Below are 144,179 nucleotides of genomic sequence, written 5' to 3'. Positions count from 1 at the left end.
TCAAACTGGTTTTGCAGTGTAAATGATTGCCCCTTTAAAAAAACTGGAGATTTCTTCCCAAATCTCTCACTTTCTGAATCTCTCATCCTATTACATTTCACCCCTGATCTTCAAACCATCAGCACGTTATTGCTACAGTATATAATCCACCTTGTGACACCCGAGCGTCACACTATCGGCACATTTATGCTATATAACCGTCTTATGACACCTGAGTGTCACACCATCGGCACATTTATGCTATATAACCCATCTTGTGACACCGGAGCGTCACACCATCAGCACATTTATGCTATATAACCCATCCTGTGACACCTGAGTGTCACACCATCAGCACATTTATGCTATATAACCCATCCTGTGACACCTGAGTGTCACTCATCAGCACATTTATGCTATATAACCATCTTGTGACACCTGAGCGTCACACCAACAGCACATTTATGCTACTGTATATAATCCATCTTGTGACACCTGAGCATCACACCATCGGCACATTTATGCTATATAACCATCTTGTGACACCTGAGCGTCACACCATCAATTTGCATGTGCACTGCACTCGTACTGCGAATGAATAGTATGGGTCTGTGACATCGGTCATACTTTGACATCATAATGTCAGTGATGGAGAATGGGCAATAGTGTTGTTGGCACCCATTAAGTATTGCCTATTTCAAGAACAAATTCCTTGAGTTTAGCCATGTAAACCTGATAAATGTATGAATACTGCTGGGCTTTGAGTACATTACTTCTGACCACCTGAGACCCCCTGGCCACATCCTGTATTTATTATGGACAATGTTTTGATTGGCAATATGCATACTGTGATTACAGAAAATGTGAGTGGATCAATATAATGCAAACAATGCGTCCGGAAATGAAACGTTAAAGTTGGGTTCCTGCAACTTCCCTATGTATACTGGACAATATTATATGGCCAACAATGGTGGTTATTAGCATTGCACATGTAAATACACTTGCACATATGAAACAGACCTTTGACACTTATCTTCGATCAATATAATCAACTTTGCCGTCCACGTCCCTGGCCTGCTCCCAGCCCTCTGGCAGGGGTAACTCTCCGGAGCGGGTTATATCCCCCATAAAGTCCCCCAGAGGCAGCGCTGAGGAGTCCGTGTGGCCTGCGGAGAGGGGGCAGATGAGCCGGGACCCCCCTACACGCTGCACTCGGGCGCATCAACAAGAGCGCAGCGGCGGGGGAGCGGGAGGGCTGCATATCCCAGGGTGCCCAGCTGTCCATCACCGGCCCCGGGGGCCAAGCACTGACTCCAGCCAGCAGGTGTCACCACCAGCAGGCTTCTGGGCCGATGCCTTCAAGGGGACGCACTGTCACGCACAGAGCAGCCTCTGCCCCGTGATCTCCTGGTGCTCACTGTCCCCCCGCTGCTGCAGAATGTCAGGGCTGAGGGGGGAGTGTCCACACGCTGCCACGCTAGCAGCTTACACTGTCAGCGGGAGGAGACTTCTAGCGCGGCAGCGGCTATTAACTATGCAGGGCGGGCAGAAACAGGCAGGGCGGAAATCGGCAGCTATAAAAGGGGCAGGGCGCAGCGCCCCGTGAAATAAGCCTAGCGGGAACACTACTACCCTGTATAGCACTGACTTGCTGACACATTACATGTTTCTATAGCAGCCTACCCTGTATAGCACGTCTTACTGACACATAATGTGTATCTATAGCAGCCTACCCTGTATAGAACTGGCTTACTGACACATCGTGTGTATCTATGGCAGCCTATCTGTATGACACTGGCTTACTGACTCTTTGTGAGTAACTATGCAGTAGCGCACGCAGGGGGGGGGGGGGGGGTTCTGAGTACCCAGAAACCCCTTCCCCCTAGGAGTCTAAGGGCCCTAGACTAAAAGCTGAGGGTCCCCTCTTTCCATGGGTTCAAGAATTTTAAAAATCGGCCCTTGGGAACTGGAGATATCTGACTTCAAAGCAGTGGTCCCCATCCAAGCCTGTTAATTGCTATTCCCAGTCAGATATTTCAGGTTCTGTCTGATTAATAGTTTTTCTGAGGGTATATTCCAAAAGCTGGGATTCTCCCCCTTTGATGGTCACTAGTAGCTTGCTTTTACTGTTTCCAAAACCAGAGATATCAGCCTTCCAGCAGCTGGTTACTGCTCCAGCTCCACACACCTGGTATGTAGTTTTATATACTCGTTGGCAGATTGCTCTGCCTACTGAACTCTGATCCCCTAGTCACCAATATCATTTGTTAGGTGGGATTCTCTAGTCTTTAATTCCTGGAAACTGGAGATATCTGCAGTCAAGCAAGCTGTCCTCCCACCAGAAAATTATGAATAATAAGCCCACTCCACTATACACCCCTCCTCTGCATATTAAACATCCTCTACCACCCTGGAAGTTATGTATCAGGGCCCCTTCATTCAGCCCAATGCCCCCTTCTCCCACCCAATCTCCCACCATCTGTGCAGTAAAGGTGTAATTAGTGGAAATTACTGATCCAGGCCCTACATGCTGAGCGGTTGATATAATACCCCCTACCACCTGGGGGACATCAAAGGTTTCCCCACCCCTACCGCTGGAGGATCGGTAGGTGCCCCAATACATTGCTATGCCCAGGGGTCTACACTGCTGTTGACGCCCCTGTATATATATATATATATATATATATATATATATATATATATATATGTATGTATATATATATATATATATATATATGTGTGTGTGTTTGTGTGTGTGTGTGTGTGTGTATATATATATATATATATATATATATATATATATAATTGTTATTATTTATATACATTTGGTCTATCTATAATACTTTAACTGACCCGGCATATACTGGGTCACCTAAGTGTCCATCTCCGTGCTTTGCTCCGCCCCTCTGGAAACCCCCTTCTGAAAATCCTGCGTTTGCCACTGGATGAGAAGAATCAGACAGCTATGCTGAGCTAAAATAAAAACAGTGGGAAACTGAATAAATATATAAAGGCACACAGCCAATTTGTGTGTCATTATTTGGTAACATATATACACAGTGCTTATAAATAGAATCACAAATCACAAACATCGTACCCTTTAAGGAACAACAATAGTTTTGAAATGTTATCTTATTTCAAGTTGGAATATATACAAGGGATAGACATCTCTCATGGAGTCACGGGGTCCTGCGGCTGTGTATCCATGAAGAATCCCCAAGAAATAACTGACAGATACAAACTACCTCAGACCTGGATGTAGAAACCCCTGCTTATCTGTAGTCTGCCATTGGGACTTAAGTCTCATATAGAGCTGAGTGAGATACAATGTTGCAATGTGATAAGCCACAGTAGCAATACCAGACCTCACTGGGAAAATGACACTTCTCTCACAAATTATACCCCTTTTACACCGCTGCAAAAACTTAGGTCATCGGCAGGTCAGACCCAGGTCAGCGGCGGCGTAAATGGGTCATGCTGTGTCCCTTCACACGGGACTTCTACCCAGGTCCTGACCTGGGTAGAACACGGCTAGGACCTGGGTAGAGGGCAGTGCAAACGGGTACGCCGGGTCATCTAACCTGGCTCCCATTTACATCAGTAGGGGACATACAACCTGCAGACCAAAAACCCGGGTGCAACCTTGCGTTTTGGTGTAAAAGGGGTATAAGCGATTTAAAACTGCTGCTCTCCCTAGATGATCTCTAATAATTCTAAATGAATGATAAAATGAAAAACACTAACAAATTAAAGTGAGAATAAGTATATTCTTAGCATTACCAGCTCCCATACAAATATTATGAATTATTAGCAACACCACAACCTAAAACAGCATGAACTGTTTTTTAATCACTATTCTATTACTTTTTGCACCTCTCTGCTTTTTTTTCTTCCAAAATAATTACATCAATATTATATTGAGGGAGATACCCCTCCCTAGAATATTTTTAGGGGAATCGAAATAAAAGTTATTTTTTTTAATAAACTACTTTCATTAGAGCCAGGGGCGGATCCAGGAGAAAATTACAGGGGGGGGCACCATGACAGGTGAGTGGATAAGGGGGGGTGTTGGTGCCGAAGACACACTGCGGGAAAGGTGGTGTGGCCACTCAAAAGGGGTCATTTCCTTGAGTGTAGTGTACCACACCATATACAACTTCTACACATAGTTAGTTACATAGTAGGTAAGGCTGAAAAAAGACTTGCGTCCATCTAGTTCAACCTGGTATAGATATCCATTGCTGATTTGGTAGGTTCTGGTATTTTACAGACAAATTATATTTCTTATTTGTACCCATGGATGTTTTTCTCCAGTAAATGTTTGTCCAACTTTGCCTTGAACGCATTTAATGAGCCAGCCGTTACCACCTCTCTGGGAAGAGAATTCCAGAGTTTGACTGTTCTGACCGTAAAGAAATTCTTTCTACTAGCTGAATGAAATTTTTTTTCTTCTAATCTATACTCATGCCCTCGCGTCCTAGATTCCTTTCTAGTAGAAAATAGGGTGTGTGACAGTTCCTTATATTGGCCCTTGATATACTTGTACATGTTGAGCATGTCCCCCCTTAAACGTCTCTTTTCTAATGTAAATAGTCCCAAATTGCTTAATCTCTCCCCGTAGCTTAAATTCTCCATTCCCCTAATAAGCTTTGTTGCTCGCCTTTGGACTTTTTCTAATTCTATGATGTCCTTTTTATAGTGTGGGGCCCAGAACTGTACTCCGTACTCTAGGTGAGGTCTCACCAATGCTTTATATAGTGGCATAATTACCCTTGAGTCCCTAGTTTCCATTCCCCTCTTAATACATGCCAGAATTTTGTTGGCCTTTTTTGTAGCTACATTACAATGGGCACTACATCCTAGATTGCTGTCTATTTGGACTCCTAGATCCTTTTCAAGTATGGAATTACCCAGTTCCTCTCCGCTAAGGTTGTAACTTGCACACTGGTTGTGTCTCCCAAGGTGCATAACCTTACATTTATCTACATTGAACCTCATCTTCCATTTTTTTGCCCACTCATCTAGAATTGCAAGATCATTTTGAAGCATGGTGACATCTTCTGGTGATTTGATGACTTTGCTAAGTTTTGTATCGTCCGCAAAGATGGATACATTGCTGAGTAACCCTATCCCAATATCGTTAATAAAAATGTTAAACAAAATGGGCCCCAAAACCGAACCCTGGGGCACTCCACTTAGTACCGGTATCATATCTGATACGGCACCATTCACAACCACTCTTTGTTCTCTATTACATAGCCAATTCCCTACCCATCTGCAGATATTATCACCCAATCCTAGGTTCTCCATTTTATTAATCAATCTCTTGTGTGGGACAGTATCAAATGCTTTAGCGAAATCTAGGAAAATCACATCTACAGCATTTCCATTATCGAGGTTTTTGCTAACCTCTTCATAGAACCCTAGTAGATTAGTTTGGCATGAACGATTTTTCACGAACCCATGTTGGTTAGTACTGAGTAGACGGTGATGATCTAAATATTCCTGGATACCATCCCTTAAAAATCCTTCAAATAGTTTACCCACAATTGATGTTAAACTAACGGGTCTGTAATTAGCTGGATCTTCCTTTTTTCCTTTTTTGAATATTGGCACTACCTCTGCTATTCTCCAATCTTTTGGTACTATACCTGACGATAGTGACTTGCTAAAGATATAATGTAGGGGGGTAGCTAGTTCATCCCTTAATTCCATTAATACCCTCGGATGAATCCCATCTGGCCCTGGTGACTTATTTGTTTTGAGTTTGCTTAGCCTCAGTATTATTTCCTTCGGCGTGAAATCCACAATGAGATCTGGCTTATTTGTCCCGTTTGTGGTAAATGTTCGTTCCACAGTCTGCTCTCCCTTAGTAAATACTGATGAGAAGAACTCATTTAACAGTTTTGCTTTTCCCTTGTCCTCAGTAACACTTTTTCCACTAGTATCAGTTAGTGGGCCTATGTTTTCCTTAATTAAACGTTTACTATTTATGTATTTAAAAAACTTCTTTGGGTTGGTTTTGCTTTCAGTGGCTATGCACTCTTCATATAATATTTTAGCTGCTTTGATTACCCCTTTACAAGTTTTGTTTGATTCTTTGTATTTTGCGAACGCCTCCTCATTCAAGTTATTTTTATAGAGTTTAAAGGCTCTGGTTTTATTGTTGATAGCTGACCTTACTTCTTTGTCCAACCATGGTGGCTTTTTTTTGTTGAATTTACCTTTAGTTACTTTAGGAATGTATTCAATAGTTAGTGAATCAAGCACCTTTTTTAGAGTATCCCACATTTCCTCTGCATTTTTTCCCTCCATAACCGTTTTCCACCCAATTCCTGTTAGGGCTTCCCTGAATAATTCAAAGTTTGCTTTTCTGAAGTTTAGTATTTTTGCAGATCCTTTTTGATGTAATTTACTGAAGTTGATTTCCAGTGAAACCATATTGTGATCACTATTCCCTAATTGTTCAATTACTTTTGTGTTTGAAACTAAGTCTGTGTTATTTGTTAATACTAAGTCCAAGAGCGCCTCATCACGAGTTGGAGTTTCTACCGTTTGTGTAATAAACTGGTCTTTAAGTAAACTTAAGAACCCATTGCTTCTTGCTGATTTACCTGTTTCGTTTTCCCAATCAATGTCGGGTAAATTAAAATCCCCCATAATTAATACCTGACCCTGATTTGATGCTTGTTTGATTTGGTTTAAAAGAAGAGACTCTTCCCTTTCATTTATATTTGGTGGTCTATAGCATACCCCTATTATAAATTTGTTTTTTGGTTTCTTATTATTGTCGGATATCTCTGCCCACACTGTCTCCGAGTTGTCGTCTTCCAGGTCTGTGCTCATATTTTTCTCACATGATGTTAAGTTATTATTTACATATAGGCACACACCCCCGCCCCTTCTATTTTCCCTGTCTTTCCTGTAGAGTGTATATCCCTCCATGTTTAATGCCCAGTCATGCGACTCATTACACCATGTTTCTGTAATACCAATGATGTCGTAGTCATCCCTACTGATCACCGTTTCAAGCTCCCCGATTTTACTCACTAAGCTTCTTGCATTAGCCAGTAAGCATTTTAATTTATGTTTATTTTTAGATATGGCTCTAATATTGTGATTAGTTTCACCCCAGGACCCATTTGAATTCTTTACTAGCTTCCTCTTTCCCCTCTCCCCTTCAATAGACTCTCTACAGGCCTCCCCACCATGCACACTGCCTGCCCTCTCCATAGTTCCGGGAATTCTTCCTCTGTCATTCCCTCCTTCCCGTATACTAAGATCATCTGTACCTAAGAACTGTAATGGGGTAACGTGACTGTTACAACATAACATTTTATTACATGACATTCCTGATGCACCCTGAGAGTTACCCCCGATTATACCCTTGTTATGTCCCAGGACTTTGTCTATGTCTCCGTCCCCCCCCCCATCTCCTTCCCCCATATGATTCCTGATCCCAGTCCGGCTTCTCTCCCTGATGGTCCCATAATGTCTTGCTGCCCCCACCCCCCCGTCGCCTAGTTTAAAATCTCCTCCAACCCTCTAACCATCCTTCCCCCCAACACCGCAGCCCCCTCCTCGTTCAGGTGCAATCCATCACGGCAAAAAAGATGGCGCCTGACCGAGAAGTCCGCCCAGTGTTCCATGAACACGAATCCCTCTTTCCTACACCAATCCTTAAGCCACACATTTACCTCCCTGATCTCCCTCTGCCTCCCTGAGCTAGCGCGTGGCAACATTATGCAACAAAATACTAGACCCCTTTATACTTGTCCCTTACACATGATGCCAAATGGAATGAGCCAAAATTCCCATAATGCTACACAGATTGAGTCAAAATTCACAATATGCTTCATAAACAGGGACATTGCACTACAAAGGCATGCATTAAAAATTTACACCATAATGCCCATTACACATTAAGCCACACACCATAATGTCCATTACGTATTATGCAGCTGCCAAACACTGTAATACCTATTACAAGTTATTATACATAAGTGCTGCTTACCTACATGCTCATTGCCAGGGGTTCCATGCTCATTGCCATGTGGGATTACATGCTCATTGCCAAGGGGGAATACATACTTGCGGTAACTGGGGGACAGCCAACGCCGGGCAGAAGTGACATCCATTGACAGCTGGGCAGAGAGCGGGGGGCTGCCTGGCTGTATTCAGAGCACTACAGGTCCTGACTATTTGAAATAATACCCCTTTCACACCAGAAAATGCAGGGACTTACCTGGGAATATGGTCCCAGGATCATACAGGGACATTCCTGGGTTGGCCCCTTTCACACTAGCCGAGTCCCTGTATTTTCTGGTGTGAGGGGGGAGAGAAACCCCCCTTTAATCGGCTATATCATTTTAACCAGCTATATCTTCGGAACCAACTAACCCATTTACATGAGACCAGTATCATATTGTACAACTTTTGAGTGGACTTCAAATTATTTTGTTCCCATGAAACTGGGCCAATTTGGTTCAAGAGTAATCTGCCCTCAAAGAAAACAAACAGCCATGAAATTACATTTCAGAAATAAATTGGTTTACCCGCAATATCTCCGGAACCAAATCACCTATATGGACCAGCCTGGTATCAGATTGAAGGCCCAGCGATTTGGGTTCAAATGGCTTCTCTGATGCTGGGGGGGAGGAACTGGCAGCCGTCAGAACCGGGTGGGGGTCGGAATTAGCGGGTCCCATGTTATCCTATGGGGAAACCGTTCCAGCTTTAACTGGCGGTATCTCCGGTTCCCGGGTGGCTAGCGATGCGGGGCTGGGCTCATTGGAAAGCCCCAGTCCTCAGCTACTAAATGAGCTATGTCAGAAATGAAAGGGGAAGCAGTGCTTGCCCTTCACTGGCTACATTGTGGGCAGAAGCGCCTTCCACTCCTCATGACTCACTGTACCATGCCTGCCTGCATATAGTGAATCTCCCAACCATCTTTCATCATAATTTGAAGGCTTTTGTTGCTCTTAGTATATAACCAATTCAAAAGCTTTTCATTTAAACCACATGCTTAATGTATTACTTATATTTGATGTCTCAACAAAACAGTTTGAAAAGAAAAACCTACTAATTTGTATTACTTTTGTTGTTTTAAGCCAACTAGCATATTCAGTACATCATATTTTATGCTATCCCCAGCAGCGCCAGAGCAAGGACCCGCTCAATAATATTCCCTGTCAGATGGGTCCCCGCTTATTAGCTGTCTGGGCCCCCAGAACCCCCCGCAGTGGAGGAAAATATTCTCTTTCCACTAAAACGGACCTAACGACCAACACTGAATAACCCCCTTATATAGTTGAAATAATATTGAAATTGAATCGAATGCCAGATTGAATCGAGTGGCATATCGAATCGAATTCCACATCTAACCGTGTGTATGCATTGTTAAGCTGTGGAGGGAGTATTTAGGGTTAAGCACTGTGGAGGATTAGAGTTAGGCTGGTATGTGGTGGTGGTGGTGGTGTGGGGGGGGGGTTAGGCTTAGACATCATGGTAGGAAGAGTTAAGGTAAGGCACTAGAAGGGGGTGGGGGGGGGCAGGGTAAGTATACTAACCTGACCCCTGTTGGGTTTGCCTCCTTCGGGATGCTGGCACCAGTATTCTGACCACCAACAGGCTGACTGACGGTTATCCATATGTAACCCCCTATAACAAGCAACTAATGCTTGTAAAGTGAAGGTAAACCTGAGCTTCTATACCTAATGTATGATATTTACAGTTAATGTGTATTTTGCATATGCATATTTATGATATTAATGCTGATTCTGAGTTGGGTGCAACAGGCAATGGAGTGTACTGTATGTTGTTAATTTTAGTGCTCATTTATGTCAGCGCTCAGAGGCTTACCACAGTTAGGGGTCGCGCTGTCTGTCCTTTGGGCCGATTGGTATGGTCAGGAATGCCGGGGAGAAGGGGTGCACAGGGGGCAGGTCCCGGGCAGCGTTGTGCGGCAACAGAGGCCGCCATTGTAGCACAGTGTTGTGGAGGGAGGTGTGCCTGGTTCTTCGTGGTGTCTCCGGTGTGGAGGCGGCCATGTTGGAGACCAAGGTTTCTCCAATCCCCTGCCAGGGGTTTCTCCAGCCAATCCGGTATGTCTTTCCCTGATAAAAGAGGTCTGGCCCATGTCTCCCTGCCAGTGCTTCAGTCTACCTCCTGGAGAGTGGTTCAGTGGCTTGTGCTCCACAGTGTTCCTGCCTAACCTGCTGTTGCTCCTGTCCGGTGTTCCTTAAAGGTACCAGTACCACAGTGACCTACCAGCGCGTTGCAGTGGACCCACCTTTTTCCTGTTGGGATTGCCGTTCTGTGCCTCTCAGTTATCTCCAAAGTTCCCCAGAGATTGTCAGCTTCAAGGTATCACAGCTTTACAATCTTGATCCAGAGAGTGCTAAAGTATCTTCATTGTGTTCAAGTATACCAAAGTGCTAAAGTATCTTTATTGCGTTCAAGTATACCAAAGTGCTAAAGTATCTTCATTGTGTTCAAGTATACCAAAGTGCTAAAATATCTTCATTGTGTTCAAATATACCAAAGTGCTTAAGTATCTTCATTGTGTTCAAGTATACCAAAGTGCTAAAGTATCTACAGTGTGTCAAAGTGCTAAAGTATCTTTATTGCGTTCAAGTATACCAAAGTGCTAAAGTATCTTCATTGTGTGCTAGTATACCAAAGTGCTAAAGTATCTACAGTGTGTCAAAGTGCTAAAGTATCTACAGTGTGTTCAAAGTGCTAAAGGATCTTCAGTGTCTTCAAAGTGCTAAAGTATCTACAGTGTGTTCAAAGTGCTAAAGTATCTTCAGTGTCTTCAAAGTGCTAAAGTATCTACAATGTGTTCAAAGGGCTAAAGTATCTTCAGTGTGTTCAAGTGCTAAAGTCATCCGCAGTTGTGTCCTATGCCTCAGTACCTGCAATCCTACTAAAGTCCTATGGTTCTTCATGATTGTTCACAGTACCAAGGCTTCACAATACCAAGTCTTCACAGTACCAAGTCTTCACAATACCAAGTCTTCACAGTACCAAGTTCTTCTAGTTACTATAGTTATCTGCAAGGTCTTTATCGTTTACTCCGAACTCTTACAGTGCTCTCCAAACTCCTTCATCATCTTCAACTTCTTTACCGTTGTGTGTGCAAGTTCCACATCATACTTTCCATTATCATACAAACTGTTACTGTTGTTGTTATCATTCATTCACTTTGTTACCTGCTATGTGCTATCATTCCTATTGGTTGTATTCTAAGACCTGATTATTAAACTCTTCAATCTTATCAAAGTTCTCCTTCGTTCAACCTCTGCCCTGGTTTATGAGAAAGCATTACATCCAACCACCAAACTTCCGCCATCCACATCCCGTATCCTCTAAGGTTATTCCCCATTTGCCAGTCCCTACAAAACCCCAGAGTGTGACAATTTATTACTTTAGAAAAAGCATTGCAATTTTTTGGGTACTTATGTATTATCTGGGCTCCCATGTTAAATGCACCCCATTTTTTCATACCCCTACTATCCAACTACGCATGGAGTTGAATTTATATAGTGTGGCGAGCGCAGCGAGCCACCGTGCCCGAAGCGTGGCGAGTGCAGCGAGCCCCGCGGTCTCATAAGAAAAATGGGAGCCCAGATATTACATAAGTACCATTTTTTTTTTTTGTTTTATGTAATGTGGGGTGAAAATCCACTATATGCAACTATACAAACAAAAATATGCTTTTAGCCTAAGATTCATGGGAAAGGATTAATATACTGTATGTTCTGTCTAATAATGTTTGCAGTATGGATGTCATTGAATGAAAGCATTAATAATAATAATAACATAATATTTTTTACTTACTCAATGGGGCATATTCTCAGCATGGATTATATACTTGGACATCTCCACTGTCCATGCATATGTCGCACCCCACTCCAGGGATACCCCTTTATGTCCCCCGTACCCCAAGAAACTTGCCTAACCCTTTGCCCTGCGGACTGGGGGCTGAAGGGTTAAGGAGACCATTAGGACCCAGTGGCTGCCTGATCCCTGTGAACAAAGCCTGCCCCGTGGGGATTGGCTGGGGAGCTCGCACCAGAAAAAGGTCAGGGGTCAGGAGAAAAGCAGCGTGGTGTGTGCTGCACAAGAGGGAAAGACACGGTGCCATAGAGGAGAGTGTAGGAGCTGGGGGTGTGAAGTCAGCCGGGGTGAGATCAGAGTGTAGGAGCTGGGTGTGTGAAGTCAGCCGGGGTGAGGCCGCCGCTCACCTACAGCGCTGAACCCCGGGAGCCAAGGACCAGACAACGGCACAGCAGCACAGACAGAGGCCTGCCCAAGAGACTGCCAACCCAGGAGAGTACCCAGCACGGAACCAACAGCAGGGATCGTGACCGGCAGGAGCTGGCAACTTCTTCTTTGCAAATGTCTTTTCTCTTTCATATTATTATTATTATTATTATAATGTCATTCTATTTGCAAATGTTGTTTCTTTTATACCCCTTTCACATCTCACTTTTAAAACGGTATATTGCCGTTTTTTTTTCCATTTTAAAACGTTTAAGGCTGCAATGTGAAAGTGCCAGAGTTGATTTACCGGTTAAAGTTAACCGGTATTTCAACACGGTTAAAAAGCAGAGTCCTACACGTTTTAAAGCCGTTTTTTTGGCAGTTTGAACAGCTCTATTTCAATGGCTTGAAATGTGTCCCTTGGGGGTTAAACGGGTTGAATGTTTGAATGGTATTAAATGATCTTTAAAACGGTTTTCACCTGCAGTGTGAAAGGCTCAGACCCGTTTTAAAGTCCCATTTAAGAATACCGTGTCATTACCCATTTCTGCAATGTGAAAGCAGTATTAGTGTCTTTTAGTGAAGGCTGCTATGACCGCTGCAGCTTGACCGTTGACACATACTGAAGTGGTCATTAATTATTGAATGTTTGACTGTAATCATTTAGATGTGGAGTTTTCTTGTCTTCTTTCACATGCGTATTAAGGTATTGCAGTGACATGTCGGAGTGTTTTCTTAAGTAAATATTTGTTGCTGCTAAAGGTTGTTACTCCTTTGTTGGCCTTTCCCGGGGTGTCTTATTCCCTGCCATAGGCTCTCACCAACTGAAAGGGCTCAGAAGCTGTTGCCGTTATCCGGTCCAGACTCAGGTACCCTCTCGCATCGGTCCGTTACAGGGGCATTGTCACACATACATTTATCTGGGCAAGAGTTCTGAAACCTTTCCTTTTTAATATTTTATTTCATAGTTTAAAAAATGTTTAAATTTAAATATAGCATTACACATTTCTGCACACTAGATGGCGTCATATGGTAAATTTTCCCTAAAACACCACATGATAAAGTATGTAAAAGAGAAAAGAGGAACCACTGGTGTTTGCTATAGCTGCTGTATCTGGAGGTCCTCTTTCTGCATGATAAAGTATAACTATTTATTGGCTTGAAATGCTCACCTAATCAGTAGCACCCATCAGCATTTTCCAATACAGTATGACATGTGCAAATTTATGTTTAAAAAAATACCTCCATCTATGGAGTAACGCCCCTTAGTTTGTAACAGTGTGTAACAGATACTTCTACAGTATGCAGTGTTGGGACTGTCTGCAGGGGCAAACAGAGGATTTTCAAGGGGGGGAAGGGTTCAGAGGGGGGTGGAGAGACGCATGGGGTTGAGACTGAGGTGAATCGGTATATCCCAGGTTCATTAAACAAGTGTAAATAGATACAAAAATTCTATACATAATATCTGGGTACGCCGGTACTCCACAGAGGGGCAAACGCAAAAAATCCCCTTGCGGGCTCCGTAGCTCACTGTGCTTGCCACAGGTTCTATTCTGCCTCTATGGGGGGCTTGGATCCCGCGAGGGAGAATAGCCCCTGTTGGTTGGGATCCTGACTGTCAGTCAGGATTTTGACATCAGGATTTCCACATTGGTATACTGACCGTCAGGATCCCAACCAATGGTCTGAGCAACGAATATAATTTTTAAATGCAATTAATCGCATGATTTTTCTGTGATTAATCGCATTGTTAGTGCCACTTACCTTCATGCTCGTTGCCAGTGGTTTCTGGCTTGTTCCCAGGGGATTACATTCTTGTTGCCAAGGGGGATTACATGCTTGTTGCCATAGGGGGTCCCATACTTGTTGCCCGGGGGATTACATGCTTGTTGCCAATGGGATAGAATAGAATAGAATCAACTTTATTGGCCAGGTGTGCTTGCGCACACTCAGAATTTGTTGTGGATATACAGTGCAGCATCAAGTAGGGATGAAGGGGGGGGGGGAGGCATTACATAGGTTACATTGACACATTTCATGCTGGCAACACATGCTCGCCGAGTAGCACAGCTGTATAAGCAGGGACAGTACAGTATCACACAGAGAACATATACCCACCAAGCTGCACAGCGCCTAGGCAGCCATCAGCGGCGCCACTGGTCGCTGCAGCAGCCGGGTGGTAACAGTATGAGCAAAGATACCGCAGTTATAGCAGAGACAGTACAGTTATCTCACAGGGGAAACACAGGGGACACAGGGGGTTACATATGGCTGAGTGCACAGATCCTAGGCAGCCATTTGCGGCGCCAGCTTCCTGTAGGAGAACCAGCGTGGAGAGCCAACATGGGGGGGGGAGGGGGAGAAAGAGTCACTGAGGCCTGAGGGAGTCAGTGGGGCCTACGGCTGGAGTTGTGCCCTCCCTGGCCTGAGTCTCAATGGTCCGGTCATACCTCCTCCCTGGTGGGGTGGGGGGGCGACGCCAGAGACATAAAAAGCTCCTGCAACTTCTGGTGCTGGGGATCAGCAGCTGGGGCCTGCGGCCTGGTCACTTCTCATTGGTGGGTCAGCCGGGCGCCGATGAGGGGGGTCGCAGCCGTCTCAGAGTTCATGCCGCCAGGTCCTCCCTCCTGAGCCTCCGGTGTCATCCCGGGGGCCGAGCTCCGTGCCGCGGGTGTCTTCGTCGGTGGCCGGGTCCAGTGCCGCATTCCCTTCCGGCTCCTCCAGGCACCCCCCTGCACGGAGGTGGTCCTCATGCCGGGCCATGGCGGTGCGCTCGTCCCGGCCGGGTGGGTGGTCACCGTGCCGTCAGAAGCCGGTAGCTGCCGCCAGGTCCTCCCTTCCATCTCCCCCTCCGTCCTCCCCCGTCTGCATCTCCACGGGGTGCCGTTTCTCTGGGGGCCGGGGATGTAAGCTCCGGTGGATAGGAGCTCGCATGTGTGCGACCATCCCCAGCCCCGACCGGAAGGATAACATGCTCATTGCCATAGGGGGCTATATGCTCATTGCCAGGGGTTCCATGCTTATTGTCATAGGGAGTTTACATGCTCGTTGTCCAGGAGGAGGTACATGCTCATTGCCTAGGGGGAGGTAAATGCTTATTGCTCGAGGTAAATCTTTTTATTGTGGGGAGGATCTGCCACAAAGTACCTCTACTGTGTCTTCTCTGTGGCGGCAGCCAATTTGGGAGGGGTGCAGGGTCTCTGTAATGCTGTCAGAGACACTGCACCTTTGCGGCGCCGCTCCCCCCAGATCATTAACGCTCAATATTTTTTATTGGCGTTATAGTGCTGCGGCGTTGATGTGATAATAGTGCGTTATTCTGCCCAGCACTTTAAAATTAAATACATACCATCAACCATACATATACACTGTATTTACATACATTAATTAAATAAAGCTTCTTACATGTGCCTGTAGGCAATGGGCAGCAGCAGCACTTGGAGTGAGGAATCACAGCATCAGCTGTGTGTTCTTTTGGAAGGTTATCTGTTTTCTTTACAACCCACTATTCGTGGGTGTTTGAAAAGGGGCGGGGCTAATTCCCAGGGTGGGTCTTAATCGCAGACACAAAATTTTTTGGTACTTGTGTATTATCACGGCGCCCCCGATATTTAGTCGCGCGATTTTTCATCGCATCGCATGCCATACACCCGATGCACTGCAATGCGATTTAAGCCCCCTATGCGATGTTAAATTGTATAAGCACCCTAATGGGTGGTTACCAGGGCTATTTTTGTGCAGGCTCCAGCAGGAACTGAGGCCCTTATTCTAGTTCACTCTTTCAGACAAAATATTTCTTAGATGGACAAAACCATGTGCACTGCAGGTGAGGCAGGTGTAAAATCCCACCCAAATCTAATTATCTCTGCACAAGTAACACCTGCCTCACCTGCAGTGCACATGTGTCTATCTAAGAAATATTTTGTCTGAAAGAGTGAACTAGAATAAGGGCCTCAGTTCCTGCTGGAGCCTGCACAAAAATAGCCCTGGTGGTTACAATGTTAAATGCACCCCAACGCCACCCCCCAGTATAAACGTGAACCCGAAGCGTGGCGAGCGGCGGCAGAACGCATCCTCCGACCTTTTCAAACCTCCCCTGATCACGTCGGTGTGGAGTTGCTTTTATAAAGTGTGGCGAGTGCAGCGAGCCATCGAGCCCGAAGCGTGGCGAGCGGATGCGTATACCTGTGAAGGTGTGCACTTTATAAAATCAACTCCACGCCGATGTGGATAGTGGGGGTATGAAAAGGTCGGAGGACGCGTACCGCCACCCCTCGCGGGCTCGCTGCGCTCGCCACGCTTCGGGTTCACGTTCATAGTGGGGGTGGCGTGGGGGTGGCGTGGGGGTGCATTTAACATTGTAAGCACCCATTAGGGTGCTTATACAAGTTATAATCGCATCCCATCGCATTGTATGGCATTGTATGCCATATACAATGCCATACAATTTTAAAATTGTATGACATTGGGGAACATCGCGAGATATCGCATTGCATCGCATACCATCGCATGCCTTATGGTCTGCGATGCGATGGGCGCCGTGATACTGCACAAGGTACTTGTGTAGTATCACGGCGCCCATTGCATCGCAGACCATAAGGCATGCGATGGTATGCGATTTTTTGTCTGTTCTGGGTACGGATTCGGCATGAAAAGCCGGCGGTCGGGATCCCGGCGTTCAAAATCCTGATGCCGGAATCCCGAACGCCGAAATCCCGACAAGGGGGTGACGTGGATCACCCCCCCTTGCTGCGCTCGCCACACAGCGGGCCCGGTGCCTCACTACGCTCGGCACACTAATTTATTCTCCTTCCGAGGGTGTCGTGGACACCCACAGGGGGAGAAAGTGTTGGGATTTCGGCGTTTGGGATTCCGGCGTCGGGATTTTGAACGCCGGGATCCCGACCGCCGGGATTTAAACTGCATCCCCTGGGTACAATAAATAATACCCAAAGGTGACACATTGACCCAGATAGTCAGTGTGAAATGAGAGCTAACGCATTGTATACTACCAAAGCCAACTACTCTGAATTACACCAATCCAGATGTGCCCTAATCACCCCAGATGTTGAAGCAAGGCTTAATTAGAGGGTTGGGGGGCATTGTGGTCACATAGATGCAGATGCCTGAATACTGGCGAAAATTTACATTGGAACTTCTGAATACAAGTAGCAGTGAGAATTGCAAACATGCCGAATGCAAAGCCAAATATTCCTGTGTTTATAGCCAAATTGTATGCTAAATAAGTATTTTCATGGTGTGTTTACCGAGTTATATTGTACTCCTGTACGTATCACACAAAGTCCCATGTAGTGCTACATGTGACAGAACACCCATGCAATTATTAACTACCAAGTTTTTTTGGGACTTGTGGTGCATCATATTCTGTTTATTTTTGTAACATTAGACAGGATGCATCTTCAGCAATAAGCGGGGGTGGGCACTAATTACTGGGCATGCTGTGCGAGGGCCAGCTGCGAAGAAGTCAACTGCATAAAAAAAAATGTCATTACAGGCTTGCCCATGCCTCCTGGATTTGACTATTCTCAGTCATACCACTCACCTGGGACCTACAGAGGGACCTGTCACCTGGGGTTCCCCCATGACTTCCTATATATGTCTTGGCAGCTCTGACAGGATCCCATGCTATGAATTCTCTTTATATTGTGCATTGAGCAGTCTGTATAGCTCTTGCTGCAGGTGGGGGAATCTAGGTCAATTGTCCCTCTGTAGTAACTGTATCGGGGTGGGATGTACTAAAGAAAAAATGCGGTCAAAACCTTGATTTCTGGGTTTTGACAGCATTTTGAAATGCACTAACACCCCTTCCGGCGGGGCTTCGCTGCGGGGGTTACGCCAGTTCTTCTCTTTGCAGCACTGCTGTGTGAGGGAGCTTACACTGATCCCTCCCAGCATGCCCCACGGCCCCAGGTCCAGGCGCAGGAATCACAAAAGGCAGCTCTTATCGGGAAAGCTGCCCTTTGTGTTGCTCCCTGCATATGTTAGTACATACTACATATGCGGTGAGCATCGGCATGATGGGCGGCAGGATGTATCGCTGCTGCTTGGTTCATACTGCCCTTAGTCTCAGATACTAGTGTTGTTTCTACTTTGGGATGCGGTCGGCAGGTCCACCCTAACAGGGGCAAACGCAGGATTTTCAGAAGGGGGTTTCCGGAGATGGACACTTAGGTGATTAGTATAAGTATTATTGATAGACTAAATGTATATTAATTATATATATATATATATATACACACATACAGAGGCAGCAACAGCAGTGTAGACCCCTGGGCATAGCAATGTATTGGGGCCCCTACCGATCCTCCAGCGGTAGGGGTGGGGGAAGCTTTGATGTCCCACGGGTGGTAGGTCGGTATTATATCAATCGCTCAGCGTGTAGGACCTGGATCAGTAATTTCCACTATTTACCCCTTTACTGCACAGATGGTGGGAGATGGGGTGGGATAATGGGTCATTGGGCTGAATGAAGGGGCCCTGATACAAGGGCGTAACTACCATAGGTGCAAGGGGTGCAGCTGCTATGGGGCCCAGAGCTGAAGGGGGCCCATCTTTGCTGTCTAAGTAATATGTTTTACGTACATTTATCACCATCATTTGCTAAATAGGGGGCCCTTACAAACTTTTGCTATGGGGCCCACAAATATCTAGGTACGCCTCTGCCCTGATACATAACTTCCAGGGTGGTAGAGGATGTTTAATACGCAGAGGAGGGGTGTATAGTGGAGTGGGCTTATTATTCATAATTTTCTGGTGGGAGGACAGCTTGCTTGACTGCAGATATCTCCAGTTCCCGGAAAAAGATTTCTTAGATTTTAATTGGAATTAAAAACTAGTTAATCCCACCTACCAAATAGTATTATGGACTAGGGGATCAGAGTTCAGGAGGCAGAGCAATCTGCCAACGAGAATATAATACTACATACCAGGTGTGTGGAGCTGGAGCAGTAACCAGCTGCTGGAAGGCTGATATCTCTGGTTCTGGGAACAGTAGAGATAAGCTGCTAGTGTCCATCAAAGAGGGAGTGTCCCAGCTTTTGGAATATACCCTCAGAAAAGCTCTGTCAGACAGAACCTGAAATATCTGACTGGGAAGAGCAATTAACAGGCTTGGATGGGGACCACTGCTTTGAAGTCAGATATCTCCGGTTCCCAAGGGCCGATTTTTTAAAATTCTTGTACCGATGGAAAGAGGTGGCCCTCAGCTTTCAGCCCAGGTTCCTTAGACTCCTGGGGGGTTTCTGGGTACTCAGAAACCCCCCCTGCGTGCGCTACTGCCTAATAAGGTTGACAGTCAGTAGGACAGCCACTATTGGTCGACAGGCCTGGGTCGACTTATCTTACGTCGACAGGTCTAGGTCAAAAAAAGGTGTTTTTTCATAATTTAGCATCCAAGTAGACACAGAGTTAGATTATAATAGTGCGCCAAGCGGCACTGTGCCAGTGTCGACCATTTTCATATCTACCTTTTCCATGATGACCTATTGCTTGGGTTGACCTTTTGAACATGTTGATTTAAGGTATGTCAACCATTTTAATGGCCGACCTATTGACTGTCGACCTTAATAGTGTCAACACTATAACCCACACTCCTTACTTTTGTGATAGGTTTTTTCTGTCTTTTGATTTATTCAGTTAGTTTATAAACATTTTATATATCTGTCATGATCATCAGGTTGATGGGTGGCGTATCTACTGTCCATGCCCAGCATTATATGCCTAAAGGTCCTTATGATGTTATTATGTTGATGTAGACACATTCTTAAGGTCACGGTATAGTGGGTCGTCAATGTCTAGGTCGACAGTCACTCGGTTGACAGTCACTCAATTCTATTTCAGATGGTATGTTGCCATGGGCAACCAATCATATTCTAGCCATTAATTTCTAGACGGTGCTAAATAAATAGGTATATTCGGTACTTGTTTCCTAGCACGGCCACAACGATTTAGATCGTTGTGGTCGTAAGATAAAAAATCGGATCGATCGCATCGCATGCGATTTGGTCGCATGCGATGCGACCGATCCGACCGACCGATTTTTCACCCGATTTTTTTTTTTTTTTCACCTGATTATTTTCAATTGCCCCCCCCAAATGTTACTAAGTGGGCTAGACCCCACGATAGACGTCAACCCGAAGCGTGGCGAGCGCAGCGAGCCCGCGAGGGGCGGCGGTGCGCGTCCTCCGACCTTTTCATTCCCCTACTATCCACTAGGGCGTGGAGTGAGAATAGAATAGTGTGGCGAGCGCAGCGAGCCACCGAGCCCGAAGCGTGGCGAGCGCAGCGAGCCCCGCGAGGGGACGCGTATAACTTCACGATTGTGGCCGTTCTAGGAAACAAGTACCGTATAACTTCACGATTGTGGCCGTTCTAGGAAACAAGTACCGTATATTCTGATTAATTGCCAGTAGATAAGGCACACTTTTTCTTCAAACTAATTGGTTTTGACAGGTCCACGCCCCTTTTATACAGGTTGTCCACGCCCCCTTTTATTTAGTTTGATATCAAACGTGATAGCGTGTGATATCACGTTTGATATCAAAGTGGTATAAATAATATTAACCCCCGTATTAAAATATAATTGGTTTGAGGCTGTAACTTCATACACTGATATTGACTATGTGAAATAACACATATATAAAGTACGCGATATCTTAACCAGTTGGAAGAATTTCTAAACATAATGCTAAAAAAGTTGTTAGAAAAATATGGTATACAACAGATATATAATTCGTAGAAATGTAGATCTTGTTTTATATCAAATTTGATTTGTGTAGGATGTCGCGCAACGCCGATCATCAAAACAGCCGGCTGAAAGCCAGGTATTATAACGTATTAAAGCCGGGGAGTTTTTACGGCTTTGATAAATATTATAAAGCTTTGAAAAATAAATTTAAAAGATCCGATGTGAGAAAATGGTTACAAGAGCAAGACGCGTACACATTGCACAAACCGGCTAGAAAAAACTATAAAAGGAATATGATATGCGTATCGGATATAAATCAACAGTGGCAATGTGATTTGGTATCACTCATAGATCTGGCAAAGCACAACGACGGCGTAAAATATATACTAACCGTCATCGATATATTCAGTAAGAGGGCCTGGGCTGAAAGTCTGACTGCTAAGAGCGCGACGACTGTCGCTAAGGCTTTTGAAAAATTATTCCAACAGGGGGACGTTCCGCGGAAACTACAAACCGATAATGGTAAAGAGTTTCTAAACAAAGTCCTAAAAAAGTTGTTAGAAAAATACGGTATACAACATTTCACAACCAATAATGATGTGAAAGCAGCCGTTATAGAACGCTTCAATAGGACTTTAAAAACACGAATGTGGCGATATTTCACGGCGAATAATACATACCGATATATAGACGTTTTACAAGCGTTCATTACCAGTTATAATAACACATACCATAGAACGATTAAGCGGGCGCCGAATGAGGTGGATGGCTCTAATGCGCTGGATGTCTTCAAGACGATATATGGCGATTACTTTAGAAGTAAGAAAACAAAGGCTTGTTTAGCGGTCGGGGACCACGTTCGTATCTCAAAATATAAGGATATATTTCAGAAAGGTTACGAACAGAGTTTTTCTGAGGAAATATTTGTAATACGCGGCGTGAACACTAAAGGACTTAAGCCGCTTTACACGTTGGAGGATCTCTACGGGGAGGCTATAACGGGTAGTTTTTACCCCGAAGAACTTCAAAGTATACCGAAAAACTATAATAGGATTTACAAAGTGGAGAAGATTTTAAAAAATAAGACGGTTAGAGGGAGGAAACACGTATTAGTCAAGTGGCGTGGATACCCCACAAAATTTAACAGTTGGGTCGCTGCATCGGAGATAAAAGATATATAAACAAAGAGGAAGATGGATGACAAACCCTTCTACATAACATTGCCGAGTAACGCCTCAGCCGATACATTTCCACAAAATAAGATTTCTGACTATACCACAAAGTTAGCAAGGCCTATAGACTTAAGTGGAGATTGGGAAGTAGCTCTTACAGAAATACAATACCCACACACCTGGAATACAATCGATGTGCGTGATTGTGTGTTGAAAATAACAAAGTGGGATGGGACGAGCGGTACAGCAACGAGGGTTTGCGTTAAACCGGGGTTTTATGAAACCATCGGGGCGTTACTGTTTTCTTTCAATGCTGAAATTGACCGACATAAACTGGATGGTTTAAAACTATTGTACGATCCGCTTGAACGAGAGATAATCATCGACAACAAGGCGATGTACAACATCACAGCCGGTCCTAAATTGTCGAGAATACTGGGGTTATACCCGAAAACTAAGTTTTTAAAACCGTGCGCCGACATCAACGGCGGGCAATATACGCTCTTCGTGTACACAGATATTATCGAACATCAGAGGGTCGGTGATAGTTATGTTCCGTTGTTGCGCACCGTTGAAATAAAGGGCCGTAACAACGAGATGGTCACTATACGGTATGAGAAGCCCGATTATGTTCCGTTGTGCAAGACGCATTTTGACACTATAGCCATAGAGATAAAGAATGATCAGAACGAAAACATGTCATTCAAGTTTGGGAAAGCGAACGTGAAACTACATTTCAGACGACGCAAATCCGAATTTTATTAAAGACAATGGTGGCCGTTAAAAATTATGGTGACCCGGGGCTCTACGCGCAATATTATAAAACACAGGCCGGTAATGGATTACCCGGTTTTCACGGCAGCGCGTATATGTACGGGTGCGGTTTAGGTGGAATTTTTCGAAGCCTGTTCAGAAAAGCGGTACCGCTTTTCCGAAGAGGGCTGGCGATAGCAAAGCCCCACGTGAAGAATGCAGCACGCAACATCGCGAAAGACGTCATCGGACAAGCCACAGCGGCTGTCGTGAGCAAAATACACGACGCAAATCAAGCGAAGCAAGATGGATCAGGTTTAATCTACGCCAGGAAAGGGGCGGCTAAAAATAAACGGAAGCGGGCAATACGACTTCCGACATGGTGCAGACCCCTTTTAAACAAAAAACGGAGCAGACGCGGCTTAATTAAAAAAAGGAAACCGAAGCGAAGGGTCGGTGATATTTTTTAAGCATGTCTTTCATACACAATGAATCCATGGAATGCGCAAAATCTGAACTTGACCTTTTTGACGTACCACCGACGCAGACCAGCGTAGAGAAAAGCCTCTACGTCGAAGTTCAACCTTTGGCGGCATTATCCGAGACCGCGCCGCTTGAATTCTACATAGCGGCCAGCGGTGAACACTACTACGATCTGAACAACACGTTGCTGTACGTGACCTGCAAGATCGTACGGCCTGATAACACGGCTATACCTCAAGACGCCAAGGTCGCTCTTATTAATTACCCCATAGCAACTTTATTTAGTCAGGTTGATGTCACTTTGGGCGATAGGCTAATATCGCAGTCCAATAATCTTTACGCTTATAGGGCCTACATAGAGACCATACTGAATTATAGCTCAGATGCGCTATCCACAAAACACACAACTGGATTATTCTACAAAGATGTGGCTGGAGAACACAACACAAGAACCCTGGATGGTGTAAACACAGGGTTTATAAAAAGGGCAAGAACAACGGCACAAAGTCGAACGGTTGAATTATTGGGGCCGCTACACTGTGACCTTTTTCATCAACATAAACTAATATTGAACGCCGTGGACTTGAAGATAAAACTCATCAGAAACAAAGATGCTTTCTGCTTAATGTCTGCTAATCCGGTGACGCGCCTGTTTTTTAAAGGGACCTACCCGTGTGATATACTTCCGAGCGGTAAACTATCGCAATACCCCTGCGCGTTTGTAATCAACACACACACCAGCGCCCAACCGGGGGAGCATTGGTTGGCCGTTTATTTTAACAACCAGCGCGAGTGTTACTTTTTGGACTCTTACGGTTTAGAACCTGACAATCCCCTATTCCCAAAGGCCATAATAAATTTTTTAAACTCAAATTCAAAAAGAATTTACCACCAAAATAAGCAGTTGCAAGGTTTTAACAGTACCGTTTGTGGGCAATATTGTATATACTTTATATTTTTCATGTGTAAAAATTACAAATATACAGATGTGTTGGTCCGTTTTAGTTTTGATACAAAACGTAATGATCGCTATGTATCAAACTTTGTAAGACGTCTCCCTAGAAGTCATTGTTTGAGTCGATATACGGGTAACTGTATACAGTCCTGTGTCACCAGTAACCAACATGTGTTTGATAAAAATAATGTGTAATACAAAATTGTTTGTGTAACTTGTAACTAATGTTGTGATTGAAATGCTGTATGTACATTGCTTATGGTTACTTTCTATTAAAAAATATTGCTTATTGAACTTTATATCGTGTGATTGCATATTTTTGCAGACAAACTGGTTAGAATCAAAGAACAAAACAGCATTTTATAAATCATAACCATATTTTATTGGTACAGACAAAATGTATTTACAGCAAAATAATCACGAATAACACGATAAACTTTACAGTTAAAACAATACACTAAATACATGATACATTACAAATTAAACGTCATCGTACAAATTAAACGCACAAAAATACATCGTATAAAAACATTATAAATTAGTTATATGTTAAAGGTTCAACCACTGCGAATCCTGAAACAGATTTACGGATCTTTTCCTCGGTAGTAAGTATCCGTGGGGCGTTGTTAACCCGGGGGAATTTAAAGCATTTATACGACTTTTTTTAATGTTGTGTATTGGGGAGGCTATATTTACATTGCCAATTTCATCATCGTAGATTTCAGCTTTTAAGCGATCTAACTGTAATCTGTTTGATGCATTACCAACTACAGTGGACGGGATATTCAACTCAGCCATAGCGCGCATAAATTCAATCCATCCGTTAGGCATTTTATGACTCGTCACGCTGTGATTTTGCGTGATACCCCTTATCAAGTCTAACACATTGGATCCTGGCACTGTGACGCCTTTATACATAAACACACCCTTGCGGTCCCAATTCGCAATGTCTTTAGAGCGAACCATTTTACTCATTAGTATTTCACAGTTCTTTTTATACCGCGCATTAACACTGTTCAAGACATCGTGGTAAACAGCGTCGGTAGCGTCGTCTTGTGTAGGGTTAGTTGTATCCTCAACAGCATTTGCACCGGGTGATAAAAGCGTTAAAGTTGACATTTCTCTATCAGTTTGTTTACTCAACACCAGGTATCTCTGTAACACAGCTGTGTAGCGTTTTGCCTTTTCATACTCTGATAAAGCATTATTATGTAGTATACTTATGATCTCAGCATCTAGGCCTTGCGTGGCTGTTTTGCGTATATCATCGCTGTTTGGTTTGTTGTTTAAACGGTCTATCTGTTGCTGGGGGACCAGATACATTTTCTCAGCGTATTCCATCACCGATTAGACAGTAGTCCGGTAATTAATGGAATGGCAAATCCTAGCAACGATCCGATAAACCCACCCGACTGTTTCACCAACCTCTTCTTTTTCCCAATGGCGCATTTCTTATTACAAAGCGATTTTATAAGGGACCTCTTCTTTTTAAGGTAGTTCAACTGGCGCTGTGACAGGGGTATTTTACCTTTAAGCGTATTGAGAGCAATCTCACATATGGCTGTCACCAAATCGTTTGAAGCGTTGGATAATATAGCGTTTCTTTGGGCCGGTTTGGCTTTAATGAGGGTTTTTAAAAGGGCCCAATTACGCCTTATCCTGGTCGACATGTTCACAGCTGTTAGAAGCGGTAATGAATGACTATAGGATGCGCGGTTATAGCTATTTAGAACCCCGCTTCTTAACAACATAAGCTACTGGTGTGTCGGGGGGAAATAAACCGCTTCGTAAACGATAATCATCAAGGGCATTGTTTCTTAAATCAACCAGTAAATAACCGTATGGAGGCTCCGTAGCGGACTCATAGGCTTCAAGAAAAAAACGATATTTTGATGGGTACATTTGTCTAGCCAGAATGCTAACCTGCATTTTATCCCTGGGGTTTTTAAACAGGACCATATATTTTGTGTTTAAATGTATAGTCCTGCTCTTTCTACCTTGACAAAATATGTTTTGCACAAGGTACATGACACTGAGATTACGATGGTGCACATACTTTGTGAACGCTTTCTCAACCTCAGAATTATTACTCGCTGCATCCATCAAGTCATCTATCACCGTTAAATTAATCTTATCAGGGGGAAAAAGCTGGTCGTCGCTAAATGACTCGGGCAAACCCTCTATAAAACGCATACCAGGGTGAGCACTCAGAAGTTGGTCATATATCGGTTGCCAACAGGTGTAAAACCAAACAATATTATCAGGTACATGCGTCATATGTGTGGATGCGTGTTGTATTAGTGTTTTCACAAAATAACTTTTCCCCGAATTGGAGGGTCCGGCTAAAATACAGGAGAAGGGGTGTTGAAAACGGATATCCATCTTAATAACCAAATGGTAGGGTTGTAAAATTATCCGTGAGGTTACGTTTAGTGTAAACACACTTTTGCGTTTTCTGCAGCATACGGGTTTCAATCTGCCAGTACTTTTTCACACGTACTATACCGGGCTGCCTGGTCACAATTTTTTTCTGATCCTCGCCTTTGGGGTTTAAAGGATAATCTAAGACCAGTTCTTTCAGACTGTCAAAGTTAACGTGCTGCTCATTACAAACATTCAACGTTATACCTTTGACCTTGAGGCTCGTCTTGCCGTTGCTTAGTCTATAGCCGTATGACTTGGGGCCGGCTGAAACAAACTCTGTTATATGCGTACCAGATGGTAGTTCGCTGGTCAACTCCCCTTCTCCTGTATTTTAGCCGGACCCTCCAATTCGGGGAAAAGTTATTTTGTGAAAACACTAATACAACACGCATCCACACATATGACGCATGTACCTGATAATATTGTTTGGTTTTACACCTGTTGGCAACCGATATATGACCAACTTCTGAGTGCTCACCCTGGTATGCGTTTTATAGAGGGTTTGCCCGAGTCATTTAGCGACGACCAGCTTTTTCCCCCTGATAAGATTAATTTAACGGTGATAGATGACTTGATGGATGCAGCGAGTAATAATTCTGAGGTTGAGAAAGCGTTCACAAAGTATGTGCACCATCGTAATCTCAGTGTCATGTACCTTGTGCAAAACATATTTTGTCAAGGTAGAAAGAGCAGGACTATACATTTAAACACAAAATATATGGTCCTGTTTAAAAACCCCAGGGATAAAATGCAGGTTAGCATTCTGGCTAGACAAATGTACCCATCAAAATATCGTTTTTTTCTTGAAGCCTATGAGTCCGCTACGGAGCCTCCATACGGTTATTTACTGGTTGATTTAAGAAACAATGCCCTTGATGATTATCGTTTACGAAGCGGTTTATTTCCCCCCGACACACCAGTAGCTTATGTTGTTAAGAAGCGGGGTTCTAAATAGCTATAACCGCGCATCCTATAGTCATTCATTACCGCTTCTAACAGCTGTGAACATGTCGACCAGGATAAGGCGTAATTGGGCCCTTTTAAAAACCCTCATTAAAGCCAAACCGGCCCAAAGAAACGCTATATTATCCAACGCTTCAAACGATTTGGTGACAGCCATATGTGAGATTGCTCTCAATACGCTTAAAGGTAAAATACCCCTGTCACAGCGCCAGTTGAACTACCTTAAAAAGAAGAGGTCCCTTATAAAATCGCTTTGTAATAAGAAATGCGCCATTGGGAAAAAGAAGAGGTTGGTGAAACAGTCGGGTGGGTTTATCGGATCGTTGCTAGGATTTGCCATTCCATTAATTACCGGACTACTGTCTAATCGGTGATGGAATACGCTGAGAAAATGTATCTGGTCCCCCAGCAACAGATAGACCGTTTAAACAACAAACCAAACAGCGATGATATACGCAAAACAGCCACGCAAGGCCTAGATGCTGAGATCATAAGTATACTACATAATAATGCTTTATCAGAGTATGAAAAGGCAAAACGCTACACAGCTGTGTTACAGAGATACCTGGTGTTGAGTAAACAAACTGATAGAGAAATGTCAACTTTAACGCTTTTATCACCCGGTGCAAATGCTGTTGAGGATACAACTAACCCTACACAAGACGACGCTACCGACGCTGTTTACCACGATGTCTTGAACAGTGTTAATGCGCGGTATAAAAAGAACTGTGAAATACTAATGAGTAAAATGGTTCGCTCTAAAGACATTGCGAATTGGGACCGCAAGGGTGTGTTTATGTATAAAGGCGTCACAGTGCCAGGATCCAATGTGTTAGACTTGATAAGGGGTATCACGCAAAATCACAGCGTGACGAGTCATAAAATGCCTAACGGATGGATTGAATTTATGCGCGCTATGGCTGAGTTGAATATCCCGTCCACTGTAGTTGGTAATGCATCAAACAGATTACAGTTAGATCGCTTAAAAGCTGAAATCTACGATGATGAAATTGGCAATGTAAATATAGCCTCCCCAATACACAACATTAAAAAAAGTCGTATAAATGCTTTAAATTCCCCCGGGTTAACAACGCCCCACGGATACTTACTACCGAGGAAAAGATCCGTAAATCTGTTTCAGGATTCGCAGTGGTTGAACCTTTAACATATAACTAATTTATAATGTTTTTATACGATGTATTTTTGTGCGTTTAATTTGTACGATGACGTTTAATTTGTAATGTATCATGTATTTAGTGTATTGTTTTAACTGTAAAGTTTATCGTGTTATTCGTGATTATTTTGCTGTAAATACATTTTGTCTGTACCAATAAAATATGGTTATGATTTATAAAATGCTGTTTTGTTCTTTGATTCTAACCAGTTTGTCTGCAAAAATATGCAATCACACGATATAAAGTTCAATAAGCAATATTTTTTAATAGAAAGTAACCATAAGCAATGTACATACAGCATTTCAATCACAACATTAGTTACAAGTTACACAAACAATTTTGTATTACACATTATTTTTATCAAACACATGTTGGTTACTGGTGACACAGGACTGTATACAGTTACCCGTATATCGACTCAAACAATGACTTCTAGGGAGACGTCTTACAAAGTTTGATACATAGCGATCATTACGTTTTGTATCAAAACTAAAACGGACCAACACATCTGTATATTTGTAATTTTTACACATGAAAAATATAAAGTATATACAATATTGCCCACAAACGGTACTGTTAAAACCTTGCAACTGCTTATTTTGGTGGTAAATTCTTTTTGAATTTGAGTTTAAAAAATTTATTATGGCCTTTGGGAATAGGGGATTGTCAGGTTCTAAACCGTAAGAGTCCAAAAAGTAACACTCGCGCTGGTTGTTAAAATAAACGGCCAACCAATGCTCCCCCGGTTGGGCGCTGGTGTGTGTGTTGATTACAAACGCGCAGGGGTATTGCGATAGTTTACCGCTCGGAAGCATATCACACGGGTAGGTCCCTTTAAAAAACAGGCGCGTCACCGGATTAGCGTACAGTATACAATTTATCTGTAATGTGTTCATATCGCTGATGGGGTGATGAATATTGGTAAATATACGATAAATATAAAAATTATTTATTTCATTTATAGATAATCATACAGCACATCGCGCCGCTGGTTGATCTCGATGATATTATCAAATAATGCGTATATTATTATGTTGACTGTCCGGTCTAGTGCTCCTGCAAACCGGAATTCAGCTCGTAGATTTCCGGTTCTGATTAGAGACAGATGCTCCGCGCATTCCTGTTCAGGCGACAGATCAAAAGCAAATAGTGTGTAGCCGTTGAGGTACTCTTCACGGTCAATTAGTATACCCGAATCTGATTTCTGCTTATTTGTGATCTGAATGAGCGACATATACTCGCGAACCGCGTTACCGTGTTCAAAGTCTGGTTGAAATGGTTTGGCCGGATGCGGTGTTCCATCCAGGTATAGGGATGCGAAGTTTACATTTTTATGTTCAAACCGTAGAGGGTTTTTGTCATAGGCTCCTGAAAACGCTTCATTATCTACAAAAGCGGCTATAACGGTTTTTGGCACCTGTCCTAAAAACAGATTTTCTAAATTAAATACGCGACTCCCCGTCGGTATGCTATAGATCTTCATGCCCACTCTATCGATCGCGTATTTGGCGTTGGTGGTCAGTAAGGCCTGGGCGTGTCCAATCCGGACGGCGGGTGAGACCTGAACCCTTTTCACAAACAGGGACGCTGCAACAATCTGAATTTTAAAGGCCTCCGCTTCAGCAGACATTAAGCAGAAAGCATCTTTGTTTCTGATGAGTTTTATCTTCAAGTCCACGGCGTTCAATATTAGTTTATGTTGATGAAAAAGGTCACAGTGTAGCGGCCCCAATAATTCAACCGTTCGACTTTGTGCCGTTGTTCTTGCCCTTTTTATAAACCCTGTGTTTACACCATCCAGGGTTCTTGTGTTGTGTTCTCCAGCCACATCTTTGTAGAATAATCCAGTTGTGTGTTTTGTGGATAGCGCATCTGAGCTATAATTCAGTATGGTCTCTATGTAGGCCCTATAAGCGTAAAGATTATTGGACTGCGATATTAGCCTATCGCCCAAAGTGACATCAACCTGACTAAATAAAGTTGCTATGGGGTAATTAATAAGAGCGACCTTGGCGTCTTGAGGTATAGCCGTGTTATCAGGCCGTACGATCTTGCAGGTCACGTACAGCAACGTGTTGTTCAGATCGTAGTAGTGTTCACCGCTGGCCGCTATGTAGAATTCAAGCGGCGCGGTCTCGGATAATGCCGCCAAAGGTTGAACTTCGACGTAGAGGCTTTTCTCTACGCTGGTCTGCGTCGGTGGTACGTCAAAAAGGTCAAGTTCAGATTTTGCGCATTCCATGGATTCATTGTGTATGAAAGACATGCTTAAAAAATATCACCGACCCTTCGCTTCGGTTTCCTTTTTTTAATTAAGCCGCGTCTGCTCCGTTTTTTGTTTAAAAGGGGTCTGCACCATGTCGGAAGTCGTATTGCCCGCTTCCGTTTATTTTTAGCCGCCCCTTTCCTGGCGTAGATTAAACCTGATCCATCTTGCTTCGCTTGATTTGCGTCGTGTATTTTGCTCACGACAGCCGCTGTGGCTTGTCCGATGACGTCTTTCGCGATGTTGCGTGCTGCATTCTTCACGTGGGGCTTTGCTATCGCCAGCCCTCTTCGGAAAAGCGGTACCGCTTTTCTGAACAGGCTTCGAAAAATTCCACCTAAACCGCACCCGTACATATACGCGCTGCCGTGAAAACCGGGTAATCCATTACCGGCCTGTGTTTTATAATATTGCGCGTAGAGCCCCGGGTCACCATAATTTTTAACGGCCACCATTGTCTTTAATAAAATTCGGATTTGCGTCGTCTGAAATGTAGTTTCACGTTCGCTTTCCCAAACTTGAATGACATGTTTTCGTTCTGATCATTCTTTATCTCTATGGCTATAGTGTCAAAATGCGTCTTGCACAACGGAACATAATCGGGCTTCTCATACCGTATAGTGACCATCTCGTTGTTACGGCCCTTTATTTCAACGGTGCGCAACAACGGAACATAACTATCACCGACCCTCTGATGTTCGATAATATCTGTGTACACGAAGAGCGTATATTGCCCGCCGTTGATGTCGGCGCACGGTTTTAAAAACTTAGTTTTCGGGTATAACCCCAGTATTCTCGACAATTTAGGACCGGCTGTGATGTTGTACATCGCCTTGTTGTCGATGATTATCTCTCGTTCAAGCGGATCGTACAATAGTTTTAAACCATCCAGTTTATGTCGGTCAATTTCAGCATTGAAAGAAAACAGTAACGCCCCGATGGTTTCATAAAACCCCGGTTTAACGCAAACCCTCGTTGCTGTACCGCTCGTCCCATCCCACTTTGTTATTTTCAACACACAATCACGCACATCGATTGTATTCCAGGTGTGTGGGTATTGTATTTCTGTAAGAGCTACTTCCCAATCTCCACTTAAGTCTATAGGCCTTGCTAACTTTGTGGTATAGTCAGAAATCTTATTTTGTGGAAATGTATCGGCTGAGGCGTTACTCGGCAATGTTATGTAGAAGGGTTTGTCATCCATCTTCCTCTTTGTTTATATATCTTTTATCTCCGATGCAGCGACCCAACTGTTAAATTTTGTGGGGTATCCACGCCACTTGACTAATACGTGTTTCCTCCCTCTAACCGTCTTATTTTTTAAAATCTTCTCCACTTTGTAAATCCTATTATAGTTTTTCGGTATACTTTGAAGTTCTTCGGGGTAAAAACTACCCGTTATAGCCTCCCCGTAGAGATCCTCCAACGTGTAAAGCGGCTTAAGTCCTTTAGTGTTCACGCCGCGTATTACAAATATTTCCTCAGAAAAACTCTGTTCGTAACCTTTCTGAAATATATCCTTATATTTTGAGATACGAACGTGGTCCCCGACCGCTAAACAAGCCTTTGTTTTCTTACTTCTAAAGTAATCGCCATATATCGTCTTGAAGACATCCAGCGCATTAGAGCCATCCACCTCATTCGGCGCCCGCTTAATCGTTCTATGGTATGTGTTATTATAACTGGTAATGAACGCTTGTAAAACGTCTATATATCGGTATGTATTATTCGCCGTGAAATATCGCCACATTCGTGTTTTTAAAGTCCTATTGAAGCGTTCTATAACGGCTGCTTTCACATCATTATTGGTTGTGAAATGTTGTATACCGTATTTTTCTAACAACTTTTTTAGGACTTTGTTTAGAAACTCTTTACCATTATCGGTTTGTAGTTTCCGCGGTACGTCCCCCTGTTGGAATAATTTTTCAAAAGCCTTAGCGACAGTCGTCGCGCTCTTAGCAGTCAGACTTTCAGCCCAGGCCCTCTTACTGAATATATCGATGACGGTTAGTATATATTTTACGCCGTCGTTGTGCTTTGCCAGATCTATGAGTGATACCAAATCACATTGCCACTGTTGATTTATATCCGATACGCATATCATATTCCTTTTATAGTTTTTTCTAGCCGGTTTGTGCAATGTGTACGCGTCTTGCTCTTGTAACCATTTTCTCACATCGGATCTTTTAAATTTATTTTTCAAAGCTTTATAATATTTATCAAAGCCGTAAAAACTCCCCGGCTTTAATACGTTATAATACCTGGCTTTCAGCCGGCTGTTTTGATGATCGGCGTTGCGCGACATCCTACACAAATCAAATTTGATATAAAACAAGATCTACATTTCTACGAATTATATATCTGTTGTATACCATATTTTTCTAACAACTTTTTTAGCATTATGTTTAGAAATTCTTCCAACTGGTTAAGATATCGCGTACTTTATATATGTGTTATTTCACATAGTCAATATCAGTGTATGAAGTTACAGCCTCAAACCAATTATATTTTAATACGGGGGTTAATATTATTTATACCACTTTGATATCAAACGTGATATCACACGCTATCACGTTTGATATCAAACTAAATAAAAGGGGGCGTGGACAACCTGTATAAAAGGGGCGTGGACCTGTCAAAACCAATTAGTTTGAAGAAAAAGTGTGCCTTATCTACTATTGCCCATAGCAACATCCCATCTGAAATAGATCTTCCATCTTATGCTGCGTTCTCATTGCCGCCCCTGCAAAATCCTGGGTTTTTGTTCCCGTGTTTTTGGCGGGGCATAGAGCATCTCAGCTCTACAGACCCCATTCATACTGCACCTTAGAACCAGGAAATTCCCGTATCTGCCCTGTTCACACTGCTTCCCCTGGTCAGCCTGCCATCAAGTGTGTGGCATCTAAGGGGCCGTACACACCAGGACGATTTGGCATAAAAATCTCCGATTTCCTTGGGTCGTACGAGCGTTTGCTATAGATTGGTGCAAAATCTTTTGTTTTAAGCCCACAATTCCGATCCGATGCGCGTACCCGCCGGTCGTAGGTCGGATTGAAGATCCTACCTACTGCAGTAAAGATCTGTCAATCCGACCTCAGATTGGGGGCTGATTGTATGCAGATTGCGAGATGATCGTGTGCACTTGCCTCGTCAGACCGTCGTCAGATCCTGCTTGTTTATACTCATTTCCTGGTCACTCCCTCCGCAGCCATTTTGTGAGACTCGTGGATGGTACAGGATAGCAGTGACGGAGGATCCTGGAGCACAGCCAAATTGAAGACAGGTATTTGGACCTTCCCTACCCACCAATGCATTAGCTACCCACCAATGCATTAGCTGCCCACCGCTGCCCACCAATGCATTAGCTGCCCACCGCTGGCCACCAATGCATTAGCTGCCCACCAATGCCCACCAATGCATTAGCTGCCCACCAATGCCCACCAATGCATTAGCTGCCCACCACTGCCCACCAATGCATTAGCTGCCCACCAATGCCCACCAATGCATTAGCTGCCCACCAATGCCCACCAATTCATTAGCTGCCCACCAATGCATTAGCTGCGCACCAATTACCCCCCAGTGCATTTGATGCCCACCAATGCAGTGCAGTGATATATCTGTGTGTGTCACCCCCTCCGCAGCCATTTTGTGAGACTCGTGGATGGTACAGGATAGCAGTGACGGAGGATCCTGGAGCACAGCCAAATTGAAGACAGGTATTTGGACCTTCCCTACCCACCAATGCATTAGCTGCCCACCAATGCATTAGCTGCCCACCACTGCCCACCAATGCATTAGCTGCCCACCAATGCATTAGCTGGCCACCAATGCATTAGCTGCCCACCGCTGCCCACCAATGCATTAGCTGCCCACCAATGCATTAGCTGCGCACCAATTACCCCCCAGTGCATTTGATGCCCACCAATGCAGTGCAGTGATATATCTCTGTGTGTAAATGGTAAATAGCAAAACCACAGCAGGTCATGCTGGAATGTGTAGTTCAACTAAAGCAGGAGTGTCAAGGTTGGCCAACACTGGAATAGATGAAGCTGTGTACACTATCACCTTGTTTACAATAAAAAGGAAACTGGTTGGTGAAACTTAAAACTTTATTGTGATATTAACAAAAGTGAACCTGAAATAAAAGAAGTGTCTTAACAATATATAAACTATAATCATTTAATAATTTTTTTTATCTATTTTCTTATAGACATGTCTCAGGCTCTGGCAAAGGAGCGTGACTTCGTCGAAGCATTTATCGACAAATACAGGGAGTACGAATGTCTTTGGAAGACGAAGTCCAAAGACTACAGTAACAAAATTAAAAGAGCAAATGCCCTGGATGAGTTGGCCAATTTCAGCCGTTCATATCACCCTGAAGCCAATGCGGAGTGGGTGCGGAAAAAAATCCAAAATCTCCGCACTGTGTTCCTAAAAGAGCATAAGAAAATGCAGACCACCAAGAGATCTGGTGCCGGAGCCGGCGACGTGTATGAGACCTCCTTGTGGTACTACAATCTCTTAACCTTCACCCTGAGTCAGGAGGCACAGAGGACCGGACTGTACCTCATGGTGGAGAGTGAGGGGGATGAGGTGTTGCAGACTGTGGAAGAAAGTTCCCAACCATTGTCGGTAAGTACAGACCCGGTATTGACACATGTCCTTCCTCATTATTTTTTTGGGCCCGGAGAATAGGTTCAGTCCACACATGTCTTTAAATGTGGTTCTCCTGCCAATGGACAGCACCCACTCCATTAAAATAGTCCTTGTACTGGTCTCTAACCTGCATGGCGCGTGTAGTCCCCCTATACTGTTGCGCCGGCGTTTCCACAGAGGATATCTGCACTACCTCCTTTGGCTCCTCTGGGACCTCTGGTGGTGCTGGGCCTGTAGGCCTTTGTGGTCTTTCCTTGCGGCGCAGTAAATTGTGCAGGACACAGCACGCCATGACGACCCAGTCTATTTTGTCCACCCTCAGGTTGATGGCAGTATGGAAAATGCGGAAACGGCTTGCCAGGATACCAAACGCACTCTCCACAAGCCGCCGTGCCCTGGAAAGCCTGTAGTTGAAAATTCTTTTGTCGTGGTCCAGGCCCCTTTTGGCATATGGCTTCATGATGTGCTCATGAAGGGCAAATGCCTCGTCTGCCACGAAAACAAAATTGAGCCCATGTTTGGTTTCCTGGACCGACGGCAAGTGAAGAGTGTTGGAGGTGAGCCTCTGGTAGAACTTGGTATCCTTCAAAGTTCCACCATCCGAAGCACGCCCATTCCTGCCAACATCCAGGAAGATGAACTCGTAGTTCGCATTAACCACAGCCATTAGAACGATACTAAAGTATCCCTTGTAATTGAAGTAGTAGGAACCACTCTGTGCAGGCTGGTTGATGCGGACGTGTTTGCCATCAATGGCTCCTCCACAATTTGGGAAATTCCATGTCTCTTCAAACTCTGCAGCGATGTTTTGCCAATCCTTCACGCTGGTAGGGAACTGTAGAAATAATAAATAAACTTGATTAATAAATTGAACTTTGTATTTGTTTCCACAGCAACACAGTGCAGAGACAGAACATTCACCGACCCTGGACCTGTTTGGATTGTCGGAGTCTCCAGGAACATCGCAAGGAATATCCACTACACCCACACCGCCACAACAGGCCTGTAAAAAATCGCGCCGCAAGGAAAAGAAAATAGACAACCCAGAGGAGGAATTACTGATACGGGCCGAACAGGTTCTACGTAGGCCTCCCGACCAATTTGATGCTTTCGGGAAATATTTGTCTGACTGCTTACGCCAGCTGAGTCCAACCCAGCAAATGGCCTTTGAACGCATAAGCAGCGAGCTATTGTTTTTTGGCCGTTTAGACCGCCTTACATTTGAATGCAACATAGCTGGCCTTCTTCCTTGCCAACAACCACCAGGGCCTACTCCCCCAGCACCCTTACCAGTCCCTTCCACTTTGCCAAATCAATCTCCACCTGTCCAAGCTTCCTCCGCACAACCTTCAACTCCAGCCCACTATACCCACCTGTACACCTCATTATTGCCTGATTTCACAGGAGAGCAGGACCCTCCGGTTTTACGTGAATTGTAAAACCAATTCTTGCCCTGTTGGTATGGAGCAGTATGACACATGATGCATGAGGCGCAGATAAAGCCCATGCACACGTGGCGCATGGTGTGGAGCAATGGGGCCGGGACCACTGCTTCTGCACTATGCACCGCGTGTGCATGAAGGTACTTTGATTATCTGCGCCACAAGCACTGTGTGTTCTACTGCTCCGTACCTCTAGTGAGTGCGGCAGTAGGTTTTAAAGCTCAGTTTGTTACAAAATTTTTGACTTGTTATAGCACTTTGGTCTATTTTTATATTATGCGTACCTAATGTTTCTAAAATGACACCTTTGCCATTTGCACATGCATGGAGCAGTATGACACATGATGCTTGTGGCGCAGATAAAGCCCATGCTCACGTGGCGCATGGTGCGGAGCAATGGGGCCGGGACCACTGCTTCTGCACTATGCACCGCGTGTGCATGAAGGTACTTTGATTATCTGCGCCACAAGCACTGTGTGTTCTACTGCTCCGTACCTCTAGTGAGTGCGGCAGTAGGTTTTAAAGCTCAGTTTGTTACAAAATTTTTGACTTGTTATAGCACTTTGGTCTATTTTTATATTATGCGTACCTAATGTTTCTAAAATGATACTTTTGCCATTTGCACATGCATGGAGCAGTATGACACATGATGCTTGTGGCGCAGATAAAGCCCATGCTCACGTGGCGCATGGTGCGGAGCAATGGGGCCGGGACCACTGCTTCTGCACTATGCACCGCGTGTGCATGAAGGTACTTTGATTATCTGCGCCACAAGCACTGTGTGTTCTACTGCTCCGTACCTCTAGTGAGTGCGGCAGTAGGTTTTAAAGCTCAGTTTGTTACCAAATTTTTGACTTGTTATAGCACTTTGGTCTATTTTTATATTATGCGTACCTAATGTTTCTAAAATGACACTTTTGCCATTTGCACATGCATGGAGCAGTATGACACATGATGCTTGTGGCGCAGATAAAGCCCATGCTCACGTGGCGCATGGTGCGGAGCAATGGGGCCGGGACCACTGCTTCTGCACTATGCACCGCGTGTGCATGAAGGTACTTTGATTATCTGCGCCACAAGCACTGTGTGTTCTACTGCTCCGTACCTCAAGGCAGAAAAGTGAAATGTTTTATATATTTTTGGACATGTTATTGCACTTTGGAACAGTTTGCAGTTATGCGTATCAATGGGTTCTATTTTTGTACCATTTGTATTTAATCCAAAAAAAAGGAAAACTAAAAATGTGTGGATGTCAAAGTTTGATTTATTTTAATAAAACATTATATGTTTTCACTACAAGTGTGTGGTGTATTTTTCCTTACCTTGCAATACTCGTGCTGCAGTACCTTCACGATTGCTTTGCAGGTCTCGGGGATGATGAGGCCCAAAGCTTGCGGGGAGATGAGGGATCCAAACTTCAGGTCAGCCAGAGACCGTCCTGTAGCCAGAAACCTCAGGGTCACCACCAGCCGCTCCTCAGCAGGTATAGCCATGCGATACTTGGTATCTTGCTTCTGGATGTGGGGGGTGACGAGACGCAGCAACTCATGGAAGGTGGCATCATCCAAACGTAAGAAATTCCTATAATCATTGGGATTATTCTCACGAATTTCCAGGAGCAGTGGCATGTGAGAACGAGCCTGACGGCTCAGCAGCCACTGCTTGGTCCAGCATGACCTAGCTCTTCTACGCTGGGCAGTGGCGTAACTAGAAATTTTGCTCCCCCCAGCCAAAAAAGTTTCTGGCGCCCCCCCCCCCCCCCATGCCCCTTAAACATTACGTCACACATCATAATGCCCCTTGCACTATATGCCACATGCCGTCATTAAACTTATACTCCACAAATCTAAATGCACCTTACACTATGGCCTGAATTTCATGCCGCCCGAGTTCAGTGCAGTGCGAGATATCTGCTGAATTCTGATGTTTTTTAAAGGGGAATTAACTTACAAGGCGTGGTTTGGCATGGTTTTGCCTTGTAAGTTAATTCCCCTTTAAAAAAATGTCAGAATTCAGCAGACATCTCGCACTACACTGAACTCGGGCGAGATGTCCGCGGTCGACGAAGTCGCACTGCCGCCAGAAAAAGGGTGTGACCTCACTGAGAGGGGGAAAGGCTTATTGGGAATAATGCTCCCACAAGCCATGCCTCCCATTTTCATCACTATGGAGGCATGCTAAGCGCTCTGTGAGCTTCTGGCATGCCCCCACCCCCTCAGACAGATGCTAACGCATGGACACGCAGACGGCGACAAACAGACAGATACTGACAAATGGACAGATCCTAAAACACCGGCGCTGACAAGTTGATACATGGACGCCGACACAGACACATATGTTGACACATGGACACTGAAAGACGCCTATACACAGGGATACGCTGACACACGGACTGCACATAGAGACACTGATGCTGACAGACGCTGATATCTAGAGACATAATACAGACACCCAGACACTGACACAAATATGCTGACATGTGATGACACAGACACTGAATGCTTTGCATACCACTGTAGAAAACCAGGTTTTGAAAGAGTTAACCTTATTGTTGTGTTCAGCTCCTGTGCTGAAGCCTGTAGAAAGGGAGGGCTCTGTAACCGGAGTGCAGAGTGCAGGGGAATAGAAGGCAGCCGCTGGAGCAGGACAGTCAAGAACAGAAAGCAGAGAGAGGAACGATTCCTTAGCTGCCCAGCCTGCGCGGACGGAGGTTGTGTGTACTGTGTACACAGACGAACTTCCTGCCTGTAATGCTGCTGCTGCTGGGAGGAAGGGAGGGAGAGAGACGGAGTGAGACAGGACGGACCTTACCTCAGCTCTGCAGGTTAGAGTGAGAGGCTTCCGGCGCCCACGCAGCCCCCGCTCCTCCAAGCAGTGGCGGGGGCTGCCTTACACAAGTTACGCCACTGACGCTGGGCCCTCAGCTGCCTCACCCTGAGCACAGCATAGGAAAGCAGAAAATCTTGCTGGTAAGAATCCATCACTGCAGACTGCATAATGGACACAGGAAAAGCACACTTTGTAATGCCAGGCAAAAACAAAGCAGAGCAAACAGCTATGTACAGCGTTCAGCAGGTATACACCAAGCCTCACTAGTCACAAAGCACAAATGCACAGATCTAAAATGGCTGCTGTTATTTGTACCCCACAACTAGTCCTGCCCATTATTTAAATTTCAAAAACGACAGTCACTGTGCACACACGATGCACCAAAACGACAGTCGGACGACCATCGCAAACGACTCGCGATCGTTTGACGATCGTAAGTAAAAAATACACCATCTTATGCAAATCGTGAGTCTGGGCCCGGGGGAGCGCTCCCGAGAAGTTCACAGCAAATCGGTTCACGATCGCCGCACGATCGTGATCGTTCTGTACGAGGCCTTAGAGAAGCTTTGATTGGATGTTTAAAAAGTTTTTTTGATTGGCTGTTTAAAAAGCAGCTTTGAGCAATGCAATGAACTTGCTTTTTTGCATTTTGTGAGAAAAACCCGGGTCTAGCCTGTTCACACTGCCATACACCCGTGTATTACCCAGGAAAAACCCTGCAAAAAAAAACCATGTGTAATTCCCAGGGCATAACACCCAGGAATTTCACAAAGACCCTTTTCACACTAAGACAGGGCACAGGAAATTACTGCTTGCCCTGGCAAAAACCCGGGTTTTTGCGGCAGTGAGAACGGGGTATTAGTAAATAAGCCCTTTATACCACTTTCAGACAGAATCCCAAAAAGGACACGGCTCAAAGCTCTTACCCCCTTTCACACAGCACATTTAACCCGGGAATTTCCTGGGTCGACCCTTTCACACAGAAGCCTGGTTATCCCAGCATTATACTGTGTGTCATAGGAAAAGTTTTAATTTTTTTTGAGCACACAGAGAGCCTTGGTTGCTCAGTGCACCTTCCAGTGCGCTGTTATCTCTTATCTGCTGCTCCCTAATTACCTCAGGCACCAGCTCCAGTGCCACACCCACTCAGCCAATCACAGAGGCCCAACCACCCAGCCAGCGCCCCGCCAGGTCACCCTGGTCGTCCCCCTTCAAACAGACAGTCACTCGAGTTTTTAATTAAGACACAGGAAAAACCCTGGTAAATTCCAGGGTCGAAGCCCCGGCATTTTAGACTCGGGTTGACCCTTCCAGACAGAGAAAAAAAACCCGGGTCTACCTGCCTGGAGCTGGAAAAATCCAAGGTCTTTTTCTCTGTCTGAAAGGGGTATAAGTATCTCAATCAGGTATAGACCAGGGTTGCCTACCCTCCCGGAATGGCCGGGAGTCTCCTGGAGAGGAGAATATTAAAGTCGGCAACCCTGGTATAGACACTGAACAAGCATTTCCTGTTTAACTGGCAAGAGCAATAACAGACCTCTCAAAGCATATGGGGATGGCTTTAAAGATACCAAGGCCGCCAACACCTCTCACCGCTAAGCACCCAGCCTTAGGTTGCATATTCTGTTTGAGACCCCATGCTGCTACCAAGTCTGATAATCACAATAAATTGTTTGAAAGGGAAATGTGACCTCTGCTTGTGACAAATTCTACTTGATAGACTCCATCTCTGGGCCCATTTGTGTCTGGCCCCGGGACTGGAGTCCCAGCAGTGTCCCACTGATGGCAGCCCTGGGTTAAGTACTGCTATGTATGAATAATAGTGTCAGTGCTTTGCAGATATTAATTGTTTTCATCATTTCAAAACAACTTTTGGTACTTATGTACTAACTGGGCTGCCAATTTTGAAATCGGGTCCATCGCATCGCATCGCATCCGACCAAATCGCATGCGATGCGATGCGATGGACCCGATTTTTCCATAGGATTCAATGTTAAAATGGACTGAGTCCATTTTAACATGGAATTCAATGGGAAAAGGGGTCCTTTTCATACCCCTACTATCCAAGTGGGCATGGAGTTGGATATAAACCTGTGGCGAGCCCGAAGCGTGGCGAGCGTAGCGAGTCCCGCGAGGGGACACAGAATACCGTCCCCTCGCGGGGCTCGCTACGCTCGCCACAGGTTTATATCCAACTCCATGCCCACTTGGATAGTAGCGGTATGAAAAGGACCCCATTTTCCCATTGAATTCCATGTTAAAATGGACTCAGTCCATTTTAACATTGAATCCTATGGAAAAATCGGGTCATCGCATCACATCGCATGCGATATGGTCGTATGCGATGCGATGCGAAATCGCAACGCATCGCATCTGATTGTATGCCTTAAGTTAAGGCATACAATCAAAAAATCGGCAGCCCAGATAATACATAAGTACCCAACTTTTCTAATTGTGTGCACAGTGACAGCGAAGTGCGCTGCTGCATATAGATTGCCAATATGCATAGACGCCCATGTTATTTTCAGCTCCATAGTCTGCCATTTAGTTTTGGAAACATGCAGGAAGTAATTACAAATGTGTTGTTTTACAGTGTTTTTACAACTGCATAGAAGCAATGATTGTAATTACTGAGATATTTATAAGCGAAGAAAATGTTATAAACCAAGATAACAGTCCTTCATCATCCTGACCTTATTTTCACAATAAGGAAGCCAGGTTAATATTAGGTTAATACAGGTTAATACAGTAATACTGAACAGTGTGTGGGTGCATAAATCTACCATCGGATAAAGTCATCTTGTTTGCTATATTACACAACAGGTATTGTTCGTTTCTCAAGAAGGTGTTCACTTACCATGTTATCATGTAAGATGAAATCTATTACAGAGGAAACTTTAGCTGAAAATAAATAAAGTGCTTTAATGGTGTCTTGAGACATAGACAGAAATAGTAAGCACAAGTGACCTCAAATCTTATTATCTGTTGTTATTCTAGATGATATTGTACAAGGGGTCAGATTGGCACTACTTAAATAATGGGGCATACCACCAACCTGAGGCACCCCAGGGTGCGACGGCACACAGTTTGGGAACCACTGGCTTATTGTATTAACCACCCTGCAGCCGATAAGGAGAGCCATTATGTTGTGCCTCCATGGCTCTCCTTATCGGCGTCCACTCTGTACTGCACATTCCCATTTTTAAAAAAAATCTCTCTCCCACCAGCCGGCTGTAATGGGCTTGCACTATTATCGAGCACAGACCGGAGCCAGCAGCAGGGCTAGTGCATACTTGCCGACTTTGGCATACTCCTTTCCGGGAGAAGCCCGGAGAGGAGTGAAAGGGGGCGGGTAGAGGCTTCGTTTTGGGGGCGGGACACAGGTGATGTCATCAAGCCCCGCCCCCATGACGGGCTGAAGCCTCAATTTGCGGGTCCGTGGGTGGGGGGGAGGGTCTAAAAATGCCGCAAAATGCCGTGAATTGCATCATTTAGCCCCGCCCCCTCCCCGCGGACCCGCGAAAGTCATAGTTTTTAGACCGCGGGGAGAGGGGGGGGGCTGTAGGGAAATGTGGGAGACTTGCCCCCCTTCCCGGGGGACCGGGAGGGGGACCCGATTTGCGGGACCCTCCCGGCCATTCCGGGAGGGTAGGCAAGTATGGGCTAGTGTTGTCCCTGCAGTGGGAATAGGACAACGCTAGCCCTGGGCTGGCGAAGTGGTCGGGGCGGCTTAACGGGCAAAGTATGCCTGACAGCCAGTCTTACATTGCCCAAGCCATAAACGGTTGGGAGGATTGAAGGGGACAGCAGCCGCGCTGAGTGTTAATCAGTGGGCTGTCCCTAGTGCACGTTAAGTGCACTCTTCATACATTTGAAAAACATTTACCCCAGATAATCAGTGTTAAATGCAGCATATGCACTTAATGCTGATGGAATAAATCTACCCCAATGTATCTGGTATCTATGATTTGTGAAAATATTTTTCTATGGAAATGACTTCTTCCTCGTTCCTTCCAAATAATGTCAATCTATAAATATATGTGTTAATTAAACTAGAGTGATCTGGTTACACAAATGATTAGTTATATGATAGTTTACACAATAAGGTCACTATTCATAAACACTAGTGTTTGTTTATTGCACAATACATACTTACCCCTATAATTACAATACAAAAACTATTATGAAATCATTAATGGTCTGGCCAAATGATTTACAGTATTACCTTTGTGTTAATACAGCTACAGTACTACAGATGTCACAGTAAGGTTTTATTAAATGAAATGCTAGTTTCCAGTAAGGGCCTGATTTTCAGTGGCCCACTTCACACATACAAATCAGGGTTGCCTACCCTCCAAGAATTGCCGGGAGGTGTCACGGGTGATGGATTAGATGGAGTTGTGTGGGTCACAGGAACAGCAGTTGAGTCGGAGGAGCTACGATTAAAACAAGCAGGTTTAATGAATGATTTTTTCATAAATGGAAACAAACAGAATGGCTCACAAATACTTCTTTGAAGGTGAATGAAGGGACAAATTAAATATGAAGCAATACGTTCTTTCGGGGATGATGGACGAAGAAGATGACGGAATACTGTAAAAGATTGTGGCTGGCAGAGGAGACAATTGGATCTAATAGTTGAAGCACGGTGAAGACTGAAGTTGAATTGAAGCTGAAGACACTGAAAATGGGACTGAGAGGGATCGGTTGGACTGGACCAACAGGAGCGGACTGGGTTGGATAGAGTCGGCAGTAAGGAAGGCTGGATGGCTGCAGAGCACAGATAGCTAGGCTAAGGATAGCAGCAGGGGTACTCCCAGAGGCACAGCATGCACTGAATACTTTTTTGCACTGACAGGGATCAGCCGAGGCACCTCCCCTATATATCTAGGGGAAGGCTGCCATTGGCTGGAAAGTCAGGGAACAGGAAGAACTCCTAACCTGGCCTAAACACCTAAGACCCTTAAGGCCCCCATACATTAGGCCGACTTGTCCTTAGGACAAGTCGGACCCAATTCTCCTGTGAGCCGCCTGTGAGCTACCCGGGAGGCTCACACACAATTTGGCACTTGATGAGCCAGATTTGACGTGATAAATCGCTTGCGATTTATCACATGTCGGGGCGCAGGGGGCATGCGGTGAGGGTCAGGGGGCGGCGGTGCTCTCATCAGGGGGAGCAGTGGGGCGGGCAGCGGGTCCCTGAGAGCTTAGCTTGAGGCGCCGGCGAGTGCTGACCTGGTCGGGCGGTGATGATCATAGATATCAGCAGCGCTGCGGGAGTCGGGACGGGACGCGCAGTGGCGGGTATTAGATTTTAAAATACCAGTCAAATGACTGGCCGTTCTCTGATTGGCTGGCTGAGAGCTCAGCCAATCAGAGAACGGCTAGTCATTTGACAGGTATTTTAAAATCTAATACCCGCCACTGCGCGTCCCGTCCCGACTCCCGCAGCACTGCTGATATCTATGATCATCACCATACCTGTCAAATGACTGGCCGTTCTCTGATTGGCTGGCTGAGAGCTCAGCCAATCAGAGAACGGCTAGTCATTTGACAGGTATTTTAAAATCGAATACCCGCCGCTGCGCGTCCCGTTCCGACTCCCGCAGCGCTGCTGATATCTATGATCATCACCGCCCGGCGAGGTCAACACTCGCCGGCAGCTCTCAGGGACCCGCTGCCCGCCCCACTGCTCCCCCGGTGTCTGCATGCATATGCCTGTCAGGTGGGCAGGCATATGCTTACAGGGAGGTCGGACGTGATCGTACATGCTGACCGTCCGACCTCCCTGATCCGGTCCGATGCGCACGGGACCGCGCATCGGATCAGATATCACACACCTCCGATTTTGGGCCGATTTCACCCGATTATCGGCACAAAGTGCCGAAATCGTCCCAAAATCGCATAGTGTATGGGGGCCTTTAGACTTCTGGGGGGGTTTCTGGGTTCTCAGAAACCCCCCCTGCATGCACCACTGAATATCACCCAAAAATAAGCTGCTTTGCGAAACTACATTTCAGTTAATTGTGCCACATGCAGCTTTGCAGGTTATTCAGCCCTAATTTATTGATTATATCAGTTAGAAGTCTATTTATCACTGTGCTGTGACAGAATGCATTTATATTGCTGTTATCACTGTGTCACAAACCTCAGCAAACATCCCTGTTTGAGACCGCGGTCTCTACCTTCCCGATGGTCCGCGCTGCGGTTGAGGCCTCTGGTCGGTGCTGCTGCTTGGCGCGATGTCCTCTGTGTGCCCGCGGGTGACCGGCGTTGTCTCTTGTCGCCGACACGCTGACATGCTGGCTCCGGGCGGCATGGGCGCCGCCATGACACTTCTGCTCACCTGACCAGTCTGTCCAATCCCGCTGACCATTAGGGTGAACTCTGACCCGCACACCTGCTCTACAAGCAAGGTGTGTTCAGCTTTCCTCCAGTGATTGATTGGTGCAGCGGCTGGCAGCCAATCAGGATCCAGCAAGGGGGATATAGTTCAGGCCTCTGGCCCAAGATCCTTGCCTTGAACACTTGCTTTACCTTATTCCAGAGTTCTCCTGTGTTCAGAGGAAGTTCCCAAGGCTCCGGGATATCCAGGTTCACCTGTGTCTCTGTCTCCAACGTTTCTCCCTGCTGCTGTTACTTACCTGGTTCATTCCATCTCCAGAAGACTCCTGCGATACCATCCCTGCAGTTGAGTATCAGGTGTCTCGCTGAGCACCTCTCTGGCTCTTAAGCCAGTTACCACTATCAGTGACTTTCAACACCTTGTCCTGATCCTGTCGACAGTCCCCGTCAACATCTGGTTTGACTCACAGTTATTGTGCTACATAGAGACTATTACATCTCCGTCCTATCCAGCCAGTATACCTGAGTATATATCACGTTAACATCTCCGCCGACATCCCAAGTCGTCAGTCCCGCAGTTACCAGACTGCCCACCAGTCACCCTGGTCTCTCAAGGCCGTTCCAGGGTTCAGTATCCCCAGTCCCAGCCTGCGTCCAGAGGACCAGGGCAGGGGGCCGCGACCTGCTTGTCAGTCGCAGCTAAGTCCAAAGTCCCTTGCGGGACTCCCTGGTGAACACCGCTGGCAAGTTAGACTCCGCGCCCCTGTTCCTGGTCTCCGCCAACACTCTGGTTCGCTGTGCTCCTGTCCCCTCGTGTATGTCATACATCAAACCCCCAGCATTCTGCTACACAGCGCCCTCCACTGGTCCACCACGGTCACAGCCGGGAGCACAAAAAACCCCAGAGCTGACACACTGTTATCTGACAAGAAAAGCTTGCTGGGGCAGATTGACTCTTCTCCATAGAGATATTGGCTGGCAGTGATAAGAGCACTTTAATGGCAATTCCAGGACCTCTGTGTTAGTGGCTCATCATTGGAGGCTCACACATGTACACTGCACTGGAAGCCTGGACTTGGGCTTCCAGTAGCAGATCCCACATTAAAATAATTTTTTTAAAATATATTTATTTTTTAAATTGTTGAACGTCAAACACAATTGCCAACATAGACATATCTATAATGGGTGCAATGTGTGCAGGTCACATCACCCCTGGTTCCAGGGGGACCCATGTCACACACTGCTCCCATGTGTTATATGACCTGAAAACACACAGGATCAGCATACCTTCCAACTGTTCCGCTTTCCGCAGGAACGTCCCATTTTTTGTGGATGTTCCTGCATCCTGCCTGGGACTTGGCAGGGTCCTGCGGCAGGGGGGGGGGGGCAGTTGAGAGTCCGCCTGTCACCGCTGAGCAGCGGGATAGACAGACAACTATTCCCGCAGCCAGAGGGGCTGGGGGCATGGCTAGAAGCTCACAGAGCCTCTTGGCCATGCCCCCACAGCATCGGAACGGGGCGTGGCCTCGTGGAATGATGCGCTTTGTAGGCCACACCCTGTGCTTCCAGACCCCGCCCCCAGATTTTGTTCACATGCCTACAGTGGGCACAAATGTCCTGCTACAGCAATTCTTAAAGTTGGGCGTTATGGGTTCCGTGACATCTGTATGTTTTTGCTAGAAACAGTCCTTTTTCAGTCCTTTTTCACGTCCTAACCTTACTTGACTCCTAAAGAAACCTGACCAGTTCATATTAAAGTAATATTATGTGGATATTTTATTACCGATAGTGTCATCCAGTTTGCTAGGTTACACAAACATTACATAGTGTCCTGCGAAAATACATAAACAGTTACTGTACAAGAGACTTTAGCAAATAATAAAGTTCAAGATGAAATGGGATCCTGAAATGCAGGTGAATACACAATAAGGAATAACACCTAATCTCATTGTCTGTTGCTAATTGCTCATACAGTAGTTGTGTTTTCCTGGGTTGTGCAACTGTAATGTCTAGCCATTGTTGTTGCTCTTGTTCCAAAAATTATTTCAATGCCTGACAGGATTTATTATAGTGGTGTTCCAGAGATCTTTCTGATCAGAATAAAATGCCCTATTCATGCCGGACATAACAGTATATTCAGAAATCTACTTGGGTAGCAAAATTGTACATTAATCCATATGTGGGTGGCCGTTTGGCATGGGCGTGGTGGCTTTTAGGTGCGAATGACTTGCATGATAGTGGGCTTAGCAAGCCAGCCTGAATAGGCCAATTGTGTAGTATGTACTGGGCTTAATTCCTGTGTTCTTTGCAGAGGTGGCTGCAGCACCTATCAATTTAGTACATGGGGAAATCACACAGCATATTATCATGCAAGTAATATATGTGCTGGATCGATCCCCCGGGGATCGCCAGGATCAGTGGTGACTGCAGCACTGACCATAAAGTGGTGGTGGTAGTCACTAAGCACATATATAAATACATGTTATCATTTATGTAATATATGAACCGGATTGAACCTCAGTGGGTGATCTGGAATTAGCATAGGCCATTACACACTCTTAAGCCCGCCCTCAAACTCCTGTGAACCTAGCCAATTGGAATCCAGAGCCAGGCTTAACAGTGTGTAATGGCTTTTTCTGATTCCCAAATGCCACAAGGCGCCTGTAGCACTCAGCGCTAGCAATCTCTGGGGGGATAGATCCAGCACACATATTTTACAGGTGTGGTATAGCGGCCTGACAGTCGGGATTCCGATGGTCAGTATACCGACATAAGAATCCCGACTGTCGATACTCTGACAGGAAGGCTCGCAACAATAAAATGTATCCAGTACCTAAGTACCATAGACGAGGAACCTGATTTTCGGGAGCCTCCTATATGTCCTGCTTCTGTGGCCCTAATAGTTTACTTTTGAAAAATTATATTATATAAGGTGTGTGTTGTGCTATCCCTCAGGATATTTCAAAATCATAGAGGTCGATAAAGTGCAGACAATGCTACATTTACACTATCCCTTAAGGCCCCCATACACTTGTCCAACTTGTCTGAGGCACAAGTCCGACCGGATTTCTCTTTGACTTCCCTGGCACGTCCCCGGGATGCCTCACTTCTGTTTTGGCCATTTAAATTTTTTGGTGACATTTTTTACATTATAAATCGCATGCTAAGCCAGAAAAAAGGTTACTTGCAATAGAAGATACTGTAGCTAATGCTCATTCTGAACAAATGTTGTGATTTGAACTCACTTGTTAAGCGATATAACCAGATTTTGACTGCACACACACAAGATCTAAGCATAGGCGTGCGCACATAGAGTGTTATGGGTGCACAGGCACCCCCTAATGCTGTGCCCACCCTTTTGAACATCTCCCTGCCACTCGCAACCAGCAATACCTTTTACCAAAGTATTTTGCCTTATAGAACTGTATTCCGTTAAAAGAAGCACCCATCAATCAATTACAGTATGTGTGTTTTGCATTGTTACTGGTACTAGACCATTGTGATATCACTGCATACCTGTGTCATCCATTTATGTTTTTGACTTTATTTGCATGTACTGTTACACAGAGTAATTATAAAATTAAAACTGAAATAGGCCAGAGATTATGGTGTGGCTGAGAGATGCTTTATTTTGTAGCGAGAGCCAATAGATGATGGTAGACAGGGCTGATTGGCTGTGTAAGACACACCCAGTAGGTGGTGCTAGGCACACCCCTTTGACGGTGCACCCCCTAATAAAATGTGCTGCGCACGCCTATGGATCTAAGAGGTGATAGCAAAGCACGGCACTGAATATCGTTAACGCTATGGGGTGTACACATGTAGTGATTTGTGCTTCATTTCTAAGCGATCTAGATAGATCACTTAGAAAAAAAAATCCTAAAATCGCCACATGTATTTGTCCTTTTAGATTGCCCATGGTGCAACAATAATATGCATGGAAATATTGGAAGGAAGCTGTGGATTTGTTGTGCTGATGTTGATTCAAAATAGGGTTGTGTAAGTCCGGATTGGAGGAATCCGGACACCCCTTGATACCCCCAATCCGAACTCGTGCATCAAGCCTGTTTGGGAATTCCTGCCCAGGCTCAAACCTTCAGAAGCTGCCTTCACTGACACTTGAAACTGCTCACCGCTGCAGCACCTCTTTGCTGCTGGTCCTGGTTGATTCCTTATGTGGGACAGCATTGATGGGCAGCTGGCAGTTCTCAGAGGATGGATTAGTATCATAGGACCACAGAAGTACAGGAACAGGGTTGTTGTGGGAGAAAAAGAAGAACCGCAGAAGAACTGAACTGCAACCAACTAAATATGCATTTCCCACATCAGGTCACACTATGTAAATATGTATAGTCTCACAATTAGTTTACTTTTTATGCCGGTGTCTTTAAAATGCAAACAACCATCTCTATAGTTTAACGGATGCATCGAAGCAGAAAAAAAACTATTGCAAATTAATTTTGTTTTTTACAAGAACATAAACAAAAGTAAAGATTACTCTGTTGACAGCTAGATATAACACACGTAGCAAAATGCCAGCTAATATGTATGGAATGATACTTAAGCTGTGTACACACGGAGCAATATGATCGCTGGCAATATATTGCTCAGTGTCCCGTTTTCATCAGCGACCAGAGATGGTCCTCCGACCAGCGACCATTAGGGGGCTGAAAACGGGAGTGCGCACCCGGCGATTTATCGCCGCTACACACTCCAATCAGCGACCATATTGCCAGCGATCAATTACCGTGTGTACACAGCTTAAGGGGTATTAAGTTTTTATCACACAAAGGAGTCATTTGGTCTGTCGAGTGACCTCTAGTGGTCACTGGCTGAACTTCAACTCATAGAAGTGAGACGTAGTTAGCCTTTTTTATATAAAGATAATGTGAACAAGGGTGTTTTTTCTTACCCTTTTCGCAATGTTGGCAGCAGTGGGAATAAACATGTTATGGTTGGGGTATTTTCTTGAAAAATACCCTGATATGGCTGTGAAGTGACATTGCAGGGATAGAGCTTACTCACATGCGATGATTGATACATCTGTGAGATTAATCAATTATCACATTGCGATTTGGAGCGATATTATTACAGCACAGCTCCATCTGACGATGTGGATAATGATATATATCGGCCCCGGTGCGAGAACAGCTACTCTGAAATAAAGTAGCTGTCCCTGCAATCATTTAGCGATACTGACCAATCCCGTTGCCTGCTTCTGTGCATGTGTGACCTAAGGTCATGCATGCGAAGATCCACTGGTGGCAAAGTGAGGAGGCGGCGGTGGGGTCCCCTTGGATCCTCGGAACCTCTTCTTATAGAAAGGAGTGGAGCTCCGACAATAAGCAGCATCTGAAGATGGCATTTGCTCTTACATGCAAACTTCGAAATCTTTTTCAGATTTTTCTGAATATCTGGTGACCCTACCAAACCCCTAATGATGAATGAGTCAGTACATAAAATATTTGGAAAGTAATGCTTCCACATACATAGCGGGTCATTTAGTGATGCTAATGATGGGCCTAATTCAGATCTGTTAGCAAGGCTGTAATTTATGCAGATGGGCAAAACCATGTTGCACTGCAGGTGGGGCAGATGTAACATGCTATCAGGTCTGAATCAGGCCCAGTAACCCTTTGTCTTGACTACCTGCTGAATTTTTGCAGTGATCTACATGAAACTATCCAGATATTGGGGGTCATTCCGATTGACTCAGTAAGCTGGGAAGCACGCAGCTTACCGAGTCCCTGTAACTCTGCCTCTGTGAATACCTGCCATCATCTATGTGCTGCTGATGCATTTTCAATGCACTGATATATGTGCTGAGGTCACCAGATTCCCACTAGGACCCTGGGCCAGATGCACTAAACTTCAAAAGTTGATGAAATGGAGAGTGATTAAGAACCAGCCAATCAACTCCTACCTATCATTTTTAAACCCAGGCTGTAACATGACAGGTAGGAGCTGATTGGATGGCTGTTTATCAATCGCCATTTTATCAGTTTTTGAAGCTTGATACATTTGGCCCACATGTGTGGAATGTGTTAGCTCTTCTTGTGGTGATTGACTTTCCTTCAGGTAATCTGGTTTCCTGCTGCAATCCAAAAACATGCATGTATGTTACCCGGGGGCCGGACACGGTCCCAACAGTCGGGATCCTGACAGTCATTTACCCGACGTCGGGATCCCGACTGTCAAAACTCCGACAGACAGGTTCCCGATGGCCACCGGCTATTCTCCCTTGTGGGGGTCCACGACCCCAATAGAGGGAGAATAGAATAGGTGGGAGCGTAGCGAGCCACCGTGCCCGCAAGGGGCTTTGTTGCGCTCACCATGCTGTCTGAGTCCAGGATCCCAATGTTGGGCTAATGACTGTCGGGATCCCGACTGTCGGTACCCTATACCACACCCATGTTAACCTGTGAAGGACAACCAAGGCTTGCCATCCGCATATTCATTAAGACTGCTCACCAGTTCTACACAGTACCTGGAGTGGCAGAAAAAAAATAGGTATATAAAAGGTTGGGGTGACGCAGTTGAAGTCTTTATATCATCCCTCCCCCCCCCCTTGGCATTTACATAAATGGGGTTCCCATTCCCCATATACAGTTATCACTAAATAGAGAAACATAATGGATTCCAGGGATAGAGAACATCTCCCCTACCCTGGCATCCATAAATTCAGGGGCATTGACGTTTGGTAGAATGGGCCCCTTCTCTATAATAATTTGGCCCTCTAGTTGCTGTTTTCTGGTATCACCTACAGCAGTGGTTCCCAACCTTTTTTCTCTCACGTTACCCTTGATTAGGCTTTTCATTTATGAGTACCCCCATCTCTCAATTTGATATATCCACAGTACTTTCGAGTGGAGTGGAAGTGAGCGGTATGCATATCCTTGTGCATGTCCTTATAGAGTAGCGGTGGAGTAGTGTGCGGTCAGGAATCTGGTCCCTCTGTGTCTTGCCACTGGCTGTGTACTGTCTTCAGGGTTCCTGCTAATGCCTGTAGGATTAATGCCGCTGCTTCCTCGTGTCAGTGCGGGGCAGATGATTGATGATGTCTCAAAGCTGTGTGTGTACCTTCAAGTGGATTGCTGGTTGGGCAAAAGCACGAGGAGACATTAATGACACTGCAGATGGAACTGGAAGTAGCAATGGGAGACTTTATCTGACATCGAGAGGCTAATTCCTCTTTTTACGCCATTACCAATATTATTTTCAAGTACCCTCAACTGGTCTGCAATGTACCCCCAAGCAGGGCCGGATTAAGGGGGGCACAGAGGGTCAGTACACCTGGGCCCCCCTCTATCTGTGGTTGACATGTATTTTTTATTTTAGCTAAAGGTTTTGTGCATGGGAGTGGGGTAGTGCTGCAGCTTTGCCTATCTTCCAATGTGTCAATCATTAATGGTGCTGAGCATCAGGAACCAAGGCACACTGACTTGTGCAGTGCATTACTGGGAATTGACTAAGTCCCATGAGGCTTTGCACAAGAGGTCAGAGGCTGAGAGGCTTGTCTTGAGCTCTGCTTGGTTAAGCTCATCATTCTCAAGCCCATGGAGGACAGCAGCAGCGGCCTCGTCATGGGAGGGTTTTAAAGGCAGTGCTGAGCTTGTAACAGAGTAAGGTACAGAGGGTCAAACACATGCTTTTCATGTGGTATTTTATATAAATATATATATATATATATTTATGTTTATATTAACCCCCCCCCCCCCCCTGCAGTTACCCATTGACCAAGTTTATAGTGCCTGTGTTTTGACAGTGTAATATTCTCCCGTGCAGTTTGCGGCAAGTAATAACAAGTGGGAGGAGGCCCCCTTTTCTAAAGTGACCCCGGGGCCCCCGGAGGCTTAATCCTGCCCCTGCCCCCAAGGGGTACACCTTCCCCAGGTTGTGAACCGCTGACCTACAGTATGATAACAATATCACACTGCACTATGGATAACCTACACTGTCAGGACATGGGCGGGAGTGCATTGTATTCCCGCTTAATTCCATAGCTGCATCAGTATGTGGAGGCACCAAAATTTGAAGGAGGAAGTGCCCTCATTCCAATGATGTAACTCCTTAGCAGCCATTGCTGTAGCTGGTGACATCACCTGAGCTTCAAAATGACATTTTCTATAGATGGTTGAATACCTTAGTTCGATGTGCCCATTTATTGTGTGTTGTTTCTCGATAACTTGTTCTTCCAGCAGCATAAATGGAATGATGAAGGGCTGTACCCATTCAGCGACTTGCAGTACAATGTGTCAGACATTACAGAGCTGTTTGCACATGTTATAGGATAATATTTGCCTTTGCCTGCTGTATAAAGCTACTCCTCAGATAAACAAATTCCTCCCATGACTTTCTTTAACCGAGCAGTTTGCTCTTTGCTCATTCCTATCCAAGGCTAATCTGGGTAGGACAAAGATTTGTTATCCGTGCCATATACTCACATGTATATTTACATTGTGCACTGCCCATGATAAACTTATGGAATGACTATGAACTATTTGATGGGAGCTTGCATGTACTATAGTGAACATGATACTCACTACAGGGTATGCGATTTATCTGTGTGGTTAGAGGAGTAATCCGCGTACCCCACTCTCTCAGTATGCACCCACACACTCATGTACTGTATGGGGAAATGATCTAACCCAAGACATCGACATCCACGCAGGTACTAATTAGGGACGTGCAGTCAGGGGAGTCAGGGGAGGTACAAAAGATTGGGTAACTGACAAAAGGAAGGGGGTGGAGATGGTGGGGCTATGCAGGCGCACCCCTGCTAGCATAGGTGGGGAGCTCCCATGGAACATGCTGTATATTCTGCACTAGGGAAGCCAATCCCGGAGCATTTTTTCAATCCCGGGATTCGGGATTGAAAAATGCCCGATCCCGGGATCCCGGGATTGGCTTCATTAATAAAAAGATGCCCTGGCTGCCCCGCATTTACTTACATTTGAGGTGGGTGCAGCAGGGTTGCCAGGCAGTTTCATACTGCCGGGAGCCAGGAGCCCGGTTGCTGGGTGGGGGGACGGGTCATCCATGCTGCTGGCTGGGTGGGCTGGCGGGCTGGTACACTGGCTTCGCGCTGGCTGGGTGGGCGCGCTGGCATAGCGCTTGCTGGGTGGGCGGGCACGCTGGCTTTCGCGCTGGCTGGGTTTGCGGCATCACACTGCTGGGCGCGACCTCTGCCTGCACAGCGTGACCTCTGATCTCGTCACGCTGAGAGGTCACGCTGCGCAGTGCTGCCGGGAAAAGTTGAGCAGCGTCTGAGCAGTCTGCGCAGTCTAATCCCGACATTTAAATCCCGGCATTTTGGGGCCAAATCCCGGGATCTCGCCGATCCTGGGCTTGGCCACCCTATCCTGCACCAATCAATATATACAAAAGGATAAATCAGCCTCACCTTTTTGAGATGATGTACCGCCAGTTACCAATAGAGGCCACTGGACGGAAGAAATCGCTCCTTAACAGAAAGTGAAACCAAAATGATATGTTTCAAACTTGCTGGATATGGAGAGAGGGAGCTGTGAAGTCATTGCAGTTAGGAGCAGACAGAAATTTGCTGAGCATGCTGAGCCATACGAGATCGCCCAGAACGCTCAGCAAGATTGCTCAGCAGCACACAGCTATGTGTCAGCGCTGTGTGTGCTGAGTGATCTGTCAGGGCCAGTGTTCTCCAGTGAGAACACTGGCCCTGACCGATTAATATCCAGCGTGCTGGATAGTAATTGTCGGGCTATAGTGAGATCGCTTCGAAAAATGCCCCAACATCGCTTTGTGTGTAGGCCCCATAAGCCATCATTTTAATTGGCTTTTAACTAGTTCTAAATACTACACCAGTGCCAGTACGGATAGTGTAATGGTTAGCATTACTGCCTCACAGCAATGAGGTAATGAGTTTGATTTCCAGGTACTTGTGAGTTATCCGGGCTGCCGATTTTTTCATCGCGCCCGAAATCGTGGGCATCGCGTCGGTCATGGCCGTTATAAGGAGCCGCGACGCGATGCCCGCGATTTCCCATAGACAGTAATGTTAAAAGACGCGATGGACCCGATTTCCCATAGACAACAATGTTAAAATAAAATGACAATGTGAAATTGGCCAATATGGGCATTTCACATTGGATATGTTTTAAAAAAAAATGTTTCATGGCCCCCCACCACCGTTAACGCCACCCCGCTATTGACGCCAACCCGAAGCGTGGCGAGCGCAGCGAGCCCGCGAGGGGCGGCGGTACGCGTCCTCCGACCTTTTCATACCCCTACTATCCACTAGGGCGTGGAGTGAGAATAGAATAGTGTGGCGAGCGCAGCGAGCCACCGAGCCCGAAGCGTGGCGAGCGCAGCGAGCCCCGCGAGGGGACGCGGACACCTGTGAAGCCCGCAAGGGCACGCGGATACCTGTGAAGGTATCCGCGGCCCCACGCGGGGCTCGCTGCGCTCGCCACGCTTCGGGCTCGGTGGCTCGCTGCGCTCGCCACACTATTCTATTCTCACTCCACGCCCTAGTGGATAGTAGGGGTATGAAAAGGTCGGAGGACGCGTACCGCCGCCCCTCGCGGGCTCGCTGCGCTCGCCACGCTTCGGGTTGGCGTCAATAGCGGGGTGGCGTTAACGGTGGTGGGGGGCCATGAAACATTTTTTTTTAAAACATATCCAATGTGAAATGGCCATATTGGCCAATTTCACATTGTCATTTTATTTTAACATTGCTGTCTATGGGAAATCGGGTCCATCGCGTCTTTTAACATTACTGTCTATGGGAAATCGGGTCCATCGCGTCTTTTAACATAACTGTCTATGGGAAATCGCAGGCATCGCGTCGCGGTCCCTTATAACGGCCACGACCGACGCGATGCCCCCGATTTGGGGCTAAATCGCGGGCATTGCGTCGGTCGGGTGTCCTTAAGTTAACTAAACTTAAGGACAAAATCGGCAGCCCGGATAACTCACAAGTACCGATTTCCACCATAGCCCTAACTGTGCAGAGTTTGTATATTCTCCCCGTGCTTGCGTGGGTTTCCTCCGGGTACTCCAGTTTCCTCCTACTATCGAAAAATATACTGGTAGGCTAATTGACTCCCAACAAATTAACCCTAGAATGTCTGTGTGTGCGTGTACATGTGGTAGGGAATATAGATTGTAAGCTCCACTGGGGCAGGGACTGATGTGAATGTTCAAATATTCTCTGTAAAGCGCTGCAGAATATGTGTGTGCTCAGGGCCGGATTAACAATGGGCCTGATGGAGATGAAGATGTAGCTCCAGGGTCAGGACTTTCCAACGAGCCCAGCTTCATTTCGCTAGCCCCCTGGGAACCGAAGATACCGCCAGGCAAACCTTGAACGGTTTCCCCATAGGATAACATAGGACCCGCTAATTCCGACCCCCACCTAGTTCAAACGGCTGCCAGTTCTCCCTCCACCAGCATCACAGAAGCTTGAAGTTGATCTTAACCCAAATCGCTGGGCCTTCAATTTGATACCAGGCTGGTCCATATGGGTTAATTGGTTCCAGAGATATTAAATGTAAATGGGTCAGTTGGTTCTGAAGATATAGCCAATTGGCTAAAGGGGGGGGGGGGGGGGTGTTTTCTCTCCCCCTCACACCAGAAAATGCAGGAACTAGGCTGGTGCAAAAGGGGCATGATCCTAAAACCATATTCCCGTGTAAGTCCCTGCATTTTCTGGTGTTTAAGGGGTATTATTTCAAAAAGCCGGGACCTGCAGTGCCCCCTGCTCTCTGCCCGGCTGTCAATGGCTGTCACTTCTGCCCGGCAGCAGCTGTCCCCCAGTTACCATGAGCATGTATTCCCCCATGGCAACAAGCATGTAATCCCACATGGCAATGAGCATGGAACCCCTGGCAAAGAGCATGTAGGTGAGCAGCACTTATGTAGCATAATTTTTAATAGGCATTATGGAGTTTGGCATAATACATAATGGACATTATGGTGTGTGGCTTAACATGTAATGGGCATTATGATGTCGATTTTTAATGCTCACCTCCGGCACGCAGTGCCCCTGTTTATGTAACATGTTGTGAGTGTCCATCCATGTGGCATAATGTGTAAGAGGCAATTACAGTATAAGGGGTTACTATTGTGTTGCATGGTTTGTATAAGGGGTATATGGTGTGGTAAACTTAGCTGACCACATAAAAGCTGCTGAAATGTTGTCTAACAAGTTTTGACTTTCAGTATTTTTTAATGACTGGAATGCCGTCTCACCCCGCAAGTATCTTAGGACATCGGCGTCCTGCGTGTGCACCTTTGGAGGGAACCTGGCAATATATCTCCCTGCATCCTATCAGTGTCGGAATTTGTAATATATATATATATATATAGTAGACAGGTGGGGTGTGCTGCAGCACAATAACGGAGACTAGTCAGCGTAGATGATAGTAAAAAGTTTTACTGCATAACATCAAGCATCTCTGTGCCGACGTTTCGGGGACTGTGTGCTAGAACGATTGTTCTATATATGTTCTTTAACTGTATGTTATTCTTTTTCTATCACGTAGGTGTATCCGGCAGGCATATGATGACGCCCAGGGGACGCCGCGTCTATCCCCATGGAGATGCGGCGAGTCAGAGCAGGGCGACGGGAGGAGGGCGGAAGCTGTGCTGACGCAGCCTCCCCGAGCCCGCCCTTCCCGGAAGGCGATCGGAGCCGCCGAGGGGTGGAGGGTTTCTCTCCGTATTCACTATTTAAGGTAAGCACCTCAGGGTGTTCTTTTGTATCTCTTTCCTCCTTGAAAACGGGGCACACGGGACCCCGAAACGTCGGCACAGAGATGCTTGATGTTATGCAGTAAAACTTTTTACTATCATCTACGCTGACTAGTCTCCGTTATTGTGCTGCAGCACACCCCACCTGTCTACTATCTGCTACTACGCTGCAAGCACCGGAGCACACCAATCCTGAAGCAGGAGTGCCGGACCACTGCTACAACCTATATATATATATATATATATATATATATATATATATATATATATATATATATATATATATAGATAGATAGATAGATAGATAGATAGATAGATAGATAGATAGATAGATAGATGCATTAAACTGCACAAGCCCTTTTCTTAATAAGTTTGGAGCCTTTTGTGGGCCGCCTACTTTCCTGCGACCGTATAGAATGGAATCACCCCTAAGGAGGTAACCCAGATTTGGGACACCGGAGTGCCAGGGAAGATATTGTGTGTGTGTGTGTGTGTTTGTGTGTATGTATGTATGTATGTATGTGTATGTGTGTACTGTATGTATATATATAAGTGACTTGAAAACAGTTAGTAAACTGATCGTCATCAGATGGAGTAGTCATCTCCTTTATTTGTCCTGTTTTATTAGTCCGAGTGCCGTACCTCTAACTTGGCTATATATATATATGCCATTGCACTCTTTGGCTGGAGGGAGTGTGCATATATATCGTCCAATGCTCTCAGTGCTGGCGATACATGGTCAGCACTGCAGCCCAAAGTCTGCAGCCGCCGCTGGAAGGTAAGTATATCTGCAGCTTCTATTTTCCCTCTTTTCTGTGCCAGGCCCTTGCATATGCCAACTTCTTTGCCATTTTCCACCCTATACTAAACCCGTTGCGTTTTTCCTATGCCAGCCCCCTGCCTTTTCTAGGCATATATAATTAGTTGAAAGTATTTACACAAATAGAGACACACCCAGAGCAGACCACCCAACCAGAACACTGGTCACGCCCCCCACATTATTAGTTACTGGCCACAACCCCTATTATTGCGCATAACAAGCCCTTGATAATTTTCAGCTCCAGGCCCATTTAGACCTTAATCTGGCACTGTGTGCGCTATATAAGAAACTGTTAATAAATAAATAGTGTATTGCAATCCAGCAGTTAAAATAGAATGACGCTAAATTCAATTTATTTTATTATTTTGTTAGGGGTTAACCATTTAATGTAATGGTTGTGGTGATGTGATATAAATGTATTATATTGTTGGGGGTTAACCATTAATGTAATGGGAGTGGATGACTAGGGGTTACTTCATTGACATGGTCAGTTATAGGGGGCCCATTTATCATTGATTTGCATATGCAATGCGATCCTTTTCTGTTGAATGTATCTAAAAGAAGCCCGTCCCAGCGCTCTGCATCAGGGGTCTATGCATGCGTGGTTAGCACTGACCCCTGGCTGACCTCGCCGGTAGTGCGGTCTGTGGCCCATGGGCTGCACTGGGCTACCACCATCTCAGAATGACGGTAGCCCTGGGACCCACTGCGATGCTGCCCGGCCAGCTTTGCATCCCACATAGTGACCTATGGGGGATGCGGCCGTGAGCGGGGCAGATGGGATCGGAGATTCCTGATGCCGACCCTCCTACATACAGTACATTCTCCTTATATTTAATATTTGCAGCTAAAGTAAATTGTGAAAAAATGCTGGAGGGAGTCTTGCGAGAATAATGCAATGTTTAGATGTCATTATGCAGGCTTACCCCAATCTATCCTTATCCTGATATGCCCTTCCTGCTTTCTGACAGGGAGAGTGGAGCCTGGGACTGGCTTCTGAAAATAAATAGGATTCCACTTACCTCCATTCAGGGATCCACGGTGATTAAACTCCTCTTTGATCCAATCATTTGATCTGTGCAGTCAGCTCTAGTGAAAGTTCCGCAAGCACTTTTACGGCATCCCATTTGACAGCACAGATCAGCTGACTTAGCCACAGAGAAGGATCCTGATGCAGGTTTTATTTGATCTATTTTTTATTTTAGTAGAGAGAGAGGCAATAGAGGAGGCAAGAATCTGATAGAAGCACAGGGGGAGATCTGGGGTTCCAGGGCAAACCGGCAGAACTCAGGAGCACAGTGGGAGCAGGATGGGAAGGGGAAAGGTACACAGCATGAGTTTTCACATTCTTGGATGCTGTGCACATTCTTGGCATGTGCACAGTGTCTGTTCAGCAATACAGAGGGTTAAAAGGGGGCGTGGACTGGTGGCGGCATAACTCGCGTATAACACTGCTCTCATTTGCATAGACCACACCCACTTTTCAGGGCAGCGCACAGCTACATCACACAAGGGTCCCACTTCCTATGCTTAAGAAGTTGGAAGGTATGGGCATGCGTGTGGCGAAATTGATGTGCTGGGGGGGGGGGGAGTTCGTGCGGGCAGCGTTAAAATGACATGCAAAGTTGCAAATTTCGCAGCTTTGCGTGGCAACCAGAATTACCTCCTTTGTTTTTGACAAATTATACTTGATGGACTCCAGTTCTGGGTCCCCTTTCTGTCTGGGCCCGGGACTGGATTCCAAGCAGATGCCACCCTGATGGCTGCTCTGCCTGAGAGATGCTGGAGTTGTCACAAACTGGTGATGTCATAACAAACTCATGCGGAGGCTCACTCGCGGCTGCAGAACACCTGTGTATACTACAGAATAAAGATGTAGAAAGTGTAGTAGGTCTTTGCCAGACCCTCTATGCACTTTTTATTACTACTTCGGTTGAACATCATTATTTTCTGCCGAAATCACATAAAAACCGGAGGTAGATGCAGCTGTATTTCCTGGAGAAACTATGTATAGAAGCGCAATGTATATTTTTCATATATGACAGGAGATTGCTGCAGGGTGAATCACTTAGTTGGTTTTTTGTGGTACAAAACCTGAAAGGTAACACAAAATACCTCAAGTTTCTGCAGGTATGCAAAGTCTCATTAATCACTGTCCACGTAAATCTAGAACAAGAGTTATGCTCAGTTCACAAAACCAGCAAATAATTAACATTTGAAAACTAGCTTTGATGTTTTATCACATGGGGGGTTATTCAGACCTGATCGCTGAGGTGTGAATTAGCAGTGCCCTGTGATCACCCTGCGATTAGATTGCGGCTGCTCTGTCTGATCCATTCGCCAGCCACTCACCATGCAATGATTTATGATCGACATGCATTACTTACAAAAGGCCAACCGGTCAAGGGTTTGATATGACAGTGATCAACACATTCAAATGGTCAACACAAGTTTTTGGGGGCAAATCTTTTGTGTTTGGTAATATAATGTAACCATGGTCAGTATTACTGTATTCCCTCACAGGCTGACTTTGCTCTCCACGCTTTGGGCTTAGCGCATTTACTTTTCTCTGTTTTTAAAAAAAAAATCTTTCATTGTTGTTTGTTCCCACTTGTGAAGTTCTGAAGAATATACTTGTGCTATAATAATAAATGTTAATAATGGTCAACCTGTAAAACCAGTCTGTTCCCCTCTTTGTAATTTGATTCTACAATGTCTGAATAATCTTGAAAGGACTAACATTGTGTAGAATCATTGTAATATGTAATAATATACTATATGGGGATGCGGCCAGGTTCACGGCAGTCAGGATTCCGACAGTGGAATCCCAATGGTCAGAATCGCAATTCTGCCGTTACCCCATGGGGTTAGGGTTATGCACTAAGAGAAGGGTTTGGCTACAGGTGGTGGTAGAGTGTGGGGTGAGGGGTAGGGGAAGTTACTGTATGGTAAGGCTGCGGGATGGAATGGTTAGGGTTAGGCTGCAGGAGAGGGAGGCTAGGTCTAGGGTTAGGAGCAGAGGCGGAACTACTATTGGTGCAGCTGGTGCAGTGCCCGGGGACCCCTGAGGATTAACAGGCCCACTGCTGCCCCTATAACCCTCTTCCTGTCACCCACTGTTTTCTCTGTCACACTCTGCCTCCCCATGCCTCTCCCTGACACACTCTGCCTCCCGCTGCCTCTCCCTGTCACCTTCTGCCTCTCCCTGTCACACTCTGCCTGTCTCTGCCTGTTACATTCTGCCTCCCCCTGCCTCTTCCTGTTTCTCTCTGCCTCTCCCTGTCACACTCTGCCTCCCTCTGCCTCTCCCTGTCACACTCTCCCTCCCCATGCCTCTCCCTGACACACTCTGCCTCCCGCTGCCTCTCCCTGTCACACTCTGCTTCCCTCTGCCTCTCCCTGTCACACTCTGCCTCTCCCTGTCACACTCTGCCTGCCTCTTCCTGTTACATTTTGCCTCCCCCTGCCTCTTCCTGTTTCTCTCTACCTCTCCCTGTCACACTCTGCCTCCCTCTGCCTCTCCCTGTCACACTCTGCCTCTCCCTGTCACACCCTGCCTCCCTCTGCCTCTCCCTGTCACACTCTGCCTCCCTCTGCCTCTCCCTGTCACACTCTGCCTCCCCTGCCTCTCCCTTTCACACTCTGCCTCCCCTGCTTCTCCCTATCACATTTTGCCTCCCCTGCCTCTCCCTGTCACACTCTGCCCCCCCTGCCTCTCCCTGTCACACTCTACCTCCCCCTGTCCCCCTTTGCCTCTTCCTGTCACCCACTGCCATGTTACATATTGTGAACTTGGGTTGTGGTCGAGGAGGGGGGCCAAATTATATTTTTGCACTTGCTCATGGTTTACAACCCACAAGTTCCACCACTGGGTAAGAGTAGAGATAAAATAATATCCGTTACCATTCTTGTGACTACCAGGGATCCCGAAAGCCAGGATTTCATACCCAACCCCAGTATATGATTGCCTAAAATTTTGAATTCTTCTGAAAACTATTTCCCTATAGCCAAATTGTCTGTAGCTCAGCCCCAAAGGTTTTCATTGTCCTATAGAAGAAATGTATTACATCTTACCACATAGAGCTTCTGGGAATAAGTGTAGCTAACAATTGGAACACGTAGAGCGCTATATAACATGTAGGTGCTATATGTAAATATAAATAAAAGTGAATTCATGCATAAATGAGCGATTAGCGTAAATGGAATAACATTTTGCTCATGCATGACTGACTCTAATGCTGTCCGTCGGTTTCTAATGGTTTAACATCTTTATCTTGAAAATAAGTCAACTGATCTGTTTGAGGTGACTGAGCTTCCTGGTTGCTAAAGATACGCTGCGAGAACTGCTGGTGTGTCTTATGTGTCTGGCATCATGACAGGAGGAACAAAGGCAGGGATAGAACAGGTGGAGAGTGACAAGCCGGAGAAAGCCTGTTATTGGGAACTACGCTGCCACCTTTCTCACAGACTCAGATGAAGCTGCAGAGTTGAGGAGCAGGTGAACACAGTTTATGTTCCCGTATTCCGGAGCCGGATGCATGCCTGAAAATACATCTCTGGAAGTTTGTTTATTATTGTTAGGAGAGTCAGAGAACAAACCAACGCTCGCAATACGCAATAGTGGATGTAATGGCAATGGGGCGATATGAAGGAAACAAAAACCTAAGTTACCTGCAAGGATTGAATATAAAAGCTTTTGTGAATTGCTGACTGCAGAATGAAGAGGAAGTCTACTCAGGTACATTATTATAATCATAATTGTTATTATTATTATTATTATTATTATTATTATTATTATTATTATTATTATTATTATTATTAGCTATTAGTTATTACAGCCCAACATTTCTTTTTTTTTTTATGAATGTTAATTACATTTTTTACATTATAAACAGTATGAACAAAGAATCAGGCAATACAGTGGGATACAGTGCAAGTAAAATGGGATTTCGGCTACAACCCAACATTTCTAATCAGGTTTACACTCAATATTTAAAAGGGTGATTATTTTATGAGCACGACCCAGCTAATAAAAGCATCACCCTTTTAAATATCGTGCATAAGCACAATCAGATGGACTAGGTTCTACAGCCCAATGCTTTGTAAATAATTACCTTCGTCTACCTAACTACTGTGTGCTAATTCCCTTTTTTATAAAAATATATTTTCCAATGCTATGCTGTAGTCTAACACACTTTTGTGTCACTGCAACCTCTGTGATCTCTGTTTTGAGGCATTAATAAAGTTCTAGCATTTGTGAACTCTCAGAGAAGCAGCTGAGCAACTAGTGAACACAAGCTGCTGCCTCGGGACTAGCAAAACAGAAGTACTGTAGGTCAGAATGACATAGAATACAGCACAGTACAGTACAGTAGCTTGTACATTTTACACCATTGTTAATCATCTGGAGCCAATACAGCTGGCAGTCCATTGGTTTGAGCAAACAATAGTGTGCATACTCCGAAGGGGCTCATTCCTAGGTCAGGTTTCTTTTTCGTGTTTACCCAATTTATTGGGTTTGACTGTTAGTATTATATTGTATTTTTGATTGTTCTGACTACCAGGTCTGCCTTTGTGATCAGGGTCAGATCTAAAGGTGCCCATACACTATGCGACTTCTCCCCTCGGAGAAGTTACATCCAATCCCCCTGGTTCCGGGCAGCAGGATCGCATGCGATACATAGAATGCGGTACTTCAGCATGTGATATATCGCATGTGATCCATGCTTCCCACCACCGGGACAGCACGGGACATCGGATCAGATTGGATTTCAGACATGCGATTTGGGACGATTTTACTCGATTGGCTGCTCGCAGAGTGATTGCTACCCTGCGGCCATATGGGGGCGGTAGCACCGCTGACATCATCAGAGGCTCTTTCGTCCCATGGCCTTTGCAGTGCTGAGTAAGTCTTGGCTTGAGTGGGTCCGAATGGTTTTCCCTGGGCCCTCATGTGCACGGTTGCGAACCTATTCAACTTGGGTTGTATGTCAACCTTTATTGGGTCGACCTAATGTCCATATCCTGTCCCAGTAAGTAGTAACTACTAGTTACTGTAGCCTGCTATACTGTATGTTTTACTGCTATACACTCCTTATTGCTTTATGTTAATGATTAAAAGAGTCAAAGTTAGCGTCCCATTACAGGCTGCTAGTAACATGGCTTATCCAGTGATCTTCCACCTTCTCACTGCTCTCACTGTATTCCATAGAACATTTACTGCTCTCGGTAATTCTGTACCTTTCACTTTCCAAAATCCACCCTTTTAATGGACCAATAAAAGTTACTGTACATTAGGTAGTCTACATAGTAGCTTTCATATAGGATACAAGTAAGCATTTTGGTATCTGATAAAGCATACAGTGCTTGCCAACCTAATTGTCAGGGAGACTCCTTGAAATAGTAGCAATCTCCCTGACTCCCTGAAAAGTCTAGCCAATTCCCTGATTGCACTTTACCCTGTTATGTAGTTATTACATAATTGGGTAAAAAATGGATCAGTGATATATATTAAAATAAGATAATCAGCATTACTTTGTGCATTGGTTATAAGGTATAATGATCTATATGGCATAGTTGCTTCCCTTGTACATTGTGCAGGAGACTCCCTGAAATAGCAGCAATCTCCCCGTCTCCCTGAAGAGTCTAGTGATCTCCCTGATTTCACCTAACCCACATTATGCAGCTGTTATATTTTCTCATGGCCACTTACAGTATATGGAGCCACGTTTAAAACACAATACACAAGCAACCCTGACACGGAACAGTGTATTTTCTTCAACAGTACGAAAGATCTTACTAACTGCTTTGGGGCTCGTCTTCATTTGGATATGAGTCATTTTATGACGTGTCTCTCATACTCCTGTTCACATCAGAAAATGCAGGGACTTACCCAGGAATACGGTCCAGGGATCATGCAGAGACATTCCCGATTTGGCCCCTTTGACACCAGCCTAGTCCCTGCATTTGCTGGTGTAAGGGGGAAGAGTTAGTGCAGACGGCAGGAGGCAAGGTGAGTGGGATGATGCTGGCGGGGTCAGCCTGGGATTGGCTCGGAGCTGTGAGTGGGATGCGGGGGGTGTGCGCACCTGGGATTGGCCATACTAGCACCCGACCCCCCACGGGCCTGACCTCCCGAAACGGCACACTTCCCACCCCCATGCGGACGGGATTCCCCTTGTCCGGCACCCTGGCTGCCGCCTTCTCCCAGCTTTGTCCCCAGCACCCACCAGCTTCCTCCCCAGCACTCACCTGGGGAGTAGAAGCCAGAGAGCTGGGTCAGTAGCTTTCCCACTGGCCTGTATCCTGGGAAGGTACCAGGAGCAACCCTGCTAGCTAGCAGGGTTAAAATCCCGGGACATCGATCCTGGGTATCAGATGTAGTAGTGCATGTCCACACTTATAGGTGCCACTGCCACACTGTCCCTGACATGTTATACAAAAGGCAAGTATGGTTAAATTGCACTTGGAATTTATTGCATATTTATTATCATGTATATTGCACTGAGTTAGAAGAAAATAAATATCACAGCAAATAGTTGCAAACAAATCTGAGAAGAGCTGTGGTGAATAGACTCTGTGTACATGTGCACAGTGTGTATTCAGGGAGACAGAGAGGCTGGGGCATGGACAGCAGCTCACACAGCACTGGCCATACACCCACATCAATGAAATGGGGTGTAGCCTTGCAGGCGGGATGCTGTTTGTAGGTCCCGCCCACTGACAGTGGGGTCACACGCCCACATTTCAGGGGCACGTCTTTGATGATGCAGGGGGTTCCGAATTCATTATACAAAAAGTTGTGAGGTATGGCGTGGGGACAGGGGCCCTGGTGGTAGTGGCAGCGATGTCAGGTGGTGGTGTTTTGTTGTGCCTGAGACTGCTATACCCCTTTCACATCGCAAATGCCGGGTATCACTCAGGTTTTGGACCCATGTCCATCCCACCAATGACCCAGCCTTTGCGCTGTTTGGTGCTCACAACGTCCCGTATTATTGGCAGGTCTTTAACATCATCTGGAGGGCCGGCCGGAGTGGTGGCATGTCAGGCGGGGGCAGGGGAGGAGGCAGCACTGAGGTGGCGCTGCTGCCTTCTCCATAGAATTGAACAGGAGCCACCTGAGTTATCCATTCACACTGCCCAGCAACCCGGGTCCAAACCGGGAATAACACTGCATATATCAAGTGATGTATTGCCAGGATGCTGGACCCAGGATATTCAACATGGCCCTTTCACACCGCATGCCAACCCGGGCTGACTTGGCAATAACCCAGCCATTTGGTCCTCAGTCTATGATTTGCCCACATCTTCATGTGACCGATAACATAGGCTTAAAGTTGGGCACTTTATGCCGATACTGATCCAATATTTAACCATTAGATTGTTTGACACTGGTGCTTGTTTTGCTTATGTTGCCTAGTTGACACCTGTTACATTATTATTGTTTGTTCAGGAGATCACTGTTTGCTCCTGTGCTCTAAATATATGGTATACGCTATCCTTTCAGCAAGGGCATGCATTGCAAAGAGGCACCGAGCTGAAGAAGCGCTCTCCAGCTGTTGCTGCTCGCTGCCATTGCACCTGTCAAACTGTATGACAGACAGTGGTGCAGCGGAATTGGGCACTAGGGGGACTCCCTGCTCAGCCACCCTTGCTCTCTGTCACCCAGAAAGGCTGCAGCCCAGCAAAACAATTATACTGCAGAGTTACATGGCCAGGCATCTAAGAGCTGTACCTGACCTGCCAGCAGCAGGTGTAATGGCTCCGTCCCCCGCCCCTGCAGGTCTATGCTGGTTGTGGTAGTGGCAGGAGAGAAGGGTATGAGAGGTGACGAGCGGAGAACAGGAAGGAAGGGATTGAGAGGTGACAAGAGGGGAGAACTGGAGGAAATGGTTAAAGAGGTGGCAGAAGGGAAGGGCATGAGAGGTGACAAAAAGGGGAGAACAGGAAGGAAGGGGATGAGAGGGGACAAAAGGGGAGAACAGGAGGAAAGGGCATGAAAGGTGACAAAGGGGGAGAACAGGAGGAAATGGTAAAAGGAGGTGGCAGGAGGGAAGGGCATGAGAGGTGACAAAAGGGGAGAACAGGAGGGAAGGTGATGAGAGGGGACAAAAGGGGAGAACAGGAGGTAAGGGCATGAAAGGTGACAAGAGGGAAGAACAGAAGGGAAGGGCATGAGAGGTGACAAGGGGAGAACAGGAGCAAATGGCATGAGAGGTGACAAAGGTGGAAAACAGGAGGAAATGGTAAAAGAGGTGGCAGGAGGGAAAGGCATGAGAGGTGACAAAGGGGAGAATAGGAGGAAATTGTAGGAGAGGTGACAAGAAGGGAGGGCATAATAGGTGACAAGATGGGAGAACAGAAGGGAAGGGTGTGAGAGGTGACAAGAGGGGAGAACAGGAGGAAATGGTAGGAGAGGTGGCAGGAGAGGTTACAAGAGAGAAGAACAGAAGGGAAGGGCAGGAGAGGTGGCAAGAGGGCAGAACAGGAGGGAAGGGCAGGAGAAGTGACAGGAGTGAAGGGAATGAGAGGTAACATCAGGGGAGAACAGGAGGTAACAGCAGAAGAGGTGACAGGACGGAAAGGCATGAGATATAACATGAGGGGGAACAGGAGGTAAGGGCAGGAGAGGTGACAGGAGGGAAGGGCATGAGAGGTAACATGAGGGGAAAACAGGAGGGAAGGGTAGGAGCGGGTACATGGGGGAAGGGCACAAAACATGACAAGGGGAGGGCATGAGAGGTGTCAGGAGAGGGGCAGGATAAGTGAAATTGAGAGCAGGAGAGGTTACAAGAGAAGTGACAAAAGAAATTAAATGGGGGCAGGAGGGAGGGGCAGAATAAGTGACAAGAGGAATGAAGCAGAGGTGACAGGAGGTAAGGGCAAGAGACGTGGCAGAATAAGTGACATGTGGTGGCATAGATGACAGGAGGGCAGAGGTGTAAGACAGGAGAGGGAACAGGAGGGGAGGAGACATGTGCAACAAGGATAACTGCAGAAAGAAGTATTCTGTTGGAAACCAGGGCCAGCGCAACCTGCTCACAAGGGCATGCATCGCAGGAATGTGCCGGGCTGAGGGATCCAAATTATAGGTTGACAATCAAAAGGTTGACTTGCACAATCTTGACATTGGCAAAATGGCATTACTACTGCGTTCATTGTGTGTGAAAGCACCACTACTACTGTGTTCATTGGGCATAAGGATCAATACTGTGCTTCATAATGTGAATAAGAGACACTACTATGTGGTGTAATATGAATCAGGGGTAATACATGTGGTGTAATATAGTTTTTTATAAGATTTTGCAGACAGTCAAATGCATATTGGTATGACATCACAGAAGAACAACAGAAATGGATTTGTTAATTGTTCCTGCAGTATAAAGTTATAATTCAAATGAATTTCAGGAGTTCTATGTTAATATTCTCTTAAGTTTGCATCTCTTACCCGAAACACATATAAGAGAACCATCATGTCAATGTGCTGTGGTACAAGTGGTAATTATTCTTTTGATCTTTTTTTTTTCAGATGTTTCCTTTCATTCAACACACAGAAAATATTGCCTGCAATTACAGGACGCACTGTCTTAAGGGACACAGACACTGCATGTATTTCTTATAGATTGTTACTTATTTAAAAAAGGATTGGACAAGTCAAAGTGTTGAATATGGCCAACTCTCAGGAGAAATGCTTAGAAGATGACCTGGAATTTGTGGACATCACTGAGGCAAGCCCTCAGTTTTATTACTCTGAGAAACAAAGAACTGCTTTGGAAACATTGATATCTTCTGGGGAACCGGCTTTCCAAAACTACCTTAAAAATGAAGGCGTACGACAGTTCCTCTCTAGAGAAGAAGTCATTTCAATAGAAAGTTCTGCAGTCGATTTTCAAATGGGAAAAATAGAACTGGAGGATGATTTAGAGCTAGATGAAGATTTCAGTATTAGCTATTGGCCTGGAAAGACAGATGTACCAACTCCCATGCTGGATCTGGGATGGCCAGAAGGGGACACATGGAAAGGGATTACACGGGCAGAAGTTTACACACATCCGCCTTCTAATAATGCTCCTCACATAAAGGTGGTTGTTCGAAGGGCGATACAGGATGCTACAAAGGTACAGTGGCTGTTGAGTTTGTCCATACTTTCATAAAGTCGGTGGTCCCAGGGATGTACTTAGTCATTTTGTTGCCTGAGGCAGTGTCCGCCATTCCATATATATCCAAGACCAGGGGTTCCCAAACTTTTTTGAATCGCGTCACCCCTGAGTATCCAAATTTTCTTCTAGGCACTCTTAGGCAAAAAAAAAGTTTCTCATTGATAAAATAATAAAAAAAAAAATATTAAATTAAGTAAATAGTGTTTATATCTCATCCTTAAGACCAATTACCATATATACTCGAGTATAAGCCTACTTTTTCAGAACATTTTTTATGCTGAAAAAGCCCCCCTCGGCTTATACTCGAGTGAGGGTCCCACTTGAGTCAATACATTTTCCCAATTTTTTGTTGTAAAATTAGGTGCCTCGGCTTATATTCGGGTCGACTTATACTCGAGTATATATGGTATGTGGTAATGGACAGGATTAATTTCTGTTTGTCCACAATTTACTTATTACATTGGTCATAAATAATTAAAATTAATCATAGACCACCAAACAAGGGCACCCCTGCAAGTTCTCCAAGGCACCTCAGGGTGCCACGGCACACAGTTTGGGAACCAATGCCCTAGACACCACTTGCTTATGCATTATGTGCAATGATGGTATTATGGCGGTAAGTATCCCTCCTTTGGCCCCTCCAGAAGAGATTACAAGTGGGCAATTTGAGGGGGACTTCTAACTCAGTCACGTATCATAACTGCTAACTGCCCCAGTTTTGGTGGGGTAGTCTTCTGAAAGCTGCAGTTCCCCTTCGTCCCACTGGCCAAAATAGACTTGTTCTTGTGTTTAGTAGAAGATAAATTACACGGTAAAGGCCCATACACACTGGGTGATTTTGCCCCGCGTGTATGCACAGATGATGAGGAAAATCTCTGGGCTGAAAATCGCTTAGTGCATACACACTGGGTGGCTTTGGAGCTGAAAGCACGTCAAACTGCAAAACTGAGCTTCTTTTAGCTCAAAATCGCCCAGTGTGTATGGGCCTTAAGCTCCATGGGGTGGGACTGTCAACCTCTGGGTAAGATTCTGTTTTATTTTTACTTAAATGTTTTACTTTTCATTTTCTGGTTCTCCTGTGTGGATGACCATCAGCCTGTCTATTGCATATTTATTTTTAAAACCCAGATACTGATGATAAAGCTGTGTACACACGGGGCGATAGGGGCTGAAATCGCTGGAAATATGGTCGCTAGCGACCATATTGCCAGTGATGGAAGAGTGCCCCGGCGATAAATCGTCGGGTGCGCGCTCCCGTTTTCAGCCCCATTCTAATCGCTGGTTGCAGGAGCTTGCTCCTGCGACCAGCTGATTACCTCTGCGGCTCCCCCGGCAGAGGTTCCTTCTCATCAGCGACCATCTCTGGTCGCTGATGAAAAGGAGACACTGGGCAATATATTGCTCAGCAATGTAATGCTAGCAATATATTGCTGAGCAATATATCTCCCCCCGTGTGTACGGGGCTTAAGAAGGATTTTTATTGCAGTTTATCTGGGAAATAAAAATTAAATAATAGCACAATGAAACAATAAAATATTGCCAATGCATCTAAAGGTGCCCATACATGGTGGGATGGTCGGATGTGCTTTGAACTTTTTAGTTCAAAATGCATCACATCGCATATATATCTCGCAAAGTACAGCAAGTACTTTTTCTACTAGATTGCATTGCATCTAGTTCAAACCGCACCCTGTTTTTGCCTATCGCATGTAATTTGACCTAGATGTGATGCGTTCCAGTACAGAACGCATCTAAGGCAAAACGTACTGTGTATGGGCACCTTAACCCTTTGAGCACCAACAGCCAAGTAAACATTACAGGTCATTAGGATGAATAAAAAGGATTGCTTGCCGATTCTCCCTATTTTGACAAATTCGCTTGGCACTCAAAGGGTTAAGAGATACTCATCTGTTCCAGCAATACTGGTCCAGAGTAGTAAGGGTTAACTTAATTTGCAGAGGTATTTTCTTATTGCTAGGCCGCTCATTTTTATAATTGTCCTCCTTGAGTGTTGCTGCTTCCATACCACCTTAAATTTTTGTTGTCAACATCCACTTAAGGAAGGATAAACTTTGAGAAGCTCATCTACATATATTCATGAAGGCGACATGTGATAGTTATGTGGATCACAGCCAGGAGGCATCAAACGGCTGCGTTCTGCTCCCTAGGCAGCATTGTATTTGTTCCTTGTAGTGCTAGTCGTTCACTGAAGAAGCTGCCAGCTCGGGCTGGGCACAAATAATAATAATAATAATAATAATAATAATAAAAATATCTCAAGAAGAGAAAGATCATGGGTGAAAGGTAATAGGATGAGAGATTCAGAAAGATTTAAGTGAAAGATTTGGTAAGAAATCTCCAGGTTTTTTTAAAACGGCAATCATTTACACTGCAAACCCAGGTTGATTTTGCAGTGTAAATGATTGCCACTTTAAAAAAACTTTCTTACCAAATCTCTCACTTTCTGATTCTCTCATCCTATTAAATTTCACCCAATAATTATACTGCTTTTGACTAAGAACATCGCACAGTTTTAAAAATCGCACTCTACAGTATTACATTTACTCCCATTCTTCATAAAATTAACTCTGCAGTAATTCTTTCAATGATCTAAATTGAGCAAATTGAATTAATTGTGGTTGACAAAGATGGAAGTTAAGATGATTTTCAATTGGAGACAGTTGGCATTTAGTCACATTTACTATTGTAGTCATTGGCAAACGTTGGGGGGGGGGGGGGGGTTTCTTGTTGCCTGGAAACCCCCTCCTCTTGGCAAGTGCCTTACATTATGACAACAATGGCACTAGTATGTAATATGATCTATATATATGAATAGGTTGACATATTTTTCTTCATTTTTTTAAACTTTTTCATACTTTAACATTCACGTGTACTCCGATTGTGAACAGTAAAGTGTACAGGGCCATTGTGGCACAAAAACTTTTAAAAAATTCATATTGCTGCTGAAAGCGCCAACAATGATTCCACGCCATCAGATTGTGTATTTTCCCCACTATTTCATGAGTGATACACTTCATTAGTATCTGCATACAGTAACTTTGCCATTTCGATGTTATACAGATACAGACATCACATGATACATCATCATTATCTGGGGAATAGTGTCTTTTGCATAAAGTCACCCTGTGGTCATAATAATATGCCTACTCTGTGTATACACTTCCAGTTGTGTTATCACCTCTTCAGCCCCCCCCCCCCCCCCCCCCCGAGCTAAAATGTGCCACTGTTCTCTACCTAAGTCAAGCAAGATGCAGTCTATGGGCGGGATTCTCTAAAATCCGCAGCCCTCTTCGCCGGCCACCGCATTTCTAATGACCGCATATTCTCTAAAATATGCGGTCATTAACGCAAGGGACAGCACTTGCGGTAAGAGCTGTCCCTTGCAATGCGGCGCCGTTGCTGGACTTCCGGGTCTATGACCCGGGAGTCCGTCTGCGCATGCGGTAAGAAGCCCATAGGCGCTGCGGTAAGAAGCCCATAGGCGCTGCGGTAAGAAGCCCATAGGCTTCTGCAGGGAACCGCCAGCTTTTGCTGGCAATTCCCTCCGCAGCGGTGACACTACGGAGGGAGGTTAGAGAATACAGAAATGCGGTAAAAACCCTGATAACGGGGTTTTTACCGCATTTCAGTAATAGAGAATCTCGCCCTATGAGACTGCTCTGGCTTCACTGTGACTAGCAGTGACTTCCTAGTGGAAGCCTGACCTGCCAGTCACCAAAGGCAATCCCATTGGGAGGTGTTCCCTCCCTCTGGGATGCCTCTATATGGGCTGCTGAGCGGCAGCCCATAAAATTCATCTTCTGTGCATGCGCAGTACGAGGACGATACTGAGTATGCTCCGGACTCGGGACCCTGAATATGCCTCTGTGGGCTGCTGCAAAAGCAGCCTATAGTTATCTGTTATTACTAATCTTAAATTGTGCTTCAACCAATCAGTTCCTGTCATTTAAGATGACAGGAGCTGATTGGATGGATAACTATTTTTACAAAATTGGATGGATAACTATTTAAGATAATACCACTTTCAGACCGCACTCTGGACCCGGGTTATTGCCGTGTCCTTGTGTCTCCAACCTGGGTCAAGGTGCAGTGTGAAAGCATCACTATGAAAATTCCTGGGTTGAGCAACACTGCATTTCAACCCTGGTCTTGACCAGGGTTGAACACGGCTCTAACCCGGGTTGGGTTGCAGTCTGAAAGCTCCCTACCCAGGTTATTCAACAATGAATTTATCAAACGCAGCTGTTGTATGAGGTCAGTGACCAGAGCCCGTAAATACAAGCAGCACAGTGCAGAGCACACGTCTGAGGCAGCTTCCAGCAGTATCACAGCCATGTCCTCAGTTTGGTCAGATGAGGAGGTGAGGGAATTGCTGAATATAAGGGGAGAGGAAGATACACAAATGACAGGAACAGTAAAAGATGCTGTGGTTTACAAAATCATAGCTATAAGAGAGGCTCTCCCCTGCGCAAATATAGGCATCACTCAGTATTCCTCTCAGCCCCTCACTTTTGTTTCCTTTGGCACGCCATGTGTTGAGCCTGAAAAAAGTCCACTTTTAATGACACCAATAGGTTTTGCTGTGCTGACCCAGGTCCAGTGTGAAAGTGGCCAACCTGGGAATAACCCGGGTTGAAGTGCAGTGTGAAAAGTGTCAAAAAGGAGTCTGACCCAGGTCGTAGCAGGGATGTGTTCAAAATACAGGGTTGGACCCGGGTTTGCAGTCTGAAAGCAGTATTAATTATATCCATTTCACACCAGCCTAATTTACCGGGTTTGGACCGGAAACAACCCGGGACTAGCTCTGCTGTGAAAGGTTCCAGGGACAAATTCCTGGGTTAATTTGCCGGCAATTCAACCCTGCTAGGTAGCAAGGTTGCTTCCGGGTCCTTCCAGGGTTACTGGCTGGTGTGAAAGGTGCAGGGACATGTCCCTGCTTCCCGTGTTGCCTCTGCTAGTGCTGATTTGCTAGCAGGGCAACTTCCTGTTGTGGTGGATACTCACAGACACGCCCAGAGACAGCATACAGTGTGCAGGGAGACAGTGTGCGTGTTCTCTGTTCATTTTAACCCCTGAAAGCCTGCAATGTGTGCCATGTCTTGGACAAATGAGGAGGTGAGAGAGCTATTAATCATTAGAGGGGAAGATGCTTTCATATGCCTTTTAATTTGTTTTATACAAGTAAACACTGGCTGAAACAGTACAAATGTTTTGTGTCTTAATTATTAATAATCAATAATCTAATGTGAGCCTAAAAAAGGACATTTTCAATGCTATACTCATAGAAATGCTGGGTCATCCCGGGTTCAGTGTGAAAGGTGCCGACCCGGGTTGTCCCTGCTTCAAAAGCATGTGTGAATGGGTCCCAACCCGGGAATGTCCCTGCTTGTCCCTGGAATTTAAGTTCCGGGTTTGTCTCTGCATTTCTGGTGTGAAAGCAGTATTTATAGTAATGACTAATAACTAGATTATGACTTGTTAAATCTGTCCATATTGCTATTATATCACTGTTTTATTGAGTCTTGTTTCTACTGTATGCATCTCTTATATAGGTCATATGAGGAAATTAATATTTGCAGAAATGTATATTAACTTTGCTATAGCATCTATTAAAATGATATGTAATACTACAGGGTGAAGGCTTTAAAAAAAAAATTAACAACCATATAAAATAACAACACGTGAATGGCACACATCCCAGTTTTCTACATTATTCAAACAAATGCTGCACAGATGCCAACAAATAAATATGATCCTTAATTATATACCTTTTCAGTGCATTTACTATATTTTTCCCCTGGCTGATATCATCAAAAGCAAACACTATTATTCAAGATTGGAAACACAATTTCTATATAAATCCCAGTCCAAAATCAACTGTGATGGTATTACTGAATCTATAGGCAATTCTGACTTTGAAGTTGTCATTAAGATCAACTTTCATTTAATTCAAAAGAGACTGTAAAAAAAAAGCAATGACTAAAAAGGGCTGTGTGAAGGTGCGTACACACTGGTCGATATATCGTCTGTTCGATTGAACAGCTGATATATCAATGCACCATCGGCCAGTGCGTATGAGCAATATATCTAAATCGCAACGGAATATGCTTCGCTATATAAGAAACAGTTAATAAATAAATATATCTGTGAACGTTGTCGTTTACAGATATATCGCGTCGCCTCTGCTCCACAGCTGATGCCCGATATATCTAGAGCAGCTGTTCTCAAACTGTGGGTCCTGACCCCAAAGTGGGTCCCTGTCTTCTCTGCATGGGGTCGCGACTCCATGTTGCTGACCATCAGGCTGATGACTTTTCTAATCTCAGTCAGTGATTCAAGGAGTCTGAAAAATCTGTTTTTGTCTGTTATATTAGACTCCTCCCATCATTTTGTGCCTCCACAATGCTGCCATGTATGTGCTGTCTGATGACTACACATGTGATGTGATGTGATGGGTTATGGTATATTAGACTCCTCCCATCACTTTGAGCCTCCACAATGCTGCCATGCATGTGCTGTCTGCTGACTACACATGTGATGTGATGACCTTCTGCAGTAACTTGCTGGGGTCCTGTCATTATTTTTATAGTCTGATGGGGTCCCAGAGCAAAATAGTTTGAGGACCCCTGATCTAGATATATATATATAGGCACCTCGTGCTAGCCCGGGCCCCATGCCAAATAATTCACACACACATCCCACACACCTACATGCAGCAGCATCCAGGCAGGGGTGATCGGGAAGGAAGCGCTGCTGCCGGCCGCTGAATGGCTGAGAGAATTCAGCCAATCAGCCTCAGGCTAGTCTTTTCAATATGTTTTCAAATTCAGCAGTGCTTCCTGCCCGGCAAATAGCGATACAAGCTCTCAGCCACCGCGCTGCTGCTCGAATCCCCTCTGCCTGGATGCTGGGTCCAGGCAGAGGGGATCTGGGCAGCGGGACTGGGAGCTTGTAGTGCTATTTTTCTGGGAGGTGGGGTGGGAAGCGCTGCTGCTCGGATCCCCGCTGCCTGGAAGCCACTGCCCGGACCCCAGAGAGGGGTCTGGGCAGCTGAGTCCAGGCAGAGGGGATCTGGGCAGCGGGGCTGGGAGCTTGTAGCGCTATTTTTCTGGGAGGTGGGGTGGGAAGCGCTGCTGCTCGGATCCCCGCTGCCTGGAAGCCACTGCCCGGACCCCACAGAGGGGTCTGGGCAGCTGAGTCCAGGCAGAGGGGATCTGGGCAGCGGGGCTGGGAGCTTGTAGCGCTATTTTTCCGGGAGGCGGGGTGGGAAGCGCTGCTGATTTTGAAAAGACTGGCCAGACGCTAATAGGCAGAATGCTCTCAGCCAATCAGCGTCCGGCCAGTCTTTTCAAAATCAGCAGCGCTTCCTCCTCGCCCTGCCGCCCGGCAAATAATGCTACAAGCTTCCAGCCACCGCTGCCCGACCCCGCTGCCCACCACTGCAGCAGCAGATCCCCAGGGCAGTGGCGTCTTCCCCATTGGGGTGGGCCCCTAGAATCCTTGGGCCCCTGCGCACCTGCCCATTAAGCCCAATGGGAAAGATGGTACTGGTCATGCTGTGTGTACGGACGATTCACCGACCGCATGTACAGCCACACCGGGATCCACCAGGGATTGACAGCTCAGTGGGCGTGCGTCTGCCCACTTGTGATTCCTGTATAGTCAATTGATCTGCAGATATATCTGTTAGTGTGTACCCAGCTTCAGCGTTTTTTTTTTTTTAAGATTTTATTTTTTCAATTAACAATAGTTAACATTAATATCAGAAGCATCTCTTACTACAATTACATACTTGCTCAGTATATGTAAAACCATTACAATTAACCACACTAAAAAGAAAAAAGAGAGAAGAAAAAAAAAAAAAGATTTTTTACATCTCTCATATCGTTCTAGAGCTACACCTATTACGTTTCAGAAGGCACCCGGCGTATATACCCCTATGTCATCTATCTTCTAGTACATTAGACCTCAGATCATGAGGGAGGAGTTAGCAATTATTAATAACTACTTTATGCATATAGCCACGTTTGACCCATTCCTTTCTAAGGCCAAAGGGAAATACCAAAAAGAAAAATGATACCCTAAATTTACACATTATTGTATCTAATCCTTAATTCATAACCGTTTCTATCTGTATTTTCCCATACCCTTCTATACATTATAACAAAATCCATCCTATTACCCCATGCTATAGTGTATGTGCCTAAACAATCTACCTTATTTAACTATCCTTCCTATTTCCATTTACTCCATATTTTATTAAACTTATCTATAGTATTTCTACTTAAGTGAATACGCTTTTCATTCATAATCGTGTACTCCACTAATGCCATCCATTCCATGTAATCAGGGCCAAATTTCGCCAACCATGTTCTGGCTAGCATAACTTTGGCCAGTGAACATATATTTATTATAAACTATTTTTCATTATTTAAGATATTACTCTCCACCACCATATTCAGTAAACAATACTTCATCGTAAATATCTCTTCCTTAATGCCTAAATTAACTAATTTCCCTATGACCTAATACCAGAAGTCTTGTACCACTTGACACTCCCATAACAGATGTATCAGTGTTCCACTCGCCATGTTACATTTAGGGCATCTATCAGACCTTCTTCCTCCGAACTTCATTAATCTCACTGATGTTATATACGCTCTATGTAGCACAAATAATTGGACCTGCTGGGTTCTAATAGAGTTTGTGGTCTTAGGGATCGACACCATTGCACTATTCCATTCTCGTATACTGATAGGCCCCAAGTCTTCCTCCCATTTACCTTTTAGATCCTCCAGGCTTCAGCGTTTTTATACTGTAAACCTGGCCACACACTTGTACGATTTGTGCCCTTTTCACCCGATTCAGATGAACTGGGCTAAGAAATCGGGTAAAAAGTGCCCAATTCATGGTTATGGTATATTAGATCTACAACAGTGGTGTCAAACTCATGCATACCTCCCAACTGTCACGATTTTAGAGGGACAGTCCCGATTTTCGGGTCCTGTCCCGTTGTCCCACACGCGGCAGGCATTGTCCCGCTGTGGGGGGTGGCAGTTGGGAGACCCCCCAATCTAGTAGAATAGACGCTGTGCGCATGCGCACAGCGTCTATTCTCGTATGAAAATGAGGTCGCGGCTAATTAGCATAAGCCGCGCCCTCATTTGCATACGTCCCGCCCCCTTTTCGGGCGCTCGCGCGGCTTTGCCGCGCGAGTGTCCCTATTTCTTAAAGTCAAAAGTTGGGAGGTATGCTCATGGCCCTCCAGCTACTGTGGAACTACACGTCCCAGCATGCCCTGTCAGTTTTAGCAATTCATTATATAAAATATGTGGCAGGGCATGCTGGGATGTGTAGTTCCACAACAGCTGGAGGGCCATGAGTTTGACACCACTGATCTACAATGTCTAGGTCTACAGTCATAAGATCGACCACTATTGGTCGGCAGTCAAAAGGTTGACAGGGTCAAAAGGTCAACAAGGTCAAAAAGGTCAATATGAGTTTTTCATGTTTTTTGAAAATCCTTGGTCTGCAAGATGAGACAGTCATTATCTAATTTCAATTATGTCACTTTGCAAAAGGGAATTTAGTTTTCCCAATGCACCACAAAACAAAATGGTTGTGTCTGACTTACATAGCACCTTCTCTTCCCCTGCCAACATCATGACATTGTCAACCCGATATCACATCTATAAAGAGTACTAAAACACAGGAAGGACAGGCAACATGGCTATCCATTTTAGTAAAAGTCTTATATTTATTATACTGTATAACCCTAATTAAAAATAGGCACATAAAGTACATCAATATATTCTTATTTGTGCAGCGTTTGTGATATAATGTAGTCTAGCGGATCCCAACCTTGGATACTCATACCCTTGTGGGTACTCTGCAGACTGGTTGTGGGTACTTGAAAATAATATTGGTAATGGTGGAAGAAGAAGTCTCCCGATGGCAGAAGAAGTCTCCCGATGGCAGAAGAAGTCTCCCATTGCTATGGAAATGAACCATGTTGCATCGCTTCCGGTTCCTTCTTCATTGTCTCCTCTTGCTTTTCCCAAAGGATGCCGGGTACAGCCAGTATCCTCTTGAAATGATGCCAAATTACAGTGCGCCTGTCATGATCCGAGTGTTACTTACACTTACCGGCTAAGTGTCTGCGCAGGCTGAGCTTGTGTTTCAGATCCAGATGCAGCCGGCGTCCTGTGTGCTATATGGCTGTCTTGCGGTCATCTCCCAGTTCCCTCAGCGCTGCTGAGTCCGTGGGTGTGCAGTGCGCCGCTCCCCTCACGCTGAGTGACAGTGTCCAGTGTCCGGCAATCCTCCAGTCCACCGCCATTGCTCCTGGCCACAAGCATGTTGGATACAAACACTCTTTTCCGCCTTAGCCTGACATGGGGCTGCCATACTCCTTTCAGTCACGTCAGGCTGAACCAATCATGTGCAGTTTAAGCTCCCTGTCATACCTACCCGGCCAATCCTGGCCTTCCAGTGGGTATAAGTATGCTGGGAGTCCACAGACTGATGCTAGTGCTTCATTTGTCAATTGTCTTTAGTTGTCTCTCTCTCTCTGCTGCAGTGTGATTTACTGCAGGTATTCCAGCTCCTGTGACCATCCAGGTATTCCAGCTCCTGTGATCCGGTGTGCAGACTAGGATACTCACCTCAGCAGTTCTGAACCTAGCTTCAGCATTTGATGTTCCATCCATCGTTCCTGTGCATTCGATGTTCCAGCCATCGCTCCTGAGCATTCGATGTTCCAGCCATCGTTCCTGTGCATTTGATGTTCCAGCTATCGTTTCTGAGCATTCGATGTTCCAGCCATCGTTTCTGTGCATTCGATGTTCCAGCCATCGTTCCTTCCTTATTCGATGTTCTAACCATCGTTCCTGTGCATTTGATGTTCCAGCCATCGTTCCTTCCTTATCCGATGTTCTAACCATCGTTCCTGTGCATTTGATGTTCCAGCCATCGTTCCTTCAGCATCCGATGTTCTAGCCATCGCTCCCCAGCATTCGATGTTCCAGCCATCGTTCCACACCTCAGCTACCGATGTTCTAGCCATCGCTCCCCAGCATTCAATGTTCCAGCCATAGTTCCACATCTCAGCTAAAGGCAAGCTCCAGTAAAGTACTGCTCACACTGTGTGGGGTATACTCCCCTTCAAGGACTTCATCAGTGCACTGCACTGCACCTCATTTCATCTGTCCTCCATTGTGTTACAGTCATTCTGCATATTTTACTGCCTGCCCTATACAACCCTCCTGTCATCGGTTTCATCAATAAACCTGGTTGTATTTTACTTTGCCTCCTTCCTGCCAGTGGCGTAACTACTGTAAGGCAGCCCCAGCAGCCGCTTGGGGGAGCAAGCAGCAGCAGGGTCTGTGTGGGCGCTGGCACCCGCATGACGCACTGACATGCTGCTGCCTGCCGCTGCCCATTGACTGAGCACTGGAGGCAAGTCAGCTGCAGTGCGGGTGGGGCCATGGCAGAGATGACAAATTCCCCCACTGATTCAATTGACTGTACACAGAGCCGGCTATTGGCTACTGTGTACAGGAAGGGCGGGCTGATGGGAGTGCTAGGGCGGCCTGCGATGCGACGGAGCTAAGGGAAGCAGCAGTGTATGCTGGTCTCTCTTCCTCTCTCCTGCTTCAGCTTCTCAGTTATGCGTATGATGTCATCACGTCACATGCTGGGGAAACATGCTGGAGAGGAGCCTGGGGGGGGGGGGGGTCGACACAAACTTTTTGGCAGGGGGGAGCAAATTTTATAGTTACGCCACTGCTTCCTGTCTCTGGGTACACTGTCGCGCAAGTGAATGCGCAAGGGTCTCTTACAGCCTCCCCGAATTCTATATCAGCCCAGGTTCCCACCAGAGCTCTTCGTCACTGGGACGTAGACCCCTGACGTGACAGCACCATTACCATTATAACGTCCACTACATATACCTCTCTCTGAAAATTTAATATCAAACAGTTTTGGATGTGCTGTGTGTGAGACCCAATTGAGTAGTAGGAAAATCTGGCAAATTGGTATGAAACTTTATAACCTGGGTCCAGGCCCTCCTTAGCATCTGGGCACACCTTCCACCCTCTATAGTTATGCCCATTGACGTAGAGGTTTTTTTGGTCTTTTTTTTGCAAACCACTCCTAATATAACCCTTTATATGCGCACCTAAAAAATTGTGTTGATGCAGTGGAAAAATTTAGACAACCTCACCTTAAGTGTTAATGTGTTTGTATGAAACATGTGTTTGTATTAGGTCAACTCTAATTCAAAGGCATAACTTACTGGCATTCTTATGGACCGAGGTGAAATATGAGTGAGCTGAGCCATTCAGTCAGGTCATACCAGTTTGTCCAGACCTACCCACTTTACTGTTTACTGTATATACAATGTGAATAGTCCACCACAGCTGTTCTCTACAGAAAATCCTTATCCACATAAAAACAACAAGTGAAATGGAAAGCCTCAAATAAAACAATGTGCATAAAATATTACAAAGGCAACACATATGATTATGCCATGGCAAAGGAATAATCTGCACTTAATGAGAGATGGGTTTGATGAGTTACATTCTGATGAGTTAATTCTAACTCTAACTATGCAGAACGACACAGCACGCACCACGAACCTTATCCTGATTGACTCACAGGGCTGCGAAATTTGCACCCTTGTGAGTCCATCAGATGCCACCCACTGCCCGCAGTGCCAGCTGCCCCCCTCGCACGCACGACCCCCCGCACAGCTGTGAATGGATGATTTTGCAGACGGGGAGAAATCATTAGATGTTGAATGATTTTTCCAGAGCCCGCAGTTCAGAGACACCTATATGGTGTCTGTAATCTGTGCAAGGACAGGGTGGGCAGCTGACATCTGGGGATGTCAGCTGCCCACCCCCCGCCCCGCGTCGGCCTCATTACCATGAGAACGCCCAGCGTTGCCCGGCACCCCCTCCCTTCTCCACCCCAGCTTGCCTTGTAGGGTGCATGCACCCGGCGAACAGAATGCGTCAGCACATGCGCAGAATTGTGCAGACGCACAACATCGGTCAATTTATTTGATTTGCACATGTGCAAAATATACCTCTGTGTATTGTCTGCCTCGGATGGTATTAGGGGTAGGACCCAGTGCAAGCATCAGAACACCATTAAATATGGGGCCAAACATTGGAATGGTAACACCACTAAAATTGTTTCAAAAACATTGATGGTTGGGAAACGTCGTAATGAAATATCCATCCCTACGCTGCAATGGCAGATTTTACTGGGGGGGGGCTTCAGTCCTGCAGCCCAGGGCTAAAATCTACCACTGTAGACTATGATAGTAGAAGAGAAGTTTTTCTGGAGCCGCACAGGATGTGTCACTCCTAGGTATAGCTATTTCCACAATTGGGGTGTACCTTCCTTTGACCAAACTACTTTTTATATTTAATGGGTTAATGTTAATAAACCTTATATCATTAGATGGTGCTTGGTGGTGCTCCCTGAGCTAGAGGTATAGATAATTGGGCAAACTTGCAGATTTGACTAAGATAGTAGGCAAGGATTCATCAATATTAAGGTCTATTATCTTGAGAAGCTCTCAATAGTCATGAAAATTCTTTCCTATTTTTTTTTTTTACCGGCAATCATTTACACTGAAAAAACAGGTTGATTTTGCAAGGTAATTGATTGCCGCATGAAAAAATTGGGAACAATCTCCTAAAATCTCTCACTTTTCTGATTCTCACGCCCTATTACATTTGGCCCTATGTGTGTAATGTAGTTAAAGGAGGTTCAGTCTAAAATTAATTGTCCATAGAGTCCATGTGGCAAATATAATAGGATGTGTTTTTTTTAGTACAGCAAATCACACCTTTTTACATGCGGGATATTCCGTAAACATGATATTTTTGGTGTTTTTGAACAAGAAAATCGCATAGTTTTAAAATTCGCACTCTACAGTATTACATGTACCCCAATTTCTTCAAAAAATTAAATGTGTATTGTGTAGTTTTGATCATTCTTTCAATTATCTAAATTGACCAAATTGCATTAATTGTGGCTGACATAGATGGAAGTTAAGTTGATTTCCAGTTGAAAAATTTAATGAAAACAACAATGTGAGCTGTAGAGTGATCAAAATTGTCTGAAAAGGGCTGGAAATTAATGTTATTGAGGTTAATATTACTCTAGGGACAGAAAAACAACGCAAAAATTTCATGATTTGGGTGTTTTTTGACCATTTTTGAAAAAAATCCAAATCCAAAGCTTTTTACCGCCGCTTGACAAAGCCAAATCCAAATCTCGGCAACGAATCCAAATCCAAATCTAAATCTTCGGCCCCGGCACCAATCTCTAATTATGTTTGTGTAATTATTATGACATGTTTAACCTTTTCCTGTCCACTTATGTTATTTAAATGTTTGAAACAGCCTATACTATAGACCATCTGTACTGTTAAATATTAATATGGAATTCCATACAGTATCCAGTGTATAAAAAGACCAAAAGGCTGTTACCGCTCCCCCAGACTGCTGCACTTGCTCTGTGGAGTGGGAGAGTTGGAATACATTTGGCAACCTCCCCTCTAAAAATCTTGAGTTTGCGACTGGTATTGGATCTTCTTACAGAGGGGCTGAACACAGGGACAGGATCACCAAAAACAGGGACCTTAATAGATTTGTATGTAGATAATAAAGCTGTGAACTATTAAATTAGATAATTTGCCTGAAAGAAATGTGTAAACTAAATATTGCATTATGCACAGGTATGGTGTAGATGATAGACAATGTCTAGGTCAACAATTCCTAGGTCAACCATTGTGTGAAAAAAGTCGGTTTAAAAAAATAGCATTAAAAACTCATGTCGACCTTTTCAGTGTCCATCATGTTCCTGTCGACATTTAGCTTGTATCAACCTTGTCATTGTTGACTTAGGGTGTGGTGACCATTTTTAGGTCTTGACCTACTCAGTTTAGACCATTATTGGTCAACCTAGACATTGTCAACCCAGGGACTGGATACCACATGCACACCCTCATACATTTGTCATGCTGGAGGGAGGTATTTCTCTCTCTGAGCCAGCAGATCAGGGCTGCTGAAAGGGGCCTCTGGAAGGGCCCAGGCAGCTCATTTTACCCACCACAACCCCCCCTCCCCCGACTGCCTCCGCTGCGCTGCCTGCGCTGAGCTCAGTGCACTTAACAAAGCACAGGCTTCTTCAATGCAGTACACCGGCGGCCAATCAAAATGCTGCACTGGCTTTTGAGCCTATCAGAACTTGTGTACTGTTAGCCAATCAGAGCGGCTGCCATTACATGAGCTCTTATTGGCTCACCAGCCGTGTTGCATTTTAATTGACCGCCGGCATCATGCATTGATGAAGCCTGTGTGTTTAGCAGGAGGGGATGAGGGAGCAGGAGTCGGGCGGTAAGTGAAGGGAGGGGGAGAGATGAGGTGGGGGGTGGGGTGCTAGAGTGACCCGGACTGGAAATCAGTCCTGGGCCCCAAAGTTCCTAGTGGCAGCCCTGTAGCAGATTGTGGATGACAGGCTTGCAGTGATGTCACAGCAGCTGAATTCATTACAACTGCAGTTTTGTATGTTTACTTTTAAGGGTTCCATAAGCGGTACACAGTCAGATGCATGCAGGCGTCATTCATACCCATTTATCCATAAATAAAGACTCGGACAACTGCATTTGGCATGAAAGGGGTTGGCTTTTTATTTATTTGAAGAGGAAGGCCTATTTATAACTAACTCTTAATAAAAGGTCCCTTCCTCTAAACTAAGGTGGCGGTGAGAAAATATGGACAAAAATTTATGCAAAAAATGATATAATTCAAATAAGAAAAAGGGGGGCCAACTGCCCTGATGGCCAAGGATTGACCATCTGCCACTATCCTTGGCCACCTTATAATTAAGGATCGGCCTTCTGCCACTATCCTTTTTAAACGAGAAAATAACACCAACATTAAATTCAATCTACTAATGGGCCAACTGCCCCACAATGGTCAGGGATCGAACATCTGCCACTATCCCTGACCATGACCCAATCGGTAATGGCAGAGCTGATTCCTCCACCCCAATATTTGGGCCAACTACCCGTCAATGGTCAGGGATCGACCATCTGCCACTATCCCTGACCACGGCACAAATGGCAAAGCTGATTATTCTGCCACCTACGGGAATAATAATTGGGCCAACTGCCCCATTCATATAATTACGACAGCCAATCATTAAGTGGTGCCTGGACCCACCTGGACCGGTGGTGCCCACCTTAGTGAGCTGATATATATGCCTAGCAACTTATATGACTAAACTGTCCTTCAACCAATATTTTAAATATAAGCAAAACATGTAACCATTCTGAACCGGCCACCAATAAAGCCAACACAATGATTCCAATGTAAAAAACCCAACCACTTAGGGCGGGAGGGTGGTCAACGAATCTGACTGAAAAGAGATGGAACCTTCTAGACATAGGCATATATCAGATGTAGAGCCACTCCCCTGATATTCCATCAACCAATCAAATCAGTACTCCCTTCACACAACGTTCCTCCCCTTAAAAGCTCAACCCTTACATGCCAGTGTATATGATTCCTTGTTACATGCCCATGCTGGTAAGCTTATGTTGCTTCGGATCTACTAGTTATCTTCTGCAATCTTATTCCAAATGATCATTTTATATGATGAAATATCACCCAATGCATAGGGTTATATATAAATGAGTCAGAATAATTCTTCTTCCCAGGGTTCCTTGCTTATGTATACTATAGTTTAGCTCAGAGCCATAGAAGAAGCATCACTGAAAAGAGGAACATACTGTAGTTGTTACAGTCTTTATTCTGTTGAAACAATATTCGGTACTTGTGTAGTATCACGGCGCCCGTCACGTCGCATCGCATACCTCTAATTAAGGTATGTGATGGTATGCGATGGCATGCGATGGACCCGATTTGAGGCTTTTCCCGGGAAGAATGTACAATTTTAATATCGCGTCGCATCGCATGCCATTATAATGGCATGCGATGCGATGCAATTTCAATGTTAAATGGCCAGGCAGACCCGATTTTTAATTGTATCCCCACCCTGATGCCCCCCCATTGTTAATGCCACCACACTATCAACACGAACCCGAAGCGTGGCGAGCGCAGCGAGCCCACGAGGGGCGGCGGTACGCGTCCTCCGACCTTTTCATACCCCCACTATTCACGTCGGCGTGGAGTTGATTTTATATAGTGTGGCAATCGCAGCGAGCCACCGAGCCCGAAGCGTGTAAAATCGGGTCTGGGTGCGTGTACAATTTAAAATCGGGTATAATCATGTCTCATCGCATGCAATCATATGGCATGTGATGCGATGGGACGCGATTTTTTTGGTTGTGCGATGGCATGCGATGGAAATGAGGGTGCCGTGATAATACACAAGTACCCAATATTCAAATAAATCTTATTTAAAAAAACAAAAACAAATAAGATTTTAATGGCTAATAGTATTTACATGGCAGGATGTATTTTAGTTAGGGTGGCCTATCCCAGAATCTGGATCGGCGGGATCCCAGGATATGGCCTTGGAATTGTTGGGATTTCAATCCCAGGATTTCGGGATTAGACTGTGCATGCGCATTCTAATGCTAGCCAGCATCCGAGCACTCAGACACTGCCCGAATGTTCACGATCCTGGTGTGCGGCTCTGCGCAGCCTGACTTGGTCATAGGTCACGCTGCGCAGGCCACACTGCTGCACCTCTGGCGCCAGAACCCTCCGCCGCCTGACCGACCACTCACAGAAGCACACTCGCACATCCGCCGCCCTCCATCACATCCACTGGCTGCCTCCACCTGGCGGCTCTGCCATACTGCTGCCGCCTGCCCCTCTACCCCAAGTAAATTAATGTGGCAGCATTTTTCTTTTAGGGATGCCAATTCCGGGATCTCGGGAATTGCGGGATTGAGTATTTTTTAATATCGATTACCTAGCTTGAAAAAAATGCCCCGGGATTAAAAACCTCTATATACCAACTAATGACTAATCACTTATTTTAATAGGAGTAATGGTGTGTACACACGGGTACAATCAGCATGAGATTTTGACTATATAATCAAAATCGCATCAGGATCGCATGCAGATCGCACAGGTTTTTACCTTGCGATCCTGATGCGCGCTCCCGTGACAGCAAAAATTGAAACCCAGATAGACAGGGCTGCAATGACTTTATAGTGCAAATCTAATGCAGATTGTATGAATTGTATGTAAATAGTACAGGGTTAGAAAAGATTGCATAGCACTCGAATCTTAAGTCGAATAGCAAGGGGATCTCACAGTGTGTACACAGCATTAAACTGCTCCTTATACCAGTATTATCTTGGACTGTACACTATGTTGCTAGTGGGCTACAAATAACCACATATTGCTTTTTTCCAGGTGATCGCTGTTGTTATGGACTTATTCACAGACCCAGATATTTTCTTGGACCTGTACGAAGCAGCGACACGACGTATGGTCCCAGTATATATAATTCTAAGTTTACATCATCTTTCGTCTTTTCTTCACATGGTGGAAATAACGGGAATCAATGTCAGATTCACAGAGGTACGTGTATAATGTTTATCTTTGTTCATTTGGTTTTATAAATCTACATATCTGGCAACTGAACTACAGGTGTTAGTAATATACTGAAATGTTCTGACCTCCTAAGGAACTTGCTGTTATGCAATTTAAAAAAAGGAAGTGAAATAAACATTTCTGTATTTGTAGGTGACAATAAATTTAGTTTACTAGGAAAACAGAAGAAAAGATTGAGGTTAAACCTAGAGATGTGGGGAAGAATTGTGACAATATCAAAGTTTCATACTAAACAAATAATGGGTACTTGTTTCCTAGCACGGCCACCACGATTTCTATCAGGGTGGTCGTGTCGGAAAAAAATCGCGTCAGTCGCGTCGGGTGCATACCAAAACGTACACGACGCGACCGACGCAATGTACCCGATTTCTCCATAGGCTTCAATGTTAAAATAATTTAACATTGAAGCCTATGGAGAAATCGGGTCCATCGCGTCCATGGTGTGCCGACGCGATGGACCCGATTTGTCCATAGGCTTCAATGTTAAATTATTTTAACATTCAAACTGAGTACATTTAACATAGAAAAAAAAGGTTAATGGCCCAATATGGGCCATTTCTCATTGGGTATGGCCCCGCCATGTGTGTAAAAAATAATGGCCCCCCATTGTGGCCGCCACCCCCACGATTGACGCGAACCCGAAGCGTGGCGAGCGCAGCGAGCCCGCGAGGGGCGGCGGTGCGCGTCCTCCGACCTTTTCATTCCCCTACTATCCACGTCGGCGTAGAGTTGAGAATATAAAGTGTGGCGAGCGCAGCGAGCCACCGAACCCGAAGCGTGGCGTGCGCAGCGAGCTCCGCGAGGGGACGCGGATACCTGTCAAGCCCGCGAGGGACGCCCCTCGCCACGCTTCGGGTTGGCATCAATCGTGGGGGTGGCGGTCACAATGGGGGGCCATTATTTTTTACACACATATGCCGGGGCAATACCCAATGAGAAATGGGCCATATTGGGCCATTAACCTTTTTTTTCTATGTTAAATGGACTCAGTTTCAATGTTAAAATATTTTAACATTGAAGCCTATGGACAAATCGGGTCCATCGCATAGGCTTCAATGTTAAAATATTTTAACATTGAAGCCTATGGAGAAATCGGGGGAATCGCGTCGGACGCGCATAGGCTTCAATGTTAAAATATTTTAACATTGAAGCCTATGGGGAAATCGCGGGCATCGCGGGCATTGTGTGCCTTAAAGTTAAGGCACACGATGCCCGTGATTGTGGCCATGCTAGGAAACAAGTACCAAATAATGAAATAAAATCAAGGATTAGGCTCAGGGTGTAACTCCCAGAGGCAATGGAGTCGGCTGCCTCTGGGCTCCAAGCCCTGAAGGCAGAGCCATCTTTTCCATTGGGTTCAATGGGCAGTTCCCCAAGGGCCCCAGGATTCCAAGGGCCAATGTCGTTTAGAAGATACTTTTTTATCTTTATATTAAACACTGGCCATAAGGCTGCAGGCTGAGCCTGTCAGCACTCTGAAAGCAATGGCTGCAACCTCCACGTGACAGCCGGCACTGGAGTGCACAACCCGGCTGGACGCTCACCAGCCCGGTATACCTGCAGCCACAAATACAGAGAGGGGACCAGAGCTGCAGCTGCTGGGAGCCGGCCCCGCAGTCGCGCATGGAGGGAGGTTGGATTGGAGCTGGATTGAAACTGCTGAGGCGCCAATGCACAGACAGAAACAACAGCAGGTGCCGGCAGCCAGATCCTCTGAGACATGATCTCCCTCCTTTTTGTCCTCCTAGTGAGGTAGGACCCGGAATCCTCCCACCATGGCCAGCAGCTGCTGTTTACAATTCAACTGAATTAAATGTTGTATTGGTATGCTACTTTTACATTTACTCCATACAAATCTTGGCAGGGGAAATATTTGCATATATTAGCACAGCTGCTGCATACTGTCACAGCTGCGAAGGCATTTGCGTCCAAGTCAAACCAATCCTACTGTACTTGCCTGTGTTACAGTATCTGTACATAAAGTAAGGACGGGATGCACTATCCTCCGCCGCCCCCCTCCGCCAGTTACCGCAGCGATATTAGTCGCACATGCTCTAACATATGCAATCAGTATCGCAAAGGCAGCTCTTCTGATAAGAGCTGCTCTTTGCAAAGCAACCGGTGGGAGGTGAGCGGGACCCCGCGGCTCTACCCCCTCCTCCTGCCCGGCAGCCCCTGCTTAGACGGCTGCAGGGACTGCTGGGCTCCGCCCCTCCTCCCTGCACCTGGAAGAGGTGCTAGGGAGGAGGTGGTCACTGCACAGCAGGAGGCTGCCCGGACATCAGGTGAGGGGAGAGGGGGGGCGGCGAGGGGCTGTGTGGGTCATGTGGGGCGGCATGGGATGTGTTAATAAGCCCATAGGCCTCTATGGGGTATCGCCAGCTTTTGCTGTTGATTCCCCCTGCAGCAGAAACCCAGCATGCAGGTTTTCCTGCATACCTAAATGCGGTAAAAACCTCGATAACGGGGTTTTCCTTTAGTGCATCCCGCCCCTGTCTCTAAAGTGGGGTACACATCAGGACGATATGGCCCAAAACGAGTCAATTTAGATACAATCTTGACCAATTGTATGTAAATTGGCCGTGTTTTGGGCCATTTCAGTGTCCTTTTGATGCGATCCTGATCCGATGTGCGGCCCCGCGGGTCGGTTTTTTCTGAGATCCTACCTGCTGCAGGTAGGATCTCAGAACCGACCATTGCAGTGGGTGGGGGTCGTGATCGGATCGCGATCACATCAGCGGCATTTTCACGGCGTGTCGGCAGCGTATCGGTGGCGCCGTCAGCTCGTGAGCGGGTCGTACATTCCTGTGACGACCCGCTCACGAGCACCATCGTCCTGGTGTGTACCGGGCATTAGTCTACTCAGGGATATGGTCACTAGGTCGACCCTTTTTAGGTCCACATGCATTGGGTCGGCCACTGAAGGTCGATAGGGCTTAGGTCGACACCTGAAATAGGTCGACATTGCTAAGGTCGACAGAGATGGACCCAAGCATTAGGTCGACAATGGCAAGGTCTACAGTCAAAAGGTTGACATGAGTTTTTCACATTTTTTTGTTTAGCGGACATGTGTCGACAAGCGGTATTTTCATGGCGTGGTGGAAGAATAAAATAGTACACTGTGCCGAAGCTTGGCGAGTGCAGCGAGCCATGCGAGGGGACGCAGTTCAATTTGACGGTTTCTATGTCGGCTATGTCGAAATCCGGGCTAAAAAAAATTTGTGAAAAACTCATGTCAACTTTTTGACTGTCGACCTTCCCATTGTCGACCTAAAGCTTGTGTCGACCTTCCAATCCTGTGGACCTCAGCCGTGTTCTCTACATTAAGTAATGAGATTATGCTCACATATTGTTTTGCTTGATCTCTCCAGTAATTATCTCTTGTATCTCTCGTGTGTTACCAGAATATGCGCATACGGGTAATGTCGGGATGCACCTTTAGTACGCGACAGTTGAAGCAAGTGACAGGAATGCTGAAAGAGAGATTTCTGCTGGTTGATGGTAACTTGGTAATAACTGGATCCTATAGGTAAGTAAGGATTATAAGCATTTGATGAAGGTCTGCCGTTAAATCGCTGCACAGTGTAACCTGAATTCTGAAATTGTGCCAATAAGTATTCCAGCATTACTTTGTACAGTATATGAATTATGAAAGCAAATGAGATGAAGAGAGGCAATATCATTTTTGAGAGACAAGGGTCCAGATGTATCAAGCACAGGGGCGTAACTAACTATTCAGCGCCCCCCCGCCGCACGTTTATTCGGCAACCCCCACCTAACCTGCCCCCCCTTCTTACCCGCGGTCTGCGTCGTCTCGCCCGGCTCTCTGTCGGGACCTTCCTGACGTCACGGTCCCGGCCGGCTCCTGCTGCTACAATGAAAACGGACTCTTAGAAAATGGCTGCCCCCATACTGCAGACAGAAAACTGTCTGCAGTATGGGGGCAGCCATTTTCTAATTGTCAGTTTTCATTGCAGCAGGAGCCGGCCGGGACCGTGAGCGTGACGTCAGGAAGGTCCCGACAGAGAGCCGGGCGAGACGCAGACCGCGGGTAACTATAGCCCCGCAGCCCCCCCGGCGGCGCCCCCAATTTCTCTGCGCCCCCCCGCCACCGCGGGGGCTGCGGAGCTATAGTTAAGCCACTGATCAAGCAGTGTACAGAGTGGAAAAGTAGACAAGAGTGACCATAGTAACCAATCCGCTTTGAGGTTTATCTATTGTATTACATAAAATTATGATTGGTTGAGGCTAAGGGCAGTGGCGTGCAGTGGGGTGAGGCAGGTGAGGCACAGCCTTTCCTGTCATACTAGCGTATATGTTTTGAATTGATAAAGTATGTAAAAAATACAAAGAATTTATTTAAAAAATCATATTTTTATTATTCTAATCATTTTTATAGTCAAAACTCTGGAGTAAAAAGTCTATGGCAGGTGAGGCAGTGCCTCACCTGGCTACCTTTTCTGTGCATCTCTTATCAAAACTCAGCGAATCTCCAGCAGTGTATACTGCTGCACATGTGTATAATGCCGGCATGTATCCCATGGCTCATATATTGTGTGCATATCTGGCTCTGATACTTGCCAGGGACACCTCAGCCATTTACCTCACCACACGTCCCTGGCTAAGGGAGCCCTAGTCTGCCAGTCCTATGCCCATTGGTGTAGCTACATATGTGGCAGACCCCACTGCGGCTTGGGGGAGTGGCGCCAGTGGAGTCTGTAGTGGGCGCTGTTGGCTCAACTGACAGGTGACCTAGGCAGCAGTGAGTGCTGAGCTGGTCCCGTCCTGTATAGATCTAATGAGCAGGGACCCAGTGCAGTGCATATTGAATGAGCGTGTCCCCACCCCGTGCATATGTAATGAGCGGGTCCTGGGGCGCCAGAATTTTTTTGGGGCAGGGGGGAGAACACAATTCTAGCTACGCCATTGCCTATGCCCCCCCTTACCTGTCAATTCCAGCAGCCTCTGTTCCAAGGTGTCCAAGAAGGCTGCTGCCACTGAATACAGCATCAGTCTCTACATGTGGAGGGGAACGAAGGACAGATCACTCTGATTGTGAACCATTGGATCTGCCCCTGATTATTTTCACACTTTTTTTGTTGGAGGTGCAGCCACATCTGCGCGATTAGGTCCCGCCTCCTACAGTACCCGTTTATGGCCCTGACCTTGAGTATAGTGTATTGAATTATGTATATCATCATTTTAGGAGCTACATGATATTTAACATTTTTGTCCATTTAAACACATTATTTGTCATATGTGTTTTTTTTTAGCACTTATTCACATTTACATTTCCACAGTATTATATTTTGATGTTACTTAACCCTTTTAAGTGCCAACATCTCTGTGAGAGATGTTCTAAATTTCCCCTAAAAATACCAGCGTCGCTCACATTTGTTATATAAATTAAAATAAAAAATGTTTTGTAAAAAAAGATTAGATTTCCTATAAGAGGTAAACATTGCAGGTCATTATAAGGAATAAAAATGTGTGTGTACATGTGGTAGGGAATATAGATTGTAAGCTCCACTGGGGCAGGGACTGATGTGAATGTTCAAATATTCTCCTGTAAAACACTGCGGAATGTGTGCACTATATAAATAACTGGTAATAAATAAATAATATAGATCCCTTCTTTACATCTGAGATCTGTGCACAGATTTGCTGCACAGATTTCTGGCCCCAATCAGCTCTTATTGTGAATTTGTAATGAGATTGCAAAATAAGTGAAAATATAATTTCTTAGTATGGGAAAATACACTGCAGCGGGTAGGATCTCAGAAAAGACCTAATGACCCGCGGGGCTGTGCAACGGTTTGGGATCACATCAAAAGGGCAGCGAAATGGCCGAAAACATGGCCGATTTACATACGGTCGAGATTGTATCTAAATTGGCTCGTTTTGGGCCATATGGTCCTGGTGTGTACCCCACATTAGAGGTATAAAAATGTATATATTATGTAAAATGTAAATTATTGTTATTATTATTATTATTATTTTATATTATTTACCCTTAAATACCTTATAAATAATATATAAAAAAATATTTCAGCATCCTTATTGAAAAATCTTTCTGTAAATTAATATTTAAATATATTATTTAGTTCTACCATTCCACTGACCATAAAAGACGTTGATTTATAAGGTAAATATGCAATCCATGGGTGTGCCTTTAGCTTGTGCTAACTTAAATTACACATAGACTAGTTTGTAGGAGAAAAGGTCACCACACTATTGACAAAATTACATATCCAGGAATAGCGGAGTATAAGGCTGACTAAGATAACAAAACAAACTAAGGCCCTTATTCTGCATCGTGCGGTACGGCCCGCGTGCGGCCGTACCGCCGATGTTTTTAGTCTGCACATGCGCAGAGGTCAATCTGCGCATGTGCAGCCCCATTCGCCGCAGACGTATTTCGTCCGCCGCAAAGGGGGCGTATAGGGGCGTGAGGGGCTTCATACCCTCATTTCCCTATGTATACGCCCCGCGTTTCATGGGCGTTCCCATGCAAACGCGGGGCGTATGCATGGTAATGAGGGTATGACGCCACTGATGGGGGCGGAAAGCTGACGTCGCCGGATGTCAGCTCTCAGCCCCCATACAAGCTATCACACGGACGATTGTCCGTGTGGTCTCAGCTTGCGGGAGCTGCTGTGGCGTGCGGCCCTGCCTTCGATGGTCGACGACCATCGAATGCAGGGGGCAGCTCCCACCATGGTGGAGGCGTACGCCCCACCATTTTTATGCGGATCGCCAGCCGTCCTTGTAAGGACGGCCGTGGCGATCCGTCTCGTGGGCGGGGATTGGTTTGTGCGGCCGGAGCACCGTGTGCGGCTCTGGCCGCACCAACCAGAATAAGGGCCTAATATATGTGGTGTATTCTGTCAACCTTGTGACCTCAGCCCTTGGTGTAAAGATTTTCTGCCTTAATGCATAGATCTTGGCAAGCTTGGACAAGCTAGATTCATGGCATATATATAACTAGGTGATTCATCGTGCCTTACGGGCGCTCTTCACACCGTCGTAAGGGGCTGCGCCCCCTTAATTTGTGATAGTTTGTATTGTGAGAAATATGGTTAGAATTGTATGTAAGATCCCTGTATTGCAAATTGAGTTATGGGTGAAATGTGTTAAATAGAGAGCATATGATTTGGAAGGGGGTGTGTATTGTTTTGTTTAATTTAAAAGCGGTTACAGAGTAAGATGCAGGGCCGGCGCCACCACTAGGCAGTGTTAGGCATTTGGGGGGCGGTAGTTGGGAGCAGGGCAGGAGGGAGAGCTGGAGGTCTGGCTTAGCGGGCAGGAGGGAGGGCTCGCTGCGCTGTAGTTCAGTCCCGGTGCATGTTAACTGACATATTCCTCCATCCGCACCGCGTACAGCCGCTCAGCCGGGCAGCGTCTGAGGGTGAGCCAAGAGCTCAGCGCTGCCCGGCTGAGCGGCTGTACACGGTGCGGGTGGAGGAAGAGGTCAAGTCACACTGCGCCGGGACTGTACTGCGAGGCCTCCCTCCTGCCCGCTAAGCCAGACCTCTAGCTCTCCCTATATATGCACTGGAGGGAACAGCACGGCGGCCGTATCCCTCCCCCCCCCAGATCAGCGTGCCGGCCGTATTCCTCCCCACCCCCCCACCCGTGGAGTGCCTGGGGCGCTCCGGCGCCTTGCACCGGCACTGGTAAGATGTACATTGATAGTGTGGATGGTACAGTGACATTTGTGGGTGTGTGGGGGGGTGCGTGTTGTTTGGGTGTGTGTGCAATGGTATAGTAGGGTGTTTTTGAGTCAGCGGCTCCCCACTGGCAGAGGTCACGACACAGGAAAACAGGAGGCTGGGTAGTGATAGGGGTGTGTGGGCATAAGGGGGACTAAAGAGGAGGGTGGGAGACAATGTGCAGCTTCTGCCAGTGGGTGAGGGTCCAGCGTGGCAGTACAGGAGTACAGGACGGTGGCCCTGAGTCAGTGTCTCCTCCTACTGGGTGGGAGTTAGGGTGCATGAGAGCAGGAGGCTGGGCTATGAGGCATGATAGGGGTATGTGGGCAACACAGTGTCAGCTACTCCCCAGTGGTGGAAGTTACGGTTCAGGAGAGCAGGAAGCTGGGTAGTGATAGGGATGTGTGGGCATACGGGGACTAAAGATGGGCGCAGGGGTGCTGTGAATTGCGGGAGGGGGTCCACAAAGCGCGTAAGGGGGGCGTGAATCGTGCGAATCGTGCTGGAGGGCGCGGGGTGCCGTGAATCGTGGGAGGGGGGCATGAATCGCGGGAGGGCGCAAATCGCGGGAGGGGGGGTCGCTGGGGGTGCCGCGAATCGCGGGAGGGTGGGGTCGTGCGGGGGGGGTTGCCGCGAATCGTCACAAGAAAAAATGAAAACAGAAAAGTCAACACATGTAAATGTTGACATAAGTGTGGAACTTCATTGGTGTCCATGTCGACACATGTGGATGAATATGAAAACATTAAAAAAATGAAAAATAAATCTTCAAAAACTCATGTCAACCTTTTTCATTGTCGACCATAGCCATGTCAGTGTTTTGCATGTGCCATTTAATCCTGGGGTTGCCGTCAATCACGGGGGGGGTGTCCACGAATTGCGGGAGAAGGGGGCGCGGGGGGGGTGCTGCGAATTGCGGGAGGGGGGAGTCGCTGGGGGTGGGTGCCGCGAATCTCACGGGGTTGCAGCGAATCGCGGGAGGGAGGGTCGCGGGGGGGTTGCTGTGAATCGCGGGAGGGGGGTGTCGCGGGGGGGTGCCGCGAATCGCGAGAGGGGGGGTCGCAGGGGTTGCCGCGAATCGCGGGGGTGCCGCGAATCGCGGGAGGGGGGTCCCGGGGGTGTGGGTTTGCTGCGAATCACGGGAGGGGGGGGTCGGGGGGGTGCCGCGAATCGTGGGAGGGGGGGTCGCGGGGGGGGGGTGCCGCGAATCTCGGGAGGGGGGGTCGCGTGGGAGCCCGCGAATCGCGGGAGGGGGGCGCTCACCTGGTGGCTGTAAAGTAGCAGCCAGTGTCTTTGCTGGGCAACATGGGGAGGCAGAGGGTGTCTGGCACTGTGGGCTCACTGGGCTGGTTCTCTGTCATGTGAGTCAGTCATGTGAGTCAGAGGCTCCACCCAGCATTGCACACACACTCACACACTTTGAGTGACAGATGTAGCCAAATATATAAGAGATGTGTGCAAGTTGTGTCTCTTCAGCCCCAGCCCACACAAGCGTCCCTCCAGCCCCAGCCTGCATGTGTCTCTTCAGCCCCTGTCCACACAAGTGTCTCTCCAGCCCCAGCCCACACAAGTGTCTCTCCAGCCCCAGCCCACACAAGTGTCTCTCCAGCCCCAGCCCACACAAGTGTCCCTCCAGCCCCAGCCTGCATGTGTCTCTTCAGCCCCTGTCCACACAAGAGTCTCTCCAGCCCCAGCCCACACAAGTTTCTCTCCAGCCCCAGCCCACACAAGTGTCTCTCCAGCCCCAGCCCACACAATTGGCTCTCCAGCCCCAGCCCACACAAGTGGCTCTCCAGTCCCAGCCCATACAAGTGTTTCTACAGCCCCAACCCTCACATGTCTCTCCAGCCCCAGCCCACACAAGTGTCTCTCCAGCCCCATCCCACAAAAGTGTTTCTCGAGCCCCAACCCACACGAGTGTCTTTCAAGCCCCAATCCACATAAGTGTCGCTCCAGCCCCAGCCCACACAAGTATCTCTACATTACTGCTATGTACTATAAGGAATATTACTACTGTTTGGCATCATGTACTATAAGGGGCATTACTTCTGTGTGGTACAGGGGTGTAAGTTTATTCTGGTCACCAGAGCTTTAATTGCTATAAGCTATAAGCTTTAAATGCCAGGGCCTATTTTTAGTCCCAGTCCGCCAAGGATGCAAGTGTCAAATACAGTAGTGCTTGTAATAGTGCATTTGACACTTACCACCTATTTGTATATATACCACCTAAAAAGATGCAGACTGTCCAGGCCTGGTCAATTCTCCAACACGGAACAATAGTATGATCACAGACAATGGTTCACAGGCAGAACTGAAAAGGTATTGCAAAGTTAATCATTATCCTGGTAATTTGCTGAATGCACTAGTTCATTTACAGTAAGTGAATAGTTTAACACGAGCGACATTGTTAAAGACAAGGAAGTAGGATTCATAATTTATTTACTGTATATATTTACAAGGTGGTCATCCTGTATGTGTAATAGTTTTATATAAATACTACTTGTATAGGTGTGTGTGTAATATATATATATATATATATATATATATATATATATATATATATCAAATGACAAGGGCCTCGGTGCCTTCCACTGGGCAATAAACAGAGGGTGGGTGTACCGAAGTACTGGGGCGGCACTCGTAGGGCTTCACAGGTCACAAAAACTGCAAACCACACGGCAGTAGGTACCTACTGCCGTGTTGGTTTGCAGTTTTTGTGACCTCTATATATATCTATATATATACCTATATACCTCTATCTATATATACATATATATATATATATACACACAATTCTGGTGGCCTGGCACTCTGGACGAATGTTTTGACAACCGGGGTGCCTTCCTAAAGGTCAATACAGCAGCGGCATAGGATTGCAGGAGGCAATCACGAGGCGGCACTCTCCGGATTTTAGTGAAAAAGACTATTAAATCACGGCAAAATTTCAATGGTGGGTCAGGTTATCGACAGTTTCGGGGTACATTCCCCTTCATCAGGAAGACCTCTGTCTAATAAAGTGCTAAGTGCATAAAATATAACCAAACGATTCATGTCCCCCCCTTGTCGGGATTTCGGCGGTCGGAATTCCGGCGTCGGGATTTTGACCGCCGGGATTTCAAACTAATCCCGTATAATGTATAATTCCAGTCATAAAAATGGGGTGGACCCTTTGACAGTGAGGCCCAGTGGGGTTTCCCCCTATAGACCTGTAGGTCAGTCCTGACCTGCATTTTGGCTATTGTAATTGGCATCCCTCCGGTGGACAATTTCCTATTCAAGGCAAACCTGAGTTCAGGTGGTTTAACAAAGACGTGATGATTCTATATTCATTAGAAAAAATATTTATACAATAATAAGTATCTGTTAAAATCATTCCTTAGACTGGCAATATGTTCCATAAATCCTTTCCCTGGTTACCTCTTTTCTTTCTCGTCTATGCTAAACATTTAAGTGAACCTTGCTACATACAATCCCCATCATGGCCGCTACTAAACTTGGATATAATGGAACAGCAAAACGGTGGGTACTTGTGTATTATCACGGCGCCCGTCGCATTGCATACCACTAATTAAGGTATGCGATGGCACACGATGGACCCGATTTGAGGCTTTTCCCGGGATGAGTGTACAATTTTAATATCGCGTCTCATCGCATGCCATTATAATGGCATGCGATGCGACGCGATTTCAATGTTAAATGCCCACCCAGACCCGATTTTACATTGTACACCCACCCTGATGGGTAATGACAATGTTAAATGCCCACCATTGTTAACGCCACCCCACTATCAACGCCAACCCGAAGCGTGGCGAGTGCAGCGAGCCTGCGAGGGGCGGCGGTATGCGTGCTCTGACCTTTTCATACCCCCACTATCTACATCGGCTTAGAGTTGACTTTATATAGTGTGGCGAGCACAGCGAGCCACCGAGCCCGAAGCGTGGCGAGCCACACTATATAAAATCAACTCCACGCCGACGTGGATAGTGGGGGTATGAAAAGGACGCGTACCGCCGCCCCTCGCGGGCTCGCCATGCTTCGGGTTGGCGTTGATAGTGAGGTGGCGTTAACAATGGGGGGGGGGGGGCGTTTTACATTGTCATTACCCATCAGGGTGGGTGTACAATGTAAAATCGGGTCTGGGTGCCTGTACAATTAAAAATCGGGTATAATCACGTCTCATCGCATCGCATGCGATCATATGGCATGGCATGTGATGCGACGCGATTTTGTGGTTATAAAATGCCCTGCGATGGAAATCGGGGGTGCCATAATAATACACAAGTACCAAACGATGTTTTGCTTTTTTTTCTTTTTTAAAGTGCGGGGACACGGAGCATAGCTCCACCCCCGACACACGTGAAGCCCCACCCCCGTGTTTTGATTGGCTTAGAGGCAAATCAATCAAACACAATGGATGACCATCGATATGTAAAAATATCGATGGCCATCCATTGCATAGGAGGGTTCATTGCACTATCGATGACCAGTTGCAGAATTGCCATCGATGGCAACCATCGATGGCAATGGCAACGATGGCCATCCCTAGTTCAACCTCACATGGAACTCTGAGCCTTGTTAGTTTTTATTTATTATATATACGGTATGCAACATTTTGGGTATTCCATTGTAATATCCATATTGATAATGATAGAGCTTTAGTGGTCCTTCAGCATTTGTAATGTGTTTTTTAGAAAACATATCAATTTGTGGCCAAAATTGCCCCCTCTGTCCATGGGTGCGGCACTTATGTATGCACATTGCAGTGCAAAAAAAAAAAACGATTTCAGATTCTGGACGATGGGAGGAATGACAAATGTGGCATAGCCTAATGATCATGGTCATCATATTTATTAATTCATTCATTGTGTTGCCTAAACCAGCCAATGACATGTTTCGTACTATCGCTACCCCCCCCCCCCCCCCTGCCTCTGGGCGCCGGTGCCACCTTAGGTATAATCTGGCCTTGCTGCCAAGAAGGTCACATTTATACAGTTAGGCGACAATGTTATAGCCCCATGGCAGACAAGAACTGTAGGCAGTTACTGGCCCAACTCATGTCATTATGACATCATAAAGTCTAGAACAGGTTTCCTGAGTGAAGTAGCACATGCTGGACTGTACTACAGGAAGAATCTGCAAACCATCTGCTGTGACTTTACCTTATGAAGACAATGAAACAGCTTATTGTGCTTGCATGGCTATTCTTCATGACCTGCTGCCCAATATCCCAAGCCGTGCGATGCTTTTACTGCGAATTCACCACAGCCACAGAGTGTGAAGATTTCAAGACCAACTGCCTACTGGGACATGAATGCTTCACTGGAAATGGCGTTTACCAAGGAGTCTCAGTGCTCACAAATAAAGGCTGCATTGCTGGGAGAAAGTGCGGCAAAGCTCAGGAGGTGCATTACATGGGGCTCACTTACACCGTGTCCTATGCATGCTGCAACACCGACCTATGCAATGCATCAGGCATCCCAGAAAGGTCCACGCTGTTGGTGCTGTCACTGGCACTTGTCCTACTGCTGTGCTACTTGTTATAATCACACCAGAAGAAGCAAAGCAACCACAGAACAACTGTCCTGGCTGCCGGGAGAGGTTGCTGTGTATTATGACTTGTAAATCCCTGGTGCTCAGCTGTAAAATGACAATAAATCTTGAGGTACAGGAACATCCATCTCGTGTGTATTCTTTAGTAATTGTCAACATTTTTCTTCTAGAATGCTATTTCAGCTTTGAGCAATACACTGTCTGAGAATAATCCGTAGGGTCTTGCATACATACACTACTTCTAAGCCCACCCCCAGACTGCCATTGGCTAGTTTTGCAGGAGTCTGGGGATACGCTTAGGGGTATGTGAAGCCTTGTGCAGATTACCGGGCGATGAAAGGCATACTCATCGCATCCGATCCCTGAGGGAACCAGCCAGCACATATATTACATACATGATAACTTGTACTTTTATATGTGCTAAGCGATCCCCCCCTGCACTTCATGGTTGGTGCTGCTGATGGCTGCTCTGGGGGCTGAGTCTCTGACAAAATGGCTGTGATTTCAGGAAACCGTACTTACCACCTTATGTTAATTTAAGTATTCAGTCAATTACTGCAGAGGTTTCTGTAAGCACCAACTGGTTTTATGCCGACCACTGCAACTGTCACATTTACTATTGGCAGTTACACCAGTCCCAGACTAGTTGTAATGGGGCCTACACACGTAGTGATATACAGACATTTTCTGAGTGATTTAAGTTCAGAAAATGGCCCTATCGTTGTGTGTGTAGGGACCATAGCAATAGCGATGCGTGACGGAGCGTGCCGCAATCTCCTGGAGATTAATAACCTGCACGCAGGTGATTAGTCTGACAGATCACTCAGCACAGATCGATGTAACATCTGTAGTAGTAATGTAGTAGATCTAGCATTGCGCAGAACGCTCATCTACACACATCGCTTCGTGTGTAGGCCCAATAAGAGATCCCTCAGAAACAGCCGTCTTTCCCCATACACACGGCTCAGAATCACACAGAGGTGTTTATACACTCCCACAACACGGGCAAGTTGTGTACGAAGTAACGCGTCGGCAAGTCGGCGCTAATAATGTTGCAAGTCAATAGGTCAACCACTGTTGGTCGACAGGCCATAGGTTGACACATAAAAAAGGTTGACATACCTTAGGTCGACATGTTCAAAAGGTTTACACAAGCAATATGTTGACATGAAAAAGGTCGACGTGAGAAAAAGGTGTTTTTTTCATACTTTACCATCCAAGTGGACATATGGGCCCATTTACTATTGCATATTTGCATCTATTTCCCCAAAAACCCCAGTTATCAGGGATTAGCCACAAATATTAAGCATCCCCCGAATGTACGGGCAGTATCGAATCGGGTCTCAAGGCTACCACCATTCTGAGATGGCGATAGCCAATTATAGCCTATGGCCTATGAGCAGCTGTAGGCATTTGCCTATGGGTTCTGGCCACTGGTACCGAGTTAGAAAGAATCAGGAAAGCATCCGCCCGCCTAAAGTAAGGTCTCCCTCACACTACCAGCACCCTGCCCCCAGCCACGAGTAGCACACTGACTTCCACCCCCTAGAGCAGTACAACGGTGGCCACGGGTAGCTCCCCCCCCCCCCTCCCGTGGAGCAGGTCAGTGGCCTTTATCCCACTGAAGCTGGATAACAGTGGCAGAGGCAGCATCCCCCCCCCACAAAATTGTATCTTTGCCTGGGGCACCAACATGCTTTGCATAGAGATAGATTATAATAGCGCCCTAAGCAAGCGAAGCGAGCCATGCGAGGGGACGCGGTACACGTGCACAGTGTCTATGTTGACCTATATCTACATAGACATAAAAAATGGGAAAAACTCACGTTGACCCTTTTCACGTCAACCTTTTTCATGTTGCCCTATTGCTTGTATCAACCTAAGGTATGTCGACCTATTGACTGTCGACCTTATTAGTGTCAACCCTATGACTCATTCCCATGTATGCATTAGAACAGGACACTGATGAGTAAATTTGCATCCATGCAACTCAAGAATCAGGTCCTTCATTATCCGGCCACGGAGGGAGCCGGAATAACAGCTGAACCAGAGACATGAAATAAAGGTCTTGTTTCCTTGCACGGTGCCCAGATTTCTTACGTACGCGAACGTAGTGAAATCGCATCGCATGGTACGTTTTTGCCGTGCAATGCGATTTCACACCCTCCTGTTCAAAACTCTAGAGGCGCCAATAGTGCAGTGAGCCCCGCGAGGGGTGGCGGAACGCGTCCTCCGACCTTTTCATACCCCCACTATCCACATCGGCATGGAGTCGATTCTATATAGTGTGGTGAGCGAAGCCCGAAGCGTGGCGAGCGGCCGCGGATTACTTTACATGTATTCTGCGTCCCCTCTTGGGGCGCGCTGCGCTTGCCACGCTTCGAACTTGGTGGCTCGCTGCGCTCGCCACACTATATAAAGTCAACTCCTCGCCGACGTGGATAGTGGGGGTATAAAAAGGTGGAGGAGGACGCGTTCCGCCGCCGCTCGCCACGCTTTGGGGTGGCGTGGATACTGGGGGGACGCAAAACAATGCCCAACACATCTCATGGCATGGGTGCTTGTACAATGAAATATGGCATCACATTTTGGTGCCATGCGCTCCTATGCGATAATTCATTGTATAAGCACTACTGTGCACTTAACATGGACATCGCATCGCACGCATCGCACAGCACTATACACGCTACAGGATGCGATTTCACTAAGGAGAATAGCCCAGTACGCATAGGTGTGCACAGCCCATTTGATAAGGGGGTGCATCACTGGAGGGGCATCTCTCTCACCACATACTGGGCGTATCTATCACCGCCTACTGGGCGTGTCTATCACCGCCTACTGGGTGTGTCTGTCACCACCTACTGGACGTCAATGCAACCTTAATATAGGGAATTATATTAGAGTGTACAGTGTTGGCTGGCACTCATGCAGATGATTGGTTATGGCAAAAGCTGTAAGCCTGGGTGCTCACTGGCACCTGGAAGCTGCCCCCAAATCAGCATATACTGTATATTGGATTTCCTGTTTAGTGAATAGCTAAGAACGTTATGCCAGCCTACTTCCCCCAGCATGGCACATACCCAGCCTCCTTCCCCCAAATTGGCACATACCCAGCCTCCTTCCCCAAGCCCCATAATGGCACATAATACCACCAGCCTCCTTTCACCTCCCCAGGATTGCACACACCCAGCCTCAGCCTCGCACATACCCCCATCTCCCTAGCAAGGCAAATACCCAGCCTCCTTCATACCCTTGCATTGCATATAGAACAGGCATACATGCCCATCAGACAACAGTATTGTCACCAGAGAGCAACGTGTGGGAAGGCACTGACCTGGCCATACAGCTCTCTCTTAAAGCCAGCCAGACAGCTCTCACCTCACAGCGCTGCCTCCCTCCTCCTCCACAAGCACAGGCAGTGCAGAACAGACTAGGGCCTGAGGGGGAGGGAGAGCGTGGGCGGCGCAATCATGCTTAATCAGCATGATGTCATTGCATCACGCCGCAAGCACAAGGTCCCGCACTTCCAAGTAGACAGGGGCTAACATGGAGCCGAGCCAGCGCATGTCCATCCGTTGCAGCAGCAGAAAGTGAAACACCTGGGTGTTGCGTTACGGGCTGGAGATCGGCGTGTGAGCTGGAGACCGGCATGCGGGCAAGATACCGGTGGCGGCAGGTAAGAGTCCTGATCGCCGCCGACCACCTGATAGGGGTATGGAATCCTTTTTGCGTGCAATCATGTGGGAGAGGCTGGCAGCCATTAGAAGGTGCCTGTGCACCCCCGGCACCCTCCGTGTGCACGCCTATGCCAGTACGCAAATTGCGTACTGGGCGCCGTGCTAGGAAACAAGTACCGAAATAATATTTTATTATAACTATACAAACATGAGGAGGTGACCCGGAGACTGCACAGCTGCTCAGAGAGCGCTGGGATGTGGAAAACGGGTGATGTGCCGCACACTCGAGTTCGCATTCCCATTCAGCCAAAGCCATAAACCTGTTTTGTAAGGATCCCAAACTGGATTTACCAAATCCTGGGGGTATGCAGTAAGAATCTAGGTAGAAATGACTAGTCACATTCCTTTGCTGTTCTTTGGCTTCGGGATAAATGCAGAGTACTCATGCAGTAGTAATATTAGTTTTGGTATTGATGTTATTGCTAAGGGCTATGCAGAAAGGGTCAGGCAGGTGGAACTGGAATTCTTTACACCAGGAAACAATAAAAGGTTTTTCTTTTGAGAAATATTATTACACTGAAACTAAAGCTCCGAAGCATAGCCCACTTACAGCCATTAATCATTACAGAACAATAGTAGAGGATAATGTACAATGAGATCATATGGGGAGAGTTTTCTCATTTATGTTTTGGACCACAATGCATACAGTAAATCTCAACGACTCCTACTGTATGTTTTTAACTTTTAACTCTTTTCTGTTTCTAAAGCTGGCCATACATCTACAGATCCATTATAAGATTGGGCTGGTTGGAACAAAAGCCTGGTAATGGATGAGAGTAAATGACAGTTGACCATTTGCTTTGAATTGCTGAAAAACTGCCAAAAACTGTCACTCATCCATTACCAGGATTTTGTTCCACCCAGCCCAATCTGACAATCGATCTGTAGATGTATGGCCAGCTTAAGTGTTTCTTCTTTTCAGGCAATTACTACTACCATGTCACTGCCATTATTATCTGTATAAATATGATAATAATATGTAACCTGTCTTTCAAGAATGATGCCGAAATACTCAAATATACAACACAATGGGTGATATCCTAGTACCTGCGGTACATTATCAAAGTTAATCGATATACAAGGGCTATTCAATTAGCCCCTCAGGCACACGAAGCAGAATCCCAGATAAGCAACCACTGCCAACCTGTATTTTGGCCAATAACACATGGGTACGGAAACTTATCCAGGACCCTATGTGTTATTGCTCGAGTAAAGGGTCTTCAATCACACAGGGACAGTAATTGGATAGCCTGTTAGTACTTTCGTGCTAAAAAGCCAGTTGTTACTTGTGGTAAATTAGCGCACAGAATAAGATACCGCCCAATGAATTTATAGCGGTCTCTAAGTATTAATAATAAAGGAATGCACAGAAAAGCAATATACTATATATATATATATATATATATATATATATATATATATATAAACACCAACAATAGTGTCTTCAGCGCCCTATAATTATGGATGTCTAAAATTATAATAGATGTATAATAGATAAAAGAATATAAAAACAATATACACTTGAAGCTTCTTGTTTCTTGTGGAATAAATTTTCTTTTTATTTTCACAGAGCTTTAAGACAGAACCCAACGCGTTTCATCTCGCTTGGAGACTTCATCAGGGGTTTTTTCTTATAGACATTAAATGCCCATTTAAGGCTCTGAAACAATTGGTGTTGTTCTATTGGTCGAATAAAAAACTGGACTCAGTCCTCTACAGTGGTAGATACCTTGTGTTATTAGAATAAGACACAAACGTCTTTGGGTGTTATCACACCTGTTTATTGAAGGCTCAAAAAAGGTAACTATGACCGTCTCAGTACATAAAGATATTCAAAGTTCCAGTATATACAAAAGTTCATTCAACCACCTTTTCAGTGTATAAATTCCCGTTAGGGCCAAAAGGAATTGGAAAATATTCCCTGTATAGCTCCTGAGTGTGTGTGCTCTCTGAGATCCAGCCAGCAAGTGTTGGAAAAAAGGAATTGGAAAATATTCTCTGTATAGCTCCTGAGTGTGTGTGCTCTCTGAGATCCAGCCAGCACTTGCTGGCTGGATCTCAGAGAGCACACACACTCAGGAGCTATACAGGGAATATTTTCCAATTCCTTTTGGCCCTAAAGGGAATTTATACACTGAAAAGGTGGTTGAATGAACTTTTGTATCTACTGGAACTTTGAATATCTTAATGCACTGAGACGGTCATAGTTACCTTTTTTGAGCCTTCAATACACAGGTGTGATAACACCCAAAGACGTTTGTGTCTTATTCTAATAACACAAGGTATCTACCACTGTAGAGGACTGAGTCCAGTTTTTTATTCGACCAATATAACAACACCAATTGTTTCAGAGCCTTAAATGGGCATTTAATGTCTATAAGAAAAAACCCCTGATGAAGTCTCCAAGCGAGATGAAACGCGTTGGGTTCTGTCTTAAAGCTCTGTGAAAATAAAAAGAAAATTTATTCCACAAGAAACAGGAAGCTTCAAGTGTATATTGGTTTTATATTCTTTTATCTATTATACATCTATTATAATTTTAGACATCCATAATTATAGGGCGCTGAAGACACTATTGTTGGTGTTTATGTGTAGTAGTAGTTCCTACTAGTGGGGAACTAAGTGTCTACAGCGACCGATTAATTCCTTTATTAGCGCAAATTGGAGAACTTGTTCTGTATATATATATATATATATATATATATATATATATATATATATATATATATATATATATATATATATATATATATATATAACACGTGATCAGAATGCCGGTGGGCAAAGGACAGTCCCCAGCATCCCAATACAGAGAATCTCATCAGGGATACCACAAGTGAACCCACCGTCCCCCAACAACCTGACCATAACCCACCCCGCTAGTGCCTAAACCTAACCTCTGTATCCCATATATACTGTATATAAAACCTGCACATGGGGAGAAGTCCCAGCCAGGAGTGCGGTGCTGGCATTATGGCCTCTGTCTGAAGTCTCCTGAGCACACCATAGGCATATTCCAGCCCTGCAAACAGTGGGGAAAAGTTACAATAGCCCCTGAGCACAGTGGCACAACTTACCCCAGGAGGCATCTGGGACTTCAGTACAGTAATCACCACTCATAGCCAGGTATCAGCTTGGTCGTTGCTGCCATGCTAATCCTCCGAGGCTGTACTGCTTGTATCCTACTCGTCTGCAGCTACAGGAGAATATAACGTGTTACACTACTACACAGACTTCTCCATAAATTGTTTGTAAAAGGGGGTAACATTCTCTGCTGTGCTGCATCTGCTTGAGCCCCTTGGTTATTTTCTGAAACTCTTGATAGACAAATTAAAGCTATCGCTCAGAAGGACCCTTTACCTCTGCCCCCCCCTGTCTGACCTCGCTGACCGCACTGCCCCAGCCTTCAGAAATAAAAGTCAATCTAAACTTATTTCCTTCATTAATCCGGGGTGGATGATGTGGGAGCTGACGTAATGTGTTCCAAGGAGAAGGCCCAGCGTTTTCATGGGGACACCCATAAAAAGCTGTCCGTTGCCTTGCTCCGGCCCAGTGTCCGCCCCCCGGCCCTCCCTCCCCACAGTGAACAGCCCGACCAATGTGGATCTTGCTGAAGCTGTTCGCTGCTGGACATCGGGGCTGGGGTTGAAATCGGATCACAATGAGTGATCCTGAATCAGCCCCAAAAAAGATAGATATCATATAGATAGCCTTTGATTCAAGGGTTCCAAAATGTAATGTTTAAATTGCCCTATATCTTTCTTAAAAAAGGAAGCCAGACAATCTTCTGTACCTCTCGAAAATAAATCCACCTGATGAAGTCTATTAAAAACAAAACGCATCAGATCTGGATCTCCGTTAAGGCTGTGTGTACACATTGCGTTTTAGCGGGTTCTGTTCTGCGCAACCATCTGCGCTGTAAGGAGCTTGTACACAGGCAGTGGATCCATGCTGCGGTAGGACTAGAAGGCATGATAACCGGTCGGCAGTGGTAGTCTGGGTTCCCAGCGCCAACGGTTCGGGTCCCCCTCATTGGCGGCGGCGGTCTGGGTCCCACTTATATTCTGACCACTGTTACCATCCTGTGTATTGTTACATTTACTATTTGTGTTATTTAGATCCACCTTCTTGCATTGTTCCCCGGAGGTCTGTTGCCTTTGGAGGTATTCCACTATTCCGTTAGCCATAGTTAGTTTACCCTTTTTGTCGTCTCTCTGCCTTGGTGGACGCGTTGTCTCACATAAGACCTGGTCGGGGTTGGAGCAGGCCTAACCAGCTTCTTCGAACGTGGCTGCTAAAAGTGAAGCCTAGCACTGCACTCGTCTGCCGACCACGGTTAGAGACAAACAGAGCATAGGGTTTAGGTTCTGTGGGTACCTTTCGAGGGTCCCAACATTTTTATTCCTTAATCACAATGCAAAAATCTCAGCCACATCTATCTGCTCCCTGTTAGTCTGTCTCTGAAGACAGCTACTTATGTATATATGTAGCGATACATGTTACTAACCTACTGAATAAAGGACCCAAAGTAGATTGATAAAATACATTTATATACAGGTGTGCCGCATGAATTTATAAAGCAATAACAATGATCCCATTGCCAGGGCACAGTGGATAGAACTGCTAATTCACAGTGCCTGGGTCATGAATTTAACATCAATTAGGTTCTTATCTGTTGTATGTTCTCTCTATGCTTGTATGGGGTTTCTCCCACATCAGGGCCGGATTATAATGGAGGCACAAGGGGTCAGTACCCCTGGGCCCCCCTCTAGCTAGGGGCCCCCTGTGGTTGGCATGTATTTTTTTTTTAGCAAAAGGTTTTATGCATGGGAGTGGGGTAGTGCTGCAGCTTCACCTATCTGCCAACGTGACAATGATTAATGGTGCTGAGCATCGGGAGCCAAGACACACTGACTGCACAAGTGTGCAGTCCATTGCAGAGAGTTGACTAAGTCCCATGACACTTTGCAACAGAGGGCAGAGGCTGAGACATTTGTGCTGAGCTCTGATTGGTGGAGCTCATTACATGCTTCTCAGGCCCATGGAGAACAGCAGCCTAGTCATGGGAGGGTTTTTAATCAGAGGCAGCACTGGGACTGTGAGGTATCCTACAGAGTAAGGTGCAGAGGGACAAATACAGGCTTTTCATGTGGTATGTATGTGTATATATATATATATATATATATATATATATATATATATATATATAGATGCGTGGTTGCCGGCACTCCAAGATACATATGACAACTGCCCGGGTACTGCACTTAAAGAAATGGTTATAAACAAAGATTATACTGCCTTTACTCTGTGTTTTGACAGTGTAATATTTTCCCATGCAGTTTGCGGCCAGTAATGACAAGTGCAAGGGGGCCCCCCTGTCTAAAGTGCCCCGGGCCCCCCGAAGGCTTAATCTGGCACTGTCCCACATTCCAAAGACTTGAAAACGAATTGTCTCCTAACAAACTAACCCTGGTCTGTGTATTGAAGGCAATATAGATTTTACTTGGTCAGGGACTAATATGTATAATTATATAAAGAGTCGGACCAAGACATAGGCAAACATATGCCAATGCCTAGGGCATTGGCATATGCCTAGGGGCTGGCTCCGCTAACAGTGGTGATCAGTGGCGCACAATATTGTCAGCGCCGCCGCCGGCTTTACTCATGCACAGTTATTAAATAACAATAAATTATGTTTATAACTTTGTTGGAACCACTGGATGTAAACTATTCAGTAGTATTTTGCAAATACAATTTAATTTTGGAAATGTACAACAGTTTTTTTTTTACTGTATGTATATTTTTGGAAACACTGTTTTTAATGATATTTTTAATGTACTATGTTTTTTATTTATATATTTTTTAAAACGTACTGTAGGTGGGATGTACTACACATCACTTTTTGTGTTCCACTTATCAGGTACATAGCAGCATTAGTATGCTGGTATATGCCTAGGTTCACAATTAAAATCACAGCTCTCCCAAGGAAAGTTGTCCTTTTGTGATTACAGGATTTACCGGTTAATGACCTGGGAGTCCTTCTGCGCATGCGGCCCATAACACACTGGAAGGGTTCTGATTAAATCCCTCTCAGAGGAAAGTGCCAGAGAAACCCATAGACTTCTATTGAGTAATGCCATGCAGAGGTGGATTTTTCACAAGGCAACCCAGGTGCCTGCCTAGGGCCCAGGATGTCCCAAGGGGCACCATAAAGATATACTGGACGTTCAAAATGTTCTCAGTGGAGCAAAGCAAAACTACCACATGATCCCATGACATCACATGGACCTGCGCATGCTCTCAAAGTTCTTTGAAGGGCAAAAAAATATTTGGATGCACAAAATAGTTTCATCCACTGTATGTGGGCAGTCAGGTTACTGTAAGTGTGACACATGTATAAGGCCTACATCCAAAGGACCAAGAGCCTGATTCAGATTTGTGCACAATTCCGATGTTCACACGGCTGAGCATTTATCGGTAGATGTGCATGCGCAAAGGAATTCTATCCATGCTGCTTGCAATAAGCTAGTGCTATGGATTGTTGGAGGGAGGAGGGCCCCATACCGGTATCTTGCCGAGGGCCCCATGAGGTCTAAATCCTCCTCTGATGCCTTCTACAGATGGTGTTGCCCACCAGGCCCAACCATGGGAAAAGTATTGCATTACAGAGCTCAGGACCTTATTCAAGTCCGTTCGTTGGCCCGCATGCATTCGCACATGGCCGATATTTGTGCTTTGCAAACTGTTTGCTGAGTGCACACACCCATCCTTGCGGGAGGAGGGTGGGGGGGTGTGGGGCGGACTGTGAAGGGGGGGGGGGGGGGGCGTTTCATGGGCGTTCCCATGAGAACGCTGGACATTCTCATGCTAATACACCCGTGACGGACATGCAGGAGGCGGGCATCTGACATCACCTGATGTCAGCTGCCCACCCACTTCCCCCCCGAGCGTACACACATATGTAAGGTTGCTCAGAGTAACCTTACATATGCGTGCACCTTCCACATCTTTCGATGGTCGGCAACCATCGAAAGATGGTGGAGGGTCCCAGTGGCCTGCAAATGGATGTTTATGTAATCCAGTGCGAATGTATGCGCCTTGCAATTGGTGGGCCGGCGTACCACCATTCGCAAGGTGGGATCTGGGTCACTCGCAAGGATGCAAATTCACATCCAAACGAATGAACCAGAATACCCCGCTCCGTACATTGGGAAATATGATCAAAGCTCAGAACACAACATGTTTTTTTTTTTTTTAAAAGCATTATGTTTTTTATTTATATTTTTGGAAATGTATTACTGCAGTATGTGTTTATTGCTATATTTGGAAACAGTATTAGTTTTATTTATATATTTCAAAATGAACTATGGTTTTAATTTATAATATTATGGGAGTTTTTCCCTTATAAGTAACTATTCATATTGTAGTTTTTTTTTACTTACAATTTGCCATTTTTCAATAATGGTAATTGCCCAGAGATTACCGTTATTGAAAAGCTCTTTGTAATATTTAACCGAATACTTAAAAACGTATTTCTTTTTCAGTTTCACTTGGAGTGACTCACGACTAGACAGAAACTTGGTCACACTTCTTACCGGAGAAATAACTGATTCATTTGATAATGAGTTTCGGACACTGTTTGCCGCTTCCCGGCCACTACAAAGATATGATTTTGCCAAAGAACCCAACAAAGGAATTAACAAAGTGCCAATACCCTCACCTAACACAATAGTGACGAAAGAGCCCAATAAAGCCAATTCCAGTGTCCAGCTTTTGCCAGTTGCTGTGGAACCTTACACCAATGGATTTTCCTCACCTGAAAAGTTTGACACAAGTGGGGCATTGCAGCCAAAAGATGGACTTTTGTCCCCCTACATCAACACACTAGGTGGGATGCAGGTGTCTAAAAGTATTAATAACATAGCGGAGCGCCGGACGGTAGTGCCAGCAATGGTAAATAGCAGCGGTATGAATGCTGGATTTAACAGAAATTCCATAGCACCTCAGGACTCTTCACATATGGCCAAAGACACAGTAAATGTGCCGGATTACTCCATTCGCCACCGCCTTGCTGCCTGCCGTAATTTTGAAGGACCTACTTTGAACTTGCGAGCTGCGCAGGAGTCTCACAGCGCTCTCAGCGACATTCTAAAGAATGTGCAGCGCAATAGACTGTCTGTTGCCAAAACGACAGGGGGGAGGCCGAGCAAGTCTCTCTGGGATCTTAGTCAGCTCTCTCAGCTGTCAGGATGCAGCGGAGAACCAGGGGTAAGGCAGAACCCGTTGGAACTTGGAGATGACCCAAAGGTGAGTGCATTGTATTGGTATTGTATAGTATAAATAGAAACATAAAACAAATATGTAATACATAGTGGCCCTTATTCTGGTTTACTCACAATGGCAAATTCCTTCTCAAATGGACAAAACCATGTGCACTGCAGGTGGGGCAGATGTAAAGTGTGCAGAGGGAATTAGATTTCGGTGGGGTTTTACTTCAAAGTGAGATCTATATTGCAGTGTAATAATAAAGCAGACAGTATTTACCCTGCACAGAAACAAAAGAACTCACCCAAATCTAACTCTCTCTGCACATGTTACACCTGCCCCCCCCCCCCCCCCCCCCCGCAGTGCACATGGTTTTGTCCATTTCAGAAGGAATTTGCCTTTACCAGTTAACCAGAATAAGGAACATTGGGGCAGATGTATTAAGCCTTTAACAAGAGATAAATGCAAGGGTGATAAGGAGAGATAAACGTCCAGCCAATCACCTGCTAACTGCCATGTTACAGGCAGTGTTTAAAAAAAGTCAGTAAGGAGCTGATTGGCTGGACATTTATCTCTCCTTATCACCCTTGCATTTATCTCTTGTTAAAGCTTAATACATCTGCCCCAATGTTTCAGATGTATAAATGTGACATACTGTAAGATGAAAAAGTCACAAAATTATTTGGTATTACAGGGAGATTTATTAAATCTCAGAGAGAGAGAGAGAGAAGAGAGAGAGAGAGAGAGATCAAGTTGAGAGGTTGCGCTAAACAACCAATCAGCTTCTAACTGTCATTTTTCCTGCATAACTTGTAAAATGACAGAAGCTAATTGGTTGTGTGGGCCCGTTGTCCACTTTATCTCACTCCAAGATTTAATCAATTTCCCCATGGATTTCTTGGACAAGATGAATTTGAAAATTTGTGCCGATAACCTTATATGCAGCCAGGTTATCTAATTCATAGCACATTTACACTTTACCTGAAACTCTAAAGATATTTAAAATTGAGTTGTCCGTGTTTGTATTTATTGGCTATTGGCTCTCATATGTTTTGCATAGCCAATAAGATAAATGCGAAAAATATAAATTTGCAATAAATATGGTAAAAAGAACATAGAAAATCTAAACCCTCACATCTCTAATTCATTCCAATATACCAAACTTTTATATTGATAAGGGTTAAGTTCCAAACTTGGAGAAACTGTAGCAGTTTACGCCTCATTACACTTTTAGTTGCAGAATCTCATTTTTCTGCAGTGGTGCACACAGGGGGGTTTCTGAGTACCCAGAAACCCCCCAGACAAACCATATTTTTAAAATGGAATTTAAGTCAGTCCTGTCGTCCACGATTAAGCCCTGCCCCTGGGAATTAGCCCCGCCCCTCTTTGAAACACCCCTGAATCTTGGGTTGTGAAGAAAACAGATCCTTGTTGGATGTTGCCACTTTGTATTTTTTTTTTTTCAACACAGTCCTCTGGGTTCCCCATGCTGCCAAATGCAGCTTTTTATTAGCAAATATACAAAGTTGCAACTTCCAAAAAGGATTATTACCGTACTATAAAGTTCAGCTTCAATAGCAGGACTTCATTGATAAAAAAAGGTCCTACAAGCTTATCAGCATGACTTGCTTTCTAATATGACTTACTATATTTTTTGAGAATATATTATTTCCCATGCCTCTATAGCAGGCATGTCCAAACTACGGCCATCTAGCTGTTGTGAAACTACAAGTCCCATCATGCCTTGCCACAGTTTTGATATTATGGAATGCTAAAACTTGTGTAGGTTTTGTTTATATGTAATATTTTATGATTTTATGTATTTCACATCTTTTTACCTAAATTAATACTATACGTGTATTCATGAATTTGTAATACTTTTTTTCATGAAGCATGTTTTAGTCTTTTATAGCTGATACAGCAGCGCTTTATTAACAGAAATTATTTTTCTGTAATACTGTATATATTTATGCATCTAATAGGACAATTCCCTTTAATTGGGAGCCTCAGCTGTGCCAGATTTTTATTAATTTTATCTCATTACCACCATCAGTCACCAGCGCCTGTTTTTCCTGTATGTTTGACTTTTGGTATTGCCGGCAATGATCTGAAGTCAATTAGCTGAAGTTTAGTTAAATATTGCGCCCCAAAAAAGGTGAGGCAGATTATTAGCAGATATTTTGAACATCTCTCACCGTAACATTGGCACTGAGATGGTTACTCCAACTATCCGGTATATACATTATATAGATAGATGATGATAGATAGATAGATAGATAGATAGATATTGGGGTGCTGGATCCCAAACAACAGGGCCTATCCACGACCCCCATAGAGGCAGAATAGAACCTGTGGTGAATGCAGCGAGTCACCCAGCCCGCAAGGTGCATTTTTGCACCCGCCCTTTTGTCGGAGTTGCGGCGGCGGGGATTCCGATGTCAGTATACTGACCGCCGAGATCACGACCGTCGGCCAATCATACCACACCCAGATATTATGTAAATAATTTGTGTATCTATTTAAACTTGTTTAATGGACCAGGTATATACTGATTCACCTCAGTCTCAAACCCATGCATCACTCCAAGCCTCTCTGGAAACCCTCCCTTGCAAATCCTGCATTTGCCCCTCACCTGGACCAAATGAAAGTATTCTCTGTAGCTCTAGATATCATTTTAGTTTATTTAAAGTGTCAATTGCCTAAAATAGGAAATTACGTTCCACCATGAGAAGAATCAAAATCATTACTCAAAGATTGTTTTGCATTTGCACAAATAATTTTCTACTACAATTTTGCTTATCTTTTCCTTTATATAATTAAACTAAAATACAAACTGTGGGGATAATTGATCTATTCCGAAATTATTTTGATGCAATGGATCCGACATGGTCTATTCAATGCACTGGCCAAATATGGATGTCAGATTTGGGCACTGATTGATGCTCAGCCGGCCTGTGCGGGGACCGAGTGATCACAGTGGCAGGTGGTGGCGGAAGGCGACGTGAGTTGGGATGGGGCCGGGTGAGCTGCTCTCCTGGCGGGAGGCAGTGGACGGGAGGATGATGCCATGTAAGCTGCTGCTGCTCACCTGGCACCGTCCTCCCTGCCTCAATCTGACATCTTTTTATGTCGGATTGAGATAGCTGGACAAAAGGTGGACAGAACCTTTGGGTTTTGGCTGTGTTTCTGTCAAAAGCAGGTGGAGTTGCAGCTATTCCGCCAATACGCCTTGTTTTTGGCAGGAAAAAACATTTCGAATTATTGAAAAAAGACAGCTGGCATTGAATAGGTCGGAATGGCTTCCAACCTATTTAATGCCGTGTTCACACTGCGAGTGTGAACAACACGGCTTTTACCTGGCTTTTAAATGTCGAGAGCTGCGGCGACGGACCCCCGTTCTCACTTTTAGGCAAATTCCTGGGTGAAGCAGTTCTACAGTAATTTGTCTTTTAACACTGGTTTTGTTGCAGTGTGAACGAGTCACCCTGTATCTGCATACCCAGATCTCAAACACGGATAAAAAGAAGGGTCGGAGACCTGTGTTAAAAGGCAAATTACCGGGTCGACATGCTAGACCTGGGAATTTGCCTTGAAGTGAGAACGGGGTTTTAGTCGAAAACTGCTGTCTTTTCGGCAAAACGGAAGTTTCCACATCAATTGAATATATGCCTGTGTGTCAAAAGGACAAATTGTCATTTGTTAGGAAAATCACTAGATGTAATAATCTTGTGTGTGTGTGTTTGTGTGTGGGTGTCTGTTTGTGTGTGTGAATACTTTCCATTTGTTTATTCTAGTAACCATAATGTGTGTATTTGAATTTAGTAGCACAAAGGTTCAGTGACTGAGAATTTCGATTGTGTTATTTTTGCATTTCACTTGTTACTTCCTTGTACACTGAAGCAGTTGGCCACAGTTCCGTACTGTTTATACCCAGCCATGATAATGATTTCGGTACTTGTGTATTATCATGGCGCCCCCGATTTCCATCGCAAGGCATTGTACAACCAAAAAATTGTGTCGCATCGCACACGATATGATCGCGATTGGACCCGATTTTAAGTTGTATGCCCCCCAGACCCGATTTTTGATTGTACACCCACCCTGATGGGTAATGAGTATGTTAAATGCCCCCCCCCCCCATTGTTAACGCCACCCCACTATCAATGCCAACCCGAAGCGTGGCGAGCGCAGCGAGCCCACGAGTGGCGGCGGTACGCGTCCTCCAACCTTTTCATACTCCCACTATCCACGTCGGCGTGGAGTTGATTTTACATAGTGAACCCGAAGCGTGGCGAGCGCAGAGAGCCCCGCGAGGGGACGTGGAATACGAGCCCGAAGCGTTGCGAGCGCACTCTATATAAAATCAACTCCACGCCGACAGTACTCAGAGGCGCGGCCCCGTGCGACCCCGATACATAATAGTCGTGACTATTATTATCGCTCAGAAGGCCCACACATTTCTGCTTGTGTGGTGGCCTCTGAGCGATCAGCCGCCCGAGTCCTGCCCGGCAGCTGTCATTCAGCCGCCATGAGCTCAGACGCCGGAGCGCATGGCATGGGAGCAGCATTTAACTTCAGTGATGGTGCGGTGGTGAGCACCCCGGCCCGAGTCCGTCCCCCCCCCCCCCCCCGGCATTGGCAGCACGGCAGGCACCCCAGCGGCTAAGAGGAGAGAGCAGGAAGAGCGCTCCCCGGGCAATGCACAGTACATGGAGCGGGAGGAAGCGCTGCTGCGGGACATCTCTGATACGGGGCATCAGCTGTGTGGCGAACAGAGCCGGCTCCTACCTGCAGGTGAGTGCACGGAGGGGGAGTGGGAGCAGCGTGGAAAGCACCACCAGTACCGCCCGGCACTGGCAGCACTCCACCTCGGCGCACCAGCGGCCGAGTGAACACTGTCAGGAAGGGAGCAAGGGCAGTGATGGTGCAGCACTATGTACTGTATGCGCTGGGGTGCAGCGCTATGTATGCGCTGGGGTGCAGCGATATGTATGCGCTGGGGTGCAGCGCTATGTATGCGCTGGGGTGCAGCGCTATGTATGCGCTGGGGTGCAGCGCTATGTATGCGCTGGGGTGCAGCGCTATGTATGTGCTGGGGTGCAGCGCTGGGTATGTGCTGGGGTGACAGTCGTGACAGATTTGAAATCTCCCGTGCTGAATCTCCCATTATGTATCTCTGATACAAATCTCTCTGTATGTGGCTCATTGTCTGAAATGAGCCACACGAGTGAAATCTCTTGTGCTGGATCTCCCGTTATGTATCTCTGGCACACATCTCTGCGTATGTAGGGCCCTTTACTCTCTAACTGCTGCTAATTGTAAATTTCACCCCAAAAATGTAACTTGATCATAAAGGCTTAAACTCATAAATTGCCTGATTTTTAGCTTTTGATAGTAATATAATTTACTTTGCTTTACCCTAATTTATGTTTGATAGCTTATTACTGGAACATATTTGGTTCATTGCAAAGGTCTCAGTGTACAACATCTACCTTATAAACGACACAAACATTTGCAGAGTACTCCTGTGGACGCAGTCTCCACATAACATGATTTGAAGATCTTGCTGGTAATATTGTCCACAATTGGAAGCTGAAGACCATGGTGAATGTGGAAATATCCATGGACCTCAGCTTTGTAGTGCAGATTCCTATTAATACCATTCCGTAACCTCATCAACTCTATTACTTCTGCTGAAAACGCTTAACTTGTATTAACTTGCGCTTCTGTGAAGGGTCTCATTCTCTGACATATTTCGAGTTATGATGATCATGAGTTTTTTTCTATGAAAACATCTGATGAGCGTTGCCTTGGTAGGTCGCATAGCTACGTTTCAGAGCTGATAGTAATGGCAGTTGATAGGTTTTGGTCACATCCAGTCTGGTTTAGCACTACTTAGTACAAGGGCGCAGAGTCTAACAATGGTCAGGTATTCACTTGAACCTCTGCAAGGATGTTTGGATTCTGCTGCTGAAACCCAGCAGGTAGTGTCCCTAAGGATAATAACAGTTCGAGTATCCCTTATCCGAAATACTTGGGACCATGAGCGATTTGAATAAGGGATTATTTAGGACTTCTGGATATTTTTATACTCACCTAGTTTAGAGGCATCCTCCGGCGCCCACAGGATCCCCTGGAGTACATGGTGTCCTCCAGCATCCAATTCCTGAGCATGATGTCACCCGCCCCATGCTTCATTGGGACCGGGAATGCTCAGGAGGTGGATGCGAGATGCCAGGGGAAGCATCTGAACCAAGTGAGCGGGGCGGCGAGGGGGAAAGAGTGGGGCGAGAGGGCAACGTACAGGCCGTGGGCGGATAAACAGAGCAGGTATATCACACATAATAAGGACGATACCCAACACTCCATGGAGTGGAGAGGTGAGCCAGTGGAGAAGTTGGCCCATGGCAACCAATCAGCTTTAAAGTGACATTTATCAAATGCATTCTATAACATTATATTTAGCAACTGATTGGTTCTCCAATGGCACACTTTTCCCTGCTTCATATATCTACCCCATTGAACTGTATTCTTCCTGACTGACCCAATCATGCATCTAACACTACCTGCTTTCTCTCTGAACCTCTAATACTGCTTCACACTGCAAAACCTGCTTTGACCCGGTTTTTGAAACCTTTCTTTAACCAGGTCAGAGCAAGTTTCACCCCTTTCATATTGCATGTTTTAAACGGTAGATTACTGGTACACCCCCCCCCCCCCCCCCCATTACTTGGCAGGGTGCAGGGAACCAGGCAGCAGGGTCCATGCTGGGGAGGAAGCAGGGTCCATGCTGGGGAGGCAGCGGGGTCCGTCCATCGAATGGGCAGTGTGTGGCGGGGTCCGGATGGGAAATAGTAACTGATCTCACATACGCTACACGGACCCCCTGCCCGCCAGCGCTACTGACCTGACCCTGCTGCCTGGATCCCTTCCCTGCACTGCCCAGGTAGGGGGTGGGGGATGATGCCTCAGTTGGGGAGGGGGGGCGGATGCCTCCGTGCATATCTAATGAGTGCAGTGCATATTTAATGAGTGGGTCCCTGCTAGGGTTACCAACTTATCCCTTTAATTAGGGACACATATTAATTACACAGGTTCTGTGGCTGGCTTTCACCTGGTTTAAACTGCCACACTTCAAGACTCCATTTCACCTGGTTTTAAACTGCCACAGAACCTGTGTAAATAATATGTGTCCCAAATTAAAGGGATGAGTTGGTAACCCCAGTCCCGCCCTGTGCATATGTAATGAGCGGGTCCCACTCATTAAATAGGCACTGCGCTGGGTCCCACTCATTAGATATGCACAGAGCAGGAACAATAGTGCTCATTGCTTAAGGGGTACCATTTCAGACCCGTTCAGACTGCCCAAAAAACGGACCCTGCTTTATTACCGTTTAGAAATACCGTTTTTCTTGAACCGGTAAAATCACTGTGGACCATTCACACTGCACTTATACCCGTTTCAAAACCCCCCAAAACGGCAAAATACAGTGTTATAAGTGCGGTGTAAAAGGGGTATAAGTCTTGTAGCCAACTTACCATCCATAATTCTCTGTGCACCTGTTCCCTGGCTAACAGCTGATCACACAGAGAATCTGCTTACAAGTGTGATAACGACTAGGCCTGTACATCTGGTGACATAACCTGAACATTTGATACCTGCACACTTAATACCTGCTACAAGAAAAAAACACACAAGAGACCTGGCGCCAATCAAATACTCAGTGCAATCACCTGATTGTCTGCTGCTTTCCAATTAGAGGGAGTACTCAGCTCACATTAAAATAGCTAAAGCTGGGTAAACATAGCACGATTTATCATTAACTATATGCACAAGCGTGCCTGATTCATGCATGTAGGTAAAGCTGCTTTACCTCCATACATGAATCAGGCCCACTCTTTGTAACGCATGCATGTACATACTGCAGAAAGCCTTGTGCATGCACAGTTGCAAATAATTACTCATCTTCTAGGCTGCACTGGGACTTTGGCCCTTATTCTGGTTGGTGCGGTAATATCCGCGTGCGTTCGTGCCGCCGATGTTTTGTGTCTGCGCATGTGCAGAGGCGTCTCTGCGCATGTGCGAGCGGGACGCACGGCCACATTCCGCATGAAATGTGTACACTACGAACAGGGGGTGGAGAGGGGTGTGAAGGGCTGTTTGGGCTCATTACCATATGTTTACACCCCGCGTTTCATGGGCGTTCCCATGCAAACGCTGGGCGTACGTATGGTAATGCGGCCGTGACGCACGTGTAGGGGGCGGACATATGACATTGCCGGATGTCAGCTGCCCGCCCAGATCCCTGCTTTTGCACGGAGAAATGCCCGTGTGGTCTGAGGTTGCGGGAGCTGCCTGGCCACTCGGTCCTGCATTCGAATGATGGGGGAGGTTCCCTGAGATGGAGGAGGTGTATTCATGATAAATACACGTGCGGTCCGTTCGGACAGCTTCTTACCGCATTCAGACGGAGTTGGCGATCCGTATGGAAGGCGGGGTTTAGGACGCACGGTGCTGGCCGCATATTTGGATCCGGCCGCACCGATCAGAATAAGGGCCTTTATCCCAATGGGACTTTGCAAGGTGCATGCATCAGAACTGTACAAACAAGTATGTGCCTCTCATCTACAGTGTACAGGCTCCGGGATTGTCTTTTGGCTTCTATAAGCTGCAGCCATAGCAGCCCATAGAAGCTGGGGGTATGCGCATGCACAGTACCGAGGAAAATACTGTGCATTTGCTGGTCCCTGTGCCTGTCATATGCATTGTACAGTGGTCAGGATCAGCAGGTGAGCATTGGCAGGGGGATGCTAGCATCACAGCCAGTGGCAGCGATGATGGCACCCCGGTGGTGTCGAGACTGGCGGTTGAGCGGTGGCGGGGTTGCTGAGACCAGTAGCTGAGCGGTGCAGGGAGGTTCCGGGACCAGCAGGATTGTGATTAGGGGAGCGCCAGCATTGCAGCTAGCGGCAGCCCCCCTCCTATAATCAGGTAGGAGTGGCCGCTAGTCCCAAACCTGTGATGCTATTGGCTGCTATACCTCCAGCTCTGTCCCCAAACCTGTGATGCTATTGGCTGCTAAATCTCCAGCTCTCCCATGCACTCCAGCTGAGCCGCTCCAACCTCCCAATGCTGACTGCCCAATCAGAGGAATCCCAGGAAGAAAAAAAATAGTAGTTCTGCTGCGGCTATGTATCAGCAGCAGGGTAGGACACTGCCAATAATGTGTTTTTTATATTGTTACAATTACTGAAGCTTTCAGAGAAGGTGGATTCACTCCAAGGTGAATTTTATAGTCTATAGTAGAATTAAAGATGTTAGTCTCATGTAATTCTCAGCTATGCGGTCCAACACGCCACCACGCTGAGAACTTTGTGCACCCCTGAGAGTCAGCTTTGGGATTTTATATTTTTAAATTCATAACAATTTCTCAATTATATTAAACAAAGCAATACAAATATAATTTCAAAAGAAAATAGGGTACTTATGTAGTATCTGGGCTGCCGATTTTTTGATTGTATGCCTTAAGTTAAGGGATACAATCAGATGCGATGCGATGCGATATCGCATCGCATCGCATCGCATCGCATCCGATATCGGATGCGATGACCCGATTTTTCCATAGGAATCAATGTTAAAATGATTCCTATGGAAAAATGGGTCCTTTTCATACCCCTACTATCCAAGTGGGCATGGAGTTGGATATAAACCTGTGGCGAGCGTAGCGAGCCACCGAGCCCGAAGCGTGGCGAGCGAAGCGAGCCCCGCGAGGGGACGGTATTCGTCCCCTCGCGGGGCTCGCTTCGCTCGCCACGCTTCGGGCTCGGTGGCTCGCTACGCTCGCCACAGGTTTATATCCAACTCCATGCCCACTTGGATAGTAGGGGTATGAAAAGGACCCATTTTTCCCATTGAATTCCATGTTAAAATGGACTCAGTCCATTTTAACATTGATTCCTATGGAAAAATCGGGTCATCGCATCGCATCGCATCGCATCGAATCGCATGGTCGCATGCGATGCGATGCGATCTCCCGATCCGACCCGATTTAGAAATCGGCAGCCCAGATACTACATAAGTACCGAAAATAGTACTAGTACAAGTTAAGAATATTATTTTTCTAAAAATATAATTAGTGGGGAATTAGTTATTTGTTTGAAGCCGGATTATGAAGTTCTTAAAGATCTGCATTATTTGTTCAGGTCATGTTATAAACACCTGGCGCACTTGCATTATGCACCTGGACATGATGTAAACGTGTGTAGAGATGGGGCGATCCGGGCAGCCGCCGATCTCAATTCGGGGTTCTGGCATTGGATGGCAGGGAGGGAGGGACGGCGCGTGTGAGCATTCAGAGAAATAGACTGTGCTGCACTTTGGATTCCGATGCTGCAGGCCCGCACATCAGGTGAGGGCAGATGCAGTCCGATTTGCACTAACTTGCTATCACTTTTGACTGTCTAGTTGAAATCGATAGCCCAAATCGCACCGTGTTTACACAGCTTTAGTCTACTGCAAACCTGGCAACCACGTCACTCCATAAGTTGTGTCTTTTTCTAAATACAAAATAATTTCCTGACTTATTTAAACCAAAAATGTTGCCATCATTTATTTCTAAAATCAAACTTATCTTTTTTTTATCTGGAGCGATGATGCAGTGTTCTTCGCTATGTAGTTTCCTCCCTTGTCTAATATTCCCTCCACCTTATTTCAATATTTACTCTGCAGGGCTAGTAGATGTGTTACTGTATAATGTTCAGTTGTTATTATTCCTTTTAGCACAATGCTAAATAATGAAAACCAAGGTGCAAAAACTGAACCTATTAAAGGTGTATTTTTTTTTCTGCACCAGCTTTCTGTTACCCGCCCCCGTACATGAGTACATTAACAGAATTCATATCTTACCTATTAGCATGGCTATCAAAAAGGGGAAGTAAAGTACAGTAATCCTTTTATGGGGCACTCATTGGACTGGTACTGTATCTAGGGGTACATTTAATAGAATGAGAGATTCAGGAAGTGAGAGATTTGGTGAGAAATCTCCAGTTTTTTTAAAGCAGCAATCATTTACACTGCAAAACCAGTTTGTTTCTGCAGTGTAAATGATTGCCGCTTTAAAAAAACTCGGGATTTCTCTCCAAATCTCTCATTTTCCGAATCTCTCATCCGATTAAATTTCACCCCTAGAATTATTTACATGGTCCTACAGGAAGTCATTTACAGACATAGAACTTACCTGATCCGAGGCGGCACCTGAGCAGTGTGATCCATAGCGCCATCTTTTCGGATCCAGAACGAGGCTGAATGTCATCTTCCCGCTTCTGTATTCTTGCAAGACCTGGACTCTAGATAAGTCCCGTTGATCTGTGCCATCTTCATTCCAGCAGTTGATTTCAGACTGCATGGATGTGTCTGTGTTGTCTGCTGAAAATGGCCTGCTAGGTTGCGGGGGGAGCTGCTACTATGGTTGACAACAACTATGGGGGCAACTACTAAGAATATACCATTATGGGGGCAATACACTGGGGGCACTACTAAGGGGGCTGTGTGGCACTACTGAGGTGGGCTACTATATGGGACTGCTGTGGGGGCCACTAAAAGGGGACAACTATGGGGCTTTTTGAAAAAAATCAAGTAAAAAATAGATTTTTCTTTATTTTTACTGCAGGGCTGCCCTGTGTGCCATATCAGTCCAGCGGTGCTGCCCTGTGTGCCATATTCGTCCATGGGTGCCCCATGTGTGACATATCAGTCTAGGGGAGCGGCCTTTTTTTTTAAATTAAAAGTAAAAAAATGTGCCGTATCGGTCTGGGGGCTGCTACGTGTGCCATATCAGTCAAGTGTTTGTGCCGCACACTTGTGTTGCTTAGCTTAGTCATCCAGCTACCTCTGTGCAACCTCTTGCCCTAAAAACAATATTGTGAGCTGTGAGGTGTTCAGAATAGACTGGAAATGAGTGAAAATAAATGTTATTGAGGTAAATAATACTGTAGGAACAAACAAAAAACTAATCCTGTCATTTTATCAGTTTTTATGATTTTCCCCCCCAAAAATACAGATCCAAAACCAAAACCCGATCCAAAACATTAACTGAGATCCAGATCCAAAACCAAAACACAAAACCAGGAAAGTGTCCGGTGTGCATCTCTAATTTTATTCAGTCTTATGTTTCCCTTTTGGTTAGTAATTTAATAGAGTAATACATCTTGTGGCAATCCCTACATAAAGAATTTTGTTAATGGCTGTATTTATTCAGGTTATTCCATTACACTCATATTAACCAAAATAAGTCAAAATCTGGTTATGTCACTGTTATCCTATAATATATGATCTGCTGATTCCGGTAGCGTCACCAGACACTGTTATATTGTATCAAGGTTAGAAACGTAGCTACAGGATCTACTTCTTCAATGTTGGTTACAATTCCACATCTTCTTCTGTTTCAATATTGTATCCTTGATATAGTTCCTTTATGTATATGGCTTATAAGTTATTTGAGGAATCAGATAATGTAATTTATGTTCCAGTAGAAACATATAGCAGTTTCTATTACATTAATTTGAAGGTTAATTTCTTATGAGTTTCTAATAATTTCTTCCACAAACATAGCCATACTGTATATGTCTCACTTGTCTGGTTATATGACGAGAGTAAGAGTGCATATCAGATTGAGCTTTATGCTTCCATTTATCATAGTTTAATTAGTTATGTCAGTGTTACTCACACAGTCACAGGTGTTATGCTGCAACAGATATTCAGGGTGAAATGTAATAGGTGTCGATTTTTTAGACATTTTTTTGGGTAAATCGCATGTTTTCCAAAATTTGCACATGTAATAGGGTGCGATTTGCTGTAAAAAAAAAATCACACTTTTTGCCGCGAAATCGCACATTTTGAAGCGGCGATTTTTCTGGCATCCAGATGTTTTCTCATTATAAAGTATCCAACTCGCAAATGTAATAGTGTGCGATTTTGGTAAACATTACCAGAAATCTCTCAAAAAATTTGACCAGGTTGTGACTGGCGAATTTGACAGAACCATGCACAAATTATTGTGATCTGTGCATGGTTCTGTCCAAAAAAATGGGTAAAATACAAAGAACCGTGAATAAAACGGCGTGGGGTCCCCCCTCCTGAGCATAAATAGCCCTAGGCTCAAAGAGCCTTTCCTGGTTTCATAAAATAATGGGTCAAACCGAGTAGGGTTCTCCTGGATTTTATAAAACCAGCACCAGACTCAAGGGCCAGTCCTGGTTCCCAAAATATGGGGGACAAAATAAGTAGGGGTTCCCCAGCCAATCATGGTCCAGGATTTCTTGATGCCGGACCATGATTGGCTGGTGGGCGGGCCTAAGTCCCGGTCAGGGGGCAGAGCCCCAGAAGTAAACACAACACCGGATCGTCACTACAGCGGTGCAGGGTTCCCGGAAAAGCCCTGAAGACTGCTGGTGAGTATAATTTCTATTCACAGGTACACACATGGATACTACTAGACAAGGGTACCGATGCTTTGTGGCAACATAGGTAAGTATTGGACGAATGGGCTCTGTGCGCAATAAAGTTTCACTGTCAGTGTGTGTGTGTATTTGTACTACTGTGGGACTACAAGCCATTTTTTGCCCGGCATGCTGGGACTTGTGGTTCTCCAAGTCCCTTTATGTGGTCTTGTTGCTGGGACTCACAGTTCCACAGCAAGACACAATAGCTTTTTCTAATTTTACAGTTTAATTAGCTCAATGTCCACCGCCCATGGGGCATTGAGGACAGCCCCGGGCTTCAGCATAGGCAGGTAAGTTCTGGAGGGGGGGACTCCTTCTTTGGAGTGGTCCCCACTTCCCCAGGACCCCTGCCCATGCTGACCGGTCAGGGGGGTGAATGCATTGGCCAGGGGGGACTTGTATAAAAAGTCTCCCCCTGGCTGTGGCATTACCATGCTGGCTGGTTGGGCCCGGTGCTGGTTTTTGAAATACAGGGGACCGCTACTCATTTTGTCCCCCGTGTTTTGGGAACCAAGACCGGCCCTTGAGACACGTGCTGATTTTGTAAAATCAAGGGAACCCCAACTTGTTTGTCCCTGTGATTTTATGAAACCCGGACTGGCTCTTTGAGCCCGGGGCTGGTTATGCTCAGGAGGTGGGACCCCACGCCGTTTTTTTTTTTCACTTTTTTTTTAACCAAAATTGCACATTCTGAAAATGCGCACATTTTTATGACTGAAAATCGCACATTTTCATGACTAAAAACCGCACTATATAGTGCTTTTTTTGCCGCAAATGTGCATCCAATTACATATGCGAAAAAATGGCAACATTTTTTCAAAGGTGCGATTTGGTGCGATTTTTGAATGTGACCAAAAATCACCACCTATTACATTTCGCCCTCAGTGTTCTTGATTTATATCTTGTCCTAGAATCGATGGATATGGAGGATATCTTAGGGTCAGTGCGCAAATTAAAAAAACCACAAGCAGCTCAGTGCAACATATAAAGTGAAATCCCACTTTCACTTAAATTGTATACAGCTTGCAAGAAGAAATATGGCTCTAAGCGCTTCTTGCAAGTTGTCCTAGAATCGCAAAAGTGTTAATCAGGGTATAAAGTGGTCATGCAGAGGTGGGGGAACTCATTTCTCTATGTCACCTAATTACCCCCCCTCCCCATTAGGCAGAGATAGGGCCAGTGGTAGGGTTTTTGCCATCCCCCTGCAACAGAGCCGGCCCTAGCTAATTTGGTGCCCTAGGCAAGTTTTTTGGCTGTTGCCCCCTAGCAGACATTCTCACCACCACACTTAGGGGCTCAACCCAATTATGCATGAAGACACAAGTAAAATGTGCCACACTCACCAACCGTTGACTTGTGGCTTTTTTCATGCAGCCCCTTCCCACCAAATTTGTTAGTGGCAGCCTCTCTTCCGAGTCCCGACAGAATCATGCATACTTTCTAGCAGAGAGTTTCCGGTAATGAAGTCTCTCCTGCACCCACTCATATGATCCCTGCTGATGCAGCCTCAGTCTGTTAGGTCAGCTCAGCCGCACTTCCAGGGGGCACCCCGCTCGGAGCAACACATGTTCATTACTGGCAGAGAGTGGAGCCTCTGCACTACCTACGGCAGAGGCTCCGCTCGCTGCCAGTGATAAACTTGTGTCGCTCTGAGCGGGGCAGCTACAGGAAGTGCGGCTGAGCTGACCTGAGGCTGCAGGCTCCGCTTGCTGCCAGTAAAAAACTCGTCGCTCTGGTGCTTGCTGGAAGTGCGGCTGAGCTGACCTAACTTACTGAGGCTGCATCATCATGGAACCTAAGTGCGAGTAACGAGTGCAAAGTCTTAACTACGTCCCAATGCAGCGCCACTGAGTCACCCCTATGCATTGCAAATGCCCTAGGCAATTTCCTAGTGTTCCTATGCCCAGGGCCGGCTCTGCCCTGCAAACTAGAATGCTTTTCTGTAAGAATTACTGTGCAGGGCCAATGTGGAGGTTAAAATGTTCCACTTCACCATTCCCCCTCACCCCTAGTGCTAATTAATTATATTAATTAGTGCTGTCCACCCATATATTTTGGTCTGATGGTATACACTGGTAATTGTAGGGTGATTTAATGGGGGGGGGGGTTTGCAGGGGATATTATCAACGTAAAGTTTTAATATATTTTTATAAGTATGTTGTGCACATCAGGGCCATAAATATAGTGGGTGCAGGGTGTGTGTTGCTATCCCAGCAGTGGGTGACCGGGAGAGGCAGAGGATGAAAGTATAAGGCAGGGAGAGGCAGTGGGTGTAAAGCAGGTTTGTAAGAAGGGCATTGGGAACCATTAGGTGACAGGGAGAGGCAGAGGGTGAAACCATAAGGCAGTGGGAGGTAGAGGTTGAGAGCAGAAGGCAGGAGAGAGAGAGAGAGAGAGAGAGAGAGAGAGAGAGAGAGAGAGAGAGAGAGAGGCAGTGGATGGCAGAGATACAAGCACAATGTCCTGCATGGTGTGGAGAACAGGTGCCATGTACCTTGGTGGGGGCAGGAGCACAGTGGTCTCTACTCTGTCTGTGACAGCTGCCTCTGCCTATCGTGCTTTCTGGGTGTGCACCCTTCTCTCTGCACTGGGCCATTCATCTGACTTTGCTCAAATTGGTCTGTAGGGGGGCCAGAGGATAACTCATTGCTTGCCTGGGCAGAAATGGACCCCTTAGTCATCAGGGGCCCCATTTTAATGCACCTGCTGCACCAATGGTAGTTCCACCTCTGCCTGTCTTTGTGTCATGGAAAGAATACTTGCCTCCTGTCTGGTGAATTCACCAAACACAGAAGCTTAGTAAATTAATGGAATTTAAAAAAAAAAACTGTGTACTTTTGGGAGCTTATAGGTTCCTGAATTCCAGTTTTGTTACGCAGAGTTGTTAAGTAGGTAGAGCAGAGTTTGAGTCGGTTTCTGTAATCAGCTATGTATGTCAGGCTGACCCCCCTTCCCCCCTGTGCAGTAATTGGTGCTCCAAAACCCCCTTGGTCATATGATCGCTGTCTCCTGCACTGTAACCCGGTCATCTTCTGTTAGCCGGCTACTTATGCAGTTTGCAGCATTACAGGGTCACAGAGGAGTGCTCCAGAGCACGGAATCCTGCAAAGTGCATGGAAGGGGGGTGGTACCTGGTGGTGGTGGCGATAGGATTGGCACATCCACAGCACTTAATCACGGCATCTTTTTCAAAATATTGCGGCATAATTTTGTCACATAACATCTACATCTGATATGTGAATTGTAATAAATCTGCCCCTATGTGATAATACAGGGGGAAAATTAAGTGACTGAAGCAATGTTGGACGCTGGTTACGCCAACAAATTAATGAAAACAGGAGCATGCCATGTCCCCTTTGGGTCACACGTGTTATTAGCGCACGTGGGGGTTTCTCTTTGTGGCACCAGATGCCAACAGTACCTGTTACATCACTTCTTCTGAGTGAAAAACCAAGTGAATTCACCTGTATTAATATTATCTGTCCAGCAAGGTGCAGTGAAATAACAGCTACGGACATTAAACTAAGGGGTCTTCAGCATTTTGCTGGATCTAATCCCGTGGTCTGTTTATAATGGGGTCAAAGTGCATGGTGCACATAGTACCCTGAGACCCAGGGGGCCCACACTGTACACATTTTTTTATTCTTACCCTCCGGAGTCCTATGATGAGCAGCAGTGTTGCCAGAATCACCGTAAAAAATGGCCACCAAGCCCTTTTTCCGGAGGACTGCGCATGCACAATAGAGTCTGAGCACTCTAGTTCTCAGACTCTATGGTGCTGGTCGGCATTGCAGCCGGCAGAGAGGAGTGGGCCTGAAAGGAGGAGGCAGCACACAGGCATCCTCCTCTCTTAAAGTGCCCCTAATCTATTCCCATGATTATTTTGGCACAAGAAGTAGGGATGGTAGGGCCTCACAAATAGCCTGGTGGCTGCTCATGGAGCGTGAGCATGGCTGGTGGCTGCTCTTGGAGCGATGAGCATGGCTGGTGGCTGCTCATGGAGTGGTGAGCATGGCTGGTGGCTGCTCATGGAGCGATAAGCATGGCTGGTGGCTGCTCATGGAGTGGTGAGCATGGCTGGTGGCTACTCATGGAGTGGTGAGCATGGCTGGTGGCTGCTCATGGAGTGGTGAGCATGGCTGGTGGCTGCTCATGGAGCCGTGAGCATGGCTGGTGGCTACTCATGGAGCGGTGAGCATGGCTGGTGGCTGCTCATGGAGCGGTGAGCATGGCTGGTGGCTACTCATGGAGCAGTGAGCATGGCTGGTGGCTGCTCATGGTGCAGTGAGCATGGCTGGTGGCTGCTCATGGAGCGTGAGCATGGCTGGTGGCTGCTTGTGGAGTAGTGAGCATGGCTGGTGGCTACTCATGGAGTGGTGAGCATGGCTGGTGGCTGCTCATGGAGCGGTGAGCATGGCTGGTGGCTACTCATGGAGCGGTGAGCATGGCTGGTGGCTGCTCATGGAGCGTGAGCATGGCTGGTGGCTGCTTGTGGAGTAGTGAGCATGGCTGGTAGCTGCTCATGGAGTGATGGGCATGCCCCCAAAATGAGATATGTGCCATTAGTCCATGCCCACTTACCCGATGTCACACTACATTTTTGGGTCTTGTATGCCTATGGCGCAAAAAAAGTTGGGAGGTGTGCCAGAGGACCAACTATGGGCACCACTGCACTAGATTTTTCAAAGCTTATTCGCCATGGTATAGTGCACAGTTGCCATTTGTAAGTAAACTTATTTAGTAATGTTGGCAGCGCACTTGTAAAGCGATTCCCAAGCATTGTTTGTGCATACTCTGAATAGGCAGCAAACACGATCAAGCTGACATAAAACATTTAAATCCTGTCTTGTGTTCATGAACAGCTGCTATGGGTGCGGCGGGGAATGCTAGCTTGGTCTTTTTTATGGTGCTACTTTCTTGCTTTGTAATGGCCATTGATGTCATGTAATGGCATGATTGTAATAAAATTACAGTTACACCTATAATACATGTTTATTGTTTGTCAAATAACAGAATCCTGGTTCTCAGTATTCTGATGTACTTACTTGTATTGTTGCTGCAGCTTTTCTAATTGTTGAGAAAGCAATGGAAGAATAATGTAGTTGGCACATAAATATGTTATGCAGGTGAGAGACTGAATAGCAGTGAGCAGAGAGGTAAATGGTGATTCTCTCTCCTTTACCAAGTCAGGGCTTGGCTCCTATTGTTCGACAGTGGTAGTTGGAGATTGGTAAGAGACCACCACTGTCAGCTCCCCTGTTAACTGACGCGTTTCGTTTTGCTGCAGAAAAATGTTTTTAGGTGAAAGAAATATTTTTCCTACTTTTATTACCTATCCTGTACATACAATGTTGTGTATGTGACTTTGTATTAAATTCACTGTGGATAATAGTACAAATAAATCATGCTATATAACCTCAACACCTGTTAGAGAGTAACCACGAGAAAGATACAGGTGGAAATCATACAAGCGCTGTAGAATCATATACATTAAATATGACTTCCCTTCCTTGTGACGAAGAGGAGATTCTTTGGAGTCTAAATCATTAGAGCGTTACACTTTCTCCATACAGATATTGCCAAAAAAAAGAAACATAAACAAAAAACATATATGGTATAGTATGTCCAGATATAGATGGTGTTATCAGACACCTCAGTGCAGGGTTTCCTATATAAAGTGTCTATATCAGGAAGTATACTTTCACCAGTCAAGGAAGATGTTGTACCGTACTCACATGTGAAAAATGGAAATCATTTCTAAAGGTATCTGTTTAGGCTGTCATACCATAACTCACAGTGTGCCACAGAAGCCCTTTCTTATAAAGGTATCTTTATCACCCCACAAAAACCCAGACTTGCAGTATGCAATAGAACAGGGGTTCCCAAACTTTTTTGAATCACGGCACCCTAGAGCATCAAAATGTTTTCAAGGCACCCCTAGGCCAAATGCTTCTTATTGAGAAATTCAGAAAAAAAATATAAAATTAAGTGCATTGTGTGTATGTCACAGTTATCTGGTGAGGGTCAGGATTTGCTCCTGTTTGTCCACATATATTATGATTGGCAGCCACAAGCACTGGTTTTGCCTGGCACATTGCACATAACTAATATGAATTAATCCTAGTCCACCAACCCAAGGAACCCCTGCAAGTGTCCTGAGGCACCCCAGGGAGCCTAGGCACACAGTTTGGGAACCACTGCAATAGTAGATCTTTCCTATAAAGGTATCTTTATAACCCCACAGGAAGAAAGGAGAATACGACAACTCACTGTTCAATGTGCTGTTAGACTCGCATCAAGGTATCTTTACATCTCACAAGATCACGGAAGCAGAGTGGAATTCTCTTCCATGCCTTTTACAGATTAGGACACATTGGATTTCCAGCCTTGTGTGAGCAGCCAGACCTCATTTTCACTTAGGTTGTAATCTCACTACATCTTGTCTAGTGCCATTCCTGTGTTGGTTGTGGAAGAATATTCCCCCTTTTTCATTTTTGTATTTGTATTTTCTTTTAATATTTTATGCCCATTGGAGTGTTTCCAATGAACATTGTTTCTCTGACCAATTTTATGAGATGTAAAGATACCTTGATGCAAGACTAACAGCACATTGAACAGTGAGTTGGGTTCTCTCTTTTCCTCCTGTGAGGTTATAAAGATACTGTTATATGAAAGATCCTCTATTGCATACTGGAATCGGGATGATAGAGATACCTTTATACAAAAGGGCTTCTGTGAGTTGGGGTACAACAGACTAAACAAATACCTTCATAAGGGGCTTCCATTTCTTACAAATGTGAGTACGGTATTACATCTTCTTCCCTGACTGGTAAAAGAATATTTCCTGATATAGGGTGGGATGTATTAAGCTGAAAATGTGATAAAACCCCTGTTTTACCGCATTTTCATATGTACTAAAACCCCGCCGCACCGTCTTTGGCGGACAGGGTATCGCCACCTTTGGGTGGCGATACCCTATAGAAGCCTATGGGCTTCTATTGCCGCTGCTGCCTGGCATCTGCACCCCCCTACCCAGGGAAACAGGAAGAAACTGCTTAGAGGTAAGTGGGAGGTGCAGCTTTTTTTATCAGACCTGGGAAATTAGTACCTGCTCCTCCTCCCCCTCTGTAACACTGTCAGTAATGGTGCTTTGCACCTTGACAAATCATGTTGCTGTACAAGTGGCAGGGCCGGTGCAAGGCACCAGAGCGCCCCAGGCAAGTCGGGGTGGGGGCGCCCCGGTGTCTGCCGCCCGGGTACCTGTCCTGCGGCGCTGTAAAGCTGGCGGCGGCCGCGGCGGCGGCCGCGGCAGCGGGGGGTCCCTGCAGTCAATAAGAAATAACGAGCGCTATCCGCCGGGCTATTTTGGAAACACTGGCTGCACGGCGCACGCTGATTGGCTGAATCTCAGCCAATCAGCGTGCGGCCAGTGTTTCCAAAACAGAAGCGCTTCCGCATAGCCCGGCGGATAGCGCTCGTTATTTCTTATTGACTGCAGGGACCCCCCGCTGCCGCTAGCTTTTACGCACATATATGCCGCAGATCAGGTACCCGGGCGGCAAGGGGGGGGCGAAATACCGCCCTCCAGTGGCCGGCGCCCTAGGCAAATGCCTAGATTTGCCTAGTGGTGGCGCCGGCCCTGACAAGTGGTTATACTGAACTTTACAGTTCAGATTAGACACACCCCTCCTATCTACAATTATTTATACTGATTTTTAATCTGCTGTACCTACAGTGTAGTATGATTTAGTCAAGATGCAAATTTAGGGGACTATTTAGTATGTCTGAGAGAGATATAATGGAGAGAGAGAAAATAATTAGCCAATCAGGGGTAGATTTATTAAGCTTGGTGAAGTGATAAAGTGTCTAGTTTTTATCACTGGCCAATCAGCTCCTACCTGTAAATTTTCAAACCAAGGGCCAGATGCACTAAGCTTCAAATGTGATACAATGGAGAGTGATAAAAAACCAACCAATCAGCTCCTGCCTGATTTTTTTCAAACACAGTCTGTGACATGTCAGATAGGAGCTGATTGGCTGGCTGTTTATCACTCTCCATTTTATCACTTTTTAAGCTTAGTACATCCCGCCCTAAGTCTTTCTATAGTGTCTTCAGCATTTCATTGAGCTGTATGTCATACACCCCAGTGTGGAGATGAATTACTAAGGAAGTTCACGTGAACAAAAAAGTTGTGAATTCCACGCAGATCTCTTAAGACCAAGTACCACCAGAAAAACATGCAAAATTCTGTATATATTCATTTCTAGGAAATAGGGAAAAGCCACTGAGAACCCTCTCTCACAACTTGTTTGAAACTGTGTTGGCAGTTTTTTAGATTATATGTTTTCTACAAAAACTGTAGCTATATTTTAATGCAAAAATATATGAATAAGTTGACAAATAATAATCTCTATTGTACAATATTTTCCAACAGAATAAATCAAGATGGCTTACAAAGGACACCCCAGCAATGCTACTGATGAGACAAAGAGCTTTTCCGAGTGAAGATTCAAGAACCCGAGAGTCTTCCAATATTACTTCATTTAAGTCTCCAGCTACAATGTCACCTATGAGATTGCAAGGACAGTTAGTCCATGGCGTGTCAACCTCTTCTCTGCCCAGACCATGGACTAATAACTCAAGACATGGAAGACTACAGTACTACTGACCATATATGATACTTGATGTAGACATCTTTTCCTAGTCCGGTTTCTCAATAAAGAGATCCAATGTAATTTCCTATGGCCCAGGGGAGGTAAAGATAAAGGAGCCACCTCTTGTCCGGGCTCCTAACTTGCAGAAGTTACAGTACTTGCACTCTATTCTGCAATCACTATTTACAATGAGGTAAATACAGTACAGTGTAAATGGAGGAGAATGAGAGGAGGCGTTGTCACTCTCCTGCCCCTACTCCGCTCTCCAATGTCAGCTACTGTCATCCTGATAGATTTCTGCTTGGACATGGACTTGCAGAGCAAGATGCTGACATCTGCAGAGCAGCGGTCTGCAGGAGCAAAGTTGAGTGGAATTTAATGCAGTGAAGCATTAATAGCAAAAAAAAGCACCTCGTTTTGCAAAGCAGCAAAAAACAGGTTTAGAATTAGTGGAGTGGGATTATTGTAATGAGAATAGGGTGAAGATTCCCAATTTCAAAGGTTTATTCCCACTGTTTAAAACGATTTTACATCTAACAGCATGTGATTGTGCCGCGTTTTATTCTGTTAATGAGAATCTAAACCGGCATTTCCATTACAATACAGAGTATGGCAAATAGATACATCACATACCAAATTCCCAACTGTTATAAAGATCACATGGTCAAATAAAAAAATTGCAAAACACTCTCCAAAATCTCAGCCAGGGAGTCTGAGATCTCTGGGTCATACTGAAAGCCAGCTTCAGGTTGGTTAACGCAGGATGCTATCCCCTTGGTTTGGTCCCATTCTAATAGACAACATGGGTATACAAGAGATATTCTCTTAAACACTTGTTCACCACTTCATAAAATATACAAAAAAATAATCAATTTTACTAAGTGCACTGGCTTTAAATGATTATCACATATTGGGTCCTAATCTTGTTAATTACCCCAATCACCTAGAGCCTAGGGTATCAAGGAATGTGAAAGTCTGGCGATCAGAATCCTGGCAGTGCACCCATTCAGTCCAGCGACGGTGGTACTAGCATTGCTGCAGAAATTGCTGTAAAAATGGCTGCCGTGCAGTGGAGCACGCACGCTCTAGTGCTCAGACTCCACAATGCTGAGATGCGGAAATCACTGGAAAATTGGCCACCGCACCATGTTTACGGTGATCTGCGTATACACAGTAGGGACTGAGCGCTCTAGAGTACCAACTCTACTGCACTCGGCTACTCCAGATAGAGTAGGGGCCTTTTTAGTATTTTAACCCTAACCCCCCTCCTACAACTTAACCCTTAAACTAGCCCCAATATTCACCTTGGGCACTCGTCTGTATTGCAAGTGTCTGGATTTTGAGCGTAGGGATCTCACCATATGTTTACAAGCTTGGCAGAGGGCCTTAACATTGCTCATTAAAAAAAAAAAGTTGTACATTTTTAAACAATGCACAATGGGGACTGTCTTTATTGTGCGTGTCAAATATGCATGTGATGTATTATATTTTTTTGATGTGTGCCTGGAAATGTTTAGGAACATGCAGTACCAAGCAATGTTAAAAAAGTTTTAAAAAAGGGAGACATAAATTAAAAATAGTCAATATGTCCAATAATAAGGCCTTATCCTGAGGTAGAAGTAAAGGAAAAAAAAAAGATAAAGTAACTGTCACCTGAGCAAAACCATGTTGCACTGCGGTTGGGGCAGATGAAAAATGTAGATCTGAGAGGGGCATGTCCTGAGCACACTTGCTGACTAACACTAATATTCTATTACCCGCGATTGCTGATTACTGGGTAATAGGCTCGCAGGTGGCTATCTAATTAGCTCAGGTGGCTATCTAATTAGCTGGTTGTGCCACGGCTTATCTGGGATATAATTTTGCCTGCCTCAGGCAAGCAAAGCAAAATCCCTGAAAACAGTACAGTTTTCCAGCTAAAATGGGGCTGCGGTGACAAAAAACACACAGGTTTTACTGAACCTGTGCATTTTTGGGAGAATTTATTCTTTTTATTGGGCGATCCATACTGGATAGCCTGATAAAAAACATTAATATAACATTGGGAAAAATTTTAATAATTGAAGATTTTCACGCCAATGTCTTTTGGGGAATAATAGGATATCCCTGTTTATGTTTCTCCTTTCTGGTAGAAGCCTGGAGTTGAGATGCAGCTAACCACTTTGAGGCCAAAATTTAGTAAGATAGGAGTTCTATTTTGCATTGGATGTTGCTATGGGCAACCAATCAAAATCTACTTCTTTTTTATTTAGCACCTTCTCGAAGATAATAGATAGTATCTGATTGGTTGGCCATTGTTAGTTGCTCTTTTTGCTTTAATACCACCTCAGAATCCGTTCCATAGCCACAAATGAGGCTAAAGCAAGACATATTTCATGATACCAAAAAATCTGCGGGGTTTTAATATCAAGGTTATATTCACCTGACTATAAGGTTTACATTTACTTGCAGTAGTTCATCTTAGTTTAGAGACTATTGTTTATATTTATTAAAGCTTCTAAAAATGAAAAGAGGTGATGTTGCTCATAGAAACCAATCAGATTCTGTCTCTTATTTTCTAGGATGCAATAAAGAAATGATAGACATAATTTGATTGGTTGCTATGGGAAACACCACCTCTTTTCATTTTTAAAAACTTAAGTAAATTTACACAGAGGATTATACCTAGTTTTAGCTAGGGCCATCCAAGATATTTATGGGGTACATGACATCAGATGCCTTTAATCAAACCATATATTGCTCATATACTCTTTAAATTAAATAAATGTATATATTAAATTTCAAAACAAAATGTGAACCAAAACTTTTTATTCATTCCAAATTTTCCTAATTTACTATACTGTGACTACAATTTGTACATTAAAATGATTACTTATATTGATAACCACTGACTCGTGATTCAATGGAGTTGTTAGCCCAAAGCTAACACCTGTCTGACCAGGTGTGTACTCTACTTTCCCCCAATGCAATATGCCAGTAGAATAGAAAAGTGTAATTACAGCTGTGCAGGGGTGTGTACTGCTTTTGATTGGTCCTCCTGCTCTCAACCCCTCCCTCTCACTACAACAATACAAAGCCCCCTATCATATCGGAGGAGGAACATAGATATACTCCAAGGTGGAGGAGGGGAACTTATAAGAAAGGAGGGGAATCTAGATATACCCCCAGAATTAGGGAAGAGACCTCACATAGGGAAAGAAATTACAATACACATAGGGAAAGAAATTATAATACAAGTTCAAAATATTCTGATTACAACACAAGGGGATTCCATAATGACAGAGAATGGCGAGAGACCCACCCGAGAAGTTTTAAAAGAGACCAAGAGAGGGAATTTCAATATAGGCCGAGAGAATTGAAGGAAAGGGATCCCCAGGAAATCCACTCACCAATATTGACAGAAAATAGATACACACCACTTTATGACAGACGGAACAGGATTCCTTTTTTAGAACGAGGAAACAAATCAAACTACAGGAAAAGATAAAAAGCACGCATAGGGGAAGGAGAGGCCAACCATCTAAAAAAAGATCAAACAAAAATAATAAAAAAAGAAAAATTAGAACTAGACACAAAACGAATAATAAAAAAACAGAGAATTTAGAGGAGAAAGAACCAACTCATAATAAGGAGATGGTCAAAATATTCAACATTAGCTCGCATGTTCTCACAACGCAAGAAGAGTCAGTCCTGGGCAAAGGCCTTAAATATGCACCGACTGCCCTGATTAATAAATTTGACACCTTTATTGATATCCATAAATTCACCAGGAAATTATGTTTAAAGAAATTCTTTATACAAAATAGAAATGAACAGGCGACAATAGATGAAGAAGCGCAAAGCACAAAATTCAGACCCAAATCAATTTTTTATCCAAGCCATATAAAGGGCAATTTTATAGAGACTTTCAGTGCCCTGGTACAAGAAGATATCAAGAATATCTCCCAACAAAATGTCAAACATAATTTAACATTCAAAGAAAGGGCAGCTTTAAAAGACCTTAAAAAGAACGAGAATTGAATTATTAAACCTGCAGACAAGGGGGGAGGGATAGTAATAATGGACAAGATGTGGTACATAGAGGATTTGTTCAAACAACTTAATGACACCACCACCTACCAAAAGCTAAGAGCAGACCCTACCACCAATACTTTAGATAGATATGAGAAACTATTGAATAAATATAAACTAAACAATACAATAGATGAAAAAGTATTCAAATTTCTCTTTATCACTGAACCCACAACACCAGTGATTTACCTCCTACCAAAGGTCCACAAGAACCCCACACACACCCCCGTAAGACCTATTGTATTGGGTATTAATTCAATCACATCGAATATATCTGAATACATTGACCATTATCTACAGCCTCCAGTGCTCACAAACAAATCCCACATAAAAGACACCAAAGAGCTACTCAATTCCTTACTCACGGTCCGGTGGGAGGAAAATTGCTTAATGGTGTCCGCGGATGTACGAGCTCTGTACACGATAATAAAGCATACAGATGGAATTAGAGCATGTGGGCAATTTTTAGAGAGAAGTACTATAGATAAAGAGACCCAAAATCTCTTGGAAGGAGTGGAATTTATCCTATCCAATAACTTCTTCACGTTTGAAGGTAACCATTACATCCAGAAGGTAGGAACAGCCATGGGCAGCAGATTCGCTCCTAGTTATGCTAATATTTTTATGGGGTATTGGAAGTCAGAGTATATATGGAACAATAACCCCTTTGGAGCGAATCTGGTGTCCTGGTTTAGATATATAGATGACATCCTCTTTTTTTGGAAGGGGGAAAGAGACACATTGGAAAACTTCTGTAAATACCTTAACAACAATCCTTTTAATATTGAACTAACCTTTAATATTAGCAGTGAGAAAATAGACTTCCTGGATAAAAGCATCTACAACGAAAACAATAACCTAAAAACTATGACCTATACAAAACCGACAGATTCACAAAGCTATATACGCAGAGACAGTTGCCACCACAACACATGGTTAAATTCCATCCCGGGAGGCCAACTAAAAAGAGTCAGGCGCAATTGCAGCGATGACCTAATATTTAAACAACAAGCCTCCACCATGGTATCGAAGTTTATACAAAGTGGATACGATCCTCAATCTCTTGAACAAACGGCTGAAGAAGTCAGCAATATAGAAAGGAAAGACTTATTAGAAACCAAAACAAAAGAAAACCCTTCCAATAATAAAAACAAGACAGAATAGGCTTTTATCACAGGTTTCAATACTCAATATAAATTGATCTAACGTTCTTTAAAAAAAACATTGGAACCTTTTAAAAAGAGACACGGTTATAGGGGACCTTCTCCCTAATAAACCCTCCTTCATTTATAGACGTGCTCCCAATCTAAGTAACAACATAGGGCTTTATTTTGGTTCATTCTTTCTGACAAAATCCTTCTTAGATGGACAAAACCATGTGCACTGCAGGGGGGGCAGATGTAACATGTGCAGAGAGAATTAGATTTGGGTGAGTAATTTTGTTTCTGTGCAGGGAAAATACTGACTGCTTTATTTTTACACTGCAATATAGATCTCACTTTGAAGTAAAACCCCACCCAAATCTAATTCTCTCTGCACAAGTAACACCTGCCCCGCCTGCAGTGCACATGGTTTTGCCCATCTTAGAAGGATTTTGTCAGAAAGAATGAACCAAAATAAGGCCCATAGTGAGAAGCGCCCTCCCACCAGAGAAAATGGGAGGCACCATCACCACTAAGGGTTTTCATAGATGCGGAAATTTTAAGGGATGCCGGGAAATTAAAAGTAATGGCATCAGAAAAATAGAAGAAGTGAATATTGGAGGAAAAATCTGTAAAATTAGAAATTTTATTACATGCAATACCAAAAATATTGTGTATGCCATAGTGTTCGTGCAATTTGTTTTATATAGGCCGCACCACTAGACCTTTCAAAATTAGAATGAGTGAGCACATCAATAACATTAGAAAAGGTCTGGCAACCCACTCATTAGCACTCCATTTCAAAGAAAAACACAACAGCTCCGTTATCCATATCAAAAGATTCATGGGGATAAAATCAATAAATTTGGATCCACGCAAAAGGGATCTGATAGGCACCCTGGCAAAGGAGGAGATGAAGTACATTTATGAATATAACACTCTGAAACCAGGGGGTCTACATGCGGATTTTGAATTAAAGTGGTTTTTATAGATACAATATTTAAGGTACTTTTTAATCCCTGTCAATAGCCCCTGGTTTTTAAATTTCCCTCTAATCCTCCAATCCTCTCATCTTTGTTCCAAATGTAAATATAATACCGCTCAGTTATGGGAAGACAAAATTAACTATGTTTTAACATTAACAATCCGTTTTCGGATATTTTTATCGTATATATACCCCTATATTTTAAAATATTTTAACCCCTTCATGACAGAGCCAGTTTGTGCCTTCATGACAGAGCCCTTTTTTTCAAATCTGACATGTCTCACTTAAGTGGGGATAACTTTTTTTTGCTTTTACTTATCCCAGTGATTTTGAGATTGTTTTCTCGTGACACATTGTACTTCAAGTTAGTGGTAAATTTGGGTCGATACAGTCTGTGTTTTTTTGTGAAAAATACCAAAATATCGTGAAAAAATGGAAAATTTAGCAATATGCAAAATGTCACATTTTCTGCTTGTGAGACAAATAATCATACCACTCAAAATAGTTAATAACTAACAAAGACCATATGTCTACTTTATGTTGCAATCATTATTTCAACTTCCTTTTAATTTTTTTGGACACTAGGAGGCTTCAAATATGACTAGCAAATTCTCAAATTTTCAAGAAAATTTCAAACACTGATTTTTTTAGGGACCAGTTCAGTTCTGATGTGACTTTGAGGGACTTGTATGTGAGACACCCCCATAAATGATGCCATTTCAAAAACTGCACCCCTCACAGTATTCAAAACAGCATTTTGGAAGTTTGTTAACCCTTTAGGTGTTTCACAGGAATTAAAACAA

General features: G+C 45.3%; 1 protein-coding gene across 1 annotated transcript; it reads left to right on the top strand.

Moving 5' to 3' along the window:
- The first annotated feature begins 70,502 nt into the window (after nt 1-70,502).
- SACK1E (scaffolding CK1 anchoring protein E) lies at nt 70,503-137,650 on the top strand. Its single transcript, XM_083161723.1, has 5 exons — nt 70,503-71,082; nt 89,559-89,726; nt 93,164-93,288; nt 114,303-115,065; nt 136,959-137,650. Exons 1-5 carry the CDS (start codon nt 70,633-70,635, stop codon nt 137,190-137,192), a joined length of 1,740 nt encoding a protein of 579 aa, XP_083017849.1. The 5' UTR covers nt 70,503-70,632; the 3' UTR covers nt 137,193-137,650.
- The last annotated feature ends 6,529 nt before the right edge of the window (nt 137,651-144,179 follow it).

The sequence above is a fragment of the Crinia signifera genome, chromosome 19, assembly GCF_055691185.1.
Source record: "Crinia signifera chromosome 19, ASM5569118v1, whole genome shotgun sequence".
In the NCBI taxonomy this organism is placed as follows: Eukaryota; Metazoa; Chordata; class Amphibia; order Anura; family Myobatrachidae; genus Crinia; species Crinia signifera.
The sequence above is the reverse complement of the archived record's forward strand: the minus strand, read 5'-3'. Positions and strand labels throughout refer to the sequence as shown.

Excerpts from the sequence above, each read along its gene's own strand:
- SACK1E (XM_083161723.1), top strand. The coding sequence starts at position 70,633 with ATGGCCAACTCTCAGGAGAAATGCTTAGAAGATGACCTGGAATTTGTG. Across the intron at positions 89,727-93,163 it reads TCAATGTCAGATTCACAGAG|AATATGCGCATACGGGTAAT; the intron begins GTACGTGTATAA and ends GTGTGTTACCAG. Across the intron at positions 115,066-136,958 it reads AACTTGGAGATGACCCAAAG|AATAAATCAAGATGGCTTAC; the intron begins GTGAGTGCATTG and ends ATTTTCCAACAG.